The following is a 117,344-nucleotide window of genomic DNA, read 5'->3' as shown; positions in this document are numbered from 1 at the left end:
ACCATTTTCAGAGGATTTTTTGTTTGTTTGTTACAACACTTAACACATATCTATCTAAGAAAAAAAAAAGAAAAGAAAAAAGCCCCCAACTTAAAGAACCTTTTTGTCTCTATACATAACAGACAACTTAGCAAAGAACCAATTTTAAATTGTATGTTCAGGCACTCTACTAATACCAGTGCATTGCAAAACAGCACAATTTGTTTCCATTCCTCTGGTTTAATCTATGAAAAAAAATGACACAAAAATAACACAAACACATGGTACACACACACAAGGTGTGCAATGTGTTCCTTAAAACACAAATATAAAAGTCTGAGGAAATAAAATAAAAAACAAGTAGTAGTGGAATCTATCTACACAACATAAACAGTATCTGAAAGTCATGTCCTTAAGAGGGAAAAATTATCCTGCAAAGAACCTCAATTGATCCGTTTGCGGTTGCACTTCAGTCTGTGGTTTTGGTGATCTTGTCCGGTTTTAGATCAACTATGCAATGCCATCTGGAAAATATCTGATTGGCATCAGCTTCATTTTTCAGTGTTCCAGTGATTCTAAACACAATGGCAGTGCAGCCAAAACATACCTGGATAGAAAAACATACAGTGGAACACACTCACTCATGGATTTTCCTCCTCAGAATCAGTATAAATGAAGCAATGTGAGATCCTCTCAGAAGCCTGGAGAACTATTCCTGAAGACGACTTAAAGAAGTGACAAGAAAGCTACCAATAAGAGTTCAAGTTGTGTAGAAGAATAAAGATGGTCACACCAAATATTGACTTTCGAGCTTGTTAAAATTGTACCAACTCTGTTTTTGCCTTACATACTGTATATGCACATTTACATATTTTTCATTAAATCACTGCATCTATTTCTCATTTGACTCAAGACTTTTGCACAGTACTGTATTTTGATACTTATGCCAGATCATGAGAGAAAATGCATTTGCCGTGGAATGGGCTTAGCCATTTCTGGATTATCTTTTTCCTTTTGACCCCAAAGTGAAACACCCTCGCATTAATCTAGCTAAGTGTAAACAGCAGTAAATACTAATTATTCAATGTTGTTGTGCAGCACGCAGGACAGATGTGCTTCGAAGTAGCAGCCAAGAAAGGTGTAATTTGGGTCTACGAGCAGTGAACACCCGTGTGCATACCTGTGTGGATCAGCGCGCTTGTATTCCAAAGGTTTCTCCATGTAACGATCTGCTAGGGAGTGTGGGGGGGCCACAGCCCCGTCCTCCAGGGTGTGAAACAGGTATGGAGGAGATCAAAGCTCCAGACATCCAGAGGCCCCCAGAACACAAGAGACCATGGAAGACCAACAGAGGGGCAGTCGTGCCACTGTTCCAGTAAGAGCTGAGGAGAGTCCCAGATGAGGGTTCACTCAGCAGCCGCGGAGCAGAAGCCAGGGGGAGTTGCAGTGAGTTCCGCCGGCCGCCAGCTGTGCCTGAGTGACCGAGCCCCAGGCCGAGAGGCCGGGGGCACCCCACCCCCGAAGGGGCCCGAGCGAGCCCCAGGCTCCAGGCCCCGATAAGCGGCCGCCAAGGAGTGAGCCGGTGTGTACCTGGACACCCATCCCCAGACACAAAGAACCACCAACGCACCGACACCTGAGGGAGTCCGCCACTGGCAGGGGAAGTGGTGGTGGGTGGAGATAGGCCTCCAAACCTTGGAGGGCCTGAGGTGTCCCCAGAGAGGTGGCGTCTGATACCCAACCTGACATATAGACACAGACATACAGGCACACACAGACACAAACATCCATTCCCCCCCTCATGCTCTCATATGCACTTACTCCACACTCAACCAACGTGGAGACAGACATAAAGAGACGCTGTACACACGATCACACTCCCCAAGCGTACTCTACAAACCGGGTCTAGGTACCCTTGCCCCTGGAGGGGGGAACTGCACCCAGACCCAGGTGGTGTTACCCTTTTCCCTGCGGTGGGGAGAGGCAGACCACCCCGACTCCGTAGCAGCAGGGAGGCCCCACACTCCAGACCGCAGTCGGACGGCCAACTCCACCTAGCCCTCCCGCTCCAGCTGTGATAAACTTTAGCTGAGTTTACAGAAGAAGAGGTAGGTTCCAAAGGGAAGAGCTCTGACAAGCCCTCTCAGTGAGAAAGGTTGAAGGTGTATATGTCATACCTTAAAACAAAACTGAATTGAAACAGTGTCATAATTTGAAGGTAATTTAACACAAAGTTGCCTGTCCTTGTTTTTCACTTTGATTTTAGCAGTAGTTATACAAGGTATTTGGTGTGTGTGTGTGTGTGTGTGTGTGTGTGTGTGTGTGTGTGTGTGTGTGTGTGTGTGTGTCCTTGTTGTTTGGCATCCATTTTTATCCTCAGCAATGAAAAGTTGATGTTGCTGGTGTAGCTGGTGAATACTTCTGTTCATTTTGTTTCCTTAGTCTTTGCAAACCTATTTTGGTTTGAAGCTTATGTCATCAGCGTTGTCCCTCCTAAATAAAGCTCTAAATAAGCTACCTGTAAAGAAAATAATTTCTTTACAGGTAGCTTAAAGCAACCGTCCGATTTATCCAGGCTTGAGGCTGAGGCTGATTTTATGTCTCATCCCAGTCTTGAACCAGGAATATTTTCCATATAAGCCAAATGCACTGCACCCTTTCTATCTCTCTCTATAGAACTAAATTACCAAGGCATCCTCCAGTCTGCGCCTTAATGAATTAAGCAATTACAATAAAAGTTAGAATCTTTTTAATCTAGTTAAAAATACACACGGTAGTCTTTACATACAAAAATTACTTACAGTAAAATTTGTGTCTGCTTTCTCTTCTAAAACTATATTTTTGTTTCTTCTTTCTTTTAAAACTTCCTGTTGATATCTCTCTGTTTTGCTGTTTTTTTAAAAAAAGGGGTAGCAATAATTTTATATACTAAAAGGTTAATTTAACTGTTGTTTGACAGAAGGAAATTTCTGACTCTAACCAGTTGCGCCATGAATCCAAACCTTCACAGTGGAGCTGGGACTAACTTTCTGGCAAACTGATATACAACTGTACCTTCCCAAAGGATATTTCATCATCCATCCATATTCTTCTGGTTATTCAAATCAGGTTGAGCTGGAGCCTATCCCAGCTGCCACAGGAGGAAGCTGAAACACACCGTGAGAGAACGTGCTCCACAGAAAGTCCACAGCCAGATGGTGGATTCAAACCCGGGACCTTTTGCTGTGAAGCAATCACTGTGCGGTCTTACTTCATCAGAATTTTGTTAGTCTTTCGTTTGCTTGTTTTTTGATGATCCAGCGTGACAAATGACTCTAAAGACCTCAGACTAGTCATTACACTGTTTGTGTCATCATGAAAGAGAGGCTTTTTTAAAAAATTCACTGCTCCAGTAACTTGAAAAAGTTTTAGGAACAATTGTGGGCACTCATTGGTGTTTCATGGTATGCTGCTTCAAACTATGTGTTTTCGCGTAGTTTCCATTACGTGACGGCTGCTTCACCAGCATGAGTATGCCCACTGCATGTTGACAGATTAAAGCTGTCTCTGCAGAAGGGGGAAACACCCTCGGTTTAATTTGTTCATATACTGTGAGCCAGAAATAACTAAATGAGCTAACAGAGTTGTCCATTCTTGTTCGAAAAAATGGTTCTTTTCTCCCAGCCCATCTACTTTTTGTTTTCTTTCATTTTTCCTTTTTTTTTTAAACAGGAAAGACTAGTATGGTAAAGAACTGGAGGCAATCGAGTTAATGTGGAAAATATTACAATGGTAATTGCAAGTACAAGCCACACCAAACAAAAACATAAAAACCAAATTTTGGGTTTTACTTTATCATCTTATTGTAGTAAGGAAAGTAATCATGTTGTAACAATGTAACATAACGTTAATCAACATTATATCAGTGTACCTGCTATATATATTACTGATTTAATTCACATCAGTCCCTTTCTTGATTTTCTGTACAAACCTTGTATGGATTATCAGCCACGTTGGAGGTTACACTAATCATGATCACCATGCTGGTTTTCAGAGCTACAGCAGTGGTGAGAAAGGTTGGGGGGACAGCTTCCTCTAAAGCAACGTGAGCTGCTCAGATGGAATGAGACCAGGGTGTGAAACGCAACTTATGGCTCCCATTTCAGGCAGACGGGAGGGAAGCTGAGACAGGGTGGGGGCGGACAAGTTAATTAAAAACAGACGTGAAGGGAAGTGATGTTTGGCTTCGTCATGCTTCTACATTTCTTTCTCTCCTTCTCCTTTCTCTGACTCATTAAAACTCCAGCTAAACTAAAAGTGATTTCCTCCAGTAAATCACCTCACAGCTCTAATTCCCACATTGGCTGGAGACCACCATATCTTTACAAACTCTAATGACTAACGCAGTGGGATCTCTAGTCACATCTACCGAGCATGAGAAAATGCTTTAGTCTGCGACCACTGGCCCTGGATAGCATCTGCTGAAACATCCTGGCAATACACCAGGTGTGTTTCTTTGACGTCAAATCTGTGACGCAGTTTTATTCTCTCTGTGAGATAGCTCCAAATGAAACAGAAGTGGGGCGTTTAGTCTACATTACTACTACTACATACTATTGTCCATGATGTAAATGTTTTTTTAATGACAAAAATTGTGTGTGTTTCTGTCCTGTGTCGTGTTCTGTTTGTATATGTGCTTTTCTTCTGCTGCTGTTACAACCAATTTTCCCTTTGTGGGACAATTAAAGGATTATTCTATTCTATTCTACATGTGGTTTTTTATTTTTTAAGTTGACCAGACTTTCATTGCTATTCATTACTGATGTCCTTGCCCTCCTTATGTGCTCTGTGCACCATGATGTCAAAATTAAGCCCTATTCGTAACGACACAGAGCTGATTTTTATCTCATGATTTATCGAGTGACATCACTGAATAGCCAGTCGGTGGCAAGCAGTCCATTGACATCACATTTTAAGATTGTCTTCAATCACTTTGAACCCCAGCTGTGTACACACTAAAAAAAAAAAGTACCTGATACCAGGTATCTAATAGGTATCTAATAGAAAACCCTAAGAATCGAGTTGAGCTGTGCCAAGCTGACCCGAGTAGGCACTAGTGGAAAAGGGCTATTAGATAAAAATGAATCCTAGCTTACCAGTTCTCCCTGGTTACTTAGCGCATGTTTCAGATGTTATTGTTCAATTCACTGCCTGCCTGCCCTTCAGCATGACTTACGAGAGGTTAGAATCCAAGATGTATAAAATAAAAGTATGATCTCTAGGCAGAGCTACACTGTAATTTGTCTTCTTCATTAATGCTGGAATCAAGAGCAGAGTGAATGCTATAGGGACTAAGTGGTAAATAACATATGGACAGTTAACATACTAACTTTAATTTTTTTGTTTATCTGTTTTGTTTAATAAATATACAAAGCAGCACAGAGACTGTCACTATTACTATATCTTCCCACTGAGTTCACTTTTGAATGTTTTCTGCTAAAAAATCTTACAAATTGTTTCTTTCACAAAAGCAGCTCTTCTCTGAGAATTAATGATACTATTTAGGACTAAATCATATGAGTCCACTCATTATTATTGTGATCCCATTAGTGGTGTTGTAGTTAACCAGACATGGGTCAGGATATTTCCAGAAGGTCTCATGATAAAATGATAAAATTACCCTGAAATAAAAACTTTTTAAAGGACAATATCTGTGTGGTCCTAGAGTTTGCAACATAGGACATCATCTTTTTACAAAGATTCAATGTCCAAAAATGTTGTTTGTGGAGATAATATTGCCAGAGAAAATAATATTTGAAAAATTGATAAATTTGTTCATGTAGTTAGTAATAATATAAAAAATCAACTGGTTCTTGGTCAAATACAACCTCTTGCATTAAATATCCAGAATAAACACAGGTTTTGCATATGTCACTGTGTACATGAGCGGTTGTGTAAAGAGAATCCCACTTATCCACACCCACCGTCAGAATGCACAGAGTGATAAAGGTGCACCTGATATTACTAATGCTATTTGTGTGTTCATTTGTCAATAGTGTTTTCATATTTGTACAAGGAGAAACACCTACCTTTATGATGTTTCTCTTCTACTAAACACAAAGAATCACCTGTTTAGTTCATCCCAAGTGTTGATCATCAATAGGATAATTCCCCACTTCAGAACTGAGTGACAGGTCACAATCCTCATGTTCTTTAAAAAGAATAAACAGATACTGTATCCCACCCTGAATGTTATGTAAAACAAGTCATCTGTCAATATGTCAGTTTGACTGAATTATATAACTTGAGAATGAATTTCTCAAGCTATATAATTCTTGAAATGCTGGAATCAAGAGTAGACTGGATACTATTGAGCAATGTTTCTGCATTGTAAATAAACAGATATAAAGCCATAAAGGTATCCATCTATCTGTCCTTCAAAAATTAGCAGGGCTGGAGCCTGTGCAAGCTAATGGGTGAGGAGCAGGTCACGCTCTTACAAACTGCTACTAAGCACAATGTCTTAAAAAACAAAAACAAAAAATGGTTTTGTAATACTATTTGAAAAGAATATTGACTTATTTTAACATTTTAAGCCCCATGAATAAACATTTTGTTATTTTCATATGGGATATATGTTTAGCAATAAAGCATTTCTATCTAACTTTACCACTAAAATTTACAATGTCATGCAAATATAGCTTCCCTTCCTTTGAGGATGTTTTCCAGTAATAAAGCCTGTAATGTCATTCAAGTTCAAGTATCTCGGGGTCTTGTTCGCGAGTGATGGGAGAAGGGAGCCGGAGATCGACAGACGGATTGGGGCTGCAGCTGCAGTAATGCGGACGTTGCACCGGTCCGTCGTGGTGAAGAGGGAGCTGAGTGTAAAAGCGAAGCTCTCAATTTACCGGTCGATCTACGTCCCTACCCTCACCTATGGCCACGAGCTGTGGGTAGTGACCGAAAGAACGAGATCGCGGATACAAGCGGCAGAAATGAGCTTCCTCCGAAGGGTGGCTGGCCTCTCCCTTAGAGATAGGGTGAGAAGTTCAGCCATCCGGGAGGGGCTCAGAGTAGAGCAGCTGCTGCTCCACATCGAAAGGAGCCAGCTGAGGTGGTTCGGGCATCTGACAAGGATGCCCCCTGGGCGCCTCCTGGGTGAGGTGTTCCAGGCATGTCCCACCGGGAGGAGGCCCCGGGGCAGACCCAGGACACGCTGGCCTGGGAACGCCTTGGTATTCCCCCGGACAAGCTGGAGGAGGTGGCTGGGGAGAGGGAGGTCTGGGCCTCTTTGCTTAGGCTGCTGCCCCCGTGACCCGACCCCGGACAAAGCGGATGACGATGGATGGATGGATGGATGTCATTCATACTTTATCACAGCTACACACCTTTTGTTTAATCCGTTTTAATGAGTTTCACCTCTGATTTGGTGTTTACGTCAGTGTTTATGGTGCTGTGCAAAGGTCTTGAGCCACCCTTCATTTCTTAATATTTGAAAAATAGGTGCAGAGATTAATTAAACTGCACTTTGAGTTGTTTTTACAGTATTTTCTCATCTACGTTCACTACATCTAATCCTTGCATCTTACTGACACACCTGTTTCACTCTCCAGCTCAATTTCTCTGCCTAGCCATCTGATACAAGCCCTGTTCTCCTTCCTCAGTTTCCAGTCTCACAAACAACTCACTATAAACCTTTCTTTTTTTTTGTTACCTCTCTCTTTGCCATACACTTAGCCTTCCAGTACTTTGCCTCTCCCACTTTTTCTTTGAATACTTTCCTGTACTTCCTGTCCTTTTTCCTCTGTTCAGAGTTTACACCAAACACCTTCGTACAACAACACTACAGCTGTACTTTTCCAGCTATTTATAGTAACTTTCCCTACCACACAGACCCTGTCCCAACTTCTTCCTGAACCCTGTGCAACATTTTTCCTTATTCTTCCTTATTTAACTTCCATGTTTTTATCTTTGTCAGTCGCTTCCTTTTCATGGATTCCAGAGTGATCCTACAGACCACCAACAAACAAAAATGGTCATGAATAGGACTAGATCAAACCCAAGTTTAGTTGGGTCATAGTTTGGTCCCGCCTTCACTGTTGTGATTGGTGTGGGGGTAGGGACAGGCGTAGGGCGTCGGGGGGTTCCCCGGAGGCAGCTTCCTTGGGGGGCTCAACCCGGGGTAGCGGTCATGTCCGGTTGGGGGCTCTTTTGGCTCTCGGGTGACTGTTTCCTCGTGGCTGCGTGCAGCGGGGCTAGGGGAGGGTCTGTGCTGACGGACGTGGGTTACTGACCTGGTAGCCTGTCTGCCCCTGGGTGGGTCCGGGATGGGCGTGAGGTTCTGGGGGCGCTCCGTCTCTGGGCTGGGCCCTGGCCGGGCCTCGGGGCCTTGGGTCCTGGTTTGTGTGTTGCCGGGGTTGTGGGCGGGTGGATGCTTGGGGGCCCATCCCTGGCGCAGGGTGCCGCCGGTGCGTTGAGCCGCCTGGGGGGCTCTTCAACTGGTGGGGGAGATTGTCACACCTTGCAGGAGCTTTCCTCTCCTCAGGAACTCTCTGCAGGAGGGGGAGATACAGGAGAGGTGGAGGAAGATCTCAGCCTGGGCGTCTATTGTCTCATGTAGTCTGGAAGATGAGTGGATGGTGGGGTGGGTGCAGTTTTCTCTGTGGTGGGGTTGGGAGGACTATCCCGGGCTCTGTGGGGCCGGGTGGCGCTGCTGTGCTGGGCCCCAGTCTGGATGGGCCTGGGCCCCCTTTCTCTGGCGGGTCGCGGAGTATGGGAGTGCCTACTGGGGTCACCGGGGGAGCTGGCCCCAGGGAGGGGTCACCTGCCCCTCCCTTCCTTCCCTCCCCATCTCCAGCTGCCTCCCTCTTCCCGCTCCACCACAACCACCCACACATGCAGGGCCTTGGAGTAGGGGTATGTCACCAGGGTGCAGAGGAGGCTACCCCCCCCCCCCCCCCCCGTCCCCTTCTGGCTGCCTCTGCCTCAATTTTATCCCACAACTTAGACATTCACATTACTCACACTCTCATTACACATGCATATAGGATCTTGGGGGTGGGCACGATACACGGAGTCCAAATTACCATCAGGGTGTACACCCCACCCCTGGCGTCGTTGCCCACCTCTCAATTTTGAATACACGTAGACATTAAGGGCTAGCAGGAGGGACCATGCGCTTACCTGCTGCTCTCTGGCAGGTAGCTCCATGCCCTCCTGGGTTTTAATTGCACCTTAGAGCACACATGCATCAACACTACAATGAGCGGGTGGAGGGAGGTTTGGAGTCTTCTCTCACCCCCGTTCTTTGCGGCCTGCTGGAGCGGGGGGGCTAGGAGGAGTTGGCCGTCCGACTGCGGTCTGGAGTGTGGGGCCTTCCTGCTGCTGCGGAGTCGGGGCGGTCTGCCTCTCCCCACCGCAGGGAAAAGGGTAACACCACCTGGGTCTGGGTGCAGTTCCCCCCTCCAGGGGCAAGGGTACCTAGACCCGGTTTGTAGAGTACGCTTGGGGAGTGTGATCGTGTGTACAACGTCTCTTTATGTCTGTCTCCACGTTGGTTGAGTGTGGAGTAAGTGCATATGAGAGCATGAGGGTGGGAATGGATGTTTGTGTCTGTGTGTGCCTGTATGTCTGTGTCTATATGTCAGGTTGGGTATCAGACGCCACCTCTCTAGGGACATCTCAGGCCCTCCAAAGTTTGGAGGCCTATCTCCACCCACCACCACTTCCCCTGCCAGTGGCAGACTCCCTCAGGCATCGGTGCGTTGGTGGTTCTTTGTGTCTGGGGATGGGCGTCCAGGTACACACCGGCTCACTCCTTGGCGGCCGCTTATCGGGGCCTGGAGCCTGGGGCTCGCTCGGGCCACTTCGGAGGTGGGGTGCCCCCGGCCTCTCGGCCTGGGGCTCGGTCACTCAGGCACAGCTGGCTGCCGGCGGAGCTCACGGGCGCGTCACTGCAACTCCCCCTGGCTTCTGCTCCGCGGCTGCTGAGTGAGCCCTCATCTGGGACTCTCCTCAGCTCTTACTGGGACAGTGGCGCGGCTGCCCCTCTGTTGGTCTTCCTTGGTCTCTTGTGTTCTGGGAGCCTCTGGATGTCTGGAGCTTTGATCTCCTCCATACCTGCTTCATACCCTGGAGGACGGGGCTGTGGCCCCCCCACACTCCCTAGCAGATCGTTACATGGAGAAACCTTTGGAATGCAAGCATGCTGATCCACACAGGTATGCACACGGGTGTACACACAGGTATTCACAGACGCGGACTACAGCTTTCTTGGCTGCTGCCTCAAAGCACATTGTGCGCTGTCTATCTTGCGTGCTTCACAATATCGTTTATTATTTAGTATCTACTGCTAGCTAGTTTATTGTGATGGTGCCGTTCTTTTTTTTTATTATGTTGCTCTTTGTTGTTTGCTTTCTCTTCTGTTTTTTTTTCTCCATACAGGTGACCCAGGTGTTTGTTTGTTTTTTGTTTGTTTGTTTGTTTTTTTTGTTTTTTGTTTGTTTTTTTTCTCTTTCTTCCCCCCCTTCTCATCGTCTCTTCTCCCCTTTGGTTTTCTTTCTCTCCCTCTCTTTCTTTCATTCTTTCTCCCTGTCCTATCCCCCAGTCATGTCTGTCCCGTTTGTAGCAACTGAAAATAAAATAAATTCATAATTATAATAAAGGTCAATCAAATGGACCAATATGGCAAGGCCATGATGATCCACTTGGTAAAATAAATCCGCTTGGCATCTTTCTTGGCCTTAAGACAACAATTCTGATGGCTAAAGATCCAAACGGGACACAAAAAAAAAAAAAAAAAAAAAAATGAATAGGACTAGATCACAAACGAATTTAAAATAAAGTAGCCAATGTCCAAAGAAAAGCACTGAAATACCTTCAGAAAGCCTGGAGACCTACTGCTTAAGACCACTTTAAAAATCACAAGAAAAGACTGTCTCCTTGGAAGCAAAATATAAAGAAATAAGGGGTGTTTCCAGACTTGTAGTGTACACTGCTAATCTAATTTCCAGTCTGGGAATAGTCACCACGATAATCTGTTAATATGTGAAAAAATATATATACTACCTAGCCATATGTGGAAAAACTGTGTTTGATTTATATTCCTAAATGTGCTTTGCACCATAATCTATCACTGTGTGAATGACTGATTTTCGTCCCCTATAGTCGCACCCTGAATTCATGCATTTCCAGCACAGACATTTGAAGACTTTGGTTTTGTGCTTTGTGAATTATGTGGGAATGTTAGAAATGTTCTTGTGTTATGTAACTTTGTGTCCACTTTTCTTTCATTTACCAAGTCAGCATTTCCATAGTTTTCCATTGGTAACATGAATTGTACCAGAGACAAAAGTGTCCATGATAAAACAAATTTATTTCGTCATTTCTTTTTCACATTTTCCTAAAAAATTCCACCATTACAAACAATTGCTAAGGTGATTCATAAAAAATACATGTTTTCTCAAATTTTCTCTCCAACAAAGCATTGAATAAAGTGCACTGTACAAAATACATCCCTACTTCACTTTTCTTGATACAGCAAACAATGTGATACATTATTTAAGTCCTTCTTGATTCATGTCGCAGTAATTTAACAGTTTTCTGCTTGTTTTAATTTCATACTGCAGTATATTATAACATTTATTTTCAAGTAAGCTTGCAGTGCTGCAGAAAGTTGCATCCAGGATCCAGTGCAATGACACCAACAATGCTGTAGAAACCTTACACACCTTTGAACTTGTTGTGTTGGTAAAATTAAAATTAAATTAAATTATCAGCATAGACATACACAAACATTAAAAAAAAACCACAATTCTGATAAATAAATATTATGCAAACGCATCACCTCCATTAACCTCAAAGAGAACCTCAGACAACAAAACATCTCAGTGTAATTTAAAAAAGAATACGTAACACCATCTCCATATAAAAAATTGTTTGTCTCTATATACAGATTTTTAATATTTTATTATTTTCATTCTTTTTCTGCAAAAGTTGATTCGGTTCATCTGGACGTAGCGTCTTCAGTGGGAGAAACATTTCGTCCCTCATCCAAGAGACTTCTTCAGTCTCAGCTGACTGCAGGTTTCCCCAATCTTAGAAACAATACTGTTCTTCTTCTTTTTTTTTTTGACTCTCAAAAGAGTTTTCAGTTTATTTCTTTAGCAGCATTGTAGAACATCCCTGTCCTTCAGTAATGTGACACAAAATAAATACACATAGTCAGGTTTAAATTTGAATAAATTACTTTTGCTCTTCAGACTTAAGCTGAACATTCACTGTGTGATTTTTGGCCCCATTTTGAGACGACTTTTCAGTCGTGCGACCATTTTGGGGATCAGCCCAATTTTCTTCTTAATCGTGTGCCGTGCATCATGTAGTAAACGAAAAGCGATTAACACGACTAACACGACCAGTGTGAGCACTCAGGTCGCATCACAGCATCGGGCCTTATAGTGTGAGACCCTGCATCGTGACCTACAAACTTCTAACCCCTGCGATTCAGTTTGAGCAGGAGCTGAATAACACACAGTGTATGCCCAGCTTTATACGTTCACTTTGTAACTTCCAGAACGCTTTCTACATGCTCTGTGGAACCACACAAAATAGAGGAACATCATAAGAACCCAGTAGCATACGTAGGCTACACAGCCATAAATAAGAAATCTAGTTTCCATTTTTTTAGCCTCAGTTGACCAGTCCTCTTTGCTCTCTTTGTAGATGGTGTAACCAAGTCCACTTAATAAAATGGCAGCCCACACCGACAGGGGAAGGAGTGGAATGTAGTTACCAACCATCTTACGCCTGCCCGATGTTCCCCAGCTGCTTTTGTTCATCGTGAGAATGGCAAAGTACTTAGCAGGCAGCAAACTGGTCATGTAGAGAGCTGAGTAAAGTGACATAAACACCATCACCATGTTTCTCCGCAGGATGCAGGCGTAGGCTGCTTTCACCAGCCCGATAAGCTGGATGCAGCACAGAACCCAGAGGATGTCCCACAGAGTGCCTGTCCAAAACAGCTGGATTATGGTGGCCGTGACAAAGAAGGGGAAAATACCTGATACGATGGACTCATAGGTCATCCAGAGATGGTGCTTGTGCCACCACATTGCATTGTAGAGCCACTCCCGGAAGTAAGATTTTGTCCAGCGAGTCTGTTGGTTGAGCCAGCGAAGGAACTGAGCGGGTGTTTCTGTGTAGCATTTTGAGCGAGCAGTGTATCTGAAGAAAGGGGGTAAAAAATAGACCTTTAGAACCTGCTTGTTTGATGTTGTAGGATCATTATTGTAGCTACTGAGCTTTGTTGGGTCCTATTATGTAATTTCTGTGCCTAATAATATCTAGAAAACATACTTAGTGGCATAGCCCATGCTCAGCATACGGTTGGTGAGATGCCTGTCATCACCAAATGTACAATGAGTTCCCAGAAACATTTGATTGTACCACGATTCCAGAAACTGCTGAAGGATATCATTTCTATACAGACCTGCATGAACAAGTACAAGAAATGACAAATTCAAAAGATGTTGGTGACAATGAGTTACATCAATGCTTTTAAGCCTTTAATATAATACTATTTAGCTAGAAAAGAGTTCCCTTACCTAAAGGGCCACTAATGCAGGACACACAGTTGAAGAAGGACTGGCAGGACCTTTCGATGTTGAAAGCCATCCAGTACCTGAGACTGCTCATGAAGCTGATGTAAGAGTCTTTAAGGTTGAGGATCATCACATCCCCTCCTACAGCCCCATACTTGGGATTACTCTCCAATACCTTGCACAATTCCACCGTGGCCAAAGGGTCCAGCTTCGTATCTGAATCACACACCTGAGAAATGAGACATAACGTCATTGAAAATTGGAAACATTTCATTTTTATTTTCATAAAAAAATAAGAAAGAAAACACTTAAGTAAAAGTAGATACCTGCATGTAATCAACCGATGACCCCAGGGCTTTAAATGCTGTGTACATCACCTCCCGCTTGCCTCCCCACTTCTGCATGATGCACACACATCTCTTGGTCTGGATCAGGCGCTCTACTTCTTTTCTCTGTGGATCCTCTCCTACCACATAATCAGAACCCCCTTCAATGCCCATTGCTGAGCCATTTTCTTCATCATGTTGGACCTGGGTGGGATCCCAGGTATGATAGTTGTTATTCCATACATAGTAGCCCAGATCCTGGTCTGCAAACACCTCTTTGAACATGTCCATCATATACTGGTCATCATCTGAATTCCCATCTATCACCATGATGATGCGCAGCAGCTCAGGGGGATACTTGAGGGCCCTGATTGAGTTCAAGCACTCTCTGAGATAAACAGGGTCCTCTTGGTAAGCCGATATAGTAAAACCGATTGTTTTGGTATAGGAGCATGGTTTTGTTCGAGATTTCATTCGCTGGTGCTCAACAAAGGCAAAAAAGCTCTGGACCAACACATGGAGTGAGAGTAGGAGTCCATAAATGCCAAATGAGATGATGCCATACATGGACGACACCAGCTGATAGCCCTGAACGTAGGCCCACACCATCACACCCAGGACGGCCAAAGCAAAGACAAAAGTGAGGATGGCGCGGATTATTGAACCCAGCTTCTTCAATAAAGGTTTTAGCTCCATTTATTTCACCTAAGGAGACACAGACAACACATATCAGTAAAGTTTTAAATACAGTCAAGAAAGCTTGTCAGTCAAAATGTCAACACATTGCAGTGAAAGATGTTTTCTGTTTAGCAGCACATGACAAAAATCGGTTAAAGACTGAAACTTTTCTGAGCAGATCTCTTTGTCATACCTTTAAATTTATCCATTGGAATATACACAGACACTCAGACTGGGAGAAAAAGAATTCAGTGAAAACAACTGTTTTATGCAAAACGTTTGTGGGACTCATTACCAATCTACAGTCAGGGGTGAAATACACCACAGAATTTATCTATAATTGCACTGTATTAACCAGTGAACAAGTTATCACGGCTGATAATCCTAGAAGGTGTTATCAAAAGAACTGTGCCCTATTGTGCGAAAGCATACGGAAAAAAGTGATACAACATATATATGTATATAGAAATAACAATTTGCTGAAGTAACTGATCAGAATTTTTGTTTAATTTTAATGTATCTAATTCTATTTTATATATAAAACTTTCAATATAGGATAATACTATATACTATTATTATACCACTTAAGTCGAATGTTAGTTTCCAAGCAAAAACAAATAATAATAATAATAATAATAATAATAATAATAATAATAATAATAATAATAATAATAATAATAATAAGAGCATGAATAAAATAATGAAACCACATATTTTTAACCCTACCTGATGTTAACACTGGCTTCATGTAGAATTATGTGATATCCACCCGGAGTTCTCTTTGTCTCAGAACTTGGTTTGAAATGCATGAGTTTTAAAGTGTAGTGTAGGAGAGGAGGGGGCCTCCTTTTTTTTTCACGCTCACGCAACCTCGCTGAGTCAGTCGTGCGTCAGGAGCAAGGCGGTGGTCCATTTAACGTGAGGGCATCACTGTGCAGATTGCATACAGCTGTTATGTTTTCTTTCTTTACCATGGAGATGTGTAGAGAGTGACCTCCGACCATGCTGCCGTTTGCTGTAAAGAAGGGAATTCCCAAGCTTCCCATTATAGGAGCATTTCACAGATGCTCTGCGGAGCAAAGAACCGACGTTTGGTGCGAACATTATTTATCTGTTTACTTATTGTTGTTGTTTTTTAAAAATATATATTTAACTCTTTTTTTAATTGTTAATGTGTTATAAGTGTAATCCAAAATGTCATAAATCTAATGTATGAAAAATCTCTAGCCGTTTTATTGTTGGTGACAATCAACTGATAAATGTAATCAGTCAAAGCCTATCAATGAGACCGATCTTAACTTCAGTTACAATGACAATTCATCTTACAATGATCTGCAGCTTGCAGATAGAAGCTTTCCATCCACTAACAGTGTAAAAACCATATCAGGCTGTTCGAAGCTGTAAGCTGAAAATCCTTTTTATGTTTTTATGTTTTACAGAAGCTGTTGTTACCGTGTGTGCAGCATTTTCGCTCATTTAAGGGTTTGTTCACAGTTAGATGTTGCCCTCTTGTGGTTCTTTTCTGAAACTCCACACGTCAAGTTAAAAAAAAAGGGTTGAGGCTGTGATTTAAATTAACAATGTATATGATACCAGTTACATTGCGCTATGTTTTCATATTAAAAGAACCTAAAATACTAAAACAAAACAAACAAAGTAAAGAAAACAGCATATGGGATCATAAAAATACAGTTGCTGTTTGCTTTAACAAGACTGCTAATGATGAATATTTGCAACATGTCATATTGACCTGCCTTTAAAATGAGGCTCCAAGGTGAGGATGTCTAATTTTGGTAAATGCTGCCAGCTCTCACTCCTCTGTGTGTGTGTGTGTGTGTGTGTGTGTGTGTGTGTGTGTGTGTGTGTGTGTGTGTGTGTGTGTGTGTGTGTACACTTGCACACACATGCACACACACACACACTATACACACACACTATGTGACACTCACTCCTCTGTGTCACAACTGAAAACAGTCTGCCCTCTCTGAAGAAGAAAACTCTCCCAGATGATTTATTCCACAGCTGCCTACAACTCTTGATTTAAACATGATCACATCCCTGGAGAGTGTCTTTAAGGGAACTCTGTTGACCACTCATGATGGTCCACACCCTCTGAGCTGGCCGTAGCCATCAACATGCCCAAATAGCAGCCACAGGGACGTTGATGTCACGCAGGGAGCCCATGCGTGCTTAGGGCTGGTGAACAAGCTTCACTTAATGGTTATGTTTTTGAATCTTTCCAACAATGTGCTGCAGATTTATTGGTTCAAACAGAAACTTCTTCAAACAATGCTCCTGATTTAAACTTCTCCTAAAGTCCAGCTGTATATGGCAATACTTGTGTGCCAATGTCTCATATGATACTGATTTATGATATCAGTGTATGCATTAAGCTGTGTTTTTATGATTTTGTCAGTTCAATTTATCATCTCTATTAAATGTTTTTGTTATTATATATTAAGATGGACACATTTAGAGTTCATGAAAGCTTTTCACATGTTACTTTTATTCCACTCAGCTCCTCAGTTTTTTTCCTTTGCTTCCCATCCCTTTTCATAACCGAGCTTATTTGAAAAGATCATGGCTAAACTGGTGGTTTCTTCTATCATATGCCTGACTAATCCTTACAGTTACTGATGGTTAAACTGCATTAGTTTGTGGCCACATCAAGAATGTGTCCTCTAAAGCGCACTGCAGAAGGATGAAGATGCCTTTACCAACCTGCCATAACCTCTAAGTAGCTCATAAACATGGTTTCTGGGGTTCCAGATGGATTCAAAACACAGACAGCTGTGTTGCCAGAATAAACATATCGACCAGGATCATGCTTTCTAAAAAACATGTCAGCCCCCACATGCCATATAGCATTTGTTTTATGGGGGGGGGGGGGGGGGGGGGGCGTTGTAGGGAGGCTACGAGGAGGATAAAAGTCCTCAGAAACCTTGTTAGGTCCCGGTCTTTATGTGGTGGTCAAGCAAGTGCCTGGTGACTCACTCAGCTGCTCTGCGCCACACCCAGGAAACCGAAATCCACTTAAATCATTTCAGGATTTTCTAATCGAGCATTCCCATGTGTGCACCTGATGCTGTGCTGCTGTGACAGATGCTTACTTCTTTAGCTGATAGCTTAACATTAACGCTAAACCGATACATCATGAAACTGACTGTACCACATTTGCAGCAGCACTCTACTATAATCAGTGATTATGGAGAGTCGCCCTGTGTGCAACATGCTTTACAGTTTCAACCCACAGAGAGGAGTGTGGCGGCGTATTTTGCTCTTTGTGATTTATTGTTGCCTGACTTTAAGTGCTCGGTTTGCTTCTTAACTACTAAGACATCCCTGAGCATGAAACTTGGATGCCTATTCATTGTAAAGCCATTTTGAATCAGGGCTTGTAACTGCAAATGCTGTGACGGCATGTGAGGCTGCTAGATGTGTCACACACTGCATAAAATTCCTGCGTGACATCTTGATTTACGGTCTTACATACTAAAGTTCGAATTACACACAAGTGGGCTTTTCAAAGCCAAATACTTTGGACACACTTGTTTTAGCACATTGCCTGTCACTTTACTGCTAGGTAAGGTCTAAAAGAGAACTCGTATGTCTGGGAAAATATTAAGCACAAGGCAGACACGTGTTCTCTTTTTAGAAACTTCAAATGACGCACAAACAGACATATATGTACACACCACACATCATGTAGATGACTTTACTGAAATTAACCAGCTGGCATGAATCTTTTCTGTTCATTCAGATGCCATTGTGTTCTTAATCCAGGAAACATAATTGCAAACTTTTGTGTACACCCCAGGCTTGTTCCTCTGTGCACAGCCGTGCCCCCATGACACAACTCCCTGGAGCTCTCCGTCGCACATCAATGGGCCCCCTGAGTCACCCTGGAGTTAAAATAAATGATTTTTCAGTGGTTCAACCTTTTTATCACGGCGCATAAACATTTCCTGTTTTGATCTTACCTGGCAGGAGTCCTTCCCTCCCTCCAGATATCCAGCACAGATCATGTTTTCAGTAATTTGGAAAGGATATGCGTTAAAGCAGGTGTCATCACTCAGGAGAGGGACCTCCAGGCACTGCAGCTTATCTGGGTATCTTGCTGCAAAGACACAAACAGATCAATATCTTTAAAAATACCTGAGTTGACTGCCTGTTCAAGCAACACAGATAGGCCGTATAGCACAGTTTAACTTACAGCCCTCATCGCTGGGACGAAGATTCCCCCATCCTGAGACCTGGCACACTGTCCCCTCACTGGCACACCTTGAAGGAAGCACAGCAGGACGCACGTAGCTGCTCAGAGTGGCAGGTCGACTCAGTTTGATCAGCATGATGTCGCTGTCCTGTGTACGGGAATCGTAGTCAGGGTGGCGAATAAACTCAGCAGACATGATGTGCTGTTCAGTCCCATCAGGTTCCCAGATGTTGTGCTCCCCCAGACGAATTTCTAGATTTGAGCTGAAAGAACAAAGCCCACTTTGAGAGTTTCTTACACCCGACTTCATTTTAAAGTTTAAAGCTGCTTGGATTCAGGCTTGATGGGGATTGTGTGCCTTACTTTGGTTTGCAGTGTGCAGCAGAGAGCACCCACTCATCAGAGATAAGAACCCCCCCACAGAAGTTGTACCCAGTGAAGAGTGACACTTGGTAGGGCACAGAGTTCTTGGGGCACTCATATCCTCCAACAATCTTGTTATCTCCTTCCAGCGCAACTGTAGAGTAAAAAAAATACAATTAAATAAGTGGCAAAATCAGAAAATTATTTTATCAGTGATTCGGCATCCTATCCTTAACACTTGAGTGTTCGTCATTTGAATCTATAAATTAGATTTTATACCTGCCCCTCCAGAGAGAATCAGGAGAAGGAAAAGCTTCATGCCTTCTGTTTTTCTCACTGGCAGATCAATGTACCCTAATTCTCCTGGTTTCAGGTATTTCAGTCCCTCTTATCTGTCTTTTCTCAGGGCCACCAGAGGCACGCCTCAGACACTAAACAGGTGTTACATTTCCCCAGTGATACTGTGCTTGAAGTACACTATATAGGAGAAACAAAACAGCAGTTCAATACAAGTTAGAACATAGCTTGGATTAGGAAACATTGTGAGTGCTACACTTTACAGTGTGCATTCTTGTTTATTTCCTTTGTGCTGCATTACGTGAGCATGTTTAAAGCTCACTTTTGCCTAAATACATTTTCTTCACAGAACAGTCATGTGACATTATACTTTTTATTGCAGGTTTATCATAAATTGAATACTTTACATGACATGCACTGCCTTCAAGTGACCCACAGAGTGACGTCAATGGAAGTTATGACTGTGCATGTGGGTGAAGCTCATGTGGTTACAGATGCTCACGTACCATTTTTCAGCACAAAGACAGCAAAAAATGCATTTAAAGAGAACTAAGGTGGCAATATTTAACCTATAAATGTTAGCCTTTTTCATTTAAGGTAGAATAAGAAATTTGTTGCCTGGAGATGAGTGTCAGGGGGGATTTGTGACTGAATGACAGCAGCAAGAGAGAAAGGGAAGGTTTACAAGATGGTAGTGATATTATTATTGCATCTAAGGATAATAGCTGCATATAGGACAGAAAGAACTGCATTATCCTGCTAGCAGAGTTTCAGATCTTTGCAAACATCTGGACAGACAGCACGCTAACACAAAGTTAGCAAAGGAACCATGGTGTGTGGTGCTGGTGTCACAACTGAAGAAACTGAGTGTACGCAGACGTTTCCACACTAGCATCACAGTGACAATCGCTTTGAAGTCCCTTTGAGCTGCTTTTCAACTTTGGTTGGGTTTTTTTGTAAGTTTTGTGGTCACACATAGACCCCCAATAAAGATCAAAGGTGTGTCCTCATTAGAAAACGGATTGTGTTTTGTTTGTGGGACTGGTTATTATGTTAGAATGCATTTCAGGTCATGTTACAGAATACAGAAGGTAAAAGTAATCTAATAGGTAGTGTACCAAGTAACTTTCTCTGGGGAGCAATTAAGCAACAAACACCATTACTTTTAAGAGAAGTAGGCCTATAAGGAATGTGTAATACACAACTTTTATTGAATGATGATAAAACCCCACCTCACTACTTCAATACCCCAATGTTGGTAGTGAAGGAGGACGTGCAGAAGGTTGGTGGACAGAGAAAGATTCTAGCGATCGGGTGTAATGTGGGCAGTTGGCCTCTAAAGGAAAAAAGGAAGAAGAACAAGTAGAAGAAGGACTGAAATGTCACCTTTTGACCTTTAAAGTATTCCTTTCATCTCTTCTTTTTAGTAATATCTACTAACACAGCAAATTAAAGAAGTAAATCTAGAAAATGTAAAGTAATCCTGTCTTGAAACTGTACAGAGTAGAATTTTCTGGCACAACTTCACGTACTTCCATCAAGAGACACAATTACAAGTGCTGCTGGAGTATTAAGCTCTTGATACACAGTCTGTCTGGTACCTTGGGAAATCAGTGAATCATTTTAATCTGTCCAGTTTAAAATATTAAACAAAAATATTAAGCCAACACTGCTGAGTCATAATTTCACAATAGAGATATACTGAAAAGCACAAAGCTCTGTTACTCATGTGTGAGCGTAGGTGTTTATCAGCACCAGACAGGAAAACATTGAAATGTTAGGGCCCATTTACCCAAACCCTGTGATTATACACTTAAGGTTAAAATATAACGCATTCCCATCCAGCACAGGCAGGTTCTTCACCCTGTCATTGCTATGAGACACTCGCATAGTCTGCTTCACTCCTCGTCCAACCTGTATCTTCGTTTCTTCTTTTTCTGACTGGAAACAGCTGCTTGGTTCTGCTGGTAGACTTACTGGACTTACTCACCAAAGTCAAAAACACATCAGGCTGCTTATCTGTTCCCCGATATGAGCAGCACTTTACCTCTTCTCGGTCTAGATTTTACAAGACCTGCTGACAAATTTCATCGCAATATCAAAAGAAGTTACAACACTGCAAGACATCACAGCAACCCACAGTGGTATTTATTAGACTAAGTCCCAAAGTCGCTGATTTAACTGTTGGAAAGTTTCAAATCTGTGACAGCCTCACATATGATAGCCAGATGCCTGTTTAGTTGCACATCTGCAAGACATCATTCAGGATGTGATCAGCTGGATGAATTAAGTAATTAAGAAAGGAAAAAAAAGTTCACTGCTGCTTTCTCTGCAGCCTAAGACTGTCATTGACCTCCAGTTATTTCCAACACCGCAGCATCTGTTTTTCCACATTTGCTACCCTAACGCTTGCTTAGATTATATGGAAAGCATAAAAACTTCCATTTATTTCACCATCTGGCACTGCCTGCATAACCACTTCCGGTTCCCCTAATCCCGTTCCACTTTACCTCAAAACACTCTCAGACGGACAAGACAGAGAGCACTGTGTCAGATCTGTATGACTTATGCAGTGCCATGCTTGTTTTCTGTCAGACAGAGCTGAGGTTGAGTATTCATATTCACTAGGTCTGCTGAGGGGGACTGCGGTTTAAAGTGGGGACGAATGTAAGGAAGTGGTTTTGGTTACTGAGGTGCAGCTTTTTTCCCTGTGTGTGGTTTATTTGTGGAAAAAAAAATAACATTTCCTACCCTTATGAGCAAAAACAGTTGGCACGGGTTTTGACTCAAAAAACAAAATTCCTGACCTCTCCGCACAAGTGAGATGAGGGTTTGATTTCCAGTCAGCACCGCAATAAGATCAACAAACCTTTGAGGTTGCAAGACACAGCAGATTCCCACTGTTTGTGACTTTATGGCAGTGTAATGGAGGTGTAGAAGTTTCAACACTTATGTTCCCCCGTGAAACAACTCGGGAATTTACACATACCTCTTTAGAGTTTAGAAAAGTTGCAAGGTCACACTGTTTTGCACTCAAAAGCAAAATACTGGGTGTATTACAGTGACGCTGGAAGCTGCAGTATGTCATTAGTACTTCACTATCCCACACACAAAGGCGCACACATGCACAGACAGGGAAAGATACATGTATAAATGTACATATATGTTTGGTGTGCCTTCCAGAACAGTTGCTCACAGCTGCTGTATTAAATAATAACCCCCCTCCCCAAACTTCAACAGTGGGCATCACACTCTGCTAAATCTGTATTCTCCTTAAACCTCCACTGGTTGTTCTACACACCCAAATTGGTATTTGTGTGGCATACACATAATTGCAGGTTTGGTTGGTAAATCAAGCCTTGGGCTCTGAAAGCTTCCCTCAAACTATAGCCCTGAGATAGCTATTAATATCCTCTACAGACTCTAGCAAAATGCTTTGCCTTAAAGTTCTGTAACAAAACAGCACAGCAGAAAAATGGGGAAAACACACACACACACACATTTTTGCAGAAAAATAGTGGATGTATTGCTCAAGAGAACCGTGATAAAATTAAACGCTGTCTAGACTTCAGCTAAAACAGGCATGTACTTTAGTTTTGGAGCTGAACAGCTTAATGTTGTGTTTAAGGGAGATGAAAAGATGCGAGCAGTTTCCTGTAGCTAATGGAATGAGTTTGGTCCGAGCATCAGGTATCGCTCACTGGGGATTTTTTTTTTTACTAAAAAGACAAAAAGAAAAGAAAATAGACTCATGGGTCCTCCCACACACTCAAATCAGGGTGTTGTTCTGAACACACGCAGCGACTGAGAGCACATACATCTTCACATACACGCACACATGTAGTGTTTCTTCCTCCCTCTGTCCCTCCCACAACTTTCTGTCATTTCTTCCTCCCCCTCACATCTGGACTTCTGGCAGGACCCAGTTCCTGTGTGATGTGTGTACATTAGAGGGGGACCCAGTTTCTGGGTTGGGCAGGTTCTAGCAGAAGCTTGAACTGTGTGAATCTGATCGGTGAAGGAGTTAAAACTCGTTGTGCTTTACTGTGAGAACAAGTTCACTTATTATAACCGCCATTGTCTAGCTTGATGTTTTCCTGAATTATTAGTATCATCAGAGTTTCTTTTGGTGCTACAAATATTTGTTTTAGAGACTGATATTTTGGGAGGGTATTTCAGGTTGATTCAGAGGATTAAAATCTGCTAGCAGCCAATTTAGAAAACAGTATAGCTGCAACTTTAGAGTTAGGCCATGTGAAAGGTGAAGAGACAAAGTATTGATGCTCACACGATGAGCTCCTAAACATAAAACACAGATGTAGAAATGTGTGGATAGCAGAACAACAAAACCAAGAGTAGCGGGAGCCCATGTGGGAGGAAATATGAGTATGAATTTAAGCTCAGATGAACATCCCCCACCCCAAGTGAAAGGTAGGGCTTTACTCGGGGGATGTGAGATGTTTGTGGCTAAAAGTTCCCTAGATCCACCATCTTGAACTTATTATATATATCTACTATTCAGCCCTCTTCTTCCTGAAACTTGATTAATTGGATATTGTCATAATTCAGTTTGATGGTCCAGATGTGGTTGATGTAAGCATAGAAAATAAGGTAAACTGATTTAAAGAATGACTGTTGATGAGTTCTCAGTTCTCGAAGCTCAAGAGTCACATAAAGTACAACAGAAAACACATAAAGTGCAAAGAAGAGGAACGTGCCAGATAGATGTCATGAATGAAATTGCTCTGGATTACAGTTTAGGTTTGCTCCAGGGTAGTTGTGTGAATTCCTCTTTTTTTAAGGCATGTGATCAGGTCTAGAGTTGATTGCTGGTCCCATTCTCTTTTTTTTTTTGGCATATACACTAAATGTAAAATGCCTCAGAAATACATGGATTTCAGTGATGTGTGACCAAAAGTGTTGCATCATATCCCAGTGTGTTTAACTTGAAAGTCCATCCAAAATTTACAGGTCAACAAACTGAAGTCTACTTAACAAGTAAAAGTTTGCTTATTTGATTCTAACAAGTTTATAACTGAAATATCCAAAATGCTTCCAGTATCATTTTTTGTTTGTTTGTTTGTTTTTTGCGGGTTGTTATCTACAGAAGCGCAACAGATACTGACAGATGCTGGAAGGCTGGAGATGCATATACCAACATGCAAAGATGTCAAATCAGTCAACAACACAGAGCAATTACACTTAACCACAAGCAAACATGAGCTCAACCTACGCAGAGAAAAACACATTATGCAGCAGGAGCCCAGGTGGGCGTATGAGAAGTCCAGGCTCCACTCCTTCTCAGGTAGTCATTTCAACAACCCACAATTTATACATTTAGTTGTTTGGTTACTCAGGGTTTTCACTTTTGGAGTTTCCCGAAGAAAAATGAAGACAATTGTGGCAGACATTTGAAGAAAATCTTGCAGGAGTTTTAGTGAAGCACTAGCGCAGTTCTTGCGGATTAGAGCATCATTTTCACTGTCGGGTTGGATTTAATGTGTGCAGGCAACACATTTAAACTCACACTTAAATCTCCACTCTGCGTGGACAGATTTAATAAGTCATCACTGACAAACTGCTGGTTTAGCACTGTGCATTAGAATATGTTGCGATGCATGGAAATCAAAAGTTCGAGAAGTTAATTTAAGTTCATTGTCGGTGAGAGTTATGGTAGTTGGAGGGCGGGACCTCAGCACCCCCCCGTCCCAGATTTGACGTCACATATTTAACGACTCCGCGATCTGAGCTCCAGCTTTTTCAAAGCCCAGTCGGAGGTAAAGGGAGGGTGTTCGACATAAGAGATCTGAGTGGGTCGCCGAGAGAGGTAGGATTGTAGTTTTTTCTGCTTTGTTATTCAGACGAAGAAAAATAAGGGGGAAAAAGTAGGAAAAGAAAATTAAATGTAAGAAATATACACTGTTTCTGCGAAGCATCTCACATTAGAATGGTTGGGCTTTTTTTTTTTTTTTTTTTTGGAAAAACGTCGGGAACTGGGCTTTTTAATTGTTTTGTGGAGCCGTGAACTATATAAACATTATGCAATTAGCAACGTATTATATGTATTAAATGTAAGTATTATTACGTATAGCCATATTTTCATACGTGGGAACTGTTTCTTGCATGTAGTTATCTGTGGTTAAACCTTAAATCCTCTTCCGTATTTTTCTCTCCTTTTTTTAAAAAAAAAACACCCAAAAAAACCCCAACTTACGTTCATGTGATTTTTAACACAGTGGGAAATTTGCACATGCACGCTGCACAAAACTTGAGGAGGTTTGAGCTTTTTTAAATTAAACTTTAAAAAGCACGCAGAAGTAAACTTTATTAAAATGCTTTTAATATTTGCTCTAATTACTTTTAGGGTGCACTAAATGGGTGGATAATGGAGTTGCCCTGTTTAGGGCATGTTGGAGTTATGTCATGTTTCGGTATGATTTTGGGGGGAATGAAATAAAGGCAACCTTTCTTTCTTTTTATTTGACTGAACTGCTTTCTATGTTTCAATTTAAAGAGTTTTGCTTTGTTGGTCATTAGTAATCTCAGGAAAATCTAAAAAGGTTAATATTCATGTTTGTTTGTGTTGTAGGTTCAAAGACAATGATGGAGTTAATGACTGGCACCCCTCCAAATCTCTTTAATGGAACAGATGACTTTGGAAGTAATGGCTCTATATATGATGAAAGCACAGAGTATGACTACAGAAACGACCACGCCGATTTGAGACATTCTCTGAACACCATGTCTATCGTTGTGTACTCCCTGGCTTTTGTCCTCGGTGTGCTCGGGAATGGAGTGGTTATCTGGGTGACCGGGTTCAAGATGAAGAAAACTGTTAACACAGTTTGGTTCCTCAACCTTGCTGTGGCTGACTTCCTCTTCACTGCGTTTTTGCCCCTCAGTGTGACTTACACAGCTTTGGATTTCCACTGGCCTTTTGGCAAGTTCATGTGCAAGCTGAACACCACTATCAGCTTTCTGAACATGTTTGCCAGTGTCTACATTCTGGTGGTGATCAGTGTGGACAGATGTGTGTCTGTGGTGTGGCCTGTCTGGGCTCAGAACCACCGAAATGTACGCAAGGCATCCTATGTGAGTCTGTGTGTTTGGGTGGTGGCTTTGATTCTCAGTGCTCCATACTTCATCTTCAGGGACATCGGGCCATCGTACCACAATAAGGATATCATCAACTGCTTCAACAACTTTGCTCTTTCTGATGATGAAGACACATACAATGACACTCAGTTGTTTCGTCATCAGGCCATGATTTTCACACGCTTCCTACTGGGATTTGTTGTGCCCTTTACTGTCATTGTCTCCTGTTATGCTGTTATAATCCATCGTCTCAGAAGAAACCGCACACTGGCCAATCAGTCAAGTCGCCCCTTTAAGATCATCGCTGCCATTATCATCACTTTCTTTCTTTGCTGGGCTCCCTTTCACATCATGGGTCTAATTGAGATGGCAAATTACATGCCAGAATATTCAAGTGAGATATTAGATGATATCACCATAATTGGGTTACCAATAGCCACCAGTATGGCCTTTCTCAACAGCTGCCTGAATCCACTGCTGTATGTGTTCATGGGCCAGGATTTTAAAGATAAAGTCCGCAAATCCATCCTGATTGTGCTGGAGAGTGCCTTCCAGGAAGAGGTTTCTCGCTCATACACCTATACAAACTCAATGGTCACCACTCGCAGCAAAGATAAGTCATTTTCTGATGCTGAGTTATAAGGCCGTTAAAGACATGAATAAACTTTCTGAGTAGAAATAACTGTATAACAAATCACTTTTAAACAACTTTTAATCAAAAGTTCTCTTAATCAAAAGAGTTAATCTGTCAGGTGTACAGGAGGATTTCCTCTTTATCTTCACTTTTTTGTTGTGACAGCAGAGTGTTTCTCAGCTACAGCCTCTTAGACTTTGTTTTAGTGATACTGTACAATAAGCTTGCAATTCATTTATGTGTTAAAGCATTGAGGATGGTTAAAATTGTTTCAGTGGCAACTATTTAGTATTTGTAGCAACACCTGAAATGAGATGCGTGTTACTTCTAAGGTGTTCACAATCTGAGTTAAATGTATCGATCTATGGTAGGTGTGATGTTTTATTAGTTTTGCTGTCACACTTTCTCAGACTCAGGGTATAAAAAGATCTGCAAATTTTTCGAGAAGAGAAACTAGTTTCAGAATTGGTAATTTGTTTGTGGTTGAATTCATGCAACACAAGCAATACCAATGTATCATCTGTAGGAAGGAAGCATCTTTTGTTCACACTCCAGTAAATTTCTTCTTCTCTGCATGAGACATAAAAGAAACCAGATTAGAAGTGCATTACCAGTTCAAGAATAGGCCTTAACTTATGGTTTTACTGATCACTGACATAGTAATAAAGACTGTGCTTCTTGCTAGACAATACATTGTCCTGTTAATTAACCTATCAAATTTTACCCTGTAAATAAGCACCTAGAGGTGACCCTTGTTATGATTTGTCAATACATAAATACAACAGAATTTAAATTAGATGAATCTACAAAACTGATTCTGCCCAGTATGGTGGAGTTTGAAATAAAAGTTTTGAACCACTGAACTAACTGATAACAATTATGATTGTAAATGACAAAACTGGCTCACAATATTGAAAACAAATGGCACCTTTAGGTACATATGAAAGTAAAATGTGTAACCCTGTAATCAAATTCTCATTTGACAGAAATCTATTCTAGTATTTATTTATTTGAGCATAATGACCAACAGATCTAATGGATACATAGTGACTATAGAACCACTGGAAAGCTGATAGGGAGTGAGAGGTCAATGTCTGTGGCCTTCATAAGTATTGCTATAATTCTTCAAATATTAATTAATTCTGTTTGTAACCAAAAAGACTACAAATCTACATTTTTTTACATTTCAGAGATAAAATCAGCCTTTTGGAGGTTTACCTCAACAACTAAACTAGAAGGAACAGTTGTCAGCCTTGTTGCCAGTCCTCGATCTATCAAATGAATAATCACCCAATCGGTAAAAATGTTATGAGTTTGGTAAGCATGTCGTCAACATTATATAATCTTGATTCCACTATAAGAAAAAAATGTATTTTTTAATTTTTTTTAATCCCAAATGGCCAAATCTACTTGTCTTTAAATGTCTATAAGTATTGTATTACTATTGTGAATATTTCTGTCAACATTATTTGCATCAATAAAACATTTTTGGCTTTAATGCTTTCCCACTGATAATGTCGACCTACATCTCATTTCATTATCAAAACATAAATGCAGAAAACAACTTATTTCCCTCTACAGAATATTTAACCCTCTCAAGGCAGGTGTTGCTGATTTGCAACAGTTAAAAACTAACAACCTGATTACCCCACATACATATTTTATGAGGTTTTTTTTTACTCAGAAGTACCACTGCAGGACTTGGTTGTGCATTAGCAACAAAAAGTTTAATTTGAGCCTGAGAGGGTTAAAGGATGATACTGAGAAACACAGTAGTTATTAAAATAAAATTATTTTGCTATACCTTTGATGAGAAGTATCGCAGCAGTGTTGAAAGATAAAGATAAGCTCATGCTGACTGATTTGTAGCTTTTAATCGAGTGATTACTGCCTTAAACCACTTTGCACAATTAAAGGCCTTAAATCAGTCAGTAGGCTCCAATCTGTTTCCCCTCTTTAGTGTGTTACAGTGAAGTTCTCAGGCAGTGGATAAAACATTGGAAATTTTGATCCATATCAAAAAGAATCTACTCATTGAACTTTTTCCTAAGACTTCCTTCCTCTTTGGAGCTAAAAGAAGCCACCCAAACACACAAGCTGTCAATGGAAAGCCCAGGATGTCCTCTATTTAGTAGATCAGGCCTTAACAGGGTAGTTCAAATAGGACATAAATGAATATTCTGTTTTTCAGGAGGACATTGACATGATTGCATCACACAGTTGCTACACATTTGTTGGTTGCACATCCATTATGTAAAACCCAAAGGTGCTCTGTTGGAGCGATCTGGCGACTGTGGAGGTCATCTAATTCACTGTCATGTTTAATAAAGCTGTTTGAGATTATTTGAGCTTTTTGACTCAGACTCACAGGTAGATGCAGTAAACAAAAAACTGGCTGATGACCAAAGTACAAAAAAAGAACTAAAGGGAAAAAAGAAACTGAAACCTAAACTGAGAACTAATACTAGGCAAGGGAGTGCTGGAGCTGGAAAATAAGAGGGGAAAATGAACTGACACTCTGAAAAAGATCAAGGAGAAGGCAATAACTATATATACTTAAAAGGGTGATTACAGCAGTGAAGATAACAAATAGAACAGAATAGAGAATAACAGACCAGAGAAAGGAAGCAAAATTTAAGACAATGAAAAAGGAACACAACCTCCAAAATAAAACAGGAAGTGACAGAACTAAATAGGGAAACCGCAGACATGTGAATGGACTTTGCGGTGGATGAAACGCTGGGAAAAGAGCTAAACTCTAAACCAACTGAGAACTAGGAGCAAACCTAAAAACACTAAAGAACACATGAAGTGAATATAAACCTTTAACAAACCAGGGATCACAATGGATAAATAAAAAAATAAAATAAAATAAATAATGACAAAAATATATTTAAAAATAATAAATAATTAAATAAATAAAACCTCTGGCCAAAATATATACACTGGGTAAACTGACCCAGGACTGTCACAGTTAAGTCTATTTGCCCATGTGTGTTATGTTTCCCACCTATTTTCCCTTAAATACACAGCAGCCTCATTACCTGCTGTGTATTTATTGTCTAAGCCTCCCTGTGTTCTTTGTCATGTTCTACCTCAAAGCTGTGTTTTCTCTGATCCTTCCTGGATTGTTAGTTCCTGGCTCCTGCTTTTGTATTGTTTTTGTATAGTAATTCCTGCAATACAGTAATTCATGACAGAAATTTAGGTGAACAATTGGTAATCTTAAGTAACTAAAACATATGAATGCAAAAAACACCCCAATAAACACCCGTTTTCACACCTTGGCTCGTGTGATTAGGTAGAGGATCATCAGGGGGTCCTTTATCCCTCTTTGGGAGGATACTCCCACTGGGTTTAAATCTGGGACTCTCCACCATTTGACCCTTTAGAACTGAAGAAGCTTCTCGGATGAGAGGTGAAACGTCTTCAAGCAACTTAAAGAAGTCCAGTTGCTTTTCTTTCCAAATCAGGAAGTGTGCGAATGCTTTTTTTATTGCACTGTATATGTCTGTCCAGCAGAGGGACTCTTTACGCTTTTGCTTTACTGATATAGTGCAGCAGTCTTGAGAAGAAGACATGAGCACAGACGGGCTGATTTGCAGTTTTTAATGATGTAATTGCAGCAACATGCTTGGGTACAAATCAGCCAGTAAACCCCCATCTTTTTGTCACTGTAAGTGTATTCTGGTCAAGAAGTCAGGCTGCTGGTAAATAAATGGAGTTTGATAAGCTATTTTATGTAATAAAACTCAGTTACTACTAGTATCTTTTACATATTTTCCTCTTTTTCCTTCTTTTTTCTTCACTCTTCCATCTTTTTTAAATGAGTTTAGTTGCTTTATGCGTCATAAAGAAAGGCACTTTTGGTCTGAGTCTCATAGAAATCAGGTGTCAAAGACTATTATTCAGTTAATAAAATGGAGATAGGCAAAGGTCAACCCTCTGACACCTAAGTCAACATCAGCGATGACCTTAACTGTAGCTCTGAATCCTAACCCCAACCTTCATGATTTATGGAAAATATAAATATAATCTTTCTTCATTTCTTTCTTTGTCCACTGATTGAGAACTGGTTAAGAAAATGGATGGACGGATTATCATGTAAATGTCCCACTCAAAGTTAAACTGCAAACTCACATAGAATCAACTCCTTTGTAGCTCCAGGGATATCAACACAATATACCTCAAACTGAGCTGTAGGTGGCAGGGGAATCCTTCTTGTTGATTAGAATCAGTGAATGTTTTTCTTCCATAGATTAGAAGCAAAATTCAGTGTCTATTATTTATTACTTACTTTATATACCAAATGCAATACTATTCACTTAAAAGAGAATAGTCCAGAGAGTGCGCTTCATTATTATTATTATTATTACTATTATTATTATTATTATTATTATTATTTGTATAACTGTGTCATGTTGTAATGAAACTGCAGTTCCAGAAAATATGCTCTACTTTTACTTTAAAGTATTATTATATTGTCGATTTATAACTGTTTCATGCCTGACTGTTTCATGGGCTATGAGCTCATGTGGTCTGGAGCTTTGGCAGAGCTTGTGTGAGCCAACAGTGTAAATTTTACACCTGATACACCTTAATGACACTATTATTAAATCTCCTGCTAGTGAGGAGACTTTCCTTTTGGGTCTTCAAGACAAGTAGTGTAATGCTGTCCTGCTATCATGTCGGAGGGCGAGCAGCAGCTGCTCCATCTTCTTCTGGACCACTGAGTGTTTGGCTCACAGATAAATTTCATATAGCACTCTATATAGATACACTTTCTTTTTTTTTAAGGTTTGCTGGTTAGCTTCTACATTTTTATTTCAAGGAGTATTTAGTGACATCCTCTTGCCATGAAGACATTATAGTTTTGTTTTTCATGGAATGGAAAAGGACTCAATGCACATATTTCAGGGTTAAGCAGAAATGAGCTGTAATACAACATCAGTAGAGGTGTTGTAACTGACGCAAAAAAAATTCTCTGTCTCAATTCTGATCATAAGTTAAAAGGAACAGAAAATCAGATTTAACCTGTAGGAGTCAGGGCAGAGGAGCACAGAGAGGCAGAGGGGAGAGACGTCTGCTGGAGAGGTGAGTCAAAGGATGGAGTCATTTGTGATGTAGACAGTCTGATTAGAATTTTATGGGACTCAATATGGATATGAAATATGAAACATTTCAGTCACGGTACAACATATAAGACCTGTTTAACTTGAGCTTTTATTTAGGAGAGTCAAGGTTAGAAAGTGGAGAGAGCAAAGAGAGAGAGATATATATAAGTCAAATTAGCCTGACTCACATATTTTTGAGGGTTCAAGTCAGAGAGAGCAAGGAGAGACAGAGGAGCTGCGGCAAATGGATCGAGAGGCAGAGGAAGATCAAGTTATTACAGAGAGAGGAGAGCAAACAGGCCAAGAGAGGGAAAATGATGAAGCAGCTGCAGCAACTCATTCTACTACAGGGTTTGATTTAGGTGACAAAGACACAGGGCCCAGACAGGTGAAGCTGAAGAGCTATCCACATGATACGTTTGGTACACAGAAGCGAGCATTTAACCACAGCTGGTTTGAAAAGCACAACTGGTTAGAATATTCAGTCAACCAGAGTGCAGCTTTCTGCTTCCCATGTAGAGTGTTTGGCAAAAACATCAAACATGATAGTTTGGTCAGTAACGGTTGCAAGAACTGGAAGAAAGCTTTAGTCATCTTTGGCAAGCATGAGATGGCACAAACACATAAGGACAGTGTTGTTACATGGAAAAGCTACCAGGGAACTAGCAAACAGGGAAACGTTGCACAGATGATAGCAACTGCAAATGTGAGTGAGATAGTCGAAAGAAGAGAGTATCTCAGACGAATTGTTGCAGTCACCTCTGTGTTAGGGAGACAGGGACTCCCTTTTCGTGGTCATGATGAAGGTGAAGACAGCCCAAACAGAGGGAATTTTCTTGCATGCATGGAGCTTTTGAAGGAGTTTGATCCTTTTCTTCAAAAACATAATCCCCCATCAAATGCACAGTATATCTCACCAACATCCCAGAATGACATGATTGACTGTTGTGCCCAGGAAGTTACTAGTGTCATTGTATCTGAAATGACAAAGTCTAAAGTCTATTCCATCATGGTGGATGAGGCAAGGGATAAAAAGGCAGAGCAGTTAGCTGTTTGTGTCAGGTACGTGTCAGAGGGGGCAGTGAAGGAGCGTTTCCTTGCACTTGCAGAGATAAAATCATTTGATGCCCAGTCCATTGCAAATGAGATTCAGCAGCAGATCCAAAACTATGGTCTTGCAGAGCTTAAGTGTGTAGCACAAACATATGATGGTGCAGCCGTTATGAGTGGCTCCACTGGAGGTGTACAAGCACATTTTAGAAGGCTCCATCCTGAGGCTATCTATGTGCATTGTTATGCTCATCAACTCAACCTGGTTTTGTGCAATACTTGCAAGGCTGTCCCAGAGGCTGTGGAGCTTTTCAGCTTGTTGGAGTGTGTGTATTCTTTCTTCAGCACCTCCCTAGTCAATCATCATAAGTTCATGGAGACTCAGGCAAAGCTTGGATTGACAAAAACTGAGCTTGTGCAACTTTCAAACACTCGCTGGGCATGTCAGTTGCGATCAATCAGTGCAGTTCTTGAGACATTGCCTGCCATTTTGGAGTGCCTATCTGCAATTGGATCCCCCATAGCTGTTGGTCTCAGAGCAAAGCTCTACAAGTTCTCAGCAGTCTATGCACTACTGATGTTTCAGTCGATTCTGTCTGTAACCGAAGGACTCCACAAATTCCTGCAGAAAGAGACTTTAGACCTGGCAGAAGCTTTTATCTGCAAACAAGCTGTGTGTGACACACTTAAGGGCAAACACTCAGATGCATTTGCTACAGAGCTGTATGAGAAAACCAAGGCCCTGTGTAACACCCACAGTATCCCTGAACCAGGTGCCAAGACAAGGCACAAACAGAGGAAAATGGAGGATTTTGTCCTGGAGGCAACTGTGGGTTCACGCACTGAATTGAACAACTCAGACACATTGAAAAGAGAGTTACTTTTCCCTTGTGTGGATCAGATGGTTGGCGAGCTTGATCAAAGATTTTGCAGTGTAGATGCAGGGCTGCTAAAAGGCGTCCAGGCATGCAGTCCTAAATCTGAGAACTTCTTGAGTGAACCACACTTGAATGAACTTGTAAAGCACTACAGACTTGACCTGAAAAAAGAGGTGGTTCTGGTGGCCAGAAACTTTCTTACCCGGAAAACAGAGGCTGGATGTCCACCCAAAAATATGTTGTCTGTGTACAACCTCCTTGATTCAGACATGTTTCCCTCTCTGAAGGCAACCATCCAAGTTGCCCTAACAGTGCCTGTCAGCAGCTGCTCGTGCGAACGGTCCTTTAGTGCACTGCGTCGGCTGCACTCCTGGCTGCGTCAAACAATGGGTCAGAAAAGACTTCACAGTCTTGCAGTCATGTCTATTGAAAAAGACACGCTTCAGCATCTGAGTCACAACAGAGTGATTGACCGATTTGCCACTCTTAAAAACAGACGTCATTCTTTGATGCTTCCACCCACCAAGTAACTGGTGATTGCAGCCAGAAAAATGTACTTTTTTATTTTCAGTTTTTTTCTTGTTATTGATGCGGCAAACACATTTCCTCTGTTTTTTTGTTGTACTGTATTATAAAGCAGACTGAAATAAAACAATAGATCTATTGGTGGCCTAGGATGTTTAATCTGTCCAAAAAAGTAGGAAAACAATTTCTCAGTCTTTGTTTTCTGTTTGTGAAATTTTGTGCTCATTCACTACGTTCGTTCATGTCGTGTGCATCTCTTGGGGGCTAAGCCCCCCCTGTCCTTAAAACCTAGTGACGCCCCTGCATCTAACCCTAAAATGTTTGTTAGCAGAGAAAAGACACAGGCAGACTACGCTAATGACATGTGATGTTACAACACTAGTGAAATATTAGTGTCATATATTTGTTCAAGACGTTTTTCTTATGGGCAAAAATATTAAAACCATGATGAACAGGGGTGGTGATTCCTATGGCTTTCTGTATATAATTTGGAATTTTGTATGTAGCCGCTAAACTGGTGGAACTAAATCTTCACCACCACGCCTATACAAGCAGAAAGGGGAGTGAGTGGGTCAGCGCTCAGAGCACAGAAATTTAGCTGGCTTCAAACACACCATTTATTTTCAGGATAAAACACAGTCAAAACCCCAAATACAAGCTAAAATCCCCGTATACAATAAAAATAGTGTTTACAACCCGCTAAAAACCCTGCCGGCAGGAATGATTAAACGCTAAAAACACAAAGCTAAATGAATGTTTTTCCCTATACTAAAAACTCCCCCCCAGGGTCCTAATTCTCCCAGTCCAGCAACACACGGGCAAATTCTCCTGAGCTGAGAGAGACAGGAGAGGAACTCCTCTTCCGGGATGTGGACTCTCGCCAGCAGAAGACCAGGGAGGAGGCTCCTATCTCCACCTGACTGTGCGCAATCGTGCAGTCCAGCTACTCTCCACCTCCGCGCACGGCCTCCCTCGTAGCTCCGCCCTGAAACAACAGACACGGGCCAGCAACGTTGTCAGCGCAGCCGCTGTTACCCTTCCCCGGCAAAGCTACTCCTAGCGCCCAACAGTGGGAAAGCGATACTCACAGATGCAGGCAGAGGCGTACCCCTGCCCTACTGTGGATTTCACGCGTCGCCTCCCACGGTCGCTATTCTGTCCGTCGGGACTGGATCGCCGGGTTGTGCTGGCCGATCGCCGAATGTCTCGTGGCGCCCCACAGTCAGGCCAGAGGTCCTTCTTCTCATATGCTGGCTTGCACACGTTTTGTTTTCCAGCTCTCCACTTTTCGTGTGTCTCTCTCTTTTTTGTCTTTGCGCTCACTATCTCCCTTAAGTCAGTTTGGTGGCTGATAGGCCACCTCGGGGAACGCCCCCACCTCACAGGTGCCTACAATTGTCCGCTTAATCCACAGTGGAATAATAAAAAACATATTGTTCAATCAACACTATAAATATGGAGATAAAATCATGCAATAGGAATATCAATAAACAAACATGCAATATCACTATTACAATAAAATCATGCAAATAAAATCGACACCCTGTACCAACACAGTCTGATCCAAAACAAAATATAAAAACACAATTTTCCACTGTGTGACATGTACAAATGTAGGCCAATAATAAATACATGATATCATTTCATTCATTTCAAAGGTTTATTTGCATGACGCACAAACAGACACAATTGAAAGGTACAAATGTGTTGTGCATGAAACGAATTCAAACGTGCTGCAGATGTGTCGCAAGTTCATTTATTTAACCTCATTTATTTTTAGTTAGGTAAACTCTAAAAATAACAGATCGCTGGTGCTTAGAATACAGTTGAATAACTATTATAAAACTGATGATATAATATTTCTGTCCAGTTTGCAGTCTTCATAATGAACATGCTGTTGCAAACTCTGCCCCTCTCGGTGGAAATGCGCCTTCTCTTTTCTCTTTGTATAAAAACATTTTAAAAGTCAGTTTAATCTCAAAATTCACTGTTAAATCCAAAACTCATCAGATAAAGAAAAGTGAATGGTTCAGTCTAACACATGTGCCAGTGAACCATTAAACGTCTGTGAAACTATGCAGTTCTGAAACGTAACTTTAACCTCAGCCAAACCGATTTGCTCAGTTGTAAATAAAACAGCGAAGTAAACGTGACCCGACAGACAAAACCTGAGTGAATTAAGTCCAGCGTTTAACCACAGAGCTAAAACTCAGGTGAGGTTTCAAAGCTGTGTGCCGGTGATTGGACATCAGCCGCTGATAAAGCGGTTCGCCTAAAGTTCTCTGCAGGGAAAATAGCTCCAGCAGCTCTGCCCTCGGGGGAAAAATACTATATTTACTTATCTTGTGCAGAAAAATGCGCCGACATTGCGTTATATCGAGCACTGGCTGCCCAGTTAAACTGTGACTATCACCAGGTAACTTGGGCGTGTTTCTTGAATTAGCAGCAGGTGTTAAACAGCTGACAGATGAGGAGGAGGAAGCATGCAGGTAAACTGAGGGTCTGTTGAGCTGATCGCTGGTGTCGTGAGGAAAATGTCAGCTCGTTCTTTATGTTACAGAAGCACAGAGACACAAGGCCAGGTGGGAAGAGACGACCGTTTGGTAAAAATGAGAATCTGCGAATGCAACATGTGGAATACGGACAGTGGAATATGTAAAGGAACCGGTTAACGATAACTTTTGCAAACATGTTCTATGTTGACAACCTGACCAGACATGTGAAGATTACGCCATGACATTCTCGCCTAAAACACTATTTAAAGTGTAGTTGGTGACAGAAAAACGGGGTATTTTAAAACTTTACAATACCACCATTGCTGCCTGTGATTTGAAATGCATTCTGGGCTGCCCCAAGTCCACACAAGCAATCGATTATCTAGGATTGACCTGTCTTGACTTACTTTGCACAGCAACCAATCAAATGCTAGAGAAGCTGCAGTAGCCAAGAACCCCGCCCACTTAGTTTGATGGGTGAGGCTGACCATGCTGGGCTGACAGATAAAATAATTTCAAGTTGAGACATGAAGGGCACAAAAGTGCCATAATTAATTAAATAAATAAATCATTAACTAATTAATTTAAAAGGTCAATAATTATTTAAATGTGTCAATTAATTAATTAAATGTGTCGTAAATATTTATTTAATTAATTATTGACACATTTAATTAATTATTTAATGGTGTATTTAATTAATTTCATTATGGCAGTCCTGGCGTTCCATAAATACTAGCAACACTTATACTTATGAAATAGAGTACCACGTTACAATAAGACAATGTTGTTATTTACTCTGTAAACACTGTAAATCATTCAAAACTATTAATTATGCATTAATTAAGGTTGAGAAAGAGGAAATCCTGACCAGTTTCTTGCCAAATCTGTTAAGATATACATTTCATCAAGAATTGCTATATTAAACATTTTAGACACTTGCAAACATTTTTAGCATATAATATAGCACTTTGTCGATGCATTACAAATATCCACAGTTATCAAAGGAAGCCTTGTTGTAAAGTGTAAAACATGTCACTATTTATTATACCTAGACCTAAATTACAATCAGTGCTCAAAATAACATGTAATTACCGTCAAAAATGGCAATGTATTATAACAGTAACACATGTAAAATTAAATGCGTTGTTAAGAACACCAAATAGCCCCCCCTTCCAAAAAAAAGTTCATGCCAACATGCAATGGCAAGACATTCAGGTTCAGACTGGAAACATCTTTTGTATATTCTTGAATAAGCATCCCTGTGGTTCATCAGGTTGTCGTAATTCGTCAACCAAGACAAGATAACCATTCAAGAACCATGAGATGTTCCTCCAACAACATCTCAGTATGATTGTCAGTCTATGGACATGTCCTTTCTTGGTCATCCAAGCTCTTTCGATATCTTGTCTATGACTGCCAGATTGAGGACCTACAAACCACCTGCTGTGATTTACCTTGTAATGTCTGTACCCCATGTCAGTCAAAACATTCTTGTAGGCATTCATTGCTCTCATTGCTTTATCAGTTTAATTTCAATCCTGCTGAAATTGTGTTGAAACTGTTTTCAACATGAAAATGTTATAACTGAAAACATTCTTGAGCTGAAAAATTTTCTCAGCAAATCTTTGTTCCAGTTATGACTTCATACCCTAGGATCCAGATAGACTGGGTAATTAATATCCCCAGTACTGTAACTTGAGACAGATTCATCAAGATCAGGTAGTCCATCAAATTTACATATGATCTCAGTGTCTCTGATGACGGGGAAAAGAATAAAACCATCTGGAAGATGACAGCTCTCTTAAACCGACTGCAACAAGGCTGCCTCAATCAGTCGAACCACAGAAGGCCTGTGTTGATGAGCAGGTTGCTGCCTTTGACTGCAGTTTGTGTCAAGGAAACAAATTCTCACAACTTCAGAGCCATAGCTCATACCGCTCATCCATAATAAATTTTGGGTGTTGTAATTTTGTCTTTGCTCAGGCTTCTCAAAAGTTAGTATATCCTTTTCTGAGCTCACACCAATGTTCCCTCAAAATTTTCAGGTGTGTGAGCGAACTCACAGACCCCCTGAGCGAACCCTTGGACCACTGTGAGCGACATTAGATGTGTACAATGTGGTCACGACAGCATCGCATCCATCGAAGTTACATGGTTTATAAAAAGAGCCAAATTACAGCATTTACATTTCTGTTAGAATACCTTTAATTAAAAGCTTTAGCCCATTTACAGAGAAAATTACAAAAATCTTTTTTTAATGACCTGTGCACTATGTCAACGCTATTGGAAGTATGAATATTTGACTTTAACTATGGCAAATCATGAACTGCCAACCAAATCAAGCCTATTATAAACTCCAATTTTGAAACTTAATATTTTTATTATAAAGCTCTGACTTGTGTTATGATGAGTATGAGCCAGTCTGTGAAGCTCCTGGTCCTCCTGTCCTACTGTAATATACTTATATATCTATATTATTGCTAATATATATTGTAATATATCTATATCACTAAAGCACTTCTGGATGGATGCAAACTGCATTTCGTTGCCCTGTACCTGTGCATGTGCAATGACAATAAAGTTGAATTCTATTCTATTCTATTCTACTGCGGTCTGGGAGACAGTCCTACTGTCCTGTAACTCTTTGTCTGCAAAATACAGTATATAATGACACAATTATTTGCATTTCTAATACTCATAAACTGGTGACAGTATTTAATGATCAATATCCATGAATGAAAACTCAATAAATGACACCAGATGAGTAGTAAACTTATCAAGAGCTTAAATTTCACCTTATTTTTCTCGTCTGTCCTTCTCACGTCTCCAGTGGTTGTACACGTCGTCCAGGTTGATGGCCTCATCTGCTTGCAGCTTTGACTTTATGCGCATCAGCTGTTCCCAATGGTCCACCACAAGATGATTTCTGGATGCCGTTTTGATATGATTCATTAAACTAAAGCCTCTTTTGCAATCTGCACTGGATGCTTGAAATGTAGCACAAATATCCACAAGCTGTGAGATGTGTTTTAGCTCTTCACATTTTAGCGTTGCAGCCACCATATCTGAGAATGTGCTGATTGACCCATGTTTAAGTTTGTGCCTCATTATGTACTTGAAATCAGAATATTCACTGTTTATGACCTCCACTTCTTTGCCAGCGTGGCAATGTCTCCTGCTCCATACTCAAAGCTGATGTCTGAGTTCAATGCCTCAATGTCAAATGCAGACCACTCCTTTAATTCATCCTCTGGAAAACGAGCATCCAAGTGATCACAAAGCTTACGAATAACACGAATAATCTCACTGGTATTCTTGCTATGGACAGATGAGGCCCTCATCGACTCTATGACACGGTCACTCCACTTAACATCCTTTTCCTCTGTCAAGTATTGGGAACGCAACTTCTCAATCTTTGCTCTTGCCAAGCAGTGCCCTTCCATCACAGTCAGGTTGCATCTTTGAAAAGAAAGACACAGGTGTGCCAGCTCACCCAAAACATCTCCCAGAGCGGTGAGAGTAACCTTGAAGTTTGAATCGGTTAGTTTTTTGTAACAGTAATTTGCCACTGGACGCGACAGCCATCGCACTTCACTCAGAGGCCTGAATGACAGTGCAGCCTCATCAAGAACCTTTGCTAGGTCTTCCAATTTTCCCCTCTTTACAGTGGATCTAGAGAAAGTGGAGTAAACTGTTCTAAGAAGAGTTTCCACATCACGCATCAAAGGTACATCTTTCCACGCATCATCAATGCCCAAGTCCTCTCTATGGGCTACACAGTGTTGTTCAGTTAAGTGTGGTATTTTCTGCTTTAATAAAGCTGCAACTCCGTTGTGCTTTCCTAGCAGTACTGAGGCACCATCGGAGGTCAGCATCACCATTCTCTGCATGTTTAGTTCATGCTTGGTGTAAAACTGAGTTATTGCCTGCACAATATCCTGAGCCGTGCATGCGGTCAGCTGGATGATGCCACCAAACACAGTTTTATGGTTGACGTTATTTTCCTCCCTGTATTTAATATACAGGACTAGCATTTTGTGCACTGTTATGTCTGTGCTCTCATCTATGATCAGGGTGTGCCAAGGTGCATTTTTAACTTCACACATTGTCTCATTCTGCACTACTTCATTAATTGAATTCACAAACTCAAAAGGCATAATTTTTGTTTCGCCAGCTTTCTGGTATACTCGCCTCTGTCAGTGTGCCCCAGGGTGGCTGTGGCTACAATGTAGCTTGCCATCACCTGTGTGTGAATGGGTGGATGACTGGATATGTAAAGCGCTTTGGGGTCCTTAGGGACTAGTAAAGCGCTATATAAATACAGGCCATTTACCATTTTACTCACATCAACGACGTTGATTAGCTGCGTATATACGAATGTGAATCGCATCATTGGCTGGACTATGGGATAAGGTGGCATCATTGAAATCCCATACGGGAGCAGCCAGTCACTTACTGACTAACACTGCAAAACAGAATCGTTAAAGTATTCATTTTAATTTCAATTCAGGTTAGATTTTTTTTTTCTGTGCGCAATGCAGATTTTCTGTGCGCAGAGACCATGCCAGCAGTGCGCAATTGTGCACGTACGCAGCTTAGAGGGAACATTGGCTCACACCTTCCTGTTTTACTGTCTGCCCTTCCTTCACTTCATCCTCTGTCCTGCTTTAATGACAATCATCTGTCGTATAATGCATGATCACTGTTAATGTAATGGGTGATACCACCTAACAACCCAACTGTAGGTCACTCCTACTGCAGGTATAGAGAATGTAGTTTAGTCAAAAAGTTTGACTGTGTAAAGTTACTTGTTAAAACAATGTTTTAGTGATTATGAAGTTTCCTTCATGTAATTGTTTCAATGTTCATAAAATAAAAACAAATGTTACCAGAAATACACACAAAAATTATGTTATAAAGTCTTGATGCATTCTCAATCATCATTATATTACTGTATTGACAAGTTGTGAACTTTTTTTTTTCATTTCATAATAATTTAATAAGTTACTGATATAAATTAAGCTGTAATTAAGATGTAACAAGATGAAAGGAGGGCTTTCAAGAGACACAACAAATGCACATACTGCCATTTTACTGCCAGTTAGAAATATATGTTTGTTTTCTGATGGATTAGATGAGAACATTGGTCTGTAAGTCTAAAGCCATCAACATGTTAAAAAGCTGTAGTTTTAATTTGGGTTTGTGCAAATACAGTTCATTTACTTATCTAATTTTGAAGCAGGGATGACATGAAAAAGTATTCGACCCGTCCTCGACCCACAAGAAAATTTAATGTTTTTAAATCCTGTGCTGACAACTAAAGGTGACTAGTAAGTGAGAAATTTTTCGTAACACTCAAGAAAAATGTAAGAATATTTAAGTCCTTTTTGATTGTGTAGTTGTGATGTGCTGATGGCTAACATTTCTGAGATAAAAAAAAATTGTGCTCCTGTCTTTTTAAGGACAAGGGTAATTCTGCAAATGAACAGTTTAACAGTAAAAACTGACATTTCAGTAACAGCGAAACCAAATGTGCACTGGGGAAGCTTTCAGTTCCTTAAAAGAAAACAGTTTTGTTTTACATTGACTTTATATTGACATATTTGCCGGAGCTTATACAGGCCAAGGAATTAAACCTTGGTATAGGTTTTAAATAATGGTTATCATCAAGTCTGTGTATGAAAATAATTATTTGATGGAACAGTAAAATCAAAATAAATCAAATTCAAATTTTATTTGTTACATAATCAATTAATAATAATAATAATAATCAAATAATCAAATAATAATAATAATAATGTCAAATAATAATACAAGTTCAGTTTTATTCAAATGCATCATTAACTTTAAAACAAATTCACAAAAGAGACAATTTAAATATTGAAAACAGAGCTTTACAAAAGCAGCAGCAAAACAAGGACTCAGATTTCTGAGTTAATTACGGCCCTATGAAGCTTGAACCTTTTGGTTGTTTGACATTGCAAGTTTAGTGTATTGAGTCATAAACAGCTGAACTAATTGTAAGCTATGTAAATGATTTAATTCAGTTTACAATGGCTTCATATTCAGTTTCTTTTTTAAGACGCTTAAAAAAAATCTGTCATCAAAGGAGGAATGGAGAAGTGGTCTGAGGAAAAAGACAACCCCCTCTCATAAGAACTGCTTACAAACTTAACAGAAACTAAAAGAAAAGAGCAAAATTGTATGTGACCATCTCAAAATGCATCTCCTTATGCTGACCATTGGGGTTGTGCTGTTCCCTAAATGTAAGTAAATTTTAATTAAATCTTTAACAAAAACACCTTTCTTTAAAATAAATAAATACATAGTCGTTAAAGAAATCAAGACCAGGCAGCATCACTTCCTCTTTCCCTTACAACACAGCGTGGTATTTTGTGTAACTTTATATGTGTAGCTCAATTAATTTCAACCTAATTTCATTTACTTATGTCATACTGCAACCTGCATGCGCTTTATTAGAGCACACCGGCTCTGTAAGCCACCTGTAAATTGTATTTACAGAGGGCTATTCATTTGTTGTGTCACTAGCAGTGTGACCTGAGGTTCTTCAGTTCTTAACCAGCGTGCAAAAGTTTTGGTTAGCACCTCGTTTAGCACCCACATGTAATTAATGTATGTAATTAATGTAGCTTGTTTGTAGTTTTGCAGGAAGAGAAGGCCATTCAATTTGGATAAATGACCTCCCCACATATTAGAACTGTGTGCAGGTCACTTTGAGCAGAGAATCTTATCACAATATCTTTCCATTCATTTCACAACAGCGTGTTCAAAGGTTAGCTGTTAGCAGAGATGGGTCTTCCAGCAGAATCTGCATGAATACTGAAGATACTCATTATCTAGATAGAGGAATAATCAGAAGTGGACTCTGGTGTATACTCCGCCGCATAACAGGAAGCATTCTTTCAAAATAAAATCACAACAGATGACAATGAGGGCTATTAACTAGCTCAACATTAGCTGCTCAAGCTGCCTGTTGCGGATGTGCAACATTGCACCTCTGTGACCAGTTAAACTCTTCTTGCCGAGAATGACGGGGGGGGGGGGGGGGTAGGACGCATCAAGTGTGGCGTTTAACAACAAACATCGTCAGCTGTCATCTAACAGACAACTTTTGTTTTACACATTCCGATTCCACAGTGGGAGTATTTGTCAAGTTCATAATCGCCTTTATTGCTGTTACACCCATAAATGTCTCTGTAATACGCTGTAAGTCCGCTGTCCAGCTCAGTGTTGCTCTGATTAAAGCTTAATCATCTCAGGGAGATGATTGAACTTCATCTCCCTGATCAGATGATCCGAGGCACTGTATATATATATTTATTTATTTATTTATTTTATTTTTAATTTTTTTTTTTTTTTTTAATTTTTTTGTTTGCTCATTTTAGGAGATACCCCCTCTTGTGGTGCAATGGAGGAATAACTACTCTTTAACCATACTCGCTCAAAGGGTCAAATTTTGGTAATTGTTAGACTGAGTTAAGTTTCCTTTAAATCCCAAATGCATGGCAGATGTAAGAAGGGTGGTGATGATGATGATGATGATGATGATGATGATGATGATGATGATGATGATGATGATGATGATGATGATGATGATGATCTGAAGCTGTTAAGAATGTACAGTCCAGAAAAAAGGTATGAGCATCTGGACACAGATGCTAAACTGCTGTCAGACCCTAAATAAATTATCCTCTGTTGTTACAGATGCTGTTTCAGCTGCTATTCCTTGAGAAGTTGACATATTAGTTACATTTCCACATGGAGTTTTTTTTTTAATTTTTTCGTGAGAATATTGTGCAGACACAAGAAAAGGACAGCTGGCCTTCAGCGTAAAAAGTATTTTTATCAAGATTGCAAAACCGGATGCTGATAAGAGCCCCATACTGCATCACTGAAAAGGAATAGAAACATTCTCATTTTAAATGTTGTGCAAACTTCCTGTAGATCTAGTTCTTTATAAGGGGTGACATATCATCCATTAACTGTTTCATTAATCTTTAGTGAATTCATCCACAAAAAAAGAGCTTTGCTAAATTACTAAATAACATATTTGTAGAACTCCAGATACATCAGATATTTTTCTATAAACCTGAAGAACTTTAAAAATCACTAATCATGAACATAAAGTATTTTTTATGTTTCTTGCAAATAAAAACAAAAACAAAATAAACACCCAAGGCAATAAGTTAGAAAGTTAATATTTTGCTTTTATTTACTGAATTATATTATATGCTACTGATTATGGAAACAGGTTGGTTGTCCTCAGAATATTTCATGACTTGATACTCACCAAACCCAAGGTTGCAACAGAAAGATAATGGTGTTAAATAGCAAAACAGCCAGCTGTTAGCCGTGTTACACTGTGGCCCTCTCACAAGAATATATATGTTCTAATATTACATGTCTTTTGCTTTTAGAAAAATAATGCTGCATTCTTGATGCAATATGTTGCAGTCCAAATTTTGCATGAGGGCATTGCAAACCCTCATGCTCCCAACCATCATAGAATGCTCTCTCATGTTTTAACTTTTACAGACTTCCTGTGGATTTGCATGTTTATCAGCAGCGACATACACCCCACACGAGTCTCAGCTAAGCTGTCAGAGTTGGATCAAACATTCTTCTGCAGAGGATTCATTAACAACCAACAAGACAGCTTCACAAGGTATTTACTTCATTTTTCACCAAGCATGAAAGATTTCCCAGGAATATTGCTCTAAATATGTATATGTGCATAAAAAAAACAGGAAATTCATTTTCTTACACTGTCACATGATGTAAAAACGCTAATTTAGTGTTATTTCACAGGACTAGTGCTAGTTTTCAAGAACAGGGGTGATGTGCAAAGCTGTATCTAAACTACAGAGGGATAAAGTTGTTGCCATACCACGAGGATATGTGAAAGAGTTGCTGAAGTCAGGTTAAGAAGGGAGGAGATGTTTGATAAGCAGCATTATGGCTTCATGCCAAGAAAGAGCACTACAGATGTAATGTTTGCCTTGAGAATGTAGATGCAAAGTATAAAGAAGGTCAGAATTCATACAGGAGCAGCAGAGAAGTATGTGATGGTGGTGCTGGACATGTATGAGAACAGCGAGACAGTAGGAGTGGCAGATGGATCCAAGGTGAGGGTGGGATTACATCAGGGATCGGCTCTGAGCCCCTTCTTGTTTGCAACATTAGGTTGACAGATGAGGTCAACAAGACGTCTTTGTGGACTATGATGACATTGTGTTCTTTAGTGAGAGGACTGAGCAGGTGGAAGAGAACCTGAAGAGGTGACGGTATTGACAGAGTAGCAGGGAAATCTAGAGAAATTTTGTTAGTGTGGCTTCTGAGTGACATGGGATTCAGATGGGGTGGCAAAAACAATACCATTTTGAGTACATAAATTAGAAATGAGTCCTTCAGAGGAACACCTCAGGTGAACATTAGAGGCAAGACTGTGATGGTTTTGACATGTGCAGAGGGATAATGGATATATATTGGACAAAGGAAGTGTAAGATGGGGGATAAACAATATATATGCTTGTTTTTCCTGAATACTTTTGTCACGTTTACTGTCTAAGGACAGTGCTAGCAAGCACTCTCTGCTTATGACCAAAAATGTAAAAAAAACAAGACAAAAACAGCCCTTTGTGTTGGTGAGAAAATGTACCACGTCCACCAATCAAAAATGATATGGCAAAATGACATTTGGTTGTTTAGGAAGAGGGGGAAGTTTTAGGAGTGAGAGAGAGAGAGCAGAAAAAGAGAGAGCGAGTTTTGAGATGTGAGAGATTTGTGACGTTTAGCGTGTTTGGAGTGTGTAGCCAGTGTGTAGTCTTGTGTAGTGTTGTGGATAGTTTTGTGTTGTATGTCTGAACAATGAGGCGACTGCTGTCTCCAGATAGAAACCGGCAGTGATACACCTCCTGCTGTCAGACCTGCAGGTATCAGGCTGTGATGTTCTTCTCTATAGTGGACAGAAATATTTGGAGTGGCACAAATAATTTGTGTGGCATCTTATTGAATGCAGAACAGCTGATTGTTATGTAAATAGTTTGAAATGGTTATTTACAGTAAAAAATATAACTTTTCCTACTCGGATTTTATGCTTTTTGTCTCAATTTAGATCAATTGTGTTAATACAGTATGTCAAAATGAAAACATAACTGTAAATTCAGACACATGAGGTTGTGCTGAAAAGGACGATACCAAACAAGGTAAAGTAAATAGTTTTTAAAGGTGAAATGTAGAGGAAACATGAAAATTAGTTAAAAATGGCTAATCATACCCTGGACCCCACTTTTTTTTTTTTTTTTTAAAGTAACGCAATAGTTACTTTTCAAGTAATTAATTTATTTTAGAATCTTGTAACTCAGTTACTAATCCAGTTACTTTTTTGAAGAAGTAACTAGTAACTATAATTAATTTCTTTTTCAAAGTAACTTGCCCAACACTGCTGCTATGTGGGATAGTGTCACACGAAGGCAAATGATCCACTCTGGTGACCCTTAAAGGGTGCAGCAGAGAAAAGAAGAAAAACGAAATCACACTTTACAACTTTACTTACAACACTTGATTACAGAAAATGTGTGCTTTTTTGAGGATTTCAAATGTAGAGATAATGTCCTTTCATGTTTGTCTAATTGTCTGGGAGCTATGTTGACATACTGCCTTAGACTGAATGTCACCATAGCTTCAGTTTCAGTTTCCTATTAACTTTGACTGGGAGCTGAACTTTTTACTTATTGTTTTTCTTTGCAGGTCTAAAGTCAGTGAGGGAGATGACCACTAACTCTTTCAATCCAATCAATACAACTGCTGCACCTAATGGAAATGGCTCCAAGAATAGTGACAGCAATGGTGGGCTTAACATCATGTCTCTCATAATTTATTCCGTGGCTTTTGTCCTCGGTGTGCTCGGGAATGGAGTGGTTATCTGGGTGACCGGGTTCAAGATGAAGAAAACTGTTAACACAGTTTGGTACCTCAACCTTGCTGTGGCTGACTTCCTCTTCACTGTGTTTTTGCCCCTGAGTGTAACTTACACAGCTTTGGATTTCCACTGGCCTTTTGGCAAGTTCATGTGCAAGCTGAACACCACTATCAGCTTTCTGAACATGTTTGCCAGTGTCTACATTCTGGTGGTGATCAGTGTGGATAGATGTGTGTCTGTGGTGTGGCCCGTCTGGGCTCAGAACTACCGAAATGTACGCAGAGCATCCTATGTGAGTCTGTGTGTTTGGGTGGTGGCTTTGATTCTCAGTGCTCCATACTTCATCTTCAGGGACACTGAACAAGACTCTAACAAAATGATTTGCTTTGACAACTATGCTCTTTCTGATGACTATGAAACACCATCAGTGAAAAAGTTAAGGGAATTTCGTCATCAGGCCATGACTATCACACACGTACTCCTAGGATTTGCTGTGCCTTTCACTTTCATTGTCTTGTGTTATGCTGTTATAATCCATCGTCTCAGAAGAAACCGCACACTGGCCAATCAGTCAAGTCGCCCCTTTAAGATCATCGCTGCCATTATCATCACTTTCTTTCTTTGCTGGGCTCCCTTTCACATCATGGGTCTAATTGAGATGGCATATCACATGCCAGAATATTCAAGTGAGATATTAGATGATATCATCACAATTGGGTTCCCGATAGCCACCAGCGTGGCCTTTCTCAACAGCTGCTTGAATCCACTGCTGTATGTGTTCATGGGCCAAGATTTTAAAGATAAAGTCCGCAAATCCATCCTGATTGTGCTGGAGAGTGCCTTCCAGGAAGAGGAGACACGCAATTACACTTACACAAAGTCAGTGGACACCAGTCAGAACCAAGAGAGTTCAGATTTGAATACTGAGGTATAAGAAACGAAATAATTAAGCTGTAAAGCATATGTCAAATTGCTTATGGGCTTTTTACTACCTTAAGTATGATTCAGATATGTGAACTGTTTCTCCACTTATACATCCTATAATCACCACATGTGGGCTCAAGATATATATATATTGTATTGCATTGTATATCTATAAATAAATCCTCATATGTGTATCAATTAATCCAACATCTAATAAGAAGCATCTAATGCAGTGGTTCTTAACCTGGGTTCGATCGAACCCTAGGGGTTCGGTGAGTCGGTCTCAGGGGTTCGGCAGAGCCTTTGCCATGACATGCATGGCTCATTTTGTGCACCAGTAAAAAAATCACATTTTATTTTTCACTAAAGAGGGGTTCAGTGAATGCGCATATGAAGCTGGTGGGGTTCGGTACCTCCAACAAGGTTAAGAACCACTGATCTAATGACAGCAGCTTATCACTATCAAAAAACAAGTAACAGAAAACACTGATTATTATAACATCAACCAGTAGAGGGAGCCGTTTGCATACTAAAACGTCATGGCACCCCCACACATGATTGAGTTGCAACTTCTAAAAACTAAATTAAGAAAATCAGACAAAATGCGCTTTGTTTCTCTTATGTGTTGACTAGACAGGACGTGCATGGTTAAATCTTCCATTTATAAGCATAATCATTTTTGGTGCACTTCTTATGCCAAAACTATTTATTAAAAGTAGGCAAACAAGTGAAATAAAGGGTGAATTAAGAGAATACAGTGTTTATAAGATGACATGTAATTATCCTGTGTAAATAAATAAACACACAACACAAACAAATATATAAGATTCATGAAACATGCATTTTGAACAGTTTTGTTTTCAGCACAGTTTTGTGTTCAGCCATACAGTTGCACCTGAAAGCAAATACAAATGCATATTCTCAGAGACATTTATTCAGATTAAGATAAAATCTAGTCAAATAAACATAAATATAAATGGAATAAAATGAACTTTGAATATATTGAATAAAACTCAAATACATGGAATGAACCTTGAATATATTGATTCACTTTGTAGTAACGCCCTATATTTGTATTATAATTTGCCTCTAGATAAATTTTCGATAACTTTGAACATTTAAAATGTTTAATTAACCTCATAACTTGACATTATTACTGCTCTTATTCACTTTTAGTTATTTATTTTTACTCATTACTCATTACTACTGTAATTTTTGTAATTTGGCATAGTTTAGTGCCTTAACCCGGATCACTATTCGTGTTGTTTTAGCACTGGGGGCTCATGTCGACAAAATTCATTTTCTTTGTAACTTCAACTGTATTTGACATCAAGTAATTATTTGGGGGTAATTAATTGAGTATAACCAAACTATAACTGACTTTGGCAAGAAAATGATGGAGACCAACAATAACAAACCATTAACTCTTGTATTAACACCAGTACAACCACTAGTGAAATTAGAAAGTCTTTCATTACTGTGTCTAACATTTTTCACTTCCTGATATTTGTCTTTGGTGTGCTCAGGAATGGTACTGGTTATCTGGACGACTGGATTCAAGATAAGGAAAACAGTACCCACATTTTGGTACCTCAACCTTCCTGTGGCCAACTTCATTTACTTTGTAGCATTTATACCCCTTAATTTAATAAATCTTGCTTTAGACTTCCACTGGCCTTTTGGCAAACTCATATGTAAGCACAACACCATGGTACTTATTCTGAACATGTTTGATAGTGTCTACATTGTGGTGGTGATTAAAAAAATGTATGTAAGGGTTGTGACTCTGGGTGTTTGGGGGGTGGCTTTGATGATCGGCTTTCCATATTCCATCATCATGGACACAGAGCAAGCGTGTAAGAATGAAAGCAAAACTCTCTGCTTAAACAGCTACGTGGTTTCTGATGACTGTAATGCAGAATCTCCCAATATACAGCGACAATTTCATCATCCACCCATTATCATCGCCCGGTTCCTTGTGCTTTTTGCAGTCCCATCCACTGTCATTGTCTCCTCTTATGTTGTCACAATCAAAACAATCATCTCATAAGAAACCACTGGCCACCCAGTTGAGTCGTTTTTTTTTTTCTGTGCTGGGCTCCTATTCATATTATGGATCAAATTGTGATAGCTAAAAAAAATGGATACTTCAAATTGTATCATTGGCATCCGTTTGGCCACCAATATGGCCTTTCTCAACAGCTGCCTGAATCCACTGCTGCATGTGTTTATGGAATAAGATTTTATTAAGAAAGAAGTCTGCAAATCCATTATGAATGAATTCAAAACTGTCGTCCAGGAGGAGGAGAAACACTCTCACACTTACAATAAGTCAGTAAACACAAATACAACTCAGTTTTAAATGCTAATGTTCAAGGCTTGCAATGACTTAAAGAAACAAAGAAACAAAAGAAACATTACTCCAGAGGAAATCATTCTAAACCTGATTGTTTGAATTGTATAAAAATATATAATGTTAATTAGATGGAAGTAGCTAAAGTTGTTCATGTCTCTTTAACTCCCAGTTGCAGTTTGTGCTATGTTTGTACAATTATGGAACTAAAAGTGGTTGTAAAATGCCACTTCCTGGAAAATAGAATGAGTCAGTAATTTCAAAATAAGTATTACATTTGTTTCTGGTCGACTTTGTGTAACACAACACTTGGACATGTGACTTGTCCCACAAATGCCATATTAGGTAAGAGAGGTGGGCATTTAAACTATTAACTATATAATAAAAATAACACATTCAGTCAATATATTTATTATGACTGGAATACCACTGAGTTCCTTGTAAGACCATCATGTGAATTTTCATATTTTTTCTTACTTATTTAGCATAACAGCAGTCTGGCATATTCCCTGTTAATATATGACATACGAGTTATGGTTGTTGTGTTTTATTGTGTTTAACATTTGCAGCTTTGTATAATTATTTATTCTTTATTTTTACATATTATTATATACTGTATAACTTAAATTCAATTGCACTCTTCTCACCTTAGTCTTTTCCACCATTGTTAATTGTGACATTTCCCTCTTTTGCCTAAAATGCCATTTAGTTTTAGTCTTAATTTAGGCATCTTAAAAAAAGAGAGAGAAAATGTTTTGCATATTTGCTTGCATATGTTAGTATTTAGTTTTACTAAATATATATCTATTTTTGGTTTTGTTCAGTATCTGATCCCAACTTTTATGATCACAACAACATTTAAGACTTTGTTTCCTGTTTTAGATGTTTATCAGGCATTCAGTATCATAATCATTTATGTTTGTTTATATTTTCTTTTTTCATTAGAGATTACTGAAAACAAACTGCCTCGGCTCCATCACGATAAGGGTCTATGCCCTGCAACCTTTGCTTGTGTTTCTGTTATCTTTTCTTTCTGTCTGGGAACTACAGATAAAAAATTGGCTCATAGCTAAATCTGGTACATTTAAAGCAATGTTTATTAAAATGCATTGTCCCTGTTACAAATAAAGAATTAAGGTTATAAAGTCTATATAGTCTCCACTTCTACCACATCTAGAATGTTTGATTTATAATCAGAAAAAATATTATAGAAGGGGTGTGACGTCAGACTGCAAAATCTGCTGGAAGCCTCATGTTAGAAATCTAAAAACAAAAATAGCAAAGAGCATCCCAGTGTTGGGGAAAACAAGGCACATTCTGAACCACTAATCATTGGATATTTAAAACTGTTCAATGGTTTGATCTCACTTAAATTGTGTTGAGTGTTTAAACAAGAGAGAAAGGTGTGAAAATGTTCGTGCCTGAGTATAAATTGTATAAAGTGTCTAGTGAGGGGTTTTACAGCCTCAAAACATCTATAAGAATTGTAAAAAATAAAGTTGGCTACTTCATGGATTTCACTTATCACGGGTTATTTTTAGAACGTAACTCCCACGATAAACGAAGAACCATTGTACGTCCATCTAAGACGTACCTAGGATAGTATATATAGAGTCCTGATCAAAAGTTTAAGAGTACTTGAAAAATAAAAATAAAAAATCATATTTTGCATAGTTGGATCTTAACAAGGTTTGAGCTTCAATATGCAACAAGAAGAAATGGGAGTGAGACAAAACATTAGTTTGAGCATGCAATTTACTGAAAACAACACTTAAACTGAAACCAGTTGTTTTACAGCTGATCAACTGTTTTACAGCCTTTAAAAAGCCAAATCTGTGCAAAAACATGGATTCATTGTCATTTTCTGTCAGGTAGTCACATTGTCATGACATTCTGATGGCAAAGGCAAAAGAACATTCCCTTTTTAAACGTGGTTGGGTTGTTGAACTGAATAAGCAGGGTCTCTCGCAGCGCACCATTGCTGCTAAGGTGGGATGCAAGTGAGAGTGAGACAGTCATTTGGAATTTCTTAAATAATCCTGCAGGTTATGGAACAAAAAAGGCAAGTGGAAGACCTGAAGAAATTTCACCAGCACTGAGTCTGAGGATCCAACTGGCTGTCCGTCAAGACACTGAACGATCTTCAACACAAATTAAGACCATTAGTGGTGCCGAATGCAGCCCCAGAACCATCAGAGACTGAAGGGCTTCAAAAACAAAAAACGTCTTCAAAGGCCTCGTCTGCTTGAACGCCACAGAACTGACTGTTTGGTCTTTGCAAGAAAGCACCAAACATGGGACACTGAGAGGTGGAAGAAAGTTTTATTTCCCAATGAGAAAAAATGTAACCTTGATGGTCCTGATGGTTTCCAGTATTACTGGGATGACAAGTAGATCCCACCTGAGATGTTTTCTATGTGCCACAGTGGAGGGGATGCCATAATGGTCTGGGGTGCTTTTTCTTTCAGTGGAACAATGGAGCTTGACGAGGGGGGGTGCAGGAGGTCATAGCCGCTGGCTATGTCCAGATGTTGCAGAGAGAACGCCTCATGACTCAGGGCCCTCGTCTGTGTGGTAATGACTGGGTTTTTCAACAGATCATCGCTATATTACACAATGCCTGCAGGAGAAGGGACTTCTTCCAGGAGAATAAGATTACTCTTTTCAAATTCAAATTCAAATTTTATTTGTCACGTACACAGTCATACACAGTACGATATGTAGTGAAATGCTTGGACAACTGCTCGTGACCTAAAGAAAACAAAAAAAGGAAAAGGCTATGAATAAGATAGGAAATAAATATGAAAAATTAAAAAGGGTAAATTTAACTAGGAAGGAATAAAATATAAATTAAGGTTAAAAATGAAATAACTGTACAACACAAATTAGAATGAAGGGTAAATTTAACTGGGAAGAATAAGATAAAATATATAAATTAAAGTTGAAAATAAAATAACTGTACAACAAAATACACAATATAGAACTATATAAGAATGTATGAAGAAATCTAAATATAAATAAATATATACACAATAACAGCAGCTGTACAAGTATTAACCGGAAATGAAGAATATAGTGACCAGTGTTGTGCAAAACCAAAGTCCAGAAAGTCCAGTGTGTGTGTAAGAACCATATGTGTGGGTCAGTACTGTGTGGTGGTGTGATTGAGAGACCGTATCGCCTGCGGGAAGAAGCTCCTCCTCAGTCTCTCTGTGTTGGTCTTCAGGGAGCGGAATCGCTTTCCTGACCTCAACAGAGAGAACAGTCTGTTGTTGGGATGGCTGAGGTCCTTCACGATCTTCCTGGCCTTGGTCCAGCACCGCCTGCTGTAGATTGAGTGCAGGTCAGGGAGCTCGGAGCGGATGGTGCGCTCAGCTGACCGCACAACCCTCTGTAGAGCTCGTCTGTCCTGCATGGTGCTGTTCCCGAACCAGGTTAAAATGTTTCCCGCCAGGATGCTCTCTATGGTGCACGAGTAAAAGTTCCTGAGCACCTTGGAGGGCAGTTGGAAGTCTCTCAAGCGTCTGAGGTGGTAGAGACGCTGTCGGGCCTTTTTCACCACGGTGTTGATGTGACAGGACCATGACAGGTCCTGCGTGATGTGAACTCCGAGGTATTTGAAGCTGTCCACTCTCTCCACTGGGCACTCGTTGATGACGGGGGTCTGGTAGTTCCTCTCCTGCTTAGTGCTGAAGTCCACTATCAGCTCCTTTGTCTTACTGACGTTTAGAAGGAGGTTGTTCCTCTGGCACCAGTTCTCCAGATTCCTAATCTCCTTCAGGTAGGCCGTCTCGTTGTTATCAGAGATCAGGCCCACCACGACGGTGTCGTCAGCAAACTTGATGATGGTGGTGGAGCTGGTAGTGGCCACACAGTCATATGTGGACTATACTGTGTGTTCCCCTGATCTAAATCCAACTGAGAACCTTTGGGGATATGAGAGCATGAGGGTGGGAATGGATGTCTGTATACAGTGGGGCAAAAAAGTATTTAGTCAGCCACCGATTGTGCAAGTTCCCCCCCTAAAATGATGACAGAGGTCAGTAATTTGCACCAGAGGTACACTTCAACTGTGAGAGACAGAATGTGGAAAAAAAATCCATGAATCCACATGGTAGGATTTGTAAAGAATTTATTCGTAAATTAGGGTGGAAAATAAGTATTTGGTCACCTCAAACAAGGAAAATCTCTGGCTCTCACAGACCTGTAACGTCTTCTGTAAGAAGCTTTTCTGTCCCCCACTCGTTACCTGTATGAATGGCACCTGTTCGAACCCATCATCTGTATAAAAGACACCTGTCCACAGCCTCAAACAGTCAGACTCCAAACTCCGCCATGGCCAAGACCAAAGAGCTTTCAAAGGACACCAGGAAAAGTTTTGTAGACCTGCACCAGACTGGGAAGAGTGAATCTACAATAGGCAAGCAGCTTGGTGTGAAAAAATCAACTGTGGGAGCAATCATCAGAAAATGGAAGACATACAAGACCACTGATAATCTCCCTCGATCTGGGGCTCCACGCAAGATCTCATCCCGTGGGGTCAAAATGATCATGAGAACGGTGAGCAAAGATCCCAGAACCACACGGGGGGACCTGGTGAATGACCTGCAGAGAGCTGGGACCAAAGTAACAAAGGTCACCATCAGTAACACACTACAACGGCAGGGAATCAAATCCCGCAGTGCCAGACGTGTTCCGCTGCTGAAGCCAGTGCATGTCCAGGCCCGTCTGAAGTTTGCCAGAGAGCACATGGATGATACAGCAGAGGATTGGGAGAATGTCATGTGGTCAGATGAAACCAAAGTAGAACTTTTTGGTATAAACTCAACTCGTCGTGTTTGGAGGAAGAAGAATACTGAGTCGCATCCCAAGAACACCATACCTACTGTGAAGCATGGGGGTGGAAACATCATGCTATGGGGCTGTTTTTCTGCCAAGGGGACAGGACGACTGATCCGTGTTAAGGACAGAATGAATGGGGCCATGTATCGTGAGATTTTGAGCCAAAACCTCCTTCCATCAGTGAGAACTTTGAAGATGAAACGAGGCTGGGTCTTCCAACATGACAATGATCCAAAACACACCGCCCGGGCAACAAAGGAGTGGCTCCGTAAGAAGCATTTGAAAGTCCTGGAGTGGCCTAGCCAGTCTCCAGACCTCAACCCCATAGAAAATCTGTGGCGGGAGTTGAAAGTCCGTGTTGCTCGGCGACAGCCCCAAAACATCACTGCTCTCGAGAAGATCTGCATGGAGGAATGGGCCAAAATACCAGCTACTGTGTGTGCAAACCTGGTAAAGACCTATAGTAAACGTTTGACCTCTGTTATTGCCAACAAAGGTTATGTTACAAAGTATTGAGTTGTATTTTTGTTATTGACCAAATACTTATTTTCCACCCTGATTTACGAATAAATTCTTTACAAATCCTACCATGTGGATTCATGGATTTTTTTTTTACATTCTGTCTCTCACAGTTGAAGTGTACCTCTGGTGCAAATTACTGACCTCTGTCATCATTTTAGGTGGGGGAACCTGCACAATCGGTGGCTGACTAAATACTTTTTTGCCCCACTGTATGTGTGTGCCTGTATTTCTGTGTCTATATGTCAGGTTGGGTGTCAGGCGCCACCTCTCTGGGGACATCTTAGGCCCTCCAAGGTTTGGAGGCCTATCTCCCCCTACCACCACTTCCCCTGCCAGTGGCGGACTCCCTCAGACATCGGTGCGTTGGTGGTTCTTTGTGTCCGGGGATGGGCGTCCAGGTACACACCGGCTCACTCCTTGGCGGCCGCTTATCGGGGCCTGGAGCCTGGGGCTTGCTCGGGCCACTTCGGAGGTGGGGTACCCCCGGCCTCTCGGCCTGGGGCTCGGTCACTCAGGCACGGCTGGCTGCCGGCGGAGCTCACGGGCGCGTCACTGCAACTCCCCCTGGTTTCTGCTCCGCGGCTGCTGAGTGAGCCCTCATCTGGGACTCTCCTCAGCTCTTTCCGGGACAGTGGCGCAGCTGCCCCTCTGTTGGTCTTCCTTGGTCTCTTGTGTTCTGGGGGCCTCTGGATGTCTGGAGTTTTGATCTCCTCCATACCTGCTTCATGCCCTAGAGGACGGGGCTGTGGCCCCCCCACACCCTCTAGCAGATCATTACATGAAGGAACCTTTTAAAAAACAAAAAACAAACGCGTCCATGCTCACAGGTGTACACACGGGTGATCACACCCACAAACTACACCCTTTTTGGCTCCTACCTCAAAGCACACTGTGTTCTGTTGATCTTATGTGCTGCACAATAATGTTTAATATTTAGTATTTACTGTCATATTCCCATATATCATTGTGATGTTGTTTATTCTATTACTCTTGTTCTCTTCTGCTTGTTTTCTTTTTTCTTTCTCAGCAGGTGACCCAGGTGATTGATATATGCATTTTTTTTTTTTTAAATTTCTCTGCCCGTTCTGTTGGTTTATGTCTTTTACCCTTCTCCCCCGTCCCTCTTCTCAGCTGTTTCTCTTTCCCTCTTTCTTTCTCCCCTTCTTTCCCCCAGTCAAGTCTGTCCCATATTCAGTAAGTGAAAATAAAATGAACAATAAAAGGTGAATCAAATGGACCATTACGACAAGGCTGGAATGGTCAATTTGGTAAAGTAAATCCGTTGGGCATCTTTCTTTGCCTTTAGACAACAATTCTGATGGCAAAAGAGCCAAACGGGACAGGCAAAAAAAAAAAAAAAAGAGAGAACCTTTGGGGATGGATGACAAGGGGAGTTTAAAAAAAATGGACAACAGTTCCAGACAGTAGATGCCCTTTGTGCGGCCATCTTCACCACTTGGAGAAATGTTCACACTTACTTCATGGAAATGCTTGCATCAAGCATGCCACAACAAAGTTTTTAGGGGATCAATAATAACGGTGGAGCTACTCATTACTAAGTTCATGTTTGGAACTTTGATTTCTGCTTTGGGGGTTTACAGGGGTTTTTTTTGAGGGTGTGGTCCTAAGATTTGAAAAGCCCGTTTCAGTTCAAGTGTTGTTTTCAATAAAGTGCATGCTCAAAAAATGTTTTTGTCTCACTCCCATTTCTTCTTGTTGCATGTTGAAGTTCTACTTGGAACCTTGTTAAGATCCAACCATTCAAAACATAATTTCTTGCTATTTTTCAATCGGGACGATAGATCGATCGATAGATCGATAGATCGATAGATATAGATGTGTGTTTGTGCATATATCCCTACTGACTCCCTATTGACAATGACAATTGTGATTTTTTTTTATTTTTTTGCTTACCATCATTAAATTAGTATGGCCAGAGTATTTTATGACTTTACTGCCTATGCACATATAATGTAAATTTCATGATCACTACATGAATGCACAAAACCACCTGTAGGAGCCATTCTTTGGTTAATACCTTATGTGGTCACTAGAGGTCACCTTTTTCTGTTTTGGTTATGTAATGTAAAGGTATTTAAGGTAATTGGCGTCAGGTGTGTCATTGAGAAGGCAAACAGTTTGTGACCGTTGCGCTGTTATGCTAAGTCGATACGGAATAAAGACCAAAAAGGACAAGATACATACTGCTGGAGTTATTGGACTGTGAACTTAATTCATGCATACCAGTGACATCGCGTCACCCCCGTTAACGACCATCTCAGTGGCTTCAAGCGTAGGCTTAGCCTCTACACCACCATCTTTTTTGTTATTCTGCATTTATAAATGAAGTGTCAAATGTGTATGACTTGATCCCATATGTAATACATCTAACACAAGAAGATTATTATCAAATAGCCAATAACAGAACACGTATTAATAATACAAAACACAGCAGCACATGACTAAGTTGCAAAAGTCAGTGTCCTCTGACATTTGCCCTCTCTTACAATTACAATTACACAGGCAAGGGTGAAATCATTTGTCATTTCTGAAGCATAAGTACTTTTGGCAGATTTCCAAAGCCAAATATTATCAAGAGTAAGTAAACAAATGAAACAAGATTTATAGTGTTTATAAGATGAAATGTTCTTAGCCTGTGGGCAAAATAAGCGCACACACATTATTGCTGTCAGATTAGGTAAAAAGCAGCAAGAATACTTCATCTTGATTATTCAAAATCATTAAGGTCCTGCAGTCTGCATAATATCCACCTGCTACTTCGTCCCCATTTGTTTCTATGAGAAACACATTTACCTCGAGGTGAAATTAAAAGCAGGAGGAATTCCTTTTGAACAAAGGAATAGAGTCTGATCCAGAATACAGAAAAGTGACAAGTTTCCAATGCATTTCCACCAAAGACACAACGATTAAAGACTTAGAGAAAATGTTGATGCTCTGTTTAACAACTGCCAGCTGTTCAGTTTCCCATGAGAATTCAAAAAAACAGACAAAACATTTTCCATACAGGAAGAGACGTGGTCCTCCTATACCTTCCAACCCAATGTTCAGAAGTGGGTGCAAAGAGTTGTAAGGCTATTAATGAGATGAATAGACTTTTACAGTTGTTTTATGCAGAAAAAGTAAAGCCAGGAGATGTGAGTTATGCTCTGCCTACAAACTATTGCTCATTTTATTTTTTTAAACTGAATTTTCCATTTATCTCTCTTCATGTACATTTTTTTTACCTAAGGATGTAATTAGGGAATTAAGGGTTATTCTGCCCTGACTAGGGTGTAAAGCTGGTTTCTAGACTGGCAGATAGCATAACAGGTCCACAATAAACATCCAGGAGTCAGCAGGTACATTTTAGATGGTTACTGTAAGCACTGTAAAACTGTAATACAGAAATGAAAAACAAAATATTACATTTCTGCTATAAATGACTTGCCTTTACAGTACTAAACACTAAGCCATTCACTATCATGTACATCACACGTAAACACATCAACATATCCTGAAACCATGGTTATTTGCCCTAGGTATTTAATGGTTAGCTCAATGTTAGCATTATATTGGCCCAGGTATACAGCAAAGAGAAGGCCTCCTTTCTCCCGCACTCCAGCTGTACGGCTGTAGGATTGATCTGATCCCTGGTGTTCCCTTGCCCACTAGTCGGCTTTACAACATTTCTAAGCCTGAGCAAGAATCCATGGAACATTACATCACTGATTCATTGGCAACTGGTATAACTGGACCCTCCACGTTGCCCTTGGGTGCGGAGTTCTTTTTTGTTGAAAAGAAGGATAAGACACTTCGGCCTTGCATAGATTTTTGGGGACTGAATAAGATAGAGTGGAGAATCACACAGGGTTGTCTGCAAAGAGAGCTTTAGGATGCTTCCTCCCACTGTCCACTGCATCGTCCATCCACAGTGTTTGCAGGGCTGGCTCAATCTACACCAGTACGATGTTTTCAGAAATATGCAAGCAGGAGATGGTGGATGCTATATTACTACTAATATAATACTTGTAACTCTGTAGCAGACAACAATTTTAAAGTTTTCGCGCTGTGGCATTAGTGAGCAGAAAAAACAGAAGTAAGGACGGACTTGAACGAAGGCTAGAAGGCTGTCCAATTTCACAGCGGCTCACTTCCGTCCTACCCGGCCGTCGAATGATCGTAGGATCCTTCGGAGCATCCTTCCCCTGAATTTGGACACAGCCTATAAATGGTTGGTTAGCTATCAACATTTTTGTCCGTCTGTATCTGGAAGTCCCACAGGATCTAAGTTCGGTCATTCTGGACCACCTTAGGGGGCATCTCCCATTTTGACCTTGGAATTATGTGTGTATATTGAAGACATTTTGATGCAACACGCTTCTTTCCCCCCCTTAATTGTCTTAAGAGGTTATAGAGCTGTGATGCTATATTTACTATATATATATATTTGCTGCTGTCTTGGCCAAATCTGTCTTAAAATGACATAACATATGTATGCAGTAGACAAACCCTACGGCGCCTCCTGCAGGTGGTGTGCCTACAGAAGGGCAGGACCCTTGGGCTAATGCCCGGTGCTTTCCATCGCACTCCCTTCCCAACCCTTTTGTCATTTTTTATATGTTTTTTCATTTTCTTTCTCCTCAGTCCTGTCTGAATACAATTCAGAACTGTGTTGTGAGCAGTGTTGGGTAAGTTACTTTAAAATAGTAACTTAGTTACATTACTAGTTACTTCTCTCAAAAGTAACTCAGTTACTTCAAGTTACTCGTTACTTTCAAAGTAACTAGTTACTAGGGAAAGTAACTTTGGTTTTACTCAGAATTCTCTTGTTAATGTGTTTCTTCCATAACTTTGCCAGTCTTCTAGCTTGCTTACTTGCCACAAGTGCACTGTGCCACCTACCAATAGAAAGGAAAAGATAATGTGCATATTTCCACGAGAGAAATCCCACGCCTGGACCGTCATTGACTGCTGCCATGATTCTAGCCTACGTCACAGCGTCACGTGCGCCTTTTACATCCAACACAAAAACTGCAGTCGTGGTGCTTTCGATTGTACTCAGAACTCTGAAATTCTGCCTTCTGAATAGGAAGATGTAGGTAACACCAGACTGCAGATGAGCTGCATACAGGGCTGGACTGGGACAGAAAATTGGCCCGGGCATTTTGACTAGAGACCGGCCCACCATTATAGGAAAAATCATAAAGCCTTTGAATGAAAATAAACACTGTTGTGACAGTGATGTTCACTGTGTTGATGGTATATATGCATCAATCTATCAATCGTTTGTTGTAAGATTCAGATAATTATTTTTTAAAAGCTAGACATTTTAAATGGGAATAAGAAAGAAAAGTATTTCTTTGTGCCCCCTTTCCCTGTTAAAATTGCTCTTTTACTCTTTTCAACCTGGCTTTCAAAAGCAGCACTCGACTGAGACCGTTGTCTTAAGGGTCTATAATGATCTTTTAATGGCTGCTGCAGGGAATTGTTCTGTGATCATTTTGCTTGATCTCAGTGTAGCCTTTGATACCATTGACCACAAAATTCTACTTAACAGGCTTGAGGTTTTGGCTGGTATAGGACTGACAAGTTCACCTCTAACACTGCCTCCCTAACCTGGGGTTCTGTAGGGTTCAGTTTTGGGTCCATAATTATTTTTCTTTCTATGTGCTTCCTTTAGCCAGTATTATTCAATCTTTTAGTGACATTTCTTATCATTTCTATGCCGATAACAATCAGCTGCATATGTCCTTTAAGCCTCATCAGCTGGATAGGCTGTCCAGCCTAATCCATTGCTTAACTTTCTGACTGGCTTTCTAGCAAATACCTGCCATGGTTTGCCATTTGGAGAAGGGACCGAAATCCTGGAATAGTGCTTTTATTTATAGTGAAGTAAATAAATCTCTAGTGCGCTCCCTCAACTCCTGTGTTGTGCCTTCTCCCAAGTGTCTGTACTCCTTGCTCTCTGCTCCCGTGTCTCCGCCCACCCTGTGCATACTGCAGTCCTGTGGTACGCTCTCCTCCTGACGAAAAACAACAGACGCAGCTGTCAGGACACCAAACTCCAGCAGGCATACACTTAACACTAGAACCACTAACATAGAGTCTAACTCAACAATCCCCTGCCCTTAGGAGCTTCCTCATGCTCTTAAATAGCTCACCCAACGAGCTTGACATGGTCTTCAGGTGTGGCCAGCCCCCCTAGCAGGGCCACACCCACCAGGCCTGAAGGTGCCTGTCAGAATACCACTGCACACACACATGCCTGCCTATACATACAAATGTGGACACACACAGCAGCACAATGCAGCGAAAACACATAATAATAATTGAGTCCACATGTCACAAACAAGAATGCTGTGGGCTCAAGAGCAGACTCAATTGCTCGAACTATGTACACGCACACACATACATATACACTGATATGCACACACTCATCCCCCCTCCCTTTCCAAACGCCTTCGATGCTTATTCCCTCCTGGGAACACGACGGGTCTGAGCCCGCGCTGGAATGGTAGCGCTGGGCAGGATGGCTGCTGTGTTTGCTTTGGATTACTCCTCACCTTCCACCCGACCCTGTGGCTTGTCACGTGTTCCATAATGTTGTGCTGTGGACATTTATGTGCTTTTTTGTGCAGAGTAGTTTTTTTGTTTTCTGTTCTCATGCTGTCCTCCCAGGAGCCCAGCATGAGTAGAGGTCTCTTTTTTTCCTCCTGTACTTTCCCATTGTAGTGTATATTTCAGTGGGGTTTTTCTTCTGTAACGCTACCAATCTCCGACCTGTATCCCCATGTGATGTCTGTGTTGTGTGTGTAAGGTTGGGGGGGTGTCCTATTTCACTGCAGGGCAACCTACACGTGGTGAATAAAGCCTTGATTGATTGATTGATTGATTTTATTGAAGGGGAAAAGTACTTAAACAAGGCTGGGTCTAGCAGAAACTATACGCAGGAACTGAGGGAGACCGGAGGTCGGGGAAACGGACATGGAACACAAGGAGAACATGGGCGGGAACTTCTGCAAACACAGGAGAGAGGTTTTACTGATCTGGGAAACAATTAAAGGGCTGAGGTGAGTGGTTCTAGTGGAGAGTCTTGTTCTTACTTAGAAACACCAGCTATTAGGCAGAGGAGGGGTTGCCGTGGGAGCGTCCCAGGGATCAGCTGGTCCAGGTTCCAGGGTGTTCAGAGGAGAGAGATCCACCATTAAAGCACGGGCAGGAGGGCAGGCTGAGGAGATGGTGAGTATGTAGTCCTAGGGTTCTAGGCAGACTGGAGAACGGGGTGAAAAAAGAACCAGCTCTGCTAATGAGCACGACGGGTGATGTATCTGGAGAACACTGGAGACAGAGAACACATTAATCCAAGATCCAGGCAGACGGATGCCAAACACAGTGGAGATCAAGTTTACCACTAGTGGTAGCAAGACGAACTGGTGAGGAGTGGCAGGCAGCGCTGGCTTAAAAGCCCTCCAGATGGAGGCCCGGAAATTGGAAGCAGGTTATTAGCTGGCCAACTCAACCCCAGGGAATGGGCAACAGGAACCTGGACCACACCCGACCAGACACTCCCACGGCATATGACACCACACTGCTCAAGGACCCTGGGTCCCTCAGACCAAAGTTAAGCAAATAAGACTGAAAGTGTGGGTTGTACCACTTCTCTTTCTCTGACCAGCTCTGCTGTGAACTATGCCTCAGTCCTACCAGCCTTCACAGCATCTCAGAAGAAGCATTACAGAGATGCACAAAGCTAACAAATCATTTCTAATGTTACGATTGTTCGTCAGGAAAAAAAATTCTACAAATGGACCAGTAACACTACATTGGTGAAATATAAATCAAAAGTAAAAACACAAACTTTGCTACCCACTAAAATCTTTGTTCATGTGTCACTGAGAAAGACCAGTAGGGGAACACCACAAAAGGAAACTCTGCTCTTGAAGGTAAATAAGTACAGTTTGAACAAAAATAGTTAAGTGTTTAAAGTATAAAGCTATGTAAATGGACTACTTATATACTATATTTATTTGTATCAAATCCAAATTACCAGTCATGGTGACGTCACCATAGAAAAATGTTTAAACAATTTATGAATTATTATCTTGAGGACCAGATAAATGTTAGAAAATGAATCAGCACATGAAACATTTACTTCAAACTATTAAGAATTTAAAATTCTGCACATCAGCTGGTTGGAATAGCTCGCAAACTATAAGCGGACATTATACACGTATAAAATCTCACATAGTTCACTCAGGGATTAATGAAATATTCTGATTCTGATTCATTCACATGTTAAGTTCTTTAGGCTCTGTTACTGTAACCCTCAACTGTGATATGAGTTTAGCATACCAGGGATATATTTCCTTTTCTCTAATATTGGCAGTCAGGATAAGCGGTCACATTAAGCTAGTTATTAATTTGCTAAGTTAACCTAGGGTTTCCCCTGGATGTTACATGAGTCAAATGAATTACAATTATAGATGTACCAGTGTACCAGGGTTTGTTCCAAAAAGTGTTCAGCTGCCAAATAGTGATTTCTGTTTGTTTTTATCTGTAATATATTTGCTTATATTCGTAGACTACTCAGCTGTATTTATTAAAGGGTTATGTAAAATTAAAAATACCTGTTTTGCAAGTATCTTCATGACTTGGTGTTTTTGTACATGCATTGTAAACAATCCCATCCGTGTTGGCCACTAAAAATATCTTTATCCTCCTAAGACCCAGCAATAAATTTTTGTCTTATCTCAGGGACATACGTCTGAAACTATCAAGAAGCATTTATGCAATCTATATGAGTAATGCTGTACTGTCAATGGGTCATCCTGGGCTTTCTATTTATGCCACATTTGTGGGGGTGTGGGCAAACAGACCACATGGACTTTCTTTTCAAAATGATGGGGATTGTAACTTCTATATTTTATGGCCACAATGTAGGTTAAGTGATACTTTTTTGCAGCTGTATATGATTATGTCGCTGAAACTGTCTTTATCAATTCAATTTCAAATGCACTCAAACTGAAACTGCTTATTTATGTAGTATGAAAGGTGAAACCAGGACAGTGCTGCCCACAGTCAAACAGGTGGTTGTCTAATTACATCACAAGGAAAACAAGAAAGCAGAGCACAAAAACCAGAGGAAAGGTCTCATTTATGAAGATAGCATGAACACCATACAGAAACTGGATTTAAATTGTTCTTTAGCATGAGGCATGAAAACAGGAAAAAGATGCACAACCATCAAACCAAATTACCTTTATGTCTCTGATTAGGGCAGAAATAATAAAGCCTGTTTGAGATAAGGCTGCCACCAAAAAAACAAAAAGCCGCCATAGAGGGAATGACAGACCACACTTCTTGTGGCAGCCTGAGCCCCCAGGACAATCCTGGGCAAAGACCCACACACAGCTGCTATAGCCAGGCAACTTTACAAGCAGACAGTTCAGTGAGCTGTCTGAAGCAATTCACTGCAAACAAATGCTGTGGGCAACTCCTGTGAGCAAAACACTATAAGTGAATACCACTGATAGAGCCCAAAAAAATAATCATGATATTCGGAAATCATATATTATATATTTTATTGGGTTCACTACTTATTTTGGAAAGTAAAAACCTCAGTGATTTAGAGGTTATTAAAATATGTTCAAGCTTGGCAAATTACTTATATATCACATAAATCATAACACACCACTATCACTTTTACTTACTTGAAATCAGATTGACACCAAAAATTGTGGAATTACATACCACTAACAGTTACTTTATTTTACACTCCCCTGATAACAGCAGACACACTGTCACACACCAGTAAGCCAAGAACAGTGACAAAGGTTTAATGGAAGACATAAACATTTATGCAGAGAAGGCAGTAAACAACCTGCCCACCAGCTGAAATTAGTTCACACAGCTTAAGAAAAAACTTAATAAAGAGGACAGCATTTGTGCAAAGATCATATCATTGTGCCACTGAAGCTGGTCAGACTGTACCCAACTCACATTATGAGCAATGTTTTTAAGTGTCCTGTACTTTCAAATGCAACATTGTATCTGCTTAACAATATCAGCAAGCAAACAACTGTTATGCCATTTGTCATATAGTGCAAGTCAAAGATCCAGCTGCTGCATTTCCCAGGGAGAGAAAAGTGCAAGATAACTTCACCCAAAGATGGAGAAAGATGTAAGAAAGACAGGAGAACAGAGGTTATTTTGAAAGATAAGAACTCCTCAGTGACATGTGATAAAGTGGAAACTTAAAGTTTACATAAGTCCTCATTTTAAAATCATATTAGATCTGTATATGGTGTTATGTTTTTTTTTTCATATTGTGAAACGCCTTGCAATACAAATTGAGGTGTATACTGCGTGCTCTTCAAAGTTTGCATGAAACTACTCAGCAGTTGTGGCAATTCTGAGCAAAATAAACAGGTTTGTGTGGATTACAATGTGAATTTTTTTTTATCATATAGTAAACAGATTCAGTTACTTTGCACACAAAAGCTGGTAGAAATGTATGCAGTATATGTAAAATCTGTACTTCTACTTAGGTAAAGAACGCTTATTCTTTGTGCACCTCTGGCACTGACTGAAAAATTACAATTTGTCTTGATGAGTTGAGAGATTTAGATGAGACGTGCACCAAAACAGTTGCGAATGTCTGTAGCAGTGAACCATGTAAGAAACTAGTATTCACGAGGGAAACAGAAAAACTTTAGACCCCATCAGCGCACGGACGTCAGAGGAATTTTCCATAGATGCGCTATTTTCTGGAGAACTGATTAGCTAGTGGGCGGTGATTTCATAGCTATTCATCTTTTAACTTCAACATACACTGCCCCGGAGGAAGTTAGATTCCCAGCAAAAGTTACAGTGGTCAGTGGTAACGTAAGAAGTGAATGGCTTTATAAAGCTTAGCAGTGCGGGCTTCTGATCATCAAGACGGAGCACTGATAATTAACAGACGGAAGATGAAGACATCGGGTATCTTGGGCTGCTGAGGTAAATACATTTCAATCACTTAAGTTAAAAAAAAGCTATCGAACTGAAAGAAGGGCATATCACACAAACGCGATTTGCATGATTAACAGAAGCAATTTACTGCAAATTGTGTTAGAATTAATTCTGAAAAAGCAAAACTTATTCTGTGTCTCTTGCGTTTGTGATAGTTGCTGTTATGAGTGTTCACTTATGTTTTTATGGATGGCTCAAAGCTGTGAGCGCACAGTCGTATCTTTGGCTCTTATCCGTAGACCTTCCTCACCATGGATTTTAGATAAGACCCTACATATTTATGAAACTTAATATTACAGGTATTTCTCTGAAACAGGACAGACTATAATTGAATTTGGAGCATCAGAGGGACAGGAAGAATCCCGATACCACAACTTTGTGGATCCACAACAAGATGTGGATCAGAAGAGGCACATCATTATCATATCTTTTGGGACTGCCCTAACTTAAAAAATTACTGGCTGGGAATCCATAAAACTTTGTGTGAGGTTTTTAAGATAAAATTTGACATCAATTTTGTAAATTTGTACTTGGGCTCGGTTGCTGGCTCGGTCCGGGGAGGGGACACAAAACTCTTACAAGCGCTATTAGCAGCCAGCAAAAAATCAATAACCAGAAAGTGGTTAAATCCAACTCCGCCAACACTTGAGGATTGGTTTAATGTGGTTTTCGAAATATTTAAAATGGAAAAATTGACATTCTTTTTTAAAATTCGAAAAGACAAATTCTACAAAATATGGAATAAATGGATTAGCTTTGTGTCCCCCATCCACCCTGAATTTAGGTAAGACCAGCCCTGAATTGGTGTATCTCCCATGTATCGTACAATGTCAGGTTGACCATCAACTTCATAATATGTACCTAATGTAGTCTTTGTAAATAAGTTAAACATGCTGCAAACCACAACTTTGTATGCGTCGTGTACACGACGCATACAAAGTTGTGGTTGCTTCACAGACCGCCAATTTTCTTTTTTAGAGTGACCAGATGGTTTAGAGTCGTGCTTTTAGTCATATTTCTATGCAGCGATTATAACAAAATGAAAGCGCCTCTCCATTTCTTCTCTCGGCAGTGTGCGCACACAGAGTGAATTTCATTGACTTTTTAAATTCTTTCGGGTTTCCACTCCCAACACTGTTTTGTTTTTTTTGTTTTTTTTGTTTTGTTTTTTTTGGGGGGGGGGGGGGGGTTCAAAGCTGTTTCACTGTAAAATGAATATAAAATGTCAGAGACTGGGCCCTACGTAAATGCTCCGTTTGGAGCTCAAGCTCGGGACGTCTGCACCCATAAGCTGTCATAGTTGATTTGTTGGACAGTGTCGGACAAACTGCATTTAACGATGCGCAAAAACTCCAGCGTCTGTGGTAGTGATGTGCAATACCACTGATTTCCTTTACGATCTAAATTAATCTGAAGTAAAATTCAGTCTGCTATCGGCGAAACTGACCCGATACTGATACTTTGTACAAAAACGTAATGTGTTTGGAAAATCAAAATCAAAAGTATTATATTTCAAACTATACCTTCATAATAAATACAAGACATCTGAGTATTTGGTCTTATTGTTTAATTATGAGGAATATATAAAAGTAATGAACATGAAAATTCTCTATCTAAATTTAGAAAGATTCAATTAACAATCAACATCAAATGTGACTGATTAAAAATAATAGCTCTGAGAAACATTTTATAGATGCATGTTATTATCTATGTTATGCATGAAATATTTTGAGTTGTATTATTTTAAGCCAAAAATGTATTGCAAGTACGCTGTCTATTTTAAAGATACTCAGTCTATATAATCCCCTTGAAATGCTCTACAATTTGAACAATGTATTTTAAAGGATGCGGGGAATTTCCCTCACTTTAACAAATAAACATAACCTAAGTGTATGTGAGTTCAAAAATTCAGCAACAATGCTACGCATCACCAACAGCTTCACACTTTCTCTCTCTGTACCTGGATAGTGCCTGCCTGCCTGCAGCACCAAACAAGTCCACAAGTGATGTTTGTGGAGCATCTGTCCCTCCCCTGATTCAGTTCAGCTTGTCATAAGTTCATCATCATATGTGTTATGATTTACTTTTGTTTGTGTTTGAAGAGGTGTATCTGAAAATTGTCCATTCAGACTCAATGTCCCCAGTCTCCTCCGTAATGCTCTTACAGCTCTGCCAGAAGTGGGAGTTGAAAGCTCGCAGACCGGGGTCTCTGTCATCATTCCCAATGCATTCTCACTCTATTTTCAGGGATGCTAGGTCTTTCCAGCATCCTCCCCAGCCACTTGATTTAACTCACCACCAGGTGGTTATCAGTTGACAGCTCAGCACCTCCACACCTGAGTGTCCAGAACATACGGCTGCAAATCTGATGACACGATTACAAAGTCAATCATCGACCTGTGGCCTAGAGTGTCCTGGTGCCATGTTCACTTATGGACACCCTTATGTTCGAACATGGTGTTTGTTATGGGTAACCTGTGGTTTGCACAGAAGTCCAGTAACAGAACACCACACAAGTTAAATTCTTGCAAGCCGTTCCTCCCAATCGCACCCCGTCATGGGACTCCAAGAAGGCCGGGTCATTTGGGCTATAAGCGCAGACAACAATCAGGATCCATTCCCAGACCTGAAGGTGCAGTGTACAAACCCTCTCTTCCACTTGGAAAAACCCCAATGTATGGCAGCAAGCCGAGCAGATACTAGGATAACCACCCCAGTCTGTCGCCTCTCGTTAAGGGCAACTCCAGACTGAGACAGAGTCCAGCCCCTCTCTAGGAGACTGGTTCCAGAGCCCAAGCCGTGCATTGAAGTGGGCCTGACTATAGAGCCGGTACCTCTCAACTTCGCACACCAACTCAGTGGGATTAAGGCTCCTTCCCCACCAGAGAGTTGACACTCCATGTCCCAATTGTTAGTCTTGGTAGCTGGGGTTCAGTCCACCAGGGTGTACACCTCTGGCCACTGTCGAGCACACTCTGCACCTGACCCTTAGAAAGACATCTATTTGATGAAATGTATTCCCTTATGAACTGTAATCCATTATCGTAAATTTAAATGTTACTAGGAAACGATCTGACAAAAGGAGGGTTTAAAGAAGTTACAGTTACAGTTAAATGTTAAGTTTCTATGTCATATGTCAGAAAAGGATCCAGAGTGATGTTAAAGCGGTGGGTGAGTTCTTTTACATTTTGAGAGAAACCAATTGGGTCTAATAATAGATTAAATGCCAGGCTGAAGCTGTCATTTTCAATACATGAATGAATAAAGCACATGAAGTTGACAGCATAAAATAAGGCATTATCTAAAAGGTTTTCATCGAATGGTTTACACAGATAAACTACAGAATAGCACCACTAGGTGTTGTATTAGGAAGTGATACTGTGCTGCAGAGAGAGACAAAAGATGAGAGAGTACATTAGATAACTTAACTGATTTTAATTGTTTACATCAACTCATGAATTGAAATCATCGCTGCTCTTCTTGAGGTTCTTTTGGACTAATCAGTATTGTAATCTACATCCACTTTAGTACCTCAATCTAAACACTCAACATTATTTGTGTTGTTTTAGCAAAATATGTTTTAAGTGCTCATATCAACAGGATTCCTTTTCTTTGTAATTTGCATTTGACATAAAGTTGTGATGTAAGAGTAATTAGATTGAGTATAAAAACTAAAACTGACTTTAACATACATTAATACTGTTCTTTCTTTATGTTAATACCGCAGGTCTCAAGAAAATGATGGAGGTGACCAACAGTAACTCAACCAGCAACTCTTGCATTCACATCAGTACAACTACTCCTGAGATTCGAAAGTCTCTCATCACTGTGTCTATCATTTTTCACTTCCTGATATTTCTCCTTGGTGTGCTCGGGAATGGACTGGTTATCTGGGTGACTGGGCTAAAGATGAAGAAAACAGTAAACACAGTTTGGTACCTCAACCTTGCTGTGGCCGACTTCATCTTTGTAGCATTTCTACCCCTCAATGTAATAAACCTTGCTTTAGACTTCCACTGGCCTTTTGGCAACTTCATGTGCAAGCTCAACACCATGGTACTTATTCTGAACATGTTTGCCAGTGTCTACATTCTGGTGGTGATTAGTGCAGACAGATGTGTGTCTGTGGTGTGGCCTGTCTGGGCTCAGAACAACCGAAATGTACGTAAGGCCTTGTTTGTGACTCTGGGTGTTTGGGGGGTGGCTTTGATGATCGGCTTTCCATATTCCATCATCATGGACACAGAGCAAGCGTGTGAGAATGAAAACAAAACTCTCTGCTTAAACAGCTACGCTATTTCTGATGACTATAATGCAGAATCTCCCAATATACTGCGACAATTTCGTTATCCACCGATTATCATCGCCCGCTTCCTTGTGCTTTTTGCAGTCCCATTCTCTATCATTGTCTCCTGTAATGCTGTAATAATCCATCATCTCAGAAGAAACCACACACTGGCAAGGAAATCAGGTCGCCCCTTTAAGATCATTGTTGCCATTATCATCACATTTTTTCTGTGCTGGTCTCCCATTTATATTATGGATCTAATTGTGCTGGCGAAAGAAATGGACACTTCAAGTGGTGTCATTGGGATCCCTTTGGCCACCAATTTGGCCTTTCTCAACAGCTGCCTAAATCCACTGCTGTATGTGTTTGTGGGCAAAGATTTTAAGAAAGAAGTCTGCAAATCCATTCTAGCTGCAATGGAGACTGCCTTCCAGGAAGAGGAGAAACGCTCTCAGAGTTATACTAAGTCAGTTAGCACAAATACAACTCAGCTTTGAAAACTGATGTGTAAGGCTGTTAATGACACAAAGAACCATAAGGAAACAATATTACTTCAGAGAAAATCTTTCTAGACCTGTGTTGTTTGAAATATGTGAAAAGGTTTAATAAATATTTATGCCCATTTCACTGATCTTACAATGTTAATTTAATGGAAATGGCTAATGTCATTTGTTTCTTAAGTCATACATTAAGTTTGCATTAAGTTTGTACCATTACAGAGCTGAAAGTGATTGTAAAAGGCCTGGAAAAAAAGAGCGAGTCAGTAATTTCAAAATAAGTATTACATATGTTTCTGTTTCCTGTTCATTTTACTGGTTCTTTTAACCTTTAACAAGTATGATTTGGTTAAGTGGAAAGTGACACTTTAAACACTATCAGTGAGTATAACGTATTTGGTCTGTATGTACATTTACAACAACACCATGTGAATAATTCGATTTTATGGTAATTATTTAGCATAACAGCTTATCTCCTATTAATGTACTGTATAAGATAAATGATATGATGTTACGTTTAACAAAACTGCAGCTTTGTATAATTATTTAGTCTTTAGTTTTATATAGGCATATTCTTATATACAAGTTAAATCAAATGCCATGTCTTCAGTTCCTCTCCTCACATGAATCTCTTCTTATATTTACATTTATTATAAAATATTTACTATTATATAGGACAGGGAGGTTGAACCAAAGTTTCTGGGTTCCAAGATTAACACTATGGCTGTGCTGTTGGGTACAATGAGACTAATACAGTCTGAGGAATTCAAGGAATTTTTTGTCTAAAGATAAACATTTAGTGTCCTAGTTACCATGGTGCTGGCTTAGAGTTTAGTCCTCTTTCTTTAGGTGTCTTTTGGCAACAAAAAGAGCATGTGTTTCCCTCATCTCAGAGTTAATGTTTTTACATTGTAGCCAAGGTTCTTGTGGCATGGCAGTTATGTTTGAAAGAGACATCACCACCAGCATATGGCTCCCATGTACACTCAGCAATGTGCCCATTACCACAAGAAGTACTTACAAATATATACACATCCAAAGTATTGGAGCAAGACACTATAAGGGCCAGATACTGAGATCACCTGACACTGGGTTGAAAGCTGCCAAGCTGACATACCAAGATACTTAGGTACCATTAAGGAAATTACATCATTCTGAGCCATCCAAGCCATAGGTGGTCTTGGAGTCATCGTCTTTTCTGCACTTCTTGAGATCAGCATGTATTCAATAAAATGACCCACGGAAACCACTTTCATGCAGCAGAACCTGATAAAAGAGGATGGGTTAGTCCAAGGGGTCGCTGTGCTCATCTCTAAGAAGGATGTGAAGCACCATAAAACCCAGACCCCTTTATTCTTAATTTAATTTGTAACTTAAATTATCTAAAAACTTGATTGATTACCAGTACTTGCACTATAATAACAAAGCATCAATTCAAATTTTTAAAGGAAAGAAAAAACATAGTATATGTCAGTAACTTGAAGTACTTATTAACTTTAGCATATTTTAGAGCATAGGTGTCAAACTCTGGCCCACGGGCCAAATTTGGCCCGCAGCCTAATTACATTTGGCCCGCGAAGCCATACCAAATTACTATTAGAGCTGGCCTACTGGTATTATACAGCTAATATATATATTGTTTAGTATTAAGCTTTGCTTGTTCCATATTCAGTTTTCCAGCAAAACTTATTTGAGTCCATAAGAAAAGATTCATTCTTATATCTGGAGGAAGATTTTTTTTTCAATAAATATTAATGTTAGCCCGCGACTTTGTTCCAGTTTTGAATTTTGGCCCACTGTGTATTTGAGTTTGACACTCCTGTTTTAGAGGAATGGAAAATGTGTCATCATGTTACATACAGTTATTTTTTAGTGGATGTGATAATGATTGGTAATTTTGTTGCCCCATATTTGTCTATGTGTTTTGGGGTTTTATTAATATTCTTTGATTTGGTGTCATTCATTGTTTTGGTTCTCTTAGTTGTTTTCTGCTTATGTTATATTTACAGTTTCTATCTTTAGTTTTCTGTCACTGTGCCTTCCCTGTGTTCCAGGTTTCTTGTTTAGTTACTTTAGTCTCCATGATCCGTGTTCCCTTTCTGTCTCCCCAGTCACTCATGTCCCCTTGTCTGTTTCTTTCCTGGTCACAGTCTAAAGCCTGTGTGTCTTTGTTTTTGTCCTCGTGTTTGTTGTGCTTCCTGTTTTGTGTTGACACTCTCTCATCATGTGTTCATTGTGTTCAATTTTGCTTCCACTGCCCTGTTATGTTCAGTTCCTCCTGTGTTCCCCAGCTGCCTCATCTTCCCTGATTATCCTGCTGTGGATTTACAGTGTAAGTTTCCCTTTGTGTCTCACCTTCATCAGAATCAGAATCAGAATCAGAATACTTTATTGGTCCCTGGGGGAATTATTTTTTGTTACAGTGCTCCATTTTAAACCAACAAAACATGTTCCATGTACTTAGTGTTTAGCTGTTTCCCAGTTTTGGTTTTGTTAGTTTATTCTTTGTCTCCCTTTTCTTTGAGTTTGTATTTTATGCAGCCAAAAATAAAAGGCTTGTTTTTTGTTCTACTCCGTCTCCTTAGTCTGCATTTGGGTCCACTCTCTCCTTTCTATGCGGTCTGCCAGTGCAGACCTGACAATATTTGGTCAATTCTTTTGTTGGAGCAATTGAAATTATGATTATATAGCACAAATTTAACAGGAAACACACAGTCACAGTAAAGAAACAGAGTCATTTGTCTTCAACTGTCCCATGTCACCTTTTCTTTATGTCTGATGTCCCTAAAAACTGCAGTCTCCAATCTGTAACAAACCTAGCTAATGGTGAAGCTTATTGATTTTGAGTCTGTGGTTTATGAAATACCTGCATAAACCACAGGAGTTCCTATTACAGACTTTCCAAAAAGTCATTCACAGAATCTCTTAACCTGATAAGAGGAAGCCATGTTTTATTAGACGTTCCGTTCCATTACGTTCCAGTTGTTGGTTTTCTTGAGAACTAATAATCACGTTTGTATTGACTGTCATAAAATGAAGTAAAATGTCATGTCTCATTAGGTTTTAGAGAGAACGTGTCCATCCACCATGTATGCCCTATGAAATTCCGAGTTAACTTCTAAATGTTTACCAAAAACTATAAAAAACTATATTGTGAAAAGGAGACAAATTTGCTTGCTTACGTTAGTATTTTGTTTAATTGAAACTGTAATTATTATCGTTTTTGATTTTGTTCTGTGCCCCGTCTTAATCATCACCACACATTTAAGACGTTTTTTCCTGTTCTTGATGTTGAGTTTATCCAGCATTCAGTATAATCATTTATGTTCGAAGTTATTTGGCATATTTCTGTTTTTATCATTATTATTTTTATTATTATTAAAAGTTACTGGAAAAGAAACTGCCATGGCTCCATCATTATAAGACCACATGAACCTATGTCCAGCAGTTTTTACTGGTATTTGCAGATTGTTTTCTTCTGGCTTAAGCCATGCAGGCGTGCAAATTACTGTTGCCAAACCTTTGCTCAAAGGTAGCTGAGCTGGCTGATTGTTGGGGATCGAGATCACAACTAAAGGTGACTGTTGTTGTGATCTGGTGCTATATTGAAAAAATGAATTCAATAGAATTGAATTGAAACTATGTTAAAAAATAATATAATTCTAAGAAAAACATTATAATAATATGATTTTAATATAAACTGGAGAGACAGTATAGCTAGAAAGAAAGATTGAACAAATAACTGATCAATTTCATCTGATGTAAGCAATTGAAGGACCTAGAGGAATTATTACTTTGGCAAGTACACACTTTGGATTTGTGTTTAGTAACTGGGAGAATTTAAAGTATTTAAACCTGATTGCTGGATTGTCTGATCATAACCTGATACTGAAAATTAGAAGAATTATCTGGAATCCCCCAAATGGAGTAAGAATGCTTCCAAAATGCCATTTAGAAAATTACTTAGGATAATGTGTACTAGTTGATTTGGATGAATGCAGCCCACATTTTTCCAGACCACAAGAGAATACTACTGATATTTTTTCTATAACGTTTGAATTAGAAATGTATTCCTTTGTTAAATGACAATTTATTGGAATTGATGAAAGAACTGATAAAGGATTGAAACTGATGAAAAATCGAGATAATACACCAGATAATAATTTCTAATTATCCAATAACATAACACGCACTAATAGTACTGACCAGCAGAGGGAGCTGTTTATATGCTAAACATTCCACAAATAACAGACCTCAGTCCTGTCAAGTAAAAATCAGCCCAGAATTGCAACTTCTAAACTTCACCTAAGCAGTAAATCAAGAGTTTATATACACGCGTAATTGTGACAGTTTTGTTCTTACTTCAAACTTATGTAATTTAATGATTCAGTGAAGCCAAATCATTCTGAATCATCAACATTTTGCAATCTGTTATTGTTATTATTATTAATATATTATTTCCCCGGAGACACTCAATGTGCCTCAAGTAAGAAGAGGTACAGTGAGATTTTTGCTTATCTTTCTATAAATATGAAAGGTTCTAACTCCATTGGTCACATATATATTGGTATACTTCTGCATCTCGAAACAATACAATATCCAGCATGGCTTTCAAAGTTGCTTAAAAATATACTGTATAACAGCAGTGGCAGCAGTAAAGTATTGACAGAACATTTGTCAATGTTAAGGTGACCTGTACTATTGTGCACCCTTCTCCCACTGGTCTGTGGGTGCTTTCCAATTATCCATTTTGCTGAGTAAGGTCCCTAACTTAGAGCTGGAAGTATCTGTGTGGCAGCCATTATAAGAGCTGTTCCAATTTTCCAAATACTAAGTAAAGAAGTAGCCAACAACTATTCATGCAAACAATTAAGATGAGAAACAAAGTTGAGCAGATCATATAAATGTTTATTGTAGCTGTATTTTCCATTCCACGCCATAACCTCCTGATATATTTATAGCTTTTATAAATTTAACAAATGCAGTTTGTTAAATTCACCACACTGCTGGAATAAAATCTGCTTCTTGTTGAATTGCTTCCCTTGATAACGAACGGAGAATGCTATATCAGCTAAAGATTATGATCAATTCAATTCAATTCAATTCAATTTTATTTATATAGCGCCAAATCACAACATAAGTCGCCTCAAGGCGCTCAGTGTTCATTAGTAAAGTCCTTTGTTGTACTGCAGTATTTAGGATTAATTTTTAAAATGAGTACAGGACAGCTAGGATAAGTGATGGTTGGAGTGAATTTTATTGCTGTCATTGAAATCTTTAAGGTCAAATCCTTAACAACAGGAGGAAAGGAATTACACAGGACCCCAGCAGTAAAATATTTTTTTTTAAATCTATTAACTTTATATGATATTTATATTAATTTGATCTTTTTTTCTTATTTTTACATTATGCTCTAAAGTAGTGATGTGACGTTCTGTATCGAGGCTGTATGTCTGTGAAGGTTCTATCGAGGCTTCAAAGCTTGTGTCGAGTAATGGAGGAGGCGTTTCCGCGATGCGTATTTATGGGAGGAGCTGAAAATGATGACGTCCGAAGCCTCGCTGCCCGGCTGTACCACGTGACTGGTTCATGAAGTGGTTCGGACTTTGCCGCGAGCTATGACAGCGATATATAAACCCCTCAGACTCAGAAGAGAATGGAGCCAGCTAAGAAGAGGAGGATGTCCTCCCCTGTGTGGGAACATTTTGATCTTATTCCTCCCAACAAGGTATGTAAATTTCTACAGAAGATGTATTTTCATAATACTGATGGTGCAATACAATTTATGTTAAGCGGCTTTACTTTTGTACAGGGTGAAGTGTTTGCTATGTGCCAGGGAGCTGGGATATAACAACAACATCCATGCTTAGGCACTACAGAGCTTTGCATGAGGGGGAACACCGATTGTGGCGTAAGATCAGGTGAGCCATGAAATGCCATGATAATATAGCATGCAGTAATGTTACTAAATGATATAACAATATTATACAACTGTAATAAGTTACGTGTGTGATATTTATATTTGTGCTTTGTTTTTGTTGTCTTTCCTCAGGAGAACAATCTCAAATAGATGAAGACCTGGTTAGCATGGTGATTGAGGACTCCCAGCCATTTAGCATTGTGGAGGACAAAGGATTCAAAAGATTTGTTAAATCATTAAAGCCTACCTATGTTCTCCCCACTAAAAAGGTCATAAAAGCAGTGAAAATTTAGTTTTTACAGAATAAAATGTGAACAGGCAGGACTGAGGCAGTGTGTAGCTGTCCATACCTCAACGTTACAAAAGCACAACCACTGTCCACACCCCAACCACACCTCACCTCACAGTAAATGATCATTCCCATTTTAAGCATTTCCAAATGATCATTTTCCATACTGCCAGTATAAATATACACAGTATACTGCCATCACTACAATATACATGTTTTACACACTCCTTTTGTTGTTGACATTTACAGGCTGTGTGCAAAAGGCCACACTCTTCAAATTCATGCCAACTAATATTTTTACGTCCAGTGGATGTCCTACTAGAGCAAATGAAGCTTCAAGATGCTTTGTGCTGGGGTGAACCAATTGGATGAAAAGCTACAGTGCTTCATGAAGCTTCATCTGCCCATCACTACCTGTAATGCATGACAGCACTAAGCTATAGTTAAAATGGTGGCATAGACTCTGTTTTGCATTGTTTGGTATTTTATATGGGTATATGTTATACTATATTTCTGTTCTTTCTGAGTTACCCGGCCTCCGCTCCAGTCCTTCCTGGTTTGGCTGAAACAGGAGGCTGAGGGTGGAGCTGGTTTAAATGCAGAAGCCAATCAAATGGACTGGACCATCTATTGTGATCATGTAGGGGGAATGGGGTTCTTCTTGAATGATGGTTAGCTGTTATCTCTCTAGTTTTCACCTTTGGTGTATATAATGGTTTATTCATTTGCTATATAACTGGAGCTGTTTCTCATTTGGGAGGTCAGTTTGTTGAGTTATGTTTTGTTAAGTAACTTTTGAGTAGTTTTGTCAAGTTAACTTCTTTTATGGGCCCACTTGGTTCTTAAAAAAAGGTTATTTTTTGTCATTTTGAATTTTTATAATCATCTTGTCCTTTTTGGTATTTAATAAAACCCATTTTTTTTAAAGTTTACATTTGTACCTGTGTGTTCCTGGCTGCTTGGTTTATGGTACACGGAAAGAATCAAGATGAGACACAAAAAGCATAGAATGCATGAACAAGAGGGACCTGTAGTACCGGTTAGCAGACAAACCGGTGGAGAGCAAATGAAGCCGCTGGCCTTAAATACTGCTGGCTGGTAATCCCTGGATTGCCGTCAAATCAAATCAAATCAAATCAAATCACTTTTTATTGTCACATCACATGTGCAGGCACACTGGCACAGCACATGCGAGTGAAATTCTTGTGTGCGAGCCCCACAAGCAACAGAGATGTGCAAACACAACAACACAAACGAGCAAAATACAAGAATGGCCAACCTGAAACTAATAAATATATGTACAATATATAATAGTGTATGCATTTCTGGATGTGTATACTAAATATTTTCCTACGTGTGTGTGTGTGTGTGTGTGTGTGTGTGTATACACATTTTTACAAATTAAATAGTAAAAAAATAAAATAAAATAATAATAATAATAATAATAAAATATATAAAATATACAGAGTTGAATATGTGCAAAACAAGTGGCATTTATATACAGTGTGGAGTGCATAATGTTGAAGTTCCAGTAGTGAAGCTGAGGTGTCTATGACGTGTTCAGCAGTCTGATGGCCTGATGGAAGAAGCTGTCTCTCAGTCTGCTGGTACGGGACCGGATGCTGCAGAACCTCCTTCCTGATGGAAGTAGTCTGAACAGTTTATGGCTGGGGTGACTGGAGTCCTTGATGATCCTCCCCGCTTTCCTCAGGCACCGCTTCCTGTAGATGTCTTGGAGGGAGGGAAGCTCACCTCCAATTATCCGTTCAGAGCACCGCACTACTCGCTGGAGAGCTCTGCAGTTGTAGGCGGTGCTGTTGCCATACCAGGTGGTGATGCATCCAGTGAGGATGCTCTCAATGGCACAGCTGGTAGTCAGTTGAGCCTACCAGCTGCGTTGATGAGAGCCTTGCCCAAAAGGTGGGACTGTGAGTGAAAACAAGGGAAAAAGCAGCCACTTACCCAGCCTATGACAACTGAAGCCTTTCATTGAACTACCAAATAAACAAAATGGTACTCTCTCTCATGGCAGCACTGCTATAATTTTGTTCATATTTAATAAAATAAACATGTAGACATAAGTGGATACATTGGTTTTGACTGCTAGTGAAAATTGTTTTCTTTACAAATAACTCTCTCACTGAACTAACACAGCCAGTCTCTCAACATGCTTGCACTCTCTGCTCATATTGCCTTCATATTAAATACATTTTTGCTTTTTAAAGAATTTATTTTAAGATAACAAACACTCCCTGGATACTCAGCTCAATGACTCAGCTTCACCAACAGTAAAGACAGCTGGAGGAAAAAGAAAACACCAGAAATGGAAAAGTAATATGATAAGTGTGTGTTCATTTCCCATCAAATTCCAGTTTCTCCAATTCATCTGCTGCAAGCTTTGAGTCTTCAGTGAATGACAGGAAAAAGAGCAAGAAGTGCCACCGTTTGGCAAATGAAGTATGCTATCTAGAACAGTTTTTTTTTTTTTTTTTACTCAAAAAGAACATTTCAGACTAATTTGGTGATGCATATTATACAAATGCATGTTACAATGAGGTCTGTCTTGTATGACCACTCTTTTGGCTAATTTAACATTTCCAGGCATTAGGAGTGTAAATGTTAGAATCAATTCAACACATTTGTACTTGTCCATGCCACTGCATGTGTTGTGATTGTATTTCTCTCTCTGATGTCCTTGTTTAGAAGCACTGATCTTCAGTCTTTGCTGAAACATTGTACTACATGCAGTTAGGCTCCTTCGCATGCTTGCTGGTTCACCTTGTACTTGAAAGAATACTTACCCGTTGTCTTTGTTTGTGCAGATTCTCTTTGGAATGACTTTCCCTGGAGAGGGATAACTCACTGCCTGTTAGCTTATCAATGTTCATGAGCGAGGTTTTGTGGAGTCATTTGGACCTGTGGGGTTACATTTTAAGCATGTGCATGATTTCTTATCTCTCTCTATGCCATCAGCAGCCCCGAGTCTAAGCTGGGCTCTTGCACTTGCAATTTCAACCTTCTGCAGGTATTCTGTTCTGTCAGCCATCAGCAGCCCCACACCATTGAAGCTCTTATTTCCTTTCTGCATCTTTCAGCCTCCACAGCTCTCTGCTCCCTTGGCCATCTGCAGCGCTGTGCCTTAACCCAAGCTCTACTTCTCTCCTGGCCTTGACATCTTCTGATCGAATGGCACTGGAAGGTGGCCACCAGGCCCAACATTCATGCTGATGCTCCAGACAGTCTGTTACTCAATCCAGCAGACTCGCCTTTAGTCTTGTTCGAGATCCTTTCAGACCTTCCCAGTTTCTCACTCTTCTCTGTGCTTATGCTTGCTATGCCTCTCAGTGCTATGCATTACTCCTAACGTGCAGGCCAGAACTGCCGAGCTTTCTTTCTTTCTTCGGCGCCCTGCTCTAATCCCTTTCACAGCTGAGGTTGCATTCCATCGAGAGGGGCTATCGGAGTCTAACCGCCAAACACCTCTAATTTCTGTTAATCAATAAACCATGTTCATTCTTTCTAGATCTCTCCTTATTGAAATGCTAGTTTTCCATTTAGCTAACTATTACCTTCAGGTGTGTTTAGGCTGTGACTAAGTTATTGTCATTAAACATATTAAACAGTGCAACTATGGTCATTTCATCTACGTCAGCTATTCTGTGATTGTTGAAGGGCTGATCAAGTCATTAGTGTGGAGGGAAAAGAGAAACTGACTCAGGACACAGCCCCGAGGTTCTCTGGTATTGGAGATGGCATGCCATAACATCCTGGGTCTTTCACTTTGGACAGGAGGAAACTGCTAAGGGTTTAGCTTTGGTCTGACATAGGAAACTGTCCATCCATGCATTCATTTTCTTCATCCACTAAATACTATGACATTAAAGTTGAATTAAGATTAAAAATAAGGTTAAAACTAACCCAGCAGTTTTAAGATGCATGTATATAATCTAGTCTTTACATTGCAGTAGGCAGACAAACTTCTTTAAATTTACTAATGATTTAGTAAAATCTAAACGGATGTGAATTTAGTTCAGGGACATCAAAATAAAGCTCACAAGTAAGCTTTAGATGGCAGAGAAATATCTTTGGTCAGTTAAAATCTGATGTGGATGCTCTTCATAGCAGAAACATCCGGAACAGATGGAACAAGCTAAATGGTATGTTCTACTCTATACTATTATGTCTTATTGGTTGTGGGTTTCCTCAAATTGATTTTGTAACTTTACACTGGTCAAAAACCAAAGCGAGACAGCTAACTGTCAAAGTTATATGAGCAAGATTGCAAAACAGGATGTTAGCAGCCCCACACTGGTCCCCTCTCTTCTGCTTGTAGTAAAAATTCTGTTTTTTTATTTATTTTTTTATTTTTTTAATTTTAGCTTGTGATGGGTACATTGACTCTTATTTTGTTCTCTTATTTCACCTTTCCTTTTGTTCTTTGTTTTTATGCAGTTTAGCTTGACTTATATTAATCTTTCATACTTTGTTCCAGGATTCTTCAAAAGTGGCTTCATCCACACCAACAACAGAGCTTTACTAAAGTTGTGTAATCTTTCTTTGATAATTTCCTGTTTTGATCTTGGAGAATTGTGAAATCATGCTGACATAACTCTGGTCGAAATAATAACATAGGCTTATTTATTAAGATTATATAAGTTAAACCACTGTGTTTAACAGAAAGTGTTGCTTTTGTGTGAGCTCGGGAGGGAAGTGTGGCAGTCCGTGAGCAGGAAGTCCGTGGGGATAGCGAATGGGCCAGATGATGCACCGAGCGATCTAGTTGAGCCGGAGGACAGGCAGGTGGCAGACGCCGAACGCCGGGTCGAAACCTGGACACAAGTAGACGGATTAAACACAGTTCCAACCAGAAGTGAATGCACGCTTTCGTGGAAGTCTAGTTACCACTGTGAGGTGATTAACGGACTGGCGTGGAGCATCCGTCAGCGCCGGGTTAAGTAGCTCTTCATGTAATCACCGCGATGGAGAGCAGGTGTGCCGGTGATGGCCCAGCCTGGGGGTGTGGCTACCCGAGCATCACGCATTCCACAGACACAGGACCACGGACCATGACACTACCTGTGAGAAGCTGGGGACACATCAGCTCAAAATCCACAGTGCAGCTGCTCATGGCGTCCCCATGGCGTCCCCAAGCCTCAGGCCTGGCCATTGATTTCTGGAATATGTTGTCACTGGCATTATTACAATTAAGTAGGGTGGCCCAATTGATAAGATAGTGACTTAAAGTAATTCACAGTAAGGTTCCTGGCATATTTGTAGCTTCTATAAACCGTTTGGTCAATGTTTCGTTTTTAAGACTGTGACTGATTTCGTCCATCTATCTGCAACGTCAAAAACAAAACACCAAAATCAAGCTTATGGTTAAGTTCAATAAAGAGAAATTCTATTCACCTGTCTTGCTGTATGCCTGCTTGTCTATTCTTTACATTATTTCCACTTTCTCACATGGTAAAACTCAGAGCTGACATCATTGCTCAAGTCAAACGATTTTATGCTTGCCTTTTGTGAATCGATCAGCTTACATTCTGCATGTCTTAAATCTCAGTGCTTTTCTGTCAAAAAATCTTTTCATTATTGATTATTTAATTTGATTATTTTAGTATTTCATTATAAAATTTTAGTTTCGATAATACTCTTTGTCCTAGTGGATTAAAAAAGGGATCTTGTTACTTTTCAGTCAAATAAGCTTGTTCAACAACTTCAGTCTTAAAATTCACCCGCTCATCTTAGGGATTTATTCAAAATTGAAGGTACACTGAACCAGCATGGCTACCACAGCATTCTGCAATGACACCTGGTTTGCATTTAGTTGGACTATCATTTATTTTTCAACAAGGCAATGACCTTAAGACAATGGCCCCAATCAGAGTGCAGTGCTGTCAACAAAGCAACGGGTGGCTACTTTCAGGAATCTAAAAAATACGACATATTTAGTTATTTATCCATTTTGTGTTTGCTACATAATTCCATATATCTTGCATCATGTAATTGATGTCCCCACTATGTATCTACAATGTAGAAAGTACAAAAAATAAAGAAAAACTTTTAAATGAGAAGGTGTGATCAAACCTTTCACTGATAGTGTGCATGCACATCTGAAAGAAGAGCTTTGAAAAACAGACATTACAAAATGATTTAATTTTGTTGTTTCTTTATGTCATTCTTAAGACAGTGATGGAGACGACCAATGACTCGTTTGATCTAATCGGTACAACTGCAACTGCAACTGCACCTGATATTGGCAATGATATTGGGCTGATAGACAGCTTGGTACCTCAACCTTGCTGTGGCTGACTTCGTCTTTGTATCATTTCTTCCCCTGAGTGTGACATACGTAGCTTCAGGTTTCCTCTGGCCTTTTAGCAACTTCATGTAAAAGCTGAACACCACCATCAGCTTTCTGAACATGTTTGCCAGTGTCTACGTTCTGGTGGTGATCAGTATGGACTGATCATCAGTATGGACTGATGATCCATACTGTGTTTGTGATGTGGCTCAGAACCACCAAAATGTACACAAAGCATCCTGTGTGAGTCTGTGTGTGTCCCTGATTCGTGCCACCACATCATGATTTGCTTTAGAGATATAAAGATATATGAGTCAGCGTCGGCGATGACCCTAAACCCTAACCATTACCTTTATTTTTTGGAGAAAATGTCATTTTTGATGCATGTTAGTAGGAATCGTTACATTCTTTGCTGACAACGCAACAATTTAGAAAAAGCAAAACTTCGCGTAGGGTTAGATTCCTCAACAATGATGGCTCAGAACACACAGGCTTAAATATTACGTTAAAAGTAACTGTGGTTGTGAAAACCAATTCTGGTGAGGCAGAGTGTGTAGGATGAACGTCATCCTGTGAGATCATAGAATATTTTAGAAATATTGCATTAAAAAGAAAAGCAAACTGACATTATTACGGGAAATCCTTCACATTTGTCCAAATCTGGTTTTGATTTGTTTGCAAAGGTTTATTTCAACAAATCTTTTTTTTTTAAGTTTAGCTTCAATCTAAATTCTTATGTTTCCACTAGAATCCGACCTTGATGCTGTTCATGTTTTAGTCACACGTTACTTTTTGAAGACACACAAGGTGTGTCAAACTTGTTTCACTACAGCGTCTTTCACAGCTAATAAAGAGACTTCATTTAGATTAGAAAACAGGATGCTGACAGAAAACCTCTACGGTAGCCACTGGAAAATACAGATGATCTCATTTTGGTTTCAGACTTTTTCTGAAAGCCAAATTCAGCAGCGGTTTTTTTTCTCAGAATGGGTTTATATATAATCAATGTGTCACAGTTTGATCAGTGATTCTTCTGGAGTGGATTCATCAACAACCAACAACAGAGCTTTACTAAAGGTAAACAATATTTATTATTTTGCTGCTGTAAAATTGTCAATAATACATTTTTTTTTTGGTTTCACTCTGTCAGACATAATTGCTCAACTTCTTCTGAATCTGTCTGAAACCTCACCTTATCATCCAACAATAGTGTTAAAAATATGACGTATGTAACTGCCTACAAATGCCATATTTTGCACATATTCACGTTAAAGTACAGAGGATGACACTAATTAATCTTTATTTAAAAAGTCACCCTGTGATTCTTAATTATTTTAGCTAACTGAGCACTGACTTCTCATGGTTGTCAGTCAACACAAAGCAACAAAACTGACAAAGTTATAGATGCTGCTTCATGAGTGATACATCATGGCAGACAAAGAAATACAAAATGTCCATGACCTCATTTTCCTACACCTCTCACAGACTGATAGCGTCATTAGTGACTTTCAGGTCGTATATGTTAATAGGAATAATAAAGTAACAACAAATCGTCCTCTTTTTAGAAGTATAAGTCATGAACCTATCAAAACCAAACATAAAACTATCTAAACTACCTCTTTATGTGAATTATTAGTCTGCAAAACAACAGCTGTGCATCAAGAGTTAACATATGTTATAAATGTAGACAACAGTTAATCTGTGTATATAGGTCAAACACAACTTGAGCTTTTTAGTCAAATACTTAACATAGTGACACCATTGAATATGCTATCCCAGTGTATATATGTCATAAAAAAAAACACTACCTGCCATCTTTAGTAGGCTTGATTACTGTAACAGCATCTTTACAGGTCTACCTAAAAAATCAGTCAGACAACTACAGCTCATTCGGAACTGCTGCTCGAGTCCTCACTAAGACCAAAGAAGTGGACCACATCAGCTCAGCTCAGAGGTCTTTACACTGGCTGCCTGTGCATTTGAATAAAGCACCAAATCCACACTGTTTTATTTTTAAGCTTAAACTTCAAAACTTACATTTTAACTACTGGTTTTATCTACTTTTCCTCCCCCCCCCCCCCCCCCCTCCCTTCCCTTATATAGTCTCGTAAATGTATTATCTTCACTCTTTAATTCTTCCTTTTACTTAACTCATTACTACTGAAGTCTAGAACTAATTCATTTTCTAAATCTGTAAATGAATTAGTCACTGTTCATGCTCTTCTATCAAGAAATAATCTATACCAAAACAGCCAACTACAATTTTTTTCACATGTTCTGCTTTCATAGCCTTGATTATACCTGAGATATCTGACTTACAAGTGACCCTTCACTGCTAAATGCAGTCAGTGTTTAATTGAAGCAGTTAGTGTTTAAGATTTGTTTACAACTAACTAGACATTAAGTAGCAATTTAAAAAATAACTGAGTATCATTCAATGCAATTAGTTATAACAGAAAGAAAAAAATTGAAAGATGAATTTTACATAATGCATTTATATATTTATTTTTTTTGTGATACCACTGCAGGTCCCAAGGCAGTGATAGAGATTACCACAATTCAACACAACTGCTGCACCTGTTTACCAGTATGCTGAGTTGAGACATTCTCTGAACACCATGTCTATGGTTGTGTACTCCCTGGCTTTTGTCCTCGGTGTGCTCGGGAATGGAGTGGTTATCTGGGTGACCGGGTTCAAGATGAAGAAAACTGTTAACACAGTTTGGTTCCTCAACCTTGCTGTGGCTGACTTCCTCTTCACTGCGTTTTTGCCCCTCAGTGTGACTTACACAGCTTTGGATTTCCACTGGCCTTTTGGCAAGTTCATGTGCAAGCTGAACACCACTATCAGCTTTCTGAACATGTTTGCCAGTGTCTACATTCTGGTGGTGATCAGTGTGGACAGATGTGTGTCTGTGGTGTGGCCTGTCTGGGCTCAGAACCACCGAAATGTACGCAAGGCATCCTATGTGAGTCTGTGTGTTTGGGTGGTGGCTTTGATTCTCAGTGCTCCATACTTCATCTTCAGGGACGTCGGACCATCGTACCACAATAAGGATATCATCAACTGCTTCAACAACTATGCTCTTTCTGGTGACGAGGACACATATAATGAGACTCATCAGGCCATGATTATCACGCGTTTCCTATTGGGATTTGTTGTGCCCTTTACTGTCATTGTCTCCTGTTATGCTGTTATAATCCATCGTCTCAGAAGAAACCGCACACTGGCCAATCAGTCAAGTCGCCCCTTTAAGATCATCGCTGCTATTATCATCACTTTCTTTCTGTGCTGGGCTCCCTTTCACATCATGGGTCTAATTGAGATGGCAAATCACATGCCAGAATATTCAAGTGAGATATTAGATGATATCACCATAATTGGGTTACCAATAGCCACCAGTATGGCCTTTCTCAACAGCTGCCTGAATCCACTGCTGTATGTGTTCATGGGCCAGGATTTTAAGAGTCAAGTCCACAAATCTATCCACAACATCTTGGAGACTGCCTTCCAGGAAGAAGTTCCTCGCTCTTATATCTATACAAATGCAACCACTCAGAACAATAAGAAGTTAGAGTCTGACACACAGTTGTAATGCGATTAAAGAGATAAATACATTGTACTGTACATAGTGACTTTAACTGTGTCTAACAAATTACCTTTTCTTTAAATTCATGGATCCTCTCAAATTATAGAGTTCATCTCTTAAGATTTAATAATATTAATTAATTAATTTTAGGAATGTTGATCAAAAGCATTCTCTTTTTTAACTATATTATATATTATTACTGTGATATTGTACAGCAAGTTAACATTTCTGGGGGCATTTGAAACACTTTGGAATGCTAAAATATTTTAGTGTAACTTCTTAACATTCTTAATCAAAAAACAAAATAATGCAATGCCTATTACGCACAGTATTCTCCATATGTACCAAAAACAAGTGAGAAACACATAAAAAGTGACAAACAGGAGCAACTTGATATATCCATCTATACTACCTGCGATTGTCTCAGTCCCTGTATCTTTTGCCCAAGTTTTTATTTTCGCAATAATTTTTGTATTTGTGTTTATTTATATTGGGTTTTGTACTTTTATTTACAAATTGTGGAAATGGATTGTTTTCTTTCTGGTTGTCTCAGTTTTGTGTTTATGTTTTCTTAGTTTTACTTATTTTAGAACCTAGTTTTCTCTGTGTCCAAAGTAGAGATGGCACGATACCACTTTTTTGTGGCTTACTAGAGTATATTAGACTTAATAGTTACTATATACAGTAATGGACTTCTATACATTTTACAAGAGATTAAAACTTTGGGTGTAAGATTCAGATAATTATTTATTAAAAGCTAGCTATTTTAAATGAGATCTCCACTTCATTTTTCATGGTGAACCGCCCCCCTTCCCCGTTAATGCCCTACCTGCCCCCCTGGCAAAACTTTGCTAGACCCGCCCCTGCACAGTTACCAGCTGTCAATAAATTCTAACAACAGCTTATCAAGCTTAAACGTGCTGCTGTTGTTTAGCAGCTGGTTTCCTCGTTCTGGCGCAAAGTTGATCAAAAACAAACAAGAGACGGGAGCCGATCAGCTGATCATTGATCAGTTTCATGATTGAAGTAGCAGCAGGAGAGGGAGGGGGAGAGAAGAGGCAGTCACTCCATATATCGGTTGTTAAGCTTAACGTGGGAATGCTTTAGAAACATTCAGAGATGAACGTAAACACTTGCTTTACTTCTCTCTGGGATAACTTCCTCGGAGATGAAATGCTGGTTTGGTAGTGAGGCTTCAAATGCTCAACCAAACCACCGACAGGTCTTGCACTTGCATGACGCATACAGCTCCCACGTGCTAAGGTTATGAGCTGAGTTACGCCATGTCGCAAGTTTTCTGAGGTGCTTTTGTGATATTTAATGGATCGGATTAATTTTTTTATTTCTCTCTGATATCCGATCCAGTAATTTAGGTCAGTATCAGACCGATACCGATACGTAATATTGGATCGGTCCATCTCTGGTCCAAAATTTGTTCATTAATTGTAAGTTTATCCTGTCTCTCCTATTTTTACCTTCCTAATTTCAGAACTCTGTGTTGTCTCTGTGTTTCTTGTCTTCTTCCTGCTTCATTTTGATAGTTTTTGTGCCTTCTGGTTTTCAGTTCAGCCCCCCACCCCCACCGATTATCCCCTTACTGTTGGCATATAACTGCGTTTTCTTTCCAGCGGTCTTCCTTGTCCCCCCCTTACTCCTTTATTGGGAACTTGCTGGTTACTTTGCTGTTTCACGGAATGGACTTTGTTTCCCTGGACTCTTTTATTCGGTCTATGTCAGCCTGCCTTTGAGTCTATCTGCGTCCCACCTGCGAAACATGAGAGTGGTGCTTCATTAGTTCTGATGGTGCTTCATTGGTAGTATCGTTTGTCACAGATGTCTCTCCTGCCTTAGGTGCCACATTTTTCTTTTGTACAGCTGACTCACATCAGCAATTAAAGGTATTTAAAGGCAGAGAAAGGTGAGTAAGCTCTGGTGCCAGAGTGCCATGTGACGGGTTTTATCTAGTGAGCTGTGTGAGTGTTTGGTGGTTGCAGCTAGTGAGCTGAATCTTGTGATTGTTTGCTCCTGCTTGGTGGAGAGGAGTGTGTTTGATTACTAACCCTTTTCTGACTTACTTTTCAGTTTACTGGCCGACGCTTGAGTTTTGTTTTGTTTCTTTAAATGGTGATAGTGACTTGTCCATCTCTTTTAGTTGAGTTATTAATAGAAACTTTAATAAAACTCTTTAATTTAATCATTTTGCCTCTCTGTCTCCTTTTTCCGACCCGGACACTTTTTGTTACTCTCCCTAATCGCCTGGACCCTTTTAGGGGAACATAACAGCTAGTTCTACAACTCATTTGATGAGAAATCATTAAAATCACAGAAAACACATTACATATACCAGCAGAGGGAGCTGTTTTATATAAATGCTTCAGTGTTAAAGGGCAGCAGTCTAAAGAGGAAAACTGCCTTCGGGTGGCTCTGATTTATATACAAAAGGTAGATACGGGAGATGTGAGTTCTGCTTCCTTTATTTCACTTTGTTAAACAGAATTTCCGTATTTATCCTTTATGCTCATGTACACATTCTTTTATCTTTTTCTCCACAATTATCTCGTAACAAAAACCACAACATCAAATCACACTGTTAACCCACGTGGTTACTTTGTTTTCTGTCTATGAATATACAAAATAACTGCGTTATCGCACAGAGTCCTTTACAAAAACGTTTCTGAGTAGTATCATTAACACTCTGATCAGTTTGCTTTGAATCCTTTTCTATATATCTTAATCAGCAATTAGTTACTGATTACTTTTTTCAAGTAACTTGACCAACACTGCTCCCCACTTATCTGTAAGTGATCATGCACCTGTTCTCGGAGCAACTTCAGTGTTTGCCAGTAATGAGCAAAACAAGGCTTTGAGGAAAAAAATGACACATTCAAAGCCGTTGTGCAAAAGTTTCAAAACAATCTGAAACCAGGCTTGACAGTGACACCTACTGGCCACTTTTGCTATTGTCACATCTTGATAATACTCCCCTGTGAAATAATGATCCATTGCATTGCTAGCAATACAGAATTCTCAAGAATGATTTATTATTATTATTATTATTATTAAATATACCAGAGAATCAACAATTGTGATTAATGCATGTTTTGGAGAAATACCCATAAAAACAAGGAAGGAAAAATGCTGAGACTGTTAAAGAAAAGTTGTGACTGTAACATACACGTGTATTCTGGGATCTGGCAGCATATTGTATTGACTAGCAACTAGATGTGAAATAAACAAATTCCCCATGTTTTTCGATATCCCAGGACTGTGGACTTCTCAGTGTCAAGCAGTGTGCACACCCAGAAGTCCTGTACAATTCGTAACTAAAATGATATATTCAAAACAGAAAATACTTGTGATTGGCTATCAATGGAGAGAGGCCATGGTTTAAACTTTAGCCCTCCCTGGTTAGTCCTGTCTGTACCTTGCTGCGGTATCACAAATACAGGAGCACCATCCTCCCATAACCCCCACACATTCCTAAGGCAGCTGCTCCTTGGTTATGCTCTGTGTTAGTGTCAGGGTGTACCAGTCTACCTTCAACACCCCCCTTCACACCAAGGAGTTGCACTGAAACTGCACTGAAATGTGTTTCTAATAGTGTCTCATGTGTAAGTAGGTTTTGCATGGCCGCTTGAAAAACCTCTTCAAAAATAGATAAGGCAAGAAATATATAACTACTACTCAAACATATATAACAAAACACCTATTATCTAGTTTGCACATAAATCGGACTGGAAACTTGTTGAATAGGGGATTAATCAAAACCTGAGAGTTCAAAGTTCTTCGTAAAGTAAACAAGTGAAAAGAAAAGGTTACATATCCATGTGACTATGAGAAGGGAATTCATACAGGCTAAAGTAACTTGCACACACACATAAATACAGACATGCAAAACAACATGGATCAAGAAGCCACATGTATTGAGTAACTGTGGTAGTTCATGATATAGTTTTGGTTTTGGTTGAACTCTGTAAGACCTAGTGGATAAGAAATGGGCATTTTGTTTCTTTATTTCATTCTTATTTGATGGGAATCATAATTTAGTTTTACATTCATTAACGTACATTTGCTCAGCTGCTACACGGTGATTATTGGACTGAACTTTCTCACCCAACTCCGGGCAGCGACAACTATTATGATACACATAACAAATGCCACTTTGAGTGAAAGGACAGGCAGTTACACTTCCATTTTTATTAAAAACACATTTTTTAAAAAGAAAACAAATAACTGCATTGTCTTATTTTTGTTTCTAATAGTTTTATGAATACCACCTTCTCATGGTTCAACTCCACACAGAAAGGGCCTCGGTCACACAGTCGATCTGAAAACAGGACTCTCTTGCTGTGAGGCAACAGTGTTAACCATCATGCTACCCCATATTTCAAAACTGTTATTTCCTGAAACCTTTGGTGTTCCTTTTTCATGTTTATTTCCAAACTGAAAGTCACAGTGACATCTGTGAGATATGTTACCACTATTAGGATCAGCACACAAATGTTTATATTCTTTTTTTTTGCCTGTCCTGTTTGGATCTTTAGCCATCAGAATTGTTGTCTGAAGGCTAAGAAAGATGCCAAGCGATTTATTTTACCAATTGCATCATCATGGCCTTGCCATATTGGTCCATTTGATTGACCTTTATTATAATTATGCATTTATTTGATTTGATATTTGGTTGTTACAGACGGGACAGACATGACTGGGGATAGGAGAGGGAGAAAGAATGAAAGAATGAGAGGGAGAGATGAGATGGTGAGAAAGGGGGGAAGAAAAAAAAAGAAAAACAAACAAAACACCTGGATCACCTGTATGGGGATAAGAAAAAATAGAAGAGAAAACAAACAAAAAAGAGCAACATACTAAATACAACACCATCACAATAAACTAGTTAACAGTAGATAACAGTAGATACTAAATATTGCATGTTATTGTGCAGTACGCAAGATTGACAGCGCACAATGTGCTTTGACGTAGCAGCCAAGAAGGGTGTAGTTTGTGTCTGTGAACACCCGTGTGTACACCTGTGTGCACACGGGTGTGGATCAGCATGCTTGTTTATATTCTAATTTTTCCGTGCCTCTCATGAATCGTAAAATTCCATGAACTCTATGAATCAACATGTCTTTACTTGCGGTCAAGGAAAGTAAATAATCATTAGTGAGCTATAATTATTAGTGATCTGTATGCTTGGGCGGCGGTTTTAATTTTCTAGAGATATTAATTTATGATAACTTAATTTATGATAAGCGACATTTTACTATTCATGACAAAAATTGGTTGTTGTTGTTGTTTTTTTATTTAAGGGCAGCAACAGAAAAGTTGGGACAGGGTAACAAAAGGCTGGAAAGTAAGTCATTCTAAAAAGAAACCGCTTGAGGAAACATTTTGCAACTAATTGGGTTAACTGGCAACAAGTCAGTAACAAGACTGAGACAAGATTACCTTAAATAGGCAGAAGAAGTAAAGATGGGCAAATGAAAAAAAAAAGGCTATATCAATAAACTGTGGAATGATCTCAGAAATTACGAAGACTATGAATAAACTTAAAAATGGGCTTTAAAAAAAGTTTTGATTTTTGTGAGCAAAATGCTCTCATGACTCATCGAGTGAAAACTACTAGCCAGCCAATTGGTGACATGCAGTCTGACAACGTCACAATTTAGTACCTGGTCGGATCGCTTGGAACCCCAGCCGAGCAGGTTCTAAAAATGTACCTGGTATCAGGTTCCTAGGCCTAATGGAAAAACCTGAAAACCATGGTGAACCATGTCAAGTCAATCTGAGTAGGTACTAATAAAATTGTATTGTACCAGAGTCTACTCTAAATGTTTGTCAGTGACTTTCTGCTCTACTTTGATTGTTGTGTCTTTTTTGTAGTTTTACTTTCCCTGTCATATTGGGTTTGGGTTAGTTTTCATGTCATACTGAATACTGCCTGCTTGTGTTTGACTTTATATTTCTTGGATTGCTTCATATATACACTACCAGTCATTAGTTTGAACAAACTTTCTCATGTAATTCGTTATTTTCACTTTCTACATTGTAGATACACACTGAAGACATTAAATATATGATAAATAAATTGATAAATATGTCTTATATTTTAGATTACTCAAAGCAGCCACTCTTTGCTTTATTGACAGTGCTGTGAACTCTTGGTCTACTCTCAATGCGCTTCATGATGAACTCCATCAGTTGTGTTGTGCAGAAGTCAGGTTGGTACACAGCTGATAGTCCTAAAATCTATTGAATCCAAAATAATGAATCACAAAATCATAACAAACTCAGCAGCTTTGGTATATATTTTATATTACCATATAATTTAAACTTATTTATGAACACTTGACAAAATGTTTTTAGTTGTTTTTGTGAATAACATTTCGATCAATAACATATTTTTAGCTTAACTGCTTTCCCACTCATATTGTAGGTCTACAGTTTACATTCTGATCACAACACATAAGGTGTTTCCACAAGCAGTTTTACAATTCCTTGCAATGTCATGGAATTATTCCATGACATGAAAAAATACAAGAAGTGGACAGTTGACTTTTAGAGTAAGAAGTAGAGTTAAACAAGACTGCAAAACAGGATGTTGATAGACAGGGAAAAACAGTTTTCATTCTGATTTCTGTTGCTCAATGCTCGATTTTCTTCTGTTGTTGGTCCCTTTAGTTATCCACCTCCTCTGCACATCTTAAAACCATCTCAGCCTCACCCCCTTAACTTTATCTCCAAATCAGTAAACCTGAGCCAACCTAACAACCTCTTCCTTTGAAAACCTTTCCGTACTTCCACACCAGCGGATTCATTAAACACCTTGTTCTTTCTCTGCCCAATTCAGTTGTACTTTCCTAGAGATCTGGTAAGTCTTTCCTTTATGCTTTATAACATTTAAAGACTTTTTATAGGTGGTGACTTTATAGAGGTAATAATTATTCTGTAACCCACATCTGTAACCTAATTCAGTGTGAATGCTCTTGAGTAAAAACAAGGAAAGAAAGAAAGAAACCCATTAGGAATGTAGGTACAATGAGCTGAAAGGTTCATGTTTTACAATCTGTACTGTTTTATAATATATGCCACTGACTGTGGAGATACCTTGGTTTTCCTCAGATTGTTTCATAGCACAGCTGCCTTAGAGCACTGGTTCTCAAGCTGTGGTATGTGAGCTCCCTCTAGTGGTATTAGGATTTGACAAGTGGTATTATCACTTGTCACATCCTGTTTATGACAGTTAAAATAAATAACATTTATATAAGAAATAAAATTGTCTCGTGTGAACTGTATGTGGTGTACTGCTGTACTTTAATGTCGGTGATACTCATTGTGAAAGGTATGAGAACCACTGCCTTAGAGAGTTAAGAAAGAAACTGGAGGAAAATGGCAAAATAAGATAGTAATACTAAGGCCATGCTGAAGACAATGCAACAGTGCTGTCTCTCATTTTTTCTTTCTCTTTCATTTGTCTGCAAACTTTTGCAAACTTCCGTTGGATCTGCCTTGTTATAAATGGCAAAATACGACCCACAAATTAGTCTCAGTTATAATAACCTGTCAGAGTTTGATGAGGCATTCATCTGCAGAAGATTCTTCAACAACCAACAAGAGAGCTTTACTAAAGGTATGCCGTCTTTGTTACTTTGCTGTTGTACGATTGTAAAATCATCATGTATTTACTTTTTAATAGATAAACCTCTGACACTTAAGACTTTCCCAGTTTTTAATTACTAAGTCACTCATGATTAATACATTTTCAAGATTCCGCCCCCAAAAATTCAGTTCCCTAAATATCTATATGCATGCATGAATGGATGGAATATATATTTATACATATATAAAAAAAATTAAAAAGAAGGAAATTCATTTTTTACACTATTGCATAACGTAGAAACACTGACTGCTGGGATAGTTATTCACTGGAAGTGTAGTGTTAAATAATCAAATAGGCTAATTTCTTAAAATTAAGTTAAACCACTGAACTTAAGAGACAGCATTACTTTCATGAGGGTAGTGACTTTTAAAGTAATTGCCGGTAAGGTTCTTTGCACAGTTATAACTTCTTTGACCTCTTTATTCGTCAAAATGTGTTGACTAATACATCTAAACCAAGCTGCAGGCAGACATAAATGTAGGCAGCCAAATATAGCATGGTGCAAGCAGTTAGAGTAACTGCAGAAGTTTGTTATCATCTGTCAGACCTAGAGGTTAAGTAAAGGTCTTTTTCACTGAAGAAAAACAAGCAGTAATTTAATTTGGGGTTTTTTCCAATTCCATTGACATAGTGTTGCTCAACAACTGCACAGTGAGTATTAAAGTCCACATTCTCACCCAAACCCACACAGCCATCATGACCATTATGATGGATGTAATTGCCCAACGTTTAGTACATCAAATGGACGATTAGGTAAACCTGTGATTGGATTGTCAAAAACCCTTTAATAGTTATTTTATTTAGTAAACTGAGAAACCACTTTTCATGGGTCAGTCAACAAGTGGCCAACAAAGCTGAAAAATATCACCTATCATTTAAATGATCTTTTTTTAATTGAGCATATTAAGTTTAATTGAGCATATTAAATACACATAGTTGTATTAATGTGTCACAGTTTGTTCTGATATTCTTCTACTGCACATCAACCCACACCTGACAGAAGAGCCATACATATTTTCTTCTTCTTAAGTGTCTTATTGGATGGCATTGGCGTTTAGACTAGATGCCCTCTCTCTCACACAGTCCAGCAACTCATTTGGTGTTTTCTTCCTTCGGTCTTGTATTCTGCCAGTGACGGTTTCTCGCCTTCTGCCTTGTCTTTGTTCCCTTCAATCTTTTCCAGATTTAATTCCAATTGTCCTTTTTCAGTACTTGTCCCAGAGAGTCTTGCTTGTCTCTCTGATGTTTTATTTAATGATCTTTTGGTGTGTGCGCATTTTAAAACCTCTTCATTAGTCGGTCGTTCTTTGCTTCCATACATGAAGATAGGTGTGATGTAGACATCTAGGACTCTCTTTCTTGTCTTGAAGGAAATTTGTCAATCAACTGTAGTCCTTGCAGAGGTAGCTTTCTTTCCTTTTGCAATCCAAATCTTGATTTTACGTAACAATCTTCATTACTCACAGTAATACCCAAATATTTAAACTTATTGCCTTGTTGTGTGGAATTCTTTAGTATGATGTTGCACTATATTGTCTTTCTTTTTGGAAATGATCATTGTCTAAGTTTACTTGAGATTCAAGAAAATGAATGTGGGACTTAATGTCCGTCCCACTTCTTCACTCTTCTTATATACAATAAGTATTTGTTTTCTGTAGATGTTGAATTGATTACAGTGTCGTCTGCACATCTCAGGTTATTAATGAGGTGCCCATCAACCACAATGCCTGGCACTCCTTTAATCTCGCAAGATATAATCACTGTATAGAGGAAACAGATCAGCTGACAACACACAACTTTGCCCTACACCACTTCTGAGTTTGACAAATTTCGAAACCAGAAGTGAAAATTTCTTTGTCACTTTTGATTGCCACAGTTTGTTCCAAGTGCATGTTCTTCATAATAGGTCTTTTTTTGCCATTGTTCAGAACTAATAATAACTATTAGATTTTTGTAGCTGATAGTGCTGAAGGCTTTCATGTCATCAATAAAACATGAGTACAGATATTTTTGAAGTTTAACTGCTTTTTCTGGGACGCTTATCAATATAGCATTTGTTGTTCCTTTGCGTTCTACAAGTCTGAATTGTTTTTCTTCTAATTCTGTTTCAATCAGTTCCAACAAATAAAAATTTATACTTTTTTTTTGAGGACTGCAAATTTTAAGAATAATTTAAGTTTTTCTGAAGTTCTTGGTCAGATATTTATTTTTTCGTGTTTGCGTTCAATTGTTGGGAAATTACGGTGACATACTCTTTTAGTGTTGTAACATCATTGCTGATTTGGACACTCTTCAGTTTCCTGATAACTGTGACTACATGCATACATTATGCTCAGCAGCCAGTTAAGAATTTTCATATCACATTGTGAATGTTGCTGCCACAGTAGTGCAATCATGAACTGAAGTAGCCATTAACACTGAATGGATGGATTATAATCTAATTTGAGCTGAAAACAGTGCTCTCAACTACAAGTGATGACCTTCACTGCTAAATGCATTTTATTTGCTGTTCATTTTGAGCCTTTATTGTCTAAGATTCATAACTAACTATAAATTAAACATTAATTTAAGAGTAATTAATTTATATTTCTGTGCAATATGTGAAGACAGAATTATTATCAATATCAAAAATGACTTTTACATAAATTCATGTTTTTTTCTATGCAGATCTGAAGACATTGATGAAGATGACCAACAACTCTTTCGATCAAATTAATACAACTGCTGCACCTGATAAAAATGACTCTGTGTATGGTGACAAGTATGATGGGCTGAAACAGTCTCTCAACACAATGTCTGTAATCCTTTATTCCGTGGCCTTTGTCCTCGGCGTGCTCGGGAATGGAGTGGTTATCTGGGTGACCGGGTTCAAGATGAAGAAAACTGTTAACACAGTTTGGTACCTCAACCTTGCTGTGGCTGACTTCCTCTTCACTGCATTTCTTCCCCTGAGTGTGACTTACACAGCTTCAGGTTTCCACTGGCCTTTTGGCAAGTTCATGTGCAAGCTGAACACCACCATCAGCTTTCTGAACATGTTTGCCAGTGTCTACATTCTGGTGGTGATCAGTGTGGACAGATGTGTGTCTGTGGTGTGGCCTATCTGGGCTCAGAACCACCGAAATGTACGCAAAGCATCCTATGTGAGTCTGTGTGTTTGGGTGGTTGCTTTGATTCTCAGTGCTCCATATTTCATCTTCAGGGACACTGAGAAAATGTCTGAAAACCAAACCCTCTGTTTCAGCAACTATGCTCTTTCTGATAACTATACAGCACCATCTGTGATTCAGTTTCGTCATCTAGCCATGACTATCACTCGTCTCTTCCTGGGATTTGCAGTTCCCTTCACTGTCATTGTGTCCTGTTATGCTGTCCTAATCCATCATCTGAGGAGAAACCGCACCATGGCCAGCCAATCAACACGCACGTTTAAAATCGTCACTGCTGTTATTGTCACTTTTTTCCTGTGTTGGGCTCCCTTTTACATAATTGGTGTAATTGAACTAGTGAAATTCACGTCTGCTACTCAGAGCAACACATTAGATCTTGTCATAGGTGTCGGGATGCCTCTGGCCACCAGTCTGGCCTTTCTCAACAGTTGCTTCAATCCACTGCTGTATGTGTTCATGGGCCATGATTTTAAGGACAAAGTCCGCAAATCCATCCGAAATGTTTTGGAGACTGTCTTCCAGGAAGAGGAGACACGCACTCGCACTTACACAGGGTCAGTGGTCACCAGTCAAAGCAAAAATAGCTCAGATTTGAATACTGAGGTATAAGAAACCAAATAATTAAACTGTAAATGGCAGACAATTGTGACAACTATCTTAAAAATGATTCTAAATGTTTCAAAAATATCTTAAAATGCTTTGGGGCTTTTTTACTAGCCATAGCATTAATCTGATACATGACTGCATGAATCTATGAATCACAGCAGTCCATTCATGTTACTTTTTTATAGAACTAAAAGCAGTTATACAATGTTATTGCTTCCATTATTGTTGCCTTTTTTCTGGGCTGGACTCCCTATCATTCAGCTGATAGTATTTATTCCACCAAATGAAAAAATTCACTATGCCATTCAATTGGGATCTTTGTTGCCAAAAATTTGGTCGTTCTTCACTGCTGCTTGAATCCACTGCTGTATGTCTTCTTGAGACAAGATTTTAAGGCTGAAATACGAAAATCCATCCTGAATGTGCTGGAGAGCCTTCCAGGAAGAGGAGACACACTCTCCCAGTGACATGAAGTCAGTGAACACCAGGCAGAGCAGAGAGAAGTCAGATTAGATTACTGAGGTATAAGGCTGTATATGAGGTACATAAACATGTTAAAACCTTTAATAGAAAATTTCTTTGAGACTTTTTACTAGCTGTAAACATGACTCCAGAGTAAATCTTTATAAATCTTTATAAACCTTTAATGAATGAAATTTTGTTTAATTTTGTTCCAATAAACAAAATTTCAAATAAACCCCGCTCATAAAATTATGGAAACAGCTAATGGTACAAATGGTACTGTGATGTATTATTTCTGTGCTGTGTTGTTTTTCTTGCCTCTTTGGCTCACAGCTCTGCATTAACTTTGTGCTATTATTTTTTTTTTTTTTTTTTTTTTTTGCTTTAACTAACTCATGAAGTCTGCCATTCATTTCCATGTATTAATAATCCATGTTATGTTTTATGTTAATATATTATTATGAGCTGACCACCATTGAGTTTTCATGTAAACATTTACATTTTATATTAAATATTTGACATTCCTACAGTTCCATTAGTAACATATATGTCTATATCAGACAATCTCACTGATAGTTTCTCTCTTTTAAAGTTTTTTAACCCCAGGGACGTCAATAAATAGTGACAGTAGTGATCCTCATTTATTCACTGTTCCTGTATTGTTTTATTCGCTGAACAAAAAGTATTATATTTACTTACATACATTTTATTTTATTTATTTATCAGCCATGGTGTGAAAAACAGTATGGGCCATTATCACAAGAGGTTATTGTCTTAGTTTGTTAAAGTTCTCTATTCCCATTCTGGTCAAATTTGGTTTCATCGTTTGTTTACAGTACAGTTACAGAGCCAAGTGACAACAAATCAAAAGACTGCTGCCTGTCAGTGGCCAAGAGCAGCCTGTATTCAGTTTGAATACTGTTATGAATTGAAACAGAACAGTTTATAACTTTATTAGTTTGTAAATAGTGTTTCACTGTTCTATTTAACTTTTGGTGACAGTAGAAAGACTGAATCAGGGGATCGTGTGGGAGAGAAAGGGAGAAAGCTGGATGAAGATGGCAAAGAGAGAGAGTGCAACAGAAATAAGTAAAAGCAGACATGTAGTCAAAGTCAGCAAAAAATTTAAAAGCCATGATCACTTCCATCTAGTTCATATTCATTGATGATGATGTCACATAACTGTATTCTAGGCAGTGTGTTACACTGATATCTAATGCTCAGCTGCAGGGGAAGAGTGGGGCAGTGGGTTGTCAGGGGAAGCTGGTAGACACAGCATATGACAATTGTCTAATCATGCCCCACCACCCACCCCCAGCACAAGAGAAATAATGGTGCAGCTGAGCTGAGTGACAGAGCAAGCTGAGCAGTAAAGTAAACATGAATATTGCAGTCTGACAGCACACTGTAAATAAAACAATTGAACTAATCACAAATCTGTGAGTGTGTGTATTGTACCCCCCCTTCTAAGAAGTGTTAAAGTATACTTTAATACTTCTTAGTGTTTTTTAATTTTTAAGCTAAAAATAAAATAAATAAAAATTCAAAATGTAATACTGAGAAAACTGTGGTGGAATATGACTTGAAAATATATTGAATTAAATGGGGTTTTATACTTTAACATTGAAAGACAGCAAGAAAGAACAAAGTTTTGCTTTTGATCAGATCTGCTGTGGATTATTATAAATTTTCCTATAATATGTGTAGAGATGCATACACATAACAGCATTCAGTTGAAATATGAGCACTTTAAATATAAAGTAGCATACATACCTTGAAAAACTAAATTTTAGTTTTTAAACTCATCTTGATTTTGTAGAGAAGGTGATCAGGCTGTTTCTTCATCACCTGAGACCAGCTACACTGGATCATCACCAGCTTGTATCTTTATCCCTTTTTCACTCAGTGAAGTCTTTCTCTTTTCATGTGCACTGGTAACCAAAGCGTGTGATATTTGAAATAACCTGCTCGCCTTCTCGCACACCCCATACTAGTAAGGCAAACTCACATACAGGCTCAGGGGGACGGGGTGAATCTATATACAAAGATGAGATATTAACACTAAGAACACAAAGGAATACTCTGAATAATACAAGCTAGGCTATATTAAGTAATGTAATGTATGGCACCATGCAGACATGTGGAGAGCATGCAAACTATACACAGCAAGGTCCTGGTCACACGGTGGATTAGAACACAGCATTTTCTTGCTGTGAGGCAACAGTGTTGACCACCATGCTGCCCAGTATTTCAAAACCTTTGGTGTTCTCTTTTCATGTTTGTGTCTAAATCAAAAGTCAGAGTGACACACTGTTAGGATCGACACACAAATGTTTATGTTTACATCTTTCTGTGCCTCTCATACATTGTAAACTTTATTAACAGTATCAACAAATCTTTACTTGCTGGCAAGTGAACTCTGGCATGTCTCCACCGCGTTACTGTAATCTGATTACTTTTTTCAAGTAACGAGTAAAGTAAGGGATTACTATTGCAAAAACGGTAATTAGATTACCGTTACTTTCCCGTAGGAACGCTGCATTACTGCGTTACTAAAACCGTGATTTGCTGTGGGGCATGGCCGGGCAGGCAGGATTATCTTAAAGAAGTATCCATGCACCATGACGAAGGGGTGTTATTCCCTGTACATATAGAAAATATAATGGAGTGGAGAGATATTTAAGTTTTAAGTTAAATTTACTTTAAAGAAAATTGAAGAAATTAGGTATTGTTAGGCTGTGTTATTGTCAATAAGCAATGCCACACGGTGTATATCTCATGGTCCCAAACTTCTTTCAAAACTTAACACTGACCAAGCACAAGAAGAACATTGATGACTGTAAGAGTTAACAAGAAATTTCAAGCAAGATGGCAAAACAGGATGCGGAAATTTTTCGCTATAACAAGTTGCATGGTACATTAATGACAAGACAACAATTGTTTTTCTGTCTCTGTCTCTTTAGAGCAGCTGAGAATTTCTCAGTTTTTGAAAACTTTGAGTGGATATGCGTTGTTGAGGGTGATCACATATTCCCTTTTTCAAAAAGAGTGAAAAGATTTTCGCAAAGGAATAAAAACATAACAACATAAACATGTCAGTCTGCCCCAGGGCAGCTGTGGCTACAACTGTAGCTTGCCTCCACCAGTGTATGAATGTGTGTGTGAATGGGTGGATGACTGTAAAGCACTTTGGGGTCCCTAGGGGGGACCAGTAAAAGCGCTATACAAATACAGGCCATTTACCATTTACCATAAAAAATCAAAGGATGACAATATCCATATGAAATACATAAACCAATTTACATAAAGACTGATAAAGGATACTTTGTTGGATATTAGAATTTTGTCATAGAAAGTTAATGACAATCAGTTTTTGAAAAGGGCTAAAGGTACCTTTGAAAAAAAAACACAAAAACAATGGCAACAAAAAGAACTATGCAGAATAGTGATAAAAAGAGCTGTATCCAAACCAGGAATATATGCAAATATTTTCTTATTGTTTTGGCAGCATCTAACTGCAGACATCAGTGACACTCATCAAGGTTGTATATTGTGGTATATGAGTGCTTATAAAATATTTAAAATGTTTACAAAATAGGCTTTCTAAATTTTTGGTCATCAACTTGTTTTCATACTTGCATTTTAATGCTTGTGTCTATGTTGTGAAATTACACCGACATGCTGTACAGGAGGACAAACAAAGAGAAAGTGTACATGTTTTTATTTTCTTACTCAAAGATGACTTCAGTAATATCATACGTCACTGTTTTAACACTGTCCCCACATGTCCCACACATGTAAATCACTTCGTAGCACACTCCTGTATTGTTATTTTTCATCTCAAGAGTGAAAAATTCGGGTTTTCTGAATTTTGGTATTTTATGTCATTAATTTATGCTAAATTTTACTCTTCTTTGCTTCTTTCTTAGCTCCACAGTATGAAGGCCTAGACAACTTTCAGTGCCTAAATCTGTGCTCATATAGAAAATCTCTACTCTGCAAGCATTACAGTAGAAATATTAAAGATTTACATACATTTGTATTGTTTCTTTATATCATCTTCACTGGTCTCAAGACTATGATGGATATAACAATTAACTCTTTCAGTCAAATCAATATAACTGCTGAACCTGATCCAAATGGCTCTGTGTATGCTGAGTTGTTTCAGTCTCTCACCAACATCCGTATTGTTGTTTTCTCCCTGGGCTCTTGCCTTGCGTGCTCTGGAATCAAGTGGATATCTGAGTGACCACGATCAAGATGAAGAAAACAGTCAATACATTTCAGTACCTCAACCTTGCTGTAGCTGACTTCTTCTTTGCAAGATCTCTACCCCTGAGTGTGATACACCATAAATATGGTCTATATGAACACATTTGTCATGGTCTACATTCTAGTGATCAGTGTGGAAATGAATCACAGTTTAGTGCACTTTACAGTGATTTCACCAGAATGTGGAGTGGACAGGTTTTAGTTGAGATACATGGAACGCATTATGAGTTTGCATATTGAGAAGCAGCTTCAGATGCACAAAACCGGGTTGGCCATAGACTCTATTTCACATGGTCCAACTGGGAGAGTACTCCCAATTACTGAGTAGAGAACCAAACCTTCTGGCCTTTGGTGTAAGTTGGTGCAGGGGTTCTGTTGCGATCGGCATACCCACTGCAATCAAGGAGACAACTAGGAGAAATTAGCACATGGATGCAGTTTCCCGTTACTGAGAGAGGACTGCTCTTATATCAGAGTCTGAGGCATCCACTTCGATGATAAATTAGCAGTTAATATCAGGCTGGGACAGGACTGGAGTGGTGGCGAAACATTTCTTCAGGAGATCAAACACTGACTACGCTGAAGGATTCCACTGGAAAGAGACTAGTGATGTGCGATACCACTGATTTCCTTTCCAATCCGATACCAACTAAAATTCAGGGTGGTATCGACGATACTGATCCGATACCGATACTCTGTACAAAAACGTAATGTTTTATTGTATTTCATAATACAATATATAATTGTATTATGAAATTGTAATGAGAATATAGTAATATAGCTTCATAATGATCAGGACATCAGACTACTTGTTCTCATTGCTTAATAATGCAGAATTATCATACAGAAATAAAAAACCTGAAGTTGTGCACTATTTGAGCATGTTGCCTGCCTGCAGTACTAAAGGACTCCGCGAGAGACGTCTGTCTCGCCCTGGTAGCACCTGTCCCTGTCCTCCTCTTCAGTTTGTCTCAACATAAGCTCATATTCTGTGACATGATTTACTCTGAGGTGTTTGACGAGGTTAGTGCTGTTGCCACCACACCTCACTGTCTTGCCACATGTAACGCAAACCGCGTCTTGACTGTTTGTGGAGGTAAAATACGTCCACACATGACTCTGTTTACGCTCAGCCATTGTTGTGAGTGCGCACGCCAGGGGCTGCGACACATTTATACAGCCGTATTTCGCACATGACTATGAAAGGCGTAAGAGGAAGTAGTTCCTTCCAATTCGAATGATATAGTTTGTTTCCACTGCTTTCCTGTTAATGAAAAACTAAAAATTTACCCCAAAGTACTAAAATATCAATATTTTAATATGAGAATCGATTCTAGAACATAAATTACTGGTATCGGAAGAATCGATATTTCAAAATCGATCCGCACACCACTAAAAGAAACTTTTGGAGAGGTTAGATGTGTTAAGAGTAAGGCCATTTTGCTGAAATCGCCGATGAAACAGCGATACAAGCTAGCAAAACTCTGGAAACATTGGAGATGCATGTGGTTAGATGGACTGGCAAGTCTACTACTACCTCACTTTTGCAGGCTCTGGTTTGAGGTTGCCTTTCTCTACTCTGTAGCACAAGAAGGAAGCTGTGTCAATGTGAAATTCATATTTTTTTCTATTTACAAAAAGTTTATTCCCCAACAAACATTGTAGCACTTGCCTGACGTGGGTTTCATGTTCTTGGGCTGATTTCAAAAAGATAAGCATGTAGACGAAGACAAAGCGATTAATGAAGTCCTGGAGGACGTTATTCACGAGGGACTGAAACACAGAGGGGACATTCGAAAGACCAAAAGGTATCACCAGATACTCAAAATGGCAGAGGTGAGGCTGGCTGAGTTCGTCTTCCTGGTGGAGGTATTCATCCACTCATCCACTTCCTTTACTCTTACCAGATGGTAAGTATTCTGCATGTCCAGTTTACTGAAGATGGTTGCTCCCTGTAATAACTCAAAAGGAGATGTGAACAAATGCAATGTTTTCTACGCAGGGTCTGATGGTCTTGCCTTTCTTCTCAATGATAATAAACTGCCAGTGGAGGACAGCATTTGTGCACAACAGTAGCACTTTAGCACCAAGCGTCAATGATGTAAACACACACTTCCCCACCATGAGTCTTAACTTAAGGCTCAGTTGGTGCGGTAGCTTGTTAACCCAGCTAGCTGAATGACAGAGTCCAAGACTTATTGAAAACACAGCGGTCCCTCACCTTTGTGGTTCATAAAAGTATGTGGTATATTTTGTGATCTAGTGAGCAATCATTGGCAATAATAACTAATTGAATTACCTAATAGGTGGCCTAATAGGCTTGCCCCACTTCTCTCACATTGCTTCCGGTGCCTCCTCTACTGGGTACTGCTAATCTTTGAAGTAATGCACACACCTCTAGGCAAGGTAACAGCACCCTGACTGCCATTAGATAATGTAATGAAATTGTTCACTGCCCATTGTCCACTTAGTCCTGCATTTCTCCTGGTGAGTGACGGTCCCTACATTTTAAATAAATATCTGTTCTTTCTAGTTTTCCATTTTCAAAGTAGGGTTATTATTTTTGCTTTAACAAAAAGCTAAGAGAGAGAAGCAAAAAGAGAAGAGAGTCATTGTTTCCCCACCTGCTGAACCCACTTTGACCCCCGACTGTACATATTTTCCTGTTCAGAGGCAAAGTCACCTCCTACAATATTTTTTTAAAATTCCCCTCTCGCCTATGCGGGCAGTCTGTCCTTCAAGCTCGGCACATTGTTTTCCCATTAAGGTCTGATGTGTTTTCAAAGTGTCCCTTTAATTCTTTGAACACTGTAAAAGTTAAGACAGAAATAAACTAAGAATCAAGAGAAAGAATAAATGAGATAAATGTAAGGGCAAAAATGGCAACTTTCAGAGTAAATACAAAAGCTGACCAAGCTTGCAAAACAGGATGCTGATAACAGAGCTATACTGGTGGCACACTATATTTTAGATTTTAGACATCTTTTGCTCTCTCTCTCTCTCCCTCTCGCTCTCTCTCAATTTCTTTCTTTGTGGGCAGTGACGTCTTACCTCACATATATTAACCTGGCATTTTTCTGCATTGCATTCATCAACAACCAACAAGGGAGCTTCCCTAAAGGTAAATGATCTTTGATATTTTCCTTTTGTAAGTTTGTAAAATCATCACATATTTGCTATGCAGGAATAGACTGACCCTGGTATTTACATAATACAATAAGATAATTTATTAAAATTAAGCAAACAAGCTAAGCTGTTGCATTTAAGAGAGAGCACTGCTTTGATGAGAATTCTTGAAGTAATTGTTTTCTGTCATATTATAACTTGTTTCTCACACAGTGATCGTGCGTATGTTTTTCTGTCTGTTTCTAATTGTTGTAAAAAAACGCTTTGCTGTATTAAGGTGTATTCAAACCAAACACGAAGGTCATTACAGTTCTCCTCATTACATAAACATAAAAAGTCTTTAATTACAACTGACATGAAATTGCACTGGGCAACATGAACAGAGGGGAATCTGCCTTTGTGGCAAAATATTTCAACTTCTGAAAAAGGCTGCTGGTTCATGAAAATCATCATCTATGGATTTATTTTTACATATATGCACCACTCATTGAATAGATTAAAATAGCATAGTTTGAATGAGCTTAAATATTTTGCTTCACAATAAGTGCTGCTTTTTAAGATTACTTCATTTAAAATCATTTAAGAGACTTTATCAAACCTTTTGTCACCAAATTTTGTTCTTTTTTTCATCCTTGTGTCTAATTGTTACATAAATCAAAGGTCAGACAAAAACACCTCCTTATTTTCCTGCACCTTTTATTGATAATTTCAGTAACTTCATGAGTTACTGTGTTAACAACAAGCATGTCCCTGTTATACCCACTTTGTTGTAAAACTTATTCATCTTGAGATACAATATCTTATTTTAAAAATTGCTTTAATTGATTAGTTCATCTCTTAAATTCACTTTGAAATTTCTTCATTTCCTTCTTGGCTTATCACTTGTGAAATCTAGACCTTAATCTGCCTTAACAGCTTAACAGCTCTACTCAAGCAGAAATCTAAAAGATTAGGAAAATTAAAGATTACTTTACATACATTCATACAGACCCTGATGTCTCTTTTCTGTTCTTTTTGTTTTCTTGATATTACAGGTTTCTTGATAAACAATAATGGAGATGGCCAGTCTAATCAATACAACTGCTGCACCTGATCTAAACGATTCTTGGGTTGACTTGTTTTCGTCTCTTACCACCGTGGCTGTTGTTGTTTTCTCCCTGGTGTCTCTCCTCGGTGTGCTCGGGAATGGACTGGTTATCTGGGTGACCGGGTTCAGGATGAAGAAAACTGTTAACACAATTTGGTACCTCCACATTGCTGTGGCTGACTTCATCTTTGCAGCGTTTCTAGCCCTTAGAGCAACATCCCTGGCTTTGCAGTTTCACTGGCCCTTTGGCAATTTCATGTGCAAGCTGTGCGGCACTCTAATCATTCTAAACTTGTATGCCAGTGTCTACATTATGGTGGTGATCAGTGTGGACAGATGTGTGTCTGTGGTGTGGCCTGTCTGGGCTCAGAACCACCGAAATGTACGCAGTGCAACCTATGTTAGTCTGTGTGTTTGGATGTTGGCTTTGATTGTCAACATTCAACATTATTTTTACATGGACACAAAGAAAGAAACTGAAAACACAACTTACTGCTCCAACATCGGTTTTTTTGAAAAAGCAACACCAACTGTCATTCAGACCATTGTTATCACCCACTTCCTTCTCGGATTTGCAGTCCCCTTAACTGTCATTGTCTCTTGTTATGCTGTCATCATCCATCGTCTCAGGAGAAACCACAGCCTGGCCAGCCAATCAAGTCGCCCCTTTAAAGTTATCACTTCCATTATTGTTGCCTTTTTTCTGTGCTTGGCTCCCTATTACATCATTGATCTTATTCAGCTGGTGATATTTAAGGCACCAAATGCAACATTTCACTTTGCCTTTGTAATTGTGTCGAATGTCGCCTCGAATTTGATGGTTCTTCACTGCTGCCTGAATCCACTGCTGTATGTCTTCTTAAGACAAGATTTTAAGGCTGAAGTCCGAAAATCCATCCTGAATGTGCTGGAGAGTGCCTTGAAGGAAGAGAAAAAACACTCTGCCAGTGACATGAAGTCAGTGAACACCAGGCAGAGCAGAGAAAAGTCAGATTTGATTACTGAGGTATAAGGCTGTATATGAGATTAATAAACATGTTAAAACCTTTGATTGAAAAATTTGGGGGACTTTTTACCAGCTGTAAATATAACGGCAGATTAAATTTTTATAAGGTTTAATAAAATTATGTGCTTATGAAATGAATCTAAAAATGAATCTAATGGAAACAGCTAATTGTTTAAATGGTGCTGTGATGGTTTATTTCTTCACTGTATTGTTTTTCCTGACTACATTAACTTTGTGCCATCATTATTATTATTATTATTGTTGTTGTTGTTGTTGTTGTTGTTGTTGTTGTTGTTGTTGTTGTTGTTGTTGTTGTTGTGTGATTATAACAATGTTACTTCCCAGAAGAAGAACCAGTCAGCAAAATCAAAATCAGTATTACTTTTGTGTCCAGTTCACTTTGTAAAACACAAACAATACCAGGCAAATTTAGTTGACGGGACATGACAGCTCCCACAGATGCCATCTTAGATAAGCATGGATTGGGCAGTTAAAACATACTTTAAGGATAATTCATTCACACAGCCTGCCATTTATTTCCATGTGTTAATAAACAGTGTGTAATGTTGATGTCTTATTGTAAGATGACTTCTTCTTACCAATATCATGCAAAAATTTATATTATATATTAGATATTTGACCTTCCTACAGTTCAGTGTATTCATTATTATAATATAAGATCATTATATCATTATCATGATATTATGATGCCAAACAGTCTCACAGATTCTTATTCTTCTGCTTTTGCTCTTTAAAAGTTTTTTTAACCCAATAAATAATGACAACTGTGATCATTCTTGTAATCACTGTTCCTGTGTTGTTTTACAAATAAACTGATATGTGTATCAGTAGTATTTACTGAAAAAATCATCAAACATTGGATAATAATAATCACTTTTAAAAATAAATAATGTAGGATTATCTAGGTGAATAAATATTATATTTATTTATCAGCCGAATTGTGAAAAAAACTTTACAATACTTAACCGTGTGAAATAAAGTATAAACAAGTGTGTGATGCTAAATATTAAGCAGTTGTGAGATACGTAACAATGAGGTATATTTGTATTAAAGATTATTAAATTCCAACACTTGGCCTTATGTGTGAGTATAACATGGTGAATGCTGAAATCCTCCCAAGGTGGGGAATTCCCAGACTGGGAGACCGGGTGCTGATCAGACCAGCTTGACAGCAGTTTAGGTCGAAGGTCGAGCCACTTGGGTTCATGCCAGCTATTGCAAGAAGATTCCACAAACACAGTAATAACCCAAAGGGTGAAAAGATTTCCACATTGACGCTGAAGAAGACAACAATGGTGTACGACGTGCTCTGCCCTTTCAACCTATGGCTCCACTGGAACAAAAGAGTGAGAGGTGAAAGAGTTTGTGTATAAATACACAGACAATACACATATGCTTTCAATTATGTAATTTAAGTGATCTAGGTAGCTTTGTACGTGCTTTGGAATTTGTACGTGTTTTGGAGTTTGTACGTGCTTTGTCTCTAGGGGCACGGTATATATTTATATATAATCATATATAAATAAAACCACAGGGTTTTTTAACATTAGTCATTTCTTTTGTGCATAATTTTATATTGGTGTTGATAATAAATTAATTAAAGCAACAAAACAACACTGTAAAAAATCAAACTTGCAGTTGTTGAGCTTACAGTCATTTCTTTCACAATTCAACAATAAAAGTTCAGTTGGCCCATAAACTCAAATACATTAAGGGTTTCAACTAATCATTTAACGTTTTGGAGCAAAAGTTGGTCTCAGATGAAATTTATTGCTGGCAAAATGAATGAATTCAAGTTTTACATGAGTTGAAGCTATTGGCGCCTTTCTGTGCCTGAGTACGCATGCGCATCTCATATTTTTGGATGCTACGGGGTCTACTTTGCGCTTTTGCAAGGACTGAAAGCCACCTGGCCGTCTGCCCTAAAAGAAAAAAAATCCAATCAAGGCCTGACCAATAGATCAACCGAGACTAACTAAATGTTTTGAAATTAAGCTCTTTTAACCAAATTTGAAAACAATGTGATTTTTATATAATGTACCTTTAAAAGTTTTCTTCTATTTTTTTTTTTTTTTTTTTTTTTGTTGCTTTGTAGATTTGTGCGGAATTCTCACGCATTACCACCAAGGATCTCATGGGGACCTTCATGACTGCCCTCGACACTTACTCACTTCGGCTGATTAAGCTGTATCGAATTAGAAAAGCTGCTTTCCGCAATGACATGGATTCCCTGTTGCAGAAGTTTGATGAACAGGTAATATATAAAAATGTATTTGTGTCTGGTTTATGAGGAACCTGAAGTTCCCACTGTAACGAAAGATACTTTATTAAATATTTACTAAATTGATGTAAAAATTGTTAGTTTTCAAAAAGTGTGTCCTGAATGGGATTATAAGCTAACAAGCAGCGCTGTGTTTGGCAGATTGCAGGTCATGACAGACAGTTCAACTCTCATCCCACTCATGGCACTTTTTGTTATAAATGTTGTAATAAGTGTGCTACATTTGTTGCACATCAAAATTACTTAAAAAATAAATAAATAAAAAAAACTGACAAAAACATGACCAATTATCTGTAATAACTCATTTCAACATCTTATTTCTTAAGGCTGTATTTTGAGCAACAACACTTAATGTGTTTTAAAAACAAAATGGTAGGTTTATAAATGAGACTGAGTCTTATTTGATTTCCTTGTTTTAGGTCTCAAACATAGTCCAGCATCGACGAACCATCAGTTTGGAAGGGTTACCGATATTTGTTCGCGACGACGAGACCAAACTCTTCTTAACATGTCTGGTGAGTATGCAAATCTACTCAATCTTCAGTTTTGGTTTTCAGAGACTTATATGTACTGTTGTTTTTTATTTTGCATAGGATACAGATCCAGTTGAGAGGGCAACCCGAGGTGTTACGGTGGGCATCCTCACTGTTCTGGAGGACTACGTGGGACCCAACTCGCAGTCCACAGTGGTCAACACTGCCATTGTTTTGGAAGAGGACATTATTCTTGATGATCTGCCAGACCTTCCCACTGCCTTTGCCTACTTGTTTGGCCTACTTTATGGGCTCAACATGGAGTTTCCCAAAGAACTCAAGTACACATTTGAAGCTGTGCAACACATTTTTATGGAGTTGACATCTACCTGTTCCCAGAGGATAAGAAGCTTCAAAACCAAGCTCTTAACCAAAGTCTAACCTATTTGACAACATGTTCAACTCAAATGCAACTTGTGTAAAACAGAATGGCAATTTGTCTTGATTTACAGTTTTTGGGTTTCATGGCAAGTTGCTCTGAAAAAAGTTAATTTCTGTCTTTAAGAAAACGGTATGGTGCAGAAAGTTCTGAATCAATGTCTTCTGTTCTAACTTTACCTAATGTAGCTTGCATGGCTGATTGCAGATTTCATGTCTAACATGTTATTATAAGATGTTGAAAGGTTTTATTCTAACTTGAGCTGTTTTAAAAAATTTTATAATCTGGTTTTATGTACATTTGTACTAGTTTTATAACCAATGTGATACTGAACTTCACAGGAAATTGGAGTGTTGATACCATTACTATTAAAAGACAAGCGGTGGAAACATTTGTTTGAAAGTTGTTTGCTGTATGGAAACCAGATAGAAGTTGTTCACATCCTGCCATCTGATGTTTTGAATCTGTTTGTTAGTGACTATCTATCAAGATAGGTTTGATATTCTGTCTGACAACACCACCTTTAAAATTGGATGAGTAACATTTGTTACAAAAATTTTTTTGTGTTTTTGGAAGGACTTTATTTGTGGCTGAATGTTGTCAGTATGTTAAAAATGGCTGATCTCAAAAGTCAACATTGTCAGTGGTGCAGTTGTGTTTGAACACAAAGTTATTTGAAAATCAACTGTGTAAACATTCATTGGTACAACAGGGAGCACCTCATGAAAACTATGAAAGATACTTTTTCTAAACTTTAGGAAATTGATTGGCAAAACAAAAAAAATATGTTGTGTAAACTTTAGGAAATACGTTGCCGAAACTAAAACTAATACCTTGTGTAAACTTTAGGAAATACGTTGCCGAAACTAAAACTAATACCTTGTGTAAACTTTAGGAAATACGTTGCAAAAACAATAAAATATGAGTTGAGAAAAAGGACAATTATTAATTTTGTCAACACAAAAACATTAGCTAAAGCAACTTATCTCCTAAACTTGAAATTATAAGTTATCCATCAGAACCTAAAAACGTAAATGCAGTCGGTTGCCTTGAGTTTTTAAGTTTTAGCAACGTTTTTTTTTTTTTTTTTTTTTTTTTTTTTTACAGTGAACCTGAAGAGCCAGTTGGGAGCCGAAAGAGCCGGCTCTTTCCAGTGAGCGGAGCCGAAAGAGGTGGTTCTCTAAAAAGAGACGGAATTCCCATCACTATATCCAAGTGTCTTCATCAGTTCACAAAAAGAATGCGTTGAATAAAGTTTGACTTATCTGACTGTTTTGTTTTGCTTAATGCACCTTGTAATCCGTTGTGCCTTATGATATATTGTGGTAATGTGAAGTTCTAGTATTTTTATTAGTTTGTCGTAGTTGAGTGTGGTCTAGTTTATGTTATCATCCATGTCTTCTTGTTTATGAGTCTTTTCTTGTTTGTCATATGTTATGTTAACTCCGGGTCCAATAACAGGCACCACACCCGCAGTAGATGTGCTCGGTCTTGCAGCAAGCTATCAAATACGGTGCATTTCTCGGCTTTTAACAAAATGCTATACGTCGCTAGGTGTTTCATCAGATTCGAGGTGTTACCTCTTTTGCACAGTATCACCCTAAAGCACTTATTGCAGGCTGCTGAGTTCGCATTTTTTGCTGTGAAGTACAGCCAGACTTTTGACCGCTTTGCCTTGGGCATTTTTAATCTGTAGCTCTGCTCTAAAAGAACTACGTTCCTGGCCCCGCCTACTATCCTTGGAAAGGTAAAATGATTGGCTAGAATCCAAAGTGTATGACATCTCAGGAAAAAAAAGCACCGAAATAAAGCACTGAAATGTGCGCTGTTTTTCAGTCTGGTTACTACTGTTATGGATACCGGTACCCATCCCTACTCTGGACATCTTCTGCTTACACATTTTATATGCTAAGTTATCGCTAAGCTAAGCTAAGATTGGCGAGGCCAAGCTAAGTTTTGGCTAAGCCAGTGTGGGCATTCTCAGTCTACGTAGGGTTGCCAACCGTCCCTTAAAAAACGGAATCGTCCCGTATTTCGAAACAAAAGTACACGTCCCGTATTGAGCTAATAAGGGACGCACTTTGTCCCGTAATACAGTGAGAATCAAAAGTAGTCTATAACTTTTAATGGAATTAACGCTTTGTTTGAAAACATAATTCCCAGCCCCTCTCCTGCTTTGTGACCAATGAGCTGACAGCACACTTTGACAATTCGAGTATGACAATTCAGATTACCGCTCATCTCATTGGTCGAGGAAAGGTCGCTTACGGAGAAAATACCGGAAGACAACAGATGACCACAACAAGAAGCATGGCCAACAGGGAAACAAACGCCGACACTGCGGTGCAAGTCTCGGATGACAGTACACCTAAAGCTGGGCAGACACTGTGCGATTTTTTTCAGTCACGTTATTCAGCTCCTGCTCAAACTGCACGATTGACTCGCAGGGGTTAGAAGTTCGTAGGTCACGATGCAGGTCTCACACTATACCGCCCGATGCTCTGATGTGACCTGAGTGCTCACACTGTGCCTCCATAAAATGAAGGTTATTGTCATGTATTGATATGGCTATGTCTTAAGGTGATGACCTTTGAACCGGATGTTGTTGTCCGGAGGAAGCCCCATTAAGTGGCTAGTTGTAAGATGGACAGTGTTCAATAAAGCAACATAAAGACCGTGCTTTATGTCCTGATTCAATTCGGAGTGCTCTGCCTAATTTAGTAATAAGGTGGGCACACAACAATGGCGACGAGGACAACACGGACCTGGATTTGTTTTTGTGAGAAGTGTCAGTTCAACATGGACAGACTCGTGTTCATGGGAATACTGCTGACACAGAAAGGCATTGGCCCGACTGAAGAAAGAGTGAGAGCTGTGGTGGAAGCCCGAGAACCGAAGAATGCTACTGAGGTGAGAAGCTTTCTTGGACTGGTAGGCTTCAGTAGCAGGTTCATACCACAGTTTGCTACACTCTCTGAACCACTAAGATGTTTAACTCGAAAAGAAACTATGTTTACATTCGGGCCAGAACAAAAGCAAGCATTTGAAAGACTAAAGACTGAGTTAGCCAGAGCAGGTACCCTAGCCTATTTTGACAAAGAAGCCCCAACCAGAGTCATAGCAGATGCAAGCCCTGTAGGCTTGGGCGCAGTGCTAATTCAAATACAGAACGGAGAAGAGGTACCAGTGTGCTACGTAAGTCGGAGTTTAACAGACTGTGAGCGAAGATATTCTCAAACAGAAAGAGAAGCCCTAGCACTAGTATGGGCATGTGAGAAACTACATCCATATGTGTATGGCAGGAAGTTTGACCTCATCACAGACCACAAGCCATTGGAGGTCATATACAGCCAGAAATCTAAACCTTGTGCACGCATAGAAAGGTGGGTTCTCAGACTGCAACCATATGACTTTAAAGTAGTGCACATTGCGGGAAAACAGAACATTGCGGATTCACTGTCAAGACTGCTGTCTGACACAAAAGAGATACACAAGCATGAATCTGAAGAATATGTGAGATTTGTTGCAGTTAATGCTACTCCAAAAGCACTCACAACAAGAGAGGTTGAAGAAGCCTCTGCTACAGACTCAGAATTAACAGAAGTGCAAAGAGCTATTGAAAATGGACACTTTGAAAAATGCAAAACATATGCACCCATTGCAAATGAACTGTGTGTCATCGGCTACATAGTTTTGCGGGGAACTCGCATTGTATTGCCAGAAAACCTGAGAGCTCAAGCACTCTCAAAGCTCATGAAGGACATTTAGGAATTGTTGGAACCAAACAGCATCTCAGAACAAAAGTTTGGTGGCCAGGGATGGACAAAGCTGCAGAAAAGTTTTGTAAAGCTTGTCACGGATGTCAAATAGTAGCCAGACCAGATCCACCTGAACCACTGAGAAACACACTTTTACCATGGCGACCATGGACCATGGCGAGATGTGGCGGTAGACTTACTGGGACTGCTACCTTCGAACCACTCAATACTTGTACTGATAGATTACTACAGTCGGTACTATGAGTATGATGTAATGT

General features: G+C 39.4%; 9 protein-coding genes and 1 long non-coding RNA gene across 12 annotated transcripts; 7 read left to right on the top strand and 3 right to left on the bottom strand.

Moving 5' to 3' along the window:
- Window positions 1-11,313: 11,313 nt before the first annotated feature.
- has1 (hyaluronan synthase 1) lies at window positions 11,314-15,346 on the bottom strand. Of its 2 annotated transcripts, XM_080307889.1 has the most exons (6): window positions 15,287-15,346; window positions 13,883-14,587; window positions 13,560-13,785; window positions 13,312-13,444; window positions 13,016-13,179; window positions 11,314-12,146 (listed from the first exon to the last, which is right to left on the bottom strand). In XM_080307889.1, the coding sequence occupies exons 2-6, from the start codon at window positions 14,576-14,578 to the stop codon at window positions 12,112-12,114; spliced, it is 1,254 nt and encodes a 417-aa protein (XP_080164015.1). In that variant the 5' UTR covers window positions 14,579-14,587; window positions 15,287-15,346; the 3' UTR covers window positions 11,314-12,111. The 2 variants fall into 2 exon arrangements, with proteins under 2 accessions (XP_080164015.1, XP_026041100.1); XM_026185315.2 differs by having other exon boundaries at window positions 11,314-13,179.
- Window positions 15,347-18,261: 2,915 nt separating this feature from the next.
- On the bottom strand, window positions 18,262-19,524 carry LOC113032423 (trypsin-3-like). 2 transcript variants are annotated; one of them, XM_026185344.2, is made up of 5 exons: window positions 19,416-19,524; window positions 19,137-19,290; window positions 18,774-19,036; window positions 18,541-18,677; window positions 18,262-18,462 (listed from the first exon to the last, which is right to left on the bottom strand). In XM_026185344.2, the coding sequence occupies exons 1-5, from the start codon at window positions 19,453-19,455 to the stop codon at window positions 18,313-18,315; spliced, it is 744 nt and encodes a 247-aa protein (XP_026041129.1). In that variant the 5' UTR covers window positions 19,456-19,524; the 3' UTR covers window positions 18,262-18,312. The 2 variants fall into 2 exon arrangements, with proteins under 2 accessions (XP_026041129.1, XP_026041128.1); XM_026185343.2 differs by having other exon boundaries at window positions 18,774-19,054; window positions 19,416-19,510.
- Window positions 19,525-23,987: 4,463 nt separating this feature from the next.
- Window positions 23,988-28,677, top strand: fpr1 (formyl peptide receptor 1). Its single transcript, XM_026185342.2, has 2 exons — window positions 23,988-25,260; window positions 26,023-28,677. Exon 2 carries the CDS (start codon window positions 26,034-26,036, stop codon window positions 27,168-27,170), a length of 1,137 nt encoding a protein of 378 aa, XP_026041127.1. The 5' UTR covers window positions 23,988-25,260; window positions 26,023-26,033; the 3' UTR covers window positions 27,171-28,677.
- A 3,464-nt stretch (window positions 28,678-32,141) lies between these two features.
- LOC145431787 (uncharacterized) lies at window positions 32,142-44,808 on the bottom strand. Its single transcript, XR_013912081.1, has 2 exons — window positions 44,678-44,808; window positions 32,142-32,196 (listed from the first exon to the last, which is right to left on the bottom strand). It is a non-coding gene; the product is annotated as an uncharacterized LOC145431787 (long non-coding RNA).
- Window positions 44,809-45,695: 887 nt separating this feature from the next.
- On the top strand, window positions 45,696-52,599 carry LOC113032373 (chemerin-like receptor 1). Its single transcript, XM_026185275.2, has 2 exons — window positions 45,696-45,910; window positions 47,995-52,599. The coding sequence occupies exon 2, from the start codon at window positions 48,015-48,017 to the stop codon at window positions 49,098-49,100; it is 1,086 nt and encodes a 361-aa protein (XP_026041060.2). The 5' UTR covers window positions 45,696-45,910; window positions 47,995-48,014; the 3' UTR covers window positions 49,101-52,599.
- Window positions 52,600-71,546: 18,947 nt separating this feature from the next.
- On the top strand, window positions 71,547-72,755 carry LOC113032550 (chemerin-like receptor 1). The gene has a single exon (XM_026185531.2). The coding sequence runs from the start codon at window positions 71,556-71,558 to the stop codon at window positions 72,600-72,602; it is 1,047 nt and encodes a 348-aa protein (XP_026041316.1). The 5' UTR covers window positions 71,547-71,555; the 3' UTR covers window positions 72,603-72,755.
- A 14,957-nt stretch (window positions 72,756-87,712) lies between these two features.
- Window positions 87,713-89,140, top strand: LOC113032088 (chemerin-like receptor 1). Its single transcript, XM_026184750.2, has one exon. The coding sequence runs from the start codon at window positions 87,734-87,736 to the stop codon at window positions 88,709-88,711; it is 978 nt and encodes a 325-aa protein (XP_026040535.2). The 5' UTR covers window positions 87,713-87,733; the 3' UTR covers window positions 88,712-89,140.
- Window positions 89,141-96,207: 7,067 nt separating this feature from the next.
- LOC113032147 (chemerin-like receptor 1) lies at window positions 96,208-101,247 on the top strand. Its single transcript, XM_026184840.2, has 2 exons — window positions 96,208-96,335; window positions 99,033-101,247. Exons 1-2 carry the CDS (start codon window positions 96,224-96,226, stop codon window positions 100,142-100,144), a joined length of 1,224 nt encoding a protein of 407 aa, XP_026040625.2. The 5' UTR covers window positions 96,208-96,223; the 3' UTR covers window positions 100,145-101,247.
- A 7,794-nt stretch (window positions 101,248-109,041) lies between these two features.
- Window positions 109,042-111,096, top strand: LOC113032631 (N-formyl peptide receptor 3-like). Its single transcript, XM_080307888.1, has one exon. It carries the CDS (start codon window positions 109,054-109,056, stop codon window positions 110,098-110,100), a length of 1,047 nt encoding a protein of 348 aa, XP_080164014.1. The 5' UTR covers window positions 109,042-109,053; the 3' UTR covers window positions 110,101-111,096.
- Window positions 111,097-111,746: 650 nt separating this feature from the next.
- Window positions 111,747-113,369, top strand: LOC145431786 (uncharacterized). The gene is made up of 3 exons (XM_080307887.1): window positions 111,747-112,369; window positions 112,816-112,911; window positions 112,990-113,369. Exons 1-3 carry the CDS (start codon window positions 112,250-112,252, stop codon window positions 113,308-113,310), a joined length of 537 nt encoding a protein of 178 aa, XP_080164013.1. The 5' UTR covers window positions 111,747-112,249; the 3' UTR covers window positions 113,311-113,369.
- The last annotated feature ends 3,975 nt before the right edge of the window (window positions 113,370-117,344 follow it).

This window comes from Astatotilapia calliptera, chromosome 11 (genome assembly GCF_964374335.1).
Source record: "Astatotilapia calliptera chromosome 11, fAstCal68.1, whole genome shotgun sequence".
Classification (NCBI taxonomy): domain Eukaryota; kingdom Metazoa; phylum Chordata; class Actinopteri; order Cichliformes; family Cichlidae; genus Astatotilapia; species Astatotilapia calliptera.
The sequence above is the reverse complement of the archived record's forward strand: the minus strand, read 5'-3'. Positions and strand labels throughout refer to the sequence as shown.

Coding starts and splice junctions, on each gene's coding strand:
- LOC113032147 (XM_026184840.2), top strand. CDS start 96,224: ATGGCAAAATACGACCCACAAATTAGTCTCAGTTATAATAACCTGTCA. Junction 96,336..99,032: donor ACAAGAGAGCTTTACTAAAG/GTATGCCGTCTT, acceptor TTTTCTATGCAG/ATCTGAAGACATTGATGAAG.
- LOC113032423 (XM_026185343.2), bottom strand. CDS start 19,455: ATGAAGCTTTTCCTTCTCCTGATTCTCTCTGGAGGGGCAG. Junction 19,055..19,136: donor GCTGCACACTGCAAACCAAA/GTAAGGCACACA, acceptor AAACTCTCAAAG/TGGGCTTTGTTCTTTCAGCT. Junction 18,678..18,773: donor TCGTCCCAGCGATGAGGGCT/GTAAGTTAAACT, acceptor GTGTCTTTGCAG/CAAGATACCCAGATAAGCTG.
- fpr1 (XM_026185342.2), top strand. CDS start 26,034: ATGATGGAGTTAATGACTGGCACCCCTCCAAATCTCTTTAATGGAACA.
- LOC145431786 (XM_080307887.1), top strand. CDS start 112,250: ATGGGGACCTTCATGACTGCCCTCGACACTTACTCACTTCGGCTGATT. Junction 112,370..112,815: donor TGCAGAAGTTTGATGAACAG/GTAATATATAAA, acceptor TCCTTGTTTTAG/GTCTCAAACATAGTCCAGCA. Junction 112,912..112,989: donor AACTCTTCTTAACATGTCTG/GTGAGTATGCAA, acceptor TATTTTGCATAG/GATACAGATCCAGTTGAGAG.
- LOC113032631 (XM_080307888.1), top strand. CDS start 109,054: ATGGAGATGGCCAGTCTAATCAATACAACTGCTGCACCTGATCTAAAC.
- LOC113032088 (XM_026184750.2), top strand. CDS start 87,734: ATGTCTATGGTTGTGTACTCCCTGGCTTTTGTCCTCGGTGTGCTCGGG.
- LOC113032550 (XM_026185531.2), top strand. CDS start 71,556: ATGATGGAGGTGACCAACAGTAACTCAACCAGCAACTCTTGCATTCAC.
- LOC113032373 (XM_026185275.2), top strand. CDS start 48,015: ATGACCACTAACTCTTTCAATCCAATCAATACAACTGCTGCACCTAAT.
- has1 (XM_026185315.2), bottom strand. CDS start 14,578: ATGGAGCTAAAACCTTTATTGAAGAAGCTGGGTTCAATAATCCGCGCC. Junction 13,786..13,882: donor CATCGGTTGATTACATGCAG/GTATCTACTTTT, acceptor CTCATTTCTCAG/GTGTGTGATTCAGATACGAA. Junction 13,445..13,559: donor CTGCATTAGTGGCCCTTTAG/GTAAGGGAACTC, acceptor TTGTTCATGCAG/GTCTGTATAGAAATGATATC.